Source organism: Arachis hypogaea, chromosome 8, assembly GCF_003086295.3.
Source record: "Arachis hypogaea cultivar Tifrunner chromosome 8, arahy.Tifrunner.gnm2.J5K5, whole genome shotgun sequence".
Taxonomy (NCBI): domain Eukaryota; kingdom Viridiplantae; phylum Streptophyta; class Magnoliopsida; order Fabales; family Fabaceae; genus Arachis; species Arachis hypogaea.
This window is the reverse complement of record NC_092043.1, coordinates 26649430-26792220: the sequence shown is the minus strand read 5'-3', so window position 1 is coordinate 26792220 and position 142791 is coordinate 26649430. Positions and strand designations below refer to the sequence as shown.

At 35.5% G+C, this 142791-nt stretch overlaps 11 protein-coding genes, 1 long non-coding RNA gene, 2 other non-coding genes and 1 pseudogene across 23 annotated transcripts; 9 read left to right on the top strand and 6 right to left on the bottom strand.

Annotated features, from left to right (window-relative positions):
- Window positions 1-10411: 10411 nt before the first annotated feature.
- LOC112708566 (small nucleolar RNA R71) lies at window positions 10412-10515 on the bottom strand. The gene has a single exon (XR_003156420.1). It is a non-coding gene; the product is annotated as a small nucleolar RNA R71 (small nucleolar RNA).
- A 37730-nt stretch (window positions 10516-48245) lies between these two features.
- On the top strand, window positions 48246-54204 carry LOC112706654 (aldehyde dehydrogenase family 3 member F1). Its single transcript, XM_025758074.3, has 10 exons — window positions 48246-48552; window positions 48829-48897; window positions 49039-49135; window positions 49213-49419; window positions 50009-50133; window positions 52219-52323; window positions 52443-52618; window positions 52701-52791; window positions 53459-53608; window positions 53694-54204. The coding sequence occupies exons 1-10, from the start codon at window positions 48355-48357 to the stop codon at window positions 53949-53951; spliced, it is 1476 nt and encodes a 491-aa protein (XP_025613859.1). The 5' UTR covers window positions 48246-48354; the 3' UTR covers window positions 53952-54204.
- Window positions 54205-58164: 3960 nt separating this feature from the next.
- LOC114924314 (uncharacterized) lies at window positions 58165-58571 on the top strand. Its single transcript, XR_003811390.2, has 2 exons — window positions 58165-58316; window positions 58407-58571. It is a non-coding gene; the product is annotated as an uncharacterized lncRNA (long non-coding RNA).
- Window positions 58572-60935: 2364 nt separating this feature from the next.
- LOC112706653 (origin of replication complex subunit 1A) lies at window positions 60936-66533 on the top strand. Its single transcript, XM_025758073.3, has 16 exons — window positions 60936-61896; window positions 62014-62149; window positions 62348-62500; window positions 62600-62740; window positions 62825-62976; window positions 63059-63158; window positions 63278-63400; window positions 63483-63644; window positions 63736-63793; window positions 63961-64139; window positions 64239-64353; window positions 64581-64651; window positions 65128-65223; window positions 65578-65654; window positions 65827-65910; window positions 66112-66533. The coding sequence occupies exons 1-16, from the start codon at window positions 61043-61045 to the stop codon at window positions 66176-66178; spliced, it is 2568 nt and encodes an 855-aa protein (XP_025613858.1). The 5' UTR covers window positions 60936-61042; the 3' UTR covers window positions 66179-66533.
- LOC112708606 (small nucleolar RNA snoR28) lies at window positions 62408-62485 on the top strand. Its single transcript, XR_003156456.1, has one exon. It is a non-coding gene; the product is annotated as a small nucleolar RNA snoR28 (small nucleolar RNA).
- Window positions 66534-67198: 665 nt separating the features above from the next.
- On the top strand, window positions 67199-70977 carry LOC112706652 (1-acyl-sn-glycerol-3-phosphate acyltransferase 3). The gene is made up of 11 exons (XM_025758072.3): window positions 67199-67323; window positions 67790-67912; window positions 68134-68173; window positions 68295-68368; window positions 68609-68668; window positions 69261-69338; window positions 69476-69634; window positions 69846-69971; window positions 70103-70195; window positions 70359-70445; window positions 70519-70977. Exons 1-11 carry the CDS (start codon window positions 67243-67245, stop codon window positions 70735-70737), a joined length of 1140 nt encoding a protein of 379 aa, XP_025613857.1. The 5' UTR covers window positions 67199-67242; the 3' UTR covers window positions 70738-70977.
- A 973-nt stretch (window positions 70978-71950) lies between these two features.
- On the top strand, window positions 71951-80025 carry LOC112706649 (xanthine dehydrogenase 1). 4 transcript variants are annotated; one of them, XM_025758068.3, is made up of 14 exons: window positions 71951-72413; window positions 72695-72794; window positions 72905-73013; window positions 73142-74626; window positions 75075-75317; window positions 75714-76028; window positions 76759-76998; window positions 77234-77518; window positions 77626-77847; window positions 78034-78195; window positions 78404-78538; window positions 78872-79108; window positions 79305-79478; window positions 79652-80025. In XM_025758068.3, exons 1-14 carry the CDS (start codon window positions 72275-72277, stop codon window positions 79892-79894), a joined length of 4089 nt encoding a protein of 1362 aa, XP_025613853.1. In that variant the 5' UTR covers window positions 71951-72274; the 3' UTR covers window positions 79895-80025. The 4 variants fall into 4 exon arrangements, with proteins under 4 accessions (XP_025613853.1, XP_025613855.1, XP_025613854.1 ...); XM_025758070.3 differs by having other exon boundaries at window positions 71963-72413; window positions 72905-72996; XM_025758069.2 differs by having other exon boundaries at window positions 72001-72413; window positions 72886-73013.
- Window positions 80026-80383: 358 nt separating this feature from the next.
- LOC112706650 (uncharacterized) lies at window positions 80384-83747 on the bottom strand. The gene has a single exon (XM_025758071.3). It carries the CDS (start codon window positions 83665-83667, stop codon window positions 80677-80679), a length of 2991 nt encoding a protein of 996 aa, XP_025613856.1. The 5' UTR covers window positions 83668-83747; the 3' UTR covers window positions 80384-80676.
- A 6461-nt stretch (window positions 83748-90208) lies between these two features.
- LOC112706648 (ADP,ATP carrier protein 1, mitochondrial) lies at window positions 90209-92822 on the bottom strand. 2 transcript variants are annotated; one of them, XM_025758065.3, is made up of 4 exons: window positions 92338-92822; window positions 91598-92091; window positions 91145-91507; window positions 90209-90679 (listed from the first exon to the last, which is right to left on the bottom strand). In XM_025758065.3, exons 2-4 carry the CDS (start codon window positions 92036-92038, stop codon window positions 90383-90385), a joined length of 1101 nt encoding a protein of 366 aa, XP_025613850.1. In that variant the 5' UTR covers window positions 92039-92091; window positions 92338-92822; the 3' UTR covers window positions 90209-90382. The 2 variants fall into 2 exon arrangements, with proteins under 2 accessions (XP_025613850.1, XP_025613851.1); XM_025758066.3 differs by having other exon boundaries at window positions 91598-92088; window positions 92338-92775.
- A 216-nt stretch (window positions 92823-93038) lies between these two features.
- LOC112706646 (uncharacterized) lies at window positions 93039-95652 on the bottom strand. 2 transcript variants are annotated; one of them, XM_025758061.3, is made up of 3 exons: window positions 95481-95652; window positions 93644-95175; window positions 93039-93400 (listed from the first exon to the last, which is right to left on the bottom strand). In XM_025758061.3, exon 2 carries the CDS (start codon window positions 95006-95008, stop codon window positions 93686-93688), a length of 1323 nt encoding a protein of 440 aa, XP_025613846.1. In that variant the 5' UTR covers window positions 95009-95175; window positions 95481-95652; the 3' UTR covers window positions 93039-93400; window positions 93644-93685. The 2 variants fall into 2 exon arrangements, with proteins under 2 accessions (XP_025613846.1, XP_025613847.1); XM_025758062.2 differs by having other exon boundaries at window positions 93644-95099; window positions 95481-95610.
- Window positions 95653-95902: 250 nt separating this feature from the next.
- LOC112706645 (outer envelope protein 80, chloroplastic-like) lies at window positions 95903-103393 on the top strand (annotated as a pseudogene).
- Window positions 103394-106943: 3550 nt separating this feature from the next.
- LOC112706647 (zinc finger protein WIP5) lies at window positions 106944-109757 on the top strand. Its single transcript, XM_025758064.3, has 2 exons — window positions 106944-108594; window positions 109213-109757. Exons 1-2 carry the CDS (start codon window positions 107950-107952, stop codon window positions 109678-109680), a joined length of 1113 nt encoding a protein of 370 aa, XP_025613849.1. The 5' UTR covers window positions 106944-107949; the 3' UTR covers window positions 109681-109757.
- Window positions 109758-114978: 5221 nt separating this feature from the next.
- Window positions 114979-118620, bottom strand: LOC112706644 (zinc transporter ZTP29). The gene is made up of 12 exons (XM_025758060.3): window positions 118275-118620; window positions 118112-118170; window positions 117917-118009; window positions 117726-117815; window positions 117515-117596; window positions 117384-117439; window positions 117183-117239; window positions 116889-116929; window positions 116136-116203; window positions 115809-115865; window positions 115599-115716; window positions 114979-115339 (listed from the first exon to the last, which is right to left on the bottom strand). The coding sequence occupies exons 1-12, from the start codon at window positions 118342-118344 to the stop codon at window positions 115294-115296; spliced, it is 837 nt and encodes a 278-aa protein (XP_025613845.1). The 5' UTR covers window positions 118345-118620; the 3' UTR covers window positions 114979-115293.
- A 1249-nt stretch (window positions 118621-119869) lies between these two features.
- LOC112706643 (zinc finger A20 and AN1 domain-containing stress-associated protein 8) lies at window positions 119870-122604 on the top strand. Of its 4 annotated transcripts, none has more exons than XM_025758058.2 (3): window positions 119875-120017; window positions 120167-120262; window positions 121658-122604. In XM_025758058.2, the coding sequence occupies exon 3, from the start codon at window positions 121668-121670 to the stop codon at window positions 122184-122186; it is 519 nt and encodes a 172-aa protein (XP_025613843.1). In that variant the 5' UTR covers window positions 119875-120017; window positions 120167-120262; window positions 121658-121667; the 3' UTR covers window positions 122187-122604. The 4 variants fall into 4 exon arrangements, with proteins under 4 accessions (XP_025613841.1, XP_025613843.1, XP_025613842.1 ...); XM_025758057.3 differs by having other exon boundaries at window positions 119876-120017; window positions 121653-122604; XM_025758056.2 differs by lacking the exon at window positions 120167-120262 and having other exon boundaries at window positions 119870-120017; window positions 121653-122604.
- A 219-nt stretch (window positions 122605-122823) lies between these two features.
- LOC112706642 (uncharacterized) lies at window positions 122824-123798 on the bottom strand. 2 transcript variants are annotated; one of them, XM_025758053.3, is made up of 2 exons: window positions 123642-123798; window positions 122824-123549 (listed from the first exon to the last, which is right to left on the bottom strand). In XM_025758053.3, the coding sequence occupies exon 2, from the start codon at window positions 123540-123542 to the stop codon at window positions 122985-122987; it is 558 nt and encodes a 185-aa protein (XP_025613838.1). In that variant the 5' UTR covers window positions 123543-123549; window positions 123642-123798; the 3' UTR covers window positions 122824-122984. The 2 variants fall into 2 exon arrangements, with proteins under 2 accessions (XP_025613838.1, XP_025613839.1); XM_025758054.3 differs by having other exon boundaries at window positions 123647-123798.
- Window positions 123799-142791: the final 18993 nt, after the last annotated feature.

Genomic DNA, 142791 nt, shown 5'->3' with positions numbered 1-142791 from the left:
TAGTATCAAACGGTTGCGTGGAAAAGAGGTTTCATTAGTCAAAGTGGCATGGAGTCGAGGCGGTGTTGAGGAACACACTTGGGAACTTGAGTCGGAGATGCGAACGGATTATCCGCACTTATTCTCAGGTAATTGCATTTGAATTTTGTAGGCAAAATTCCCAATTAGGTGGGTAGAATGTAAAACCCAGTTAATTAATGGCTAATTAACCCATAAATGAGAATTTATTCTAGAAAGCCTAAAATGTGATTTTTATGGCTTAATATGATAGAGGAGATTGAGATGAGAATTTCGGTACCAATTTTATAGAATTCGGACCAAGATTGGACCGAACGGGCCAAACCGGGCCAACCGAACCCAAAGTGGGCCCTTAGCCCAACTAAACTAAACCAAAACTCTAGTTTTCAGCACTCTCTCTCCTCACAACACTCAAAAACACGCTGAAAGTTAGAGAGAATGGGGGAAGAACACTCTCTCAAACTTCTATCTCTTACTTGATCTTCAAACCACCATAACTTTTGATCTAGAGCTCCGATTGCCGCTCCGTTTATGGCCACGCGTTCACCGCGGAGAGCTCTACAAAACCAATACAATCAATCTTGAGGTAAGCCACGTTTTGATCTTAGAAATTCCAGCCTTATTTTCGAGTTTCATGAGCAAAAATGTTGAGATTTTGGGCTCTTTAATGTTATAGGATCCAACTCTCTTGAAGAAGAAGGTTAATCTTGTCTCCTTGGACCTTGGGTGTGGTAAGATTCTCAACCCTAGTGTAATTTGTGGTTTTATGATGTTTGGATTTTGAGATGTTGTGTATGGGTGTGATGATTGTGGCTTAGGTTATGTATATGTGAATATTGGAGCTTGATTGGTGATATTGAAAAGCTTGAAAAGGGTTTGGTGGTGAAAAATCTGTTCTTGGAGGTGTTGAGGCCTTGAGAGCTTGAGAAAAAGTGGTTTGGAAGTGCTCCGTTTGGGCTTGGAAAATCGGCTAAGGTATGGTCTCGGTTTCCCGTATCTAATATGTAATGTGAAAGAAAATACTTAGGCTAGAGGTCCTACGATAGCCATTGAATTGTTGGTATTGTTGAATGGTTGATATATATGATGTGGTCATATATGTGATGATGATTATTGATGCTTTGATGGTATGATGTATGAGAAAAACGCATGTTGTGATGTATGCTTGATGATTGGTTATGGTTGAATTGTGGATTGAACCATGTGGATGGTGAGTATGATATTGTTTGTGTATAATGATAATTTATTGGGATTGGTGTTGTTGAAAATTGGCATGAGGAAGAGTATATGATATGTCAATGTGTTTGAGTTTGAGCCACTTGGGTGAAGTAGGTTAAAATGATGGGATAGTGATTTTGGTGAATTGTGGTAAAGTGTCAATGTGTGAGTTGAGGAGACTTGATGATGAATTTGATATATTTTGATTGATTTCAAAGAAAAGGGATGAAATTGGAATGTTTTGATTGATTTTGAAAAGAGTTGAAAATGGCTTGTTTCGAAAATGGCACTTTGTGGTTTTGTATAAAAATATGGTTTTTGGGCATACTTTGACGAGACATAACTTGGACTACTGACGATTGGATTTTTGACGGTTTAGAATTTTACAAATGAAATCTCGTCGAAGTATAGTCTCTAAACCAACAATAATCCTCTCATACAAAAATTTGTTTGTCACAAGTACAAACCCCTAAAATCTATAAACCGAAGTATTTAAACCTCGGGTCGTCTCTCAAAGGACTTGCAGGGTAGTGTTCTTGTTATTGGTTATGGATTTATTTATTTTGGGGTTTTAGATGAGAAAAATGAATAGTAAATGGTAAGAAAACTTTATTAACAAAATGGTCTTGGCAAGATTTGGTTGTCAAGGGTCTTCATCATTATCACTAGCCACAAGTATGGTAGTTGCAAGGATTAATCCCACTTAGTCATCCTTAAATCAATTAACAAAGGAAAGTCAAGTGAGTTATATCAATCCTAGTCCATAAGTCCTAGCTTTCCACTAATTGGATTAATGAAGGCTAGAGTTAATGGCTATCAACTAGCAATCAATTGGACACTAGTGACTCAAGAAATCCTAAGTTACCTTCTCAAGCCAAGAACATAAAATCCTACTCTAACATCCTCTCAAGCATTTCATCAAACACTTGGGGGTAATGAAAGAAAGCATTTTTATTTGTAAGAATAAAAGGAATCAACAACCAACAATTACAAAGAATTAACAAAACAACAATCAACAACATCACATTCACATGAATTATCTCAAATTGCATTATTAAAAGAAAACAAAAGAACAAGAATATCTCAATTACAAAACCTAGAGACAAAATAAGAGAAATTACAACAAGAGGATAGGGATAGAAAGAAGAACCAAAGTGTAGCAATCACCATTTGAAGGTAGAAGTAGAAGGAAACTTGAATTAAACCTAGAACTATGAGATCCTAATCTAACCCTAATTCCTAATCCTAGAGAGAAGTGAGAGTTTCTCTCTCTAAAACTAACTCTAACTAAGCTAATGATCAAAAATATCTAAAAGTATCCTGATTCCCCTTCAATACTTGACTTAAATAGCATCAGAAATGAGTTGGATTGGGCCCACATGGCTCCTAAAACCGCTGGGGACGATTTCATTAAAGTGGGCCACGGACAGAATCGGCGCGCGCGCGCAAAGTGCGCGTGCGCGCCCCTGAACGCGAAGCAACATATGGCAAAATTTATATCGTTTCGAAGCCCCGGATGTTAGCTTTCCAACCCAACTGAAACCGCATCATTTGGACCTCTGTAGCTCAAGTTATGGTCAATTAAGTGCGAAGAGGTCGGCTTGACAGCTTTCCGGTTCTTTCATTTCTTCATGAGTTCTCCAACTTTACATGCTTTTTCTTCATTCCCTTGATCCAATCTTTACCTCCTAAATCTGAAATCACTTAACAAACATATCAAGGCATCTAATAGAATCAAGGTGAATTAAATTTAGCTATTTTAAGACCTAAAAAGCATGTTTTCACTCTAAAGCACAATTAAAGGAGAATATACAAAACCATGCTAATTCATTGGGTAAATGTGGGAAAAAGGTGATAAAATCCCCTAAATTCAATACAAGATAAACCGTCAAATTGGGGTTTGTCAACTACGGATCTTCGTTTTGTGTCAAATCTATTTAGAAATGAAATTGGATTCGGGATGTCCATGCCGTTCGAAGAACGGGTGAAAAATGATTTAAAACGAGAAAGTTATGTCCGTCGGAAGATTGGGGGAATCTGTGAATTCTGCAGCTTTTAACTTAGAAAATTTTTAGCAGAATGACCCCTCGCGCGTAGGTGCACTTGGCGCGTACGCGCCGTTCTTTCAGAAAACGCCATCCACGCGTGCGCGTGATGTGCGCGGGCGCGCCGATGTGCTGCACCCAATGCCCAGCCATTTTCCAGAGAGTTGTGCCAGAACTGTGCCAGTTTTGTGCCTTGGGCACGAGAGCACCCACGCGTAACGCGTCGTTGACGCGTGCGCGTCGATTGGCTGATTTCCAATCCATGCGTTAGCGTGCATGACGCATACGCATCGATGAGTTTTGTGGCCATCCACGCGTGCGCGTGGAGTGCGCGTACGCGTGGCCCTGTTTTCATCCCAAAGTTGATTTTTGAGTTTTAAAACCCAAATCTCATACTTCTAAGCCTCCGATCTCACCACTTATGTCTTAAATCATTATGATATGCCTAGCAATGGGAAGAGGACTAGTGAATATGGTAACTTGCGAGTGAAGCAAGGGAAAAATGAATGATCAATGAGGATCAAGATGATTATGTGAGATGCGGAGGATGGCGGTGGAAGTGCTTGTTATGCCATGGGCCGAAGGGCCGTAATTGTTAATGAAATGGCTGGTTATGGATTTAACCGTGAGCCGGATGGCTAGATTATTGTCGTGTTACGGCAGAGCCATGATTATGGCTAGTATAAATGCATATATGCTGTTGAATGAATTGTGAATGTTGCACTTCCACTGTTGGAGATGAGAGTTTCCCTGGGAGGAAGCAGTGGCTAGCCACCAAGTGCTCCAGGTTGAGACTCGAAGCTCTTTTGACCCTATGTCATAAGTGTGGCCGAGTACTGTGAAAGACCTGAATGAGCTCGCCCCCGCAAATATTCACCAGTGAAGGTGATGGATATAGATCATGATTATGATCAAGCTTATGATGAGTATAACTCGATTTGGGGATGCGTGACAGAGGGACAGTCCAATGGTTAGTTACCAAGACTTGTCGGGTTGGCTCTATAACCGACAGATGATATCATCAGCCACTAGGGACAGGCATTCATTATATGCATACTATATGAATTGTTTGAGATTGCCTATTTGATTGCATATTACTTGCTAATTGTCTAAATGACTTATTTGTTCCTATTTGTATGTTCCTTGTTTGATATAACTGTGTTTGCTACATTATACTCCTGCTGGTGGTTGGGAGGTGTGAAGGAATTGGAAAGGGAAGTATTAGTTAGACTGAAGAATCTTTAGTCAGATGCCCTTTATGGTTTAGCTTGTTTATAAGCTTTTGAATTATCTGGAGGAAGTTCTAGGATTGCCTTCGGCTTTTCTCCATTATTATGTATTATATATGTGGAAGTTGTTACCATGCTGGGGACCTCTGGTTCTCACCCATGCGGATTTTGTGGTTTTCAGATGCAGGACGTGAGGTTTTTCGTTGAGGCCTGCTGGGGACTTCTAGTTTAGCAAAGATCCTTTGTTCTTGGGGACTCTGTTTAGTTTATATGTTTTGCTTAGATACTTTTATCTCCATTAAATAATACAAACTATGATGACTCCTCTTATGGGAGATTTTGGAGAATATGTTTCTGTATTTGTGTCCCTTTTGGGTTTCCTTTGGGGTTTTCCTTATTTTATCATATGTATATATTGCTATGCTCGGACCGATAATCTTCGCAGCCGGATTTTGAGTCTTGATATTCCTATTTTTGACACTCCTTTGTATATATATAATCTCGTGCTGGTTTATTCTTGTTCGTTACGTTATCGATCGGAGTGTTGCGCTTTTGAGTTGCGATTTTTGTTTACCCCTTTTTCTACAAAGGCTCCTAGTTATAATCAATCATTCTTACTTCTATACGTACTAAATTTTTATTTTAGAGGTCGTAATACCTTGCCATCTCTAAATTATGACTTAAGCATAAGACTTTGTATGGTAGGGTGTTACAGGAATGGTTACCAAGAGTGATTGTTGATGAGTGGATAATTTATACGCTTTTTGGCATTGTTTTTAGTATGTTTTAGTTAGTTTTTAGTATATTTTTATTAGTTTTTAGTTAAAATTCACTTTTCTGGACTTTACTATGAGTTTGTGTGTTTTTCTGTGATTTCAGGTATTTTCTGGCTGAAATTGAGGGACCTGAGGAAAAATCTAATTCAGAGACTGAAAAGGACTGCAGATTGCTGTTGGATTCTGACCTCCCTGCACTCGAAGTGGATTTTCTGGAGCTACAGAAGCCTAATTGGAGCGCTCTCAACGGCGTTGGAAAGTAGACATTCTGGGCTTTCCAGAAATGTATAATAGTCCATACTTTGCTCGAGATTTGATGGCTCAAACTGGCGTTCCAAATCGGCTTAAGACTACCCGGCGTTAAACGCCGGAACTGGCACAAGAATGGGAGTTAAACGCCCAAACTGGCACAAAAGCTGGCATTTAACTCCAAGAAAAGTCTCTACACATGAAAGCTTCAATGCTCAGCCCAAGCACACACCAAGTGGGCCCGAAAGTGGATTTTTATGTCATTTACTCATCTCTGTAAATCCTAGGCTACTAGTTCTCTACATATAGGACCTTTTACTATTGTATTTTCATTTTTAGATCCTTGAATCTTTTGATCATTTTAGATCTGAGGATCATCTTTGGACGTCTAGTTCTTAGATCATTGGAAGGCTGGCCATTCGGCCATGCCTAGACCTTGTTCTTATGTATTTTCAACGGTGGAGTTTCTACACACCATAGATTAAGGTGTGGAGTAACAAACCCCTAATTTTATAAACCGAAGTATTCAAACCTCGGGTCGTTCTCCCTAGGAATTACAATAATGTGCCTTGTTATTGGTTAGAAATGTGTTTTGGGGTTTTGGATAGGAAGCATGAAAAGTAAATGGCAATGAAAATAAACTGACAACTATAAAAGGCTCTTGGCAAGGTATGAAAATTAGAAGTCCTATCCTAGTTATCCTTCTCAATTGTGATGAGAATTGTTCATTGCTACCACTTAGTTAACCCTTACTAAATAAAGGAAAGTCAAGTGGATGAATTGACTTGAGCCACAAGTCCTAGCCAACTCCCAAGGAAAGACTAGCTTTAGTGCACTCCAAACCAATTAGCAATCTCTCCAATTACCAATCAACAAAGGAATTAGATAACTCAATTGTCACTAATTACTCTACCTAGGCCAAGAGGAACAAAATCTATACTATATCTAGAAGAGGCATTTCAACAAACACATAAAAGGCAATAAAAGTAAACAACATAAATTGCAAGAATTAAAGAGAGATCTAACTACAAAGGCAAGAGATCAACAATAGACAAGCAAAGGAGAACAATTATTATGAATTACCTCTTATTGAATTGAAAGAAAATGGAAGGAACAATAGTAGATCTACAACAAAGTATAAGAACAACATAAAAGAAATTACAATAAAAGAATGGAAGAAGAATGAATGTAACAACAAGGAATTGAGAAGATAGAAGTAGAAGAAGATGAATTAAAATCTAGATCTAAGAACTAAACCTAATCCTAATCCTAATCCTAGAGAGAAGTGAGAGCTTCTCTCTCTAGAAACTACTTCTAAAACTAAACTATGACTAATGGTAACTAACTTCTGTTTCCCTCTTCATTCCTTGGGTTAAATAGCATCAGAAATGAGTTGGATTGGGCCCATAAGGCTTTAGAATTTGCTGGCCACCTTTTGCTTTAAGTGAACCAGGTGGCAGCAACAGTGCGTGCGTGTACTATGCGCGTGTGCGCCACCATACGTATAGCAACTATGGCAAATCTTATATCGTTTCGAAGCCCCGGATGTTAGCTTTCTAACCCAACTGAAACCGCATCATTTGGACCTCTGTAGCTCAAGTTATAGTTGTTTAAGTACGAAGAGGTCGGCTTGACAGCTTTCCGGTTCTTTCTTTTCTTCATGAGTTCTCCAACTTTTCATGCTTCTTTCTTTATTCCCTTGATCCAATCTTTGCCTCCTAAACCTTAAATCACTTAACAAACATATCAAGGCATCTAATGGGATCAAGGAGAATTAGATTTAGCTATTTTAAGTCCTAAAAAGCATGTTTTCACTCTTACGCACAATTAAAGGAGAATATAAAAAACCATGCTATTTCATTGAATAAATGTGGGTAAAAGGTCATAAAATCCCTTAAATCACGCACAAGATAAACCCTACAAATGGGGTTTATCATGGAGCTCTGATGTACCTCGAGTATTAATGCAATTACTATTGTTCTTCTATTCAATTCAGCTTGTTCTTGTTCTAAGATATCACTTGTTCCTCAACTTGATGAATGTGATGATCTGTGACACTCATCATCATTCTCACCTATGAATGTGTGCCTGACAACCACCTCCATTCTACCTTAGATTGAGTGGATATCTCTTGGATCCCTTAATCAGAATCTTCGTGGTATAAGCTAGAATTGATGGCGGCATTCAAGAGAATCTAGAAGGTCTAAACCTTGTCTGTGGTATTCTGAGTAGGATTCAATGATTGAATGACTGTGACGAGCTTCAAACTCCTGAAGGCTGGGCGTTAGTGACAGACGCAAAAGAATCAATGGATTCTATTCCAGCCTGATTGACAACCAACAGATGATTAGCCGTGCCGTGACAAGGTGCGTTGAACATTTTCACTGAGAGGACGGGACTGTAGCCACTGACAATGGTGATGCCCAACATACAGCTTGCCATGGAAAGGAGTAAGAAGGATTGGAAGAAGACAGTAGGAAAGCAGAGAGACGGAAGGGACAAAGCATCTCTATACGCTTATCTGAAATTCTCACCAATGAATTACATAAGTATCTCTATCCTTATTTTATATTCTATGTTATCCTCCATAACCATTTGAGTCTGCCTGACTGAGATTTACAAGGTGACCATAGCTTGCTTCATACCAACAATCTCCGTGGGATCGACTCTTACTCGCGTAAGGTTTTTTACTTGGACGACCCAGTGCACTTGCTGGTTAGTTGTGCGAAGTTGTGATAAAGAGTTGAGATTGCAATTGAGCGTACCATGTTGATGGAGCCATTGATGATCACAATTTTGTGTACCAAGTTTTTGGCACCGTTGCCGGAGATTGTTGAGTTTGAACAACTGACGGTTCATCTTGTTGCTTAGACTAGGCATTTTTCTTTAGAGTTCTTAAGAATGAATTCTAGTATTTCAAGGTGATGTTCTTATCATCACCAAAGCTGATTGATTCTCATCAATTTAGCTCTTGAATGCAATGTCCTGCTGAAGCTTGGCTAGCCATGTCTAATTTCTTTAGATTAAAGCTTTAGACTAACATTGCATGATTCCTGGAATTCTCATTTAAGAATTTTGATATCTTTATTTTCTTTTCCACTTAATTTTCGAAAAATCCAAAAAAAAATTACAAAATCATAAAAACCAAAAATATTTTATGTTTCTTGTTGAGTCTAGTGTCTCATTTTAAGTTTGGTGTCAATTGCATGTTTCTATTCTTCTTGCATTTTTTCGAATTCATTCATGTGTCTTAATTGATCTTCAAGTTATTCTTGATGATTTCCTTGTTCTGATCTTTAAATTCTCTTGTCTTGAGTGTTTTGTTGTTTCTCATATGCATTCTCATTTTGTTAGTGTCAATAGTATACAAACTTCTAAGTTTGGTGTCTTGCATGCATTGTTTATTTGATCTTAGTTTCATTTTGATTATTCCTCATTATTAAAAATCCAAAAAATATTTTTAATTTGTGTCTTTTCAAGTCAATAATACAGAGAATTAAAGATTCAGAACATACAGCAGAAGGAATTACACAGAAAAAGCTGGGCGTTCAAAACGCCCAGTGAGGAAGGCAAACTGGCGTTTAAACGCCAGCCAGGGTGCCTGGCTGGGCGTTTAACGCCCAAAAGGGTAGTGTTTTGGGCGTTAAACGCCAGAATGGCAGGATGGCACAAGAGGGAAGATTCTGTTTTTAATTCAATTTTTTTTTAGGTTTTCAATATTTTTCAAAATCAAATCTTTTTCAAATCATATCTTTTCAATCAAATCTTTTTCAAAATCAATTTCTTTCCATTTTCAAAAATACTTGCTATCAATTAATGATTTGATTCAACATTTCAAGTATGTTGCCTTTTCTGTTGAGAAAGGTTTAATGTTTGAATCATATCTTTTCTTGTTAGCCAAGTCATTAATTTTTAAAATCAAATCTTTTTTTAAAATTGTTTTTCAAATCATATCTTCTCAATCATATCTTTTTAAAACTATATCTTTTCAATCATATCTTCTCAATCATATCTTTTTTATTTCTAATTTCAAAATCTTTTTCAAAAATCACTTGATTTCTTTTCCACTCTTAGTTTTCGAAAATCAATTAGTATTTTTCAAAATATTTTAAAAATCTTTTTAATTTATTTTCGAAAATTTCTTCCCCTCTTTTCGCATCCTTCTATTTATGGACTAACACTCCTCTTCAATGCACAATTCGAACTCCATCTTTCTTGATAAGTTCGAATTCTTCTACCTCTTCCTTCTATTTTTCTTTTCCTCTGACACCTCAAGGAATCTCTATACTGTGACATAGAGGATTCCATATTTTCTTATTTTCTTCTCTTTCATATGAGCAGGAGCAAAGACAAAAGCATTCTTGTTGAGACTGACCCTGAACCTGAAAGGACCTTGAAGCGAAAGCTAAGAGAAGCTAAGGCACAACTCTCTGTAGAGGACCTAACAGAAATCTTCAAAGAAGAAGAACCCATGGCAGCCGAAAACAACAACAATGCCAACAATGCAAGGAAGGTGCTGGGTGACTTTACTGCACCTACTCCCGACTTCTATGGGAGAAGCATCTCTATCCCTGCCATTGGAGCAAACAACTTTGAGCTTAAACCTCAATTAGTTTCTCTAATGCAACAGAATTGCAAGTTCCATGGACTTCCATTGGAAGATCTTCATCAGTTTTTAGCTGAATTCTTGCAAATCTGTGACACTGTCAAGACTAATGGGGTTGACCCTGAGGTCTACAGACTTATGCTATTCCCTTTTGCTGTAAGAGACAGAGCTAGGATATGGTTGGACTCACAACCTAAAGAAAGCCTGAACTCTTGGGAAAAGCTAGTCAATGCCTTCTTGGCAAAGTTCTTTCCACCTCAAAAATTGAGTAAGCTCAGAGTGGAAGTCCAAACCTTCAGACAGAAGGAAGGAGAATCCCTCTATGAAGCTTGGGAAAGATACAAACAATTGATCAGAAAGTGTCCCTCTGACATGCTTTCTGAATGGAGCATCATAGGTATTTTCTATGATGGTCTGTCTGAACTGTCCAAGATGTCATTGGATAGCTCTGCTGGAGGATCTCTTCATCTGAAGAAGACGCCTACAGAAGCTCAAAAGCTCATTGAAATGGTTGCAAATAACCAATTCATGTACACTTCTGAAAAGAATCCTGTGAACAATGGGACAAATCAGAAGAAAGGAGTTCTTGAGATTGATACTCTGAATGCCATATTGGCTCAGAACAAAATGTTGACTCAGCAAGTCAATATGATCTCTCAAAGTCTATCTGGAATGCAAGCTGCACCAGGCAGTACTAAGGATGTTTCATCTGAAGAAGAAGCTTATGATCCTGAGAACCCTTCAATAGAAGAGGTGAATTACATGGGAGAACCCTATGGAAACGCCTATAATTCTTCATGGAGAAATCATCCAAATCTCTCATGGAAGGATCAACAGAGACCTCAACAAGGTTTCAACAACAATAATGGTGGAAGAAACAGATTTAGCAATGGCAAGCCTTTTTCATCATCTTCTCAGCAACAGACAGAGAATTCTAAGCAGAACCACTCTGACTTAGCAACCATGGTCTCTGATCTAATCAAAACCACTCAAAGTTTCATGACTGAAATAAGGTCCTCCATTAGGAATTTGGAGGCACAAGTGGGTCAGCTGAGCAAGAAAATTACTGAACTCCCTCCTAGTACTATTCCAAGCAATACAGAAGAGAATCCAAAAGGAGAATGCAAGGCCATTAACATGACCTACATGGCCGAATTAGGAGAGGAAGAAGAGGCAGTGAACGCCACTGAGGAAGACCTCAATGGACGTTCACTGGCCTCCAATGAGTTCCCTAATGAGGAATCATGGAAATCTGAGGCTCACACTGAGACCATAGAGATCTCATTGGATTTACTTCTGCCATTCATGAGCTCTGATGAGTATTCTTCCTCTGAAGAGGATGAATATGTCACTGAAGAGCAAGTTGCCAAGTACCTTGGAGCAATCATGAAGCTAAATGACAGGTTATTTGGTAATGAGACTTGGGAGAACGAACCTCCTTTGCTCACCAAAGAACTGGATTACTTGTCTAGGCAGAAATTACCTCAAAAGAGACAAGATCCTGGGAAGTTTTTAATACCTTGTACCATAGGCACCATGACCTTTAAGAAGGCTCTGTGTGACCTAGGGTCAAGTATAAACCTCATGCCTCTCTCTGTAATGGAGAAGCTAGGGATCTTTGAAGTGCAAGCTGCAAGAATCTCACTAGAGATGGCAGACAATTCAAGAAAACAAGCTTATGAACTTGTAAAGGATGTTCTGGTAAAAATTGAAGACCATTACATCCCTGCTGATTTCATAGTCCTAGAGACTGGGAAGTGCATGGATGAATCCATCATCCTTGGCAGACCCTTCCTAGCCACAGCAAAGGCTGTGATTGATGTTGACAGAGGAGAATTGATCATTCAAGTGAATGAAGAATCCTTTGTGTTTAAGGCTCAAGGATATCCCTCTATAACCATGGAGAGGAAGCATGAAGAGCTTCTCTCAAAACAGAGTCAAACAGAGCTCCCACAGTCAAACTCTAAGTTTGGTGTTGGGAGGCCACAACCAAACTCTAAGTTTGGTGTTGGGAGGTTCCAACATTACTCTGAGCATCTCTGAGGCTCCATGAGAGCCCACTATCAAGCTACTGACATTAAAGAAGCGCTTGTTGGGAGGCAACCCAATGTTATATTAATCTATTTTCCTTTGTTATTTCATGTTTTCTGTAGGTTGATGATCATGGAAAGTCACAAAATCAATTGAAAAAGCAAAAACAGAATGAAAAACAGAAAGAAAAATAGCACACCCTGGAGGAAGACCTTGCTGGCGTTTAAACGCTAGTAAGGGCAGCAAATGGGCGTTTAACGCCCAGTCTGGCACCATTCTGGGCGTTTAACGCCAGAAAGGGGCACCAGACTGGCGTTAAACGCCAGAAAAGGGCAAAAAGCTGGCGTTAAACGCCAGAAATGGGCACCAGCCCGGCGTTTATTGCCAGAATTGGCATACAGAGCATTTTCGCTCGTCACTTGGTGCAGGGATGACTTTTCCTTGACACCTTAGGATTTGTGGACCCCACAAGATCCCCATCTACCCCACCACTCTCTTTCTTCTTCACCAATCACCTCAACACCCCTTCCCCAAAAACCCCTCACCTATCAAATCCCATATTTCTCTTCACCACTCACATCCATCCTTCATAAAACCCCACCTACCTCACCATTCAAATTCAAACCACTTTTCCTCCCAAACCCACCCTCCCTTAGCCGAACCCTACCCCTCTCTCCACCCCTATATAAACCCATCTTCACTCCTTTATTTTCACACAACCTAAACACTACTTCTCCCCCTTTGGCCGAACCACAAAGCCATCTCCATCTCCTCTATTTCTTCTTCTTCTACTCTCTTCTTTCTTCTTTTGCTCGAGGACGAGAAAATCTTCTAAGTTTGGTGTGGTAAAAGCATTGCTTTTTGTTTTTTCATAACCATTTATGGCATCCAAAGCCGGAGAAACCTCTAGAAAGAGGAAAAGGAAGGCAAAAGCTTTCACCTCCGAGTCATGGGAGATGGAGAGATTCATCTCAAGGGTGCATCAAGACCACTTCTATGAAGTTGTGGCCTTGAAGAAGGTGATCCCCGAGGTCCCTTTCAAACTCAAAAAGAGTGAATATCCAGAGATCCGACATGAGATTCGAAGAAGAGGTTGGGAAGTTCTTACCAACCCCATTCAACAAGTCAGAATCTTAATGGTTCAAGAGTTCTATGCCAATGCATGGATCACCAAGAGCCATGATCAAAGTGTGAACCCGAACCCAAAGAATTGGCTTACAATGGTTCGGGGGAAATGCTTAGATTTTAGTCCGGAAAATGTAAGGTTGGCATTCAACTTGCCCATGATGCAAGGATATGAACACCCTTACACTAGGAGGGTCAACTTTGATCAAAAGTTGGACCAAGTCCTCATAGACATCTGTGAAGAGGGCGCTCAATGGAAGAGAGATTCAAGAGGGAAGCCGGTTCAATTGAGAAGGCATGACCTCAAGCCCGTAGCTAGGGGATGGTTGGAGTTTATCCAACGCTCAATCATTCCCACTAGCAACCGATCTAAAGTTACTATAGACCGAGCTATCATGATTCATAGCATCATGATTGGAGAGGAAGTAGAAGTTCATGAGGTTATAGCCCAAGAACTTTATAAGGTGGCGGACAAGTCCTCTACCTTGGCAAGGTTAGCCTTTCCTCATCTCATTTGTCACCTCTGTTATTCAGTTGGAATTGACATAGAGGGAGACATCCTCATTGATGAAGACAAGCCCATCACTAAGAAAAGGATGGAGCAAACAAGAGGTCCCACTTGTTCCGAGGATTACCTAAAACTGTAGGTCGATCTCGGACGAGATCTTCTGTGTTAGTCGGAGCCGACGTGTCCGGCAGGTGTACAGCGGCCGGAGCTGGTGTGTCCGACTTGTTGGACTTGGTGGTGGTGCTGATCCTTCGTCCCCGGAGGGTGGGGGGTACCTGCAAGGGACTCCGATGCTTAAGTTAGCAAGGGTATTAAGCAGGTATTGAGTAGAATTAGAGTATTAGTTATACCTGGGTGCTCCAGTGTATTTATAATGGTGAGATGTGGCCTCCTGTGGATAAGATAAGTTAGTTATCTTATCTTATCTTTATCTTATCTTTAAGTGAGGTCATCTTATCTTCAAGGGAACCGCCTTTATCTTTCTGGGCTTTGGCTGCCTTTAGATTGGGCTGTGTTCCTTCGTTTTGGGCCTGCTTTGGGCTCCTTTGGCGAGTTAGCCGAGCTCTTTGAGAAGAAGTCGGGCATTTGGCCGAGCTCTTTGAGAAGAGGTCGGATAGTCTGACTTGAAGAGGTCGGTCGGCTTGTCGCTAAACATCCCGGGTCGGACAGCTTGACCCAGGGTATGAACAGTGTCCCTGCTTGAGTTCGGACTTTTCCGTGAGACCGTGCTTTCAGAGTTTCGATCTCTTCGGGGAAGTCGTGCTCAAGCATCCTGACTTTGGTCGATCTTTGAGTAGTTTCTCCTTGTGCGAGTCTGATATTGCCCATTTTACTTTGTTGAGGGGACTTTCCAGCCTTCTTCCGACTTGTTTATCTTCGCTGTACCTCGAGTATTAATGCAATTACTATTGTTCTTCTATTCAATTCAGCTTGTTCTTGTTCTAAGATATCACTTGTTCCTCAACTTGATGAATGTGATGATCCGTGACACTCATCATCATTCTCACCTATGAACGTGTGCTTGACAACCACCTCCGTTCTACCTTAGATTGAGTGGATATCTCTTGGATCCCTTAATCGGAATCTTTGTGGTATAAGCTAGAATTGATGGCGGCATTCAAGAGAATCTGGAAGGTCTAAACCTTGTCTGTGGTATTCTGAGTAGGATTCAATGATTGAATGACTGTGACGAGCTTCAAACTCCTGAAGGCTGGGCGTTAGTGACAGACGCAAAAGAATCAATGGATTCTATTCCAACCTGATTGAGAACCGACAGATGATTAGCCGTGCCGTGACAGGGTGCGTTGAACATTTTCACTGAGAGGACGGGACTGTAGCCACTGAAAATGGTGATGCCCAACATACAGCTTGCCATGGAAAGGAGTAAGAAGGATTGGAAGAAGACGGTAGGAAAGCAGAGAGACGGAAGGGACAAAGCATCTCCATACGCTTATCTGAAATTCTCACCAATGAATTACATAAGTATCTCTATCCTTATTTTATATTCTATGTTATCCTCCATAACCATTTGAGTCTGCCTGACTGAGATTTACAAGGTGACCATAGCTTGCTTCATACCAACAATCTCCGTGGGATCGACCCTTACTCGCGTAAGGTTTATTACTTGGACGACCCAGTGCACTTGCTGGTTAGTTGTGCGAAGTTGTGATAAAGAGTTGAGATTGCAATTGAGTGTACCATGTTGATGGAGCCATTGATGATCACAATTTCGTGCACCAATTGTATTTCAAATTTGTAATTTTTTATTTAATTGTAATTAATTGTAATTAAGTTAATCGTTATGTAAGATAGTCTATAAATACTATGAAACATTAGGGAATATGGGTTGGAACTTTCACTCAGAAAACACTCTAAGCATTCTCACATCTCAGCGATTCCCTGAGTTTGCGATCGAGTTATACTTTCTGTAGGGTTCCTTCCACCTTTTTTTCAATTCATTTTCTTTTCTGTAAAATTTAACATTTCAATTAAGTTTATTCTTCCAATGCTTTGTATTTCTTTTGTCTATTTAATTTTTCTGCATTTTATTCTGTTTAATTACTCTTTCAATTTAATTTAAATCATTGTTATTGCTTTATTTTTATTTTCAAGCAACTCTTCTTTTTCATAATTTAGTTAGTTTTTCAAGAACTTCAATTTCTAAACTGCACTTATTAATTTTACAAATTTATTCTATTTTTTATTGTCAAAACTTGTCTAATTGAAGATGCTTTGATGCACTTCTAGAAAACTGGTACTCGCACAGAGGAGTTTGTTTTGTTCCCAAACCATTAGAATCAAACCACCATCGATTTGCTAAAAATTGACAAAATAAATTGGCACTCCTGTGGGACAGTTTTAAATCGAAATGTGTCAAAATAACCGCTTTCTTTCTTAGTGTATGCGATTACTGTTCCGAGGGTTACCTGAAACTATAGGCCAATCTCGGATGAGATCTTCAGTGTTGGTCGGAGCCGACGTGTCCAGCAGGTGTACGGCGGCCGGAGCTGATGTGTCCGACTTGTTGGACTTGGTAGTAGTGCTGATCCTTCGTCCCCGGAGGGTGGGGGGTACCTGCAAGGGACTCCGATGCTTAAGTTAGCAAGGGTATTAAGCAGGTATTGACTAGAATCAGAGTATGAGTTATACCTGGGTGCTCCAGTGTATTTATAGTGTTGAGACGTGACCTTTGTTGGATAAGATAAGTTAGTTATCTTATCTTATCTTTATCTTTAGGGTTGAGGTCAGCGTGTCTTCAGCGGAACCACCCTTATCTCTATAGGCTTAGGCCGCCTTAGGATTTGGGTCGTGTTCCTCCATTTGGGCCCTTTACTGGGCTCTCTTGTCGATTTGGCCGAGCTCTCTGAGAAGAGGTCGGATAGTCTGACCTGAAGAGGTCGGTCCTTTATCTTTAATCATCCCAGGTCGGATAGCTCGACCCAGGGTATGAACAGTGCCCCTGCTTGAGCTCGGTCTTCTTTCCTGAGGTCGAGTCCTAGACTTCGGTCCTTCTTGAGGCCGAACTCAAGCATTTTTGTCGATTCCCCTTGTAGAAGTTTTTGAATGTAGAACGTTTTCTTCTAAAAGCACGCGCTTTTATATCGGCGCTTTGGAAACGTGCGAGGGTTTAATGCCTTTCATTTAACATTAATTGCCCCGTTTCTCCTAGGCCCTTTTATTTTGATTTTGAAAACCCAGAAACAGTTTTTCTTCTTCACGCATTTCGTAACTTCTTCGCATTTCTCTCTTCTCCCGTTTTTAACTTTTCCTCGGTGTTTGCTCTATTTTGCCTTACTCTTTCTCTGCGCCGTTTCATTTTGGTACTCCGTTGGTGCTTCCTTTGAGAGACGTTTTCCTGCCCCAGCTTTCCATTTTCTTCAGAACTTTCCAGGTTTGGTTTCTACTTTCCGTTTCCTTACTTTTTGACCTTCGGTTTATGATAAAGTTTTGGTTTTGCTTGCATGCTTGTTTGGAAAACTTGAATCTTTTTGCATTTGTCGTGCCTGTTTATCACCGTGAGTTCTGGAGCTTCTTCATTTTCTCCATGATCGCTTTTTGCTTAATGCCTTTAGGGCTTTCGCTTGTCATTGCCTTTCCTGTTTGTACTTTTGATGGTGTTTTTTGCCTAATTCTGGAAAAGGTTGTATCTTTGGTGTTGTTCTATTTGGTATTGTTGACGTTGACAGTGCTTTTGCTAGTAGACTGTAGAAAGATAGTTGCTTTAATGACTTTGCATTTTTTATCTTGCTGGACGAAATGCTTGTTGCTTTAGGCCTTGTTTCCTTGTTTTCGAGAGACGTTGGGGTGTAGGTTTTTCCCAGGGACCTTGCTTTGTTGTTACTGCCTCCAAAGGATGCCCCAAGACTTTTGGTTTGAGTCTTGGGGTTTTCCTTTTCTGCATGCCTCGTCTGTATGATATTTAAGTTTGCTTTCTACCTTCTCCGAGATGTTTTTAGTAACCCCGTCTTCTTTTCTTCCTTGTAGGATTAGTTGGCCCTATGTCTTCTCGCAATAACATCGTAGAGATGTCTTCCAGAGTTCCCGAGGGGATGTCCGACTGGCTGGACTCCCTTGTCTTGTTGTGTGTTTCTGTTGTGGATGCCGAGTTCTGTGCTGAACTGAGGAAGCGCCATAGGATTTGTGGTAACAACGCTCGTGAGGAGGATTATGAGCTTGTTGCCCCTGACTCTGATGAGAGAGTTTGCTTTCCGACTTCTGTCGAGGGAGAGCGTCCCTTCTTTTATGCTTACGAGTACTTTTTCAGTCAGTTGAACGTTTCTTTTCCTTTTACCGCTTTTGAGACCGACCTGCTGTGGTCGTGTAATATTGCTCCTTCCCAGCTTCACCCCAATTCCTGGGGTTTTATTAAGATTTTTCAACTTCTCTGCCGTGCACTAGATGTAACTCCTTCCCAGACTTTGTTCCTTTATTTGTTTGTATCCGCCAAGCTTGGTGGTTCCTCAAAAAAGAAAGCTTCTTGGGTTTCTTTTCGGTCCACCCATGGGCACAAAGTGTTTGCTATGTATGATGAGTCTTTTAAGGACTTTAAGAACTACTTTTTCAAAGTTCGAGCTGTTGAGGGGGTCCACCCCTTTTTTCTTGATGAAAACGACGAGCCCTCCTTCCCCCTAGAGTGGCAAAAAGATGTTCGAGTAGCTACACTTGGGAGATGCTAGATGACGTTGAACGCGCTTTTGTGGTTGTCCTCGAGGATCTTTGGGGGAAACCACCTCATCTTGATACGAAGAGATTCTTGAATGATCCTTCCTTGGTTCGAACTGTTCTGGGTATTTTGTTTGGCTTTGCTTTTATACTTGTTTTTCCTTTCTCTACATTACATTTGTAACTTTTGGCTGTTGCTATGTTTGCAGAGATGTCGAAAAATACTGATTCTTTGAAGGCCTTTAAGAAGGCGAAGAAGGCCACTGCTGCTCTGAACATCTCGGCCAAGGTTGCCGGAGAGGGATCTTCTCAGATTCCTTTGAAGCCTCCTGTACCGAGTTCCCCTTGATCGAGGAAAGCAATTCCTATTCCTCGGGTCCGCCTAGTTGATCCTCCCCAATCATCTACTGCAACTTCTGGTCCCCCTCCTAGTAAAAAGCAAAAAACCATTGAACCCTTCAATCTGGATGCCCCCGACTTTGATGCCGTTGAATTTATTGATCAGCAAATTGCTCCCTATGGTGGGCTTCCCATGGATGATGTGTCTCTCCTTCAGCACCTGTATTTTATGGCCAAGAATAGTGTGAAGATGGCTCATATGAGTGCGGCTATTTTTCAGACAGTTCAGGGGATTTCGATTCATGCCACCAAGTCTTTTATGGAGGAGGCCAAGTCGGAGTTTGATCGGATCAAGGGTCTGAAGGAGGAGTTGGAGGTGAAGTTGGCAAAGGTGGAGAAGGAGCTGGAGGGTGAAAAGGCTAGTTCTATCGCCCTTGCTGCTTCTTTGAGGCTGGCTGAAGACATGGCCCTGAAGCATAAGGATAGCTATGTCTCAGCTTATAGGGAAATCATGCGCCTTCGGAGTGAGTTGGAGACTACTCGGGCTGATTATGGTGAGCTTCAGGGCCATCTTGTGGGTAGCGTAACTGCTGCCTCCGAGAATCTGATGGAGCAGTTTCGCGTTGTTGCCCCTAATGCCGACCTGTCTCTTGTCAGCTTGGATAATGTGGTGAGGGATAGCAAGATTATCCCTGACGACCAAGATGATGATGCTGCTGACCCTCCTCCAGTTCCTTCTCTCAAAGTGTCAACCTCCTCGGTTTCTCCTGTTACAGCTGATCCGGATTGCCAAATCTTGAACCGGGATGATGGAACCGTTGACGCTGTGCCTATTCAAGCTCGCCCTCCTTCTCCTGATTCTGATGCCACCAAGAAAGCTCCTGATGCTGCCGAGAAAACTTTTGCTGATTTGTAGTTGGCCCGACTTGTGGGCGTTTTGTGGAAACTTTTTTATAACTTTTTTGTGTAGATGGCCCAATGTGTGGCCCTTTTGAACTCTTTATTTTTCTATTTCTCATTTGACATTTTTAGGTTGCCTGCCTGGTAACTTCATTTTGAAAAACAAAAGGCCGCTTTCTGAGGTTGATTATGGTGGCTTTTTGAAGCTTTCGCATTTATGCTCTCTTTGGCGTAATATCCTTTTTCGGATTTTTGCATTTTCTTGGCCTCTTTGGATTGCTTTGCACTTATTGCTTGTAGCTCGGATCCTTTGAGACTGTGGTTGCGTGGGTCCGACGTGCTTCCTAGTTTTTTCGCCATTGCTTTGTATTTTAGTGCTTTATAGCCAGCTTCTTCGCGTTGGTCCCTTTATGAGTTATTTTTGTAATCCTCTTTTTTGGACCTCTGTTAGGTCTCTTTCAGGGATTACTTTTATAACTTATCTTTGTAGGAGTCCGATTTCGTTAGGTCGATCTCTTCTAAGTTATTTTTGTAATCCTCTTTCTTGGACCTTTGTCAGGTCTCTTTCAGGGGATACTTTGTATAACTTTTCAGTAGCAGGAGTCCGACTTTGTTATGTCGGTCTCCTTTTAAGTTATTTCTGTAATCCTCTTTTTTGGACCTTTGTCAGGTCTCTTTCAGGGGTTACTTGTATAACTTTTCAGTAGCAGGAGTCCGACTTTGTTATGTCGGTCTCCTTTTAAGTTATTTCTGTAATCCTCTTTTTTGGACCTTTGTCAGGTCTCTTCCAGGGATTACTTTGATAACCTTTTAATGGTAGGAGTCCGACTTGGCTATATCGATCTCCTTTAAGTTATTTTTTGTAGTCCTCTTTCTTGGATCTTTTGTCAGATCTCTTTCAGGGACTACTTGTATAACTTTTCGTTTTAGGCAGACTTTTATTATGTCGGGCTCTTCTAAGTTAAAGTAATCCTCTTTAATAGGGTTGGCTAGACCTCTTTCCAGGGTTTACTTATAACTTGGGTTGACTTGGTCCGACTTTCGCACGTCGGCCAGTCTTTAAGTTATTATTTTAGCTATCCGTAAGACCTCGTCAGGTTCTTTTTTGGATTGCTTTCGATAACTTCTTACATTATTCTGTGTTCATCTTTGCCGATTTGTAGAAAACGGTTGGCATCTTTAGATCGTCCTTTGGGTGAATCGCGTTTTCACCTTTATCGGACGATTATCTTTATCGTGGTCGGGCAGTGAATTTGTTTTTCACTTTCTGTCGACCTGTTGCTTTATAATCAGACAATGAATACTTCAGATTAATGCGTCTTGGACTCTTGTAGAATATCTAAAATATATTTTATTTAAAGGAAAATGCGAATATATACATGAAGGATTTTTCTGGTCTAGGTCTCGACCTGGTGCCTCATTAAAAAACCTTTTCAGGAAAAAGAGTGCATCCATTTAGTGAGACCTTTTACCTTTTCTAACTGTAGTACCTTCGTAGGTTGCAGGCGTGCCATGATCGGTGAAGCTCTCGTCCATCAAGCTCGGACAGTCTGTAGTAGCCCTTCCCCAGTATTTCAATGACTCGGTAGGGTCCTTCCCAGTTTGCTGCCAGCTTTCCTTCTCCGGGTCGAGCTGTTCCAATGTCATTTCTGATTAGGATGACATCATTCTCTGCGAAGTTTCTCGGCACTACCTTTAGATTATATCTGGAAGCCATTCGTCTTTTTAGAGCTTCTTCCCTGATCCGAGCTCTTTCTTGGATTTCGGGTAACAAGTCGAGTTCTTCTCTCTGAAGTTGAGAGTTTGGTCGTTCATTGTAGTGGACTACTCGGGGAGATCCTTCTTCGATTTCTATTGGAATCATTGCCTCCGCTCCGTATGCCAGTCAGAATGGTGATTCATTTGTAGTAGAATGGGGGGTTGTTCGATACGCCCATAGGACTTGTCGGAGTTCCTCGGCCCAAGCTCCTTTTGCTTCTTGTAGCCTCCGCTTTAGTCCGGCCAATATGACTTTGTTGGCCGCTTCGGCTTGTCCATTGGCTTGGGGATGTTCGACGGAGGTGAATTGGTGTTTTATGTTCAAGTCGGCCACCAGTTTTCTGAAGCATGCCTCTGTAAATTGGGTACCGTTGTCCGTGGTGATGGAGTATGGTACCCCGAACCTCGTAATAATGTTCCTATATAGGAATTTTCGACTTCTTTGAGCGGTGGCTTTGGCTAGGGGTTCTGCCTCGATCCATTTTGTGAAATAGTCTACTCCTACTATGAGGAATTTTACGTGTCCCGATCCCTGTGGGAAAGGTCCGAGAAGGTCGAGTCCCCATTTTGGAAATGCCCAGGGCGAGGTCACGCTGATGAGCTTTTCTGGTGGGACGATGTGAAAGTTGGCATGCTTCTGGCATGGTGGGCATGTCCTCACAAATTCTGTAGCATCCTTTTGTAGAGTTGGCCAATAGAATCCCGTCCGGAGTATCTTTTTGGTGAGGGCTTGCGCTCCGAGATGATTACCACAAATGCCGCTGTGCACTTCCTCCAAGACTTCCTTTGTGTTAGAAGTCGGTACGCATTTTAGTAAAGGTGTTGATATCCCTTTTTTGTATAGTGTGTTGTTTATGATAGTGTAATATTATGCCTCCCTTTTTAGCCTTTTTGCCTCCTTTTCATCTGTAGGGAGTGCTTCTGTTTTGAGGTAATTTATTATGGGGGTCATCCATCCTTGATCCTGACCTATTATGGCTAGGACTTCTTCTTCCGATATTGACGGGTTCTGTAGTATCTCCTGGATGAGACTTCTGTTGTTGCCCCCTGGTTTGGTGCTGGCTAATTTTGAAAGTGCATCAGCTCGGGCATTTTGCTCTCGGGGAATGTGGTAGATCCTGTATTCTCCGAGTTGTCCGAGCTGTTCTTTGGTTCTATCCAAATATTTTTTCATGGTCGGGTCTTTAGCTTGATAGCTTCCTGTTATTTGTGAGGTAACGACTTGTGAGTCGCTGTAGATGTTGAGTTTTCGAGCTCCAACCTCCCTAGCCAGCTTCAAACCGGCTAGTAGCGCTTCGTATTCTGCTTGATTGTTCGAGGCCGGGAATCCGAATTTAAGGGAGAGCTCAAGTTGAGTTCCTTGGTTGCTTTCGATTATCACACCCGCACCGCTTCCTGTTTTATTTGAGGATCCGTCGACGTATATGTTCCACTCTATGGGGATTTCCGGGATGTCTGTGAATTCTGCAAAGGTGCATTTAGCCGGGTTGAGTCGCATGCTGTGCTTCCTTATGGTATCGAATACTTGAATCAAATCGGTTAATAATGTCTCTTCGCTTTGTGTCTTTATCAACATGTCATCCACGTAGACCTCCATGAATTTTCCGATGTGATCTGAGAAGACTTTATTCATTAGCCTTTGATAAGTAGCTCCTGCGTTCTTGAGACTAAAAGGCATCACTATGTAACAGTAGTTTGCTTTCGGTGTTAGGAACGAGGTTTTTTCTTGATCTGGTGGATACATAGGGATTTGATTGTACCCTGAATATGCATCCATGAATGAGAGATACTTATATCCTGATGAAGCATCCACTAGAGCGTCGATGCTTGGGAGTGGATAGGGGTCTTTTGGGCAGGCTTTGTTGAGGTCGATGTAGTCGGTACACATTCGCCACTTCCCATTTGACTTTTTCACAAAGACGACGTTTGCTAGCCATAGTGGATACTTGACTTCCCTTATGAACCCGGCCTCAAGTAGCGCTTGTACTTGCTCCTCTACAGCCTGAGCTCGTTCTGGTCCAAGTTTTCTTCGTCTTTGTTGTACCGGCCGGGATCCCGGATAGACTGCCAACTTGTGGCTCATTAGTTCGGGATCAATACCTGGCATGTCGGCGGCTTTCCATGCGAAGAGATCAACATTATCTCGTAGGAACCGTATTAGTGATTCCTTTATGTCTCCTTTTAGGATCGTACCAATATTAGTTGTTTTATTCGAGGTGTCTCCGATCTGGATTCTTTCTACTTCTCCTTCGGGTTGTGGTCGGAGTTCTTCTCGCCTCTGAGCTCTACCGAGCTCGATTGTGTGGAACTCTCCTCCTTCACCTCGGAGGTTTAGGCTTTCGTTGTAACAGCGACGTGCCATCTTTTGATCTGCCTTTATTGTAGCTATCCCTTCCGCAGTTGGGAATTTCATACATAGATGTGGAGTTGAAACTATTGCACCGAGTTGATTTAACGTTGTCCAACCTATTAAGGCATTGTAGGCCGAGCTTACGTCGACCACGATGTAGTCTATCTTGAGTGTTCTGGATTGGTTCCCCTTTCCGAAGGTTGTATGCAGCGATACGTATCCCAGCGGTTGAACTGGGGTATCTCCTAGTCCGAACAGACTGTTCGGGTATGCTCTTAGCTCTTTTTCTTCTAGACCGAGTTTGTCGAAGGCAGTTTTGAATAAGATGTCGGCAGAGCTTCCCTGGTCAATTAGTGTACGGTGAAGGTTGGCGTTTGCCAGTATGATTGTAATGACCATGGGGTCGTCATGTCCCGAGATGATTCCGGATGCGTCTTCCTTGGTAAACGTGATTGCTGGGATGTCTGGGGTTTCCTTTTTTCCTTCGACGTGGTATACCTCTTTGAGGTGTCGCTTGCGAGATGATTTGGAGATTCCTCCTCCAGCAAATCCGCCATGTATTACGTGAACGTGTCTTTCCGGTGTACGAGGTGATCGTTCAGATCGTCCAACATCTTCATCCCTTCTTCTTTTCCTTGGTTCGTCATCCCGATTAGCCAAAAACCGATCTAGTTTTCCTTCTCTTACTAGTTTTTCTATGATGTTTTTCAAATCGAAGCATTCATTGGTGGAATGCCCTCGAAGTCGGTGGTATTCACAGTATTCATTCCGATTTCCTCCTCCTCTTTTATCTTTAAGTGGCTGAGCTGGAGGGATTTTCTCTGTATGGCAGACTTCTTTGTAAACATCTACCAAGGATACCCTAAGAGGGGTATAGTTATGATATTTTTTTATTTTCTCTCCAGAGCGATCTTCCTTTTTCTTGGATTCTTTATCTCGGTAGGCAGAACCGAACCTTGAGATTTCGCTAAGTCGAGAGTTCTCTTCCATGTTGATGTATTTTTGTGCCCGCTCTTGTACTTCGTCTAAGGAGGTCGGGTATCTCTTCGATATAGATTGGCCAAATGGTCCTTCTCGCAGGCCATTTATGAGGCCCATAATGGCAGCTTCTGTTGGAAGACTTTGTATGTCCATGCATGTTTTGTTGAATCTTTCCATGTGGTTGCGAAGGCTCTCCCGATCTCCTTGCTTGATCCCTAGTAGGCTAGGCGCGTGTTTGGCTTTATCCTTTTGTATGGAGAATCGGGCCAGGAACTTCTTGGCCAGGTCATCGAAACTCGAGATGGATTTCGGAGGTAGGTTGTCGAACCATTTGATGGCTGTCTTGGTTAGAGTTGTTGGAAAGGCTTTGTAGCGAACTGCATCTGAAGCATCAGTGAGGTACATTCTACTTCTGAAGTTGCTGAGATGATGGTTGGGATCCGAGGTGCCGTCATATAGAGTCATCTCTGGAAGCTTGAAATCTTTTGAAATTTTGGTTTTCATGATTTCTCTGGTGAATGGATCTTGATCTTTCTGAGAGCTATCCTCTGTGGATGGTCGAGTAGCTTTAGTTTTGAGATCAGCTTCGAGTCTTATAAGTTTATCTTCTAATTCTCGGCACCGCCTTATTTCCAGGCGTAGATCTTCTTCTTTTTCACGTCGATGTTGGGCTTCTTTCTCAAGTTGCTCCAATCGGTTTTGAAGTGCTTCTATTACTCCTGGATTTGATGAATTTTGTCTCCGTTGGTTTCTGGAGTATTTTTGAGTATCGTGTCCGCGTTTTTATGCGGCGTTCTGTCTTCCAAACCTGAATCGTGGTCGTTGTCATAGTCATCCGCCATGTTGATGGGATGACATCCAGGTTCCCCGGCAACGGCGCCAATGTTCCGAGGGTTACCTGAAACTGTAGGCCGATCTCGGATGAGATCTTCAGTGTTGGTCGGAGCCGACGTGTCCGGCAGGTGTACGGCGGCCGGAGCTGATGTGTCCGACTTGTTGGACTTGGTAGTGGTGCTGATCCTTCGTCCCCGGAGGGTGGGGGGTACCTGCAAGGGACTCCGATGCTTAAGTTAGCAAGGGTATTAAGCAGGTATTGAGTAGAATCAGAGTATAAGTTATACCTGGGTGCTCCAGTGTATTTATAGTGTTGAGACGTGACCTTTGTTGGATAAGATAAGTTAGTTATCTTATCTTATCTTTATCTTTAGGGTTGAGGTCAGCGTGTCTTCAGCGGAACCGCCCTTATCTCTATAGGCTTAGGCCGCCTTAGGATTTGGGTCGTGTTCCTCCATTTGGGCCCTTTACTGGGCTCTCTTGTCGATTTGGCCGAACTCTCTGAGAAGAGGTCGGATAGTCTGACCTGAAGAGGTCGGTCGCTTTATCTTCAATCATCCCAGGTCGGATAGCTCGACCCAGGGTATGAACAATTACGAAGTGGAAAGATCATTCACATGGCTGATGAATTATCAAATGTGAATGGTGGTTCGTCCACCAATGATAGTATACCAGTATCCATGCAATAAGCCGACGTGTCCTCACGTTCGAAAGGTGCAATTGGAACTGAAAGCATAGTCGTCACGACTATTCAGACTGGAAATGTTGGACGTAATACTCGTCCACGTGGCCTTACGCCACCGTATCAAACTCCATTAACTGTTGGTTGGCCTCCTTATGGTCTTCCTGCTGGTTATACCCCACTGGTGGGTGAATTTATGCCACCTATCCGCTTTGGAAGTACTAATGGAGTGAATAATATGCAAAACCCACAACAAAACTCTGAATATTCTCGTGAGTATCATGTGCGCTCCACATTGAATGCTACCAATTCAATGGCAGTATATCGACAACAAGTGGAGGATAGTCACCATGATTTGGTTAATTTATTGACTCAGCAAATGACTACAATTTTGAATCCTATAATGGCCGATCATGAATCGGGATTCGAGCGTCTTGCTAGACAAGTCGAGAGGATTGCTCGAATTGTCGATGATGATGAAGGCGAGTGGCATAATGCTCGAGGAACTAGTGAGGGGATGGAAAATATTTTTCAAAATGAAAATCATATTCCAAATCGAGAAAATCCTCACATGGTTCATCGACATGAGAATGCCGATAATGTTTCACATGGATTACGTGGTGATCATTATCAGGTCACCCGAATTGTAGAGGAAGTTTTAAATCGGATTGGATTAAATATTGATTTTATGAATCAACCACATTTTGTGTCTGCCTTTCCCCAAGTAGTTCAATTGGCTGAAGTGCCAAGAGGGGTGAAAAATCTGAAAATAACTATAAAATTTGCTGGAAAAGTTGGAGAATCGACAACTGAACATGTTGCTCGTTATTTGGTTGAGATTGGGAACCTAGCCAATGATGAAAATTTGAAAATGAAATTTTTTCCTTCGTCATTGACAAAGAATGCATTTAAATAGTTCTCAAATCTTAGACCAAATTTGATTACGACATGGAATCAGTTAGAAACTGCTTTTCATGCTCAGTTGTATCGAGGGAAAATGAACGTAGCATTTACCGATTTAGTAGCTTTGAAACGTGAAGATGGTGAAACCATCGACGACTATTTAATACATTTCAAAAATGCTAGAAGCAGGTGCTATGTAACATTACCTGAGAATGAAATAGTGAAAATAGCAACCATGGGGTTGGAATTTTATATGCGCAGAAAATTGCTTAATGTGCATATTCCTGACTTGGCTCACTTGGCTGAAAAAGTTCGACAGACTGAGCTTATGAAAAAAGAGAAAGAAAAACATAGAACTGACCAGAGGTCAAAGAGTAAACCGTTTACTCAAAAAGAGAATGTTGCTTATGTAACCATGGAATCCTCAGAAGGGGAAATCGATTTCGAAATAGAAGTCGATTTGGCCGAACTTAAGAAAGGACCTCCATATGTTTGTTTGTTATTGAAAAAACTCCCTGGTAGTGAAAAGTCGAATGATTCAAAACTTAAAAGTGGAAAGAAATATAGTTTTGATATCTCAAAATCTGATCATATTTTCGATATGTTGCTCAAAGATAAACAGTTGATTTTACCTAAGGGTAGAACTTTGCTTTCCATAAAAGATTTGAAAGGAAAGTCTAACTGTAAATTTCATCAAGCAACAAGTCATTTGACTAACAGTTGTGTCCGTTTCAGGGATTTGATTCAAGAGGCAATTATGGAAGGACGTTTGAAATTCGATGATGGCAAGAAGGAGATGAAGGTTGATGTAGATCCCTTTGAAACTGATGCTAGTTATGTGGAACCTTGCTTTGGAGTGAATATGGTGGGGATGTCTTATGACTTTGATGTGGCTCTTGACGATTTCGAGTCACAAGTGAGATCTGTATATCCTCGAACAAGGGATGGTTTGTTGGACATCTTGGTTCAGCAAAGGATCAAAGACTGGGACGTATCTCTATGTCCACCGTGTAATGCTATTTTCGATGCTGAAGCAGCAGTAATCTTCAAAAAGGAGAGAATGAAGAAAGAATTGGCTCACAGGGAGGAATAAGCACGTCAAAGACAGCCAATTCGACGTATGGAGGGTTCAAGTTCCAAAATCCCTCAACATGATGTGACTACACCTTTAAGCCGATCTCAGGCTATTGGTGTTCAGTGGATCAGAAACTGTCAAGAGTTTCAAAGGCGTGATCATTTGTATCGACACAACCCTCAATGGGGACACCGAGCACCGTCTCGAAATCAGTATATCGCTTATTGAGGGCGAGCTAGAGGATACCCAAGAGGAAGAGGTGGAAGAAGAAGTTTCAATCAGAATAAGAAACTTCAAATTCATGCAGAAGAAGAAGCAAGCTAGGGGGCAACTCCTTTTGTGCATTCCCGAATTGTTTTTCCTTCTGATGGAGAGACTTATCCTAAGGAGATTCCATCGCCAGCAAAGATGGAAAAAGGGAAGGCAGTTGCTCAGTCCTCTGGGATAGATAAACATAAGGACGCTGATGTCGATGAGGAATACTTCGATGAAGGTGATGATGACATGGTAGGGACGATTTCAATAATTCCTACTAAGTATCTTAGAGAGTGCGAAGGTAATCCAGAGGAGGATTATGATCAGGAGGATGAAGAGGCTTTCTCTTTTATTCGCATAGAAGATGAGCCAGGGTTTTTCCCTCGCCCTACTGAGAGACAAATGTCTCATTTGCATCCCCTTCACATTGTTGTTGTTGTGAATGGATTCAAAATAAACAAGGTACTGATTGATGGTGGTGCAGCAATAAGTCTCTTGCCTGAAAGGATATTAGGGAAAGTGGGGAAACATTTCGAGAAGTTGGTCCCTATAAACATCGCTGTGACTGATTTTAGTGGTAATTCTACGCCAACTAAAGTGTTGGTCACATTGACGGTGAAAGTGGGGTCTTCGGAGAGACACTCTGTATTTGTGGTAGTGCCATCAAAGGCTAGTTATAACGCCTTACTTGGGAGAGATTGGATCCATGGAGTAGGTGTTGTACCATCTACAGTGCATCAGAGTGTGCTTCTATGGACTAAAGAAGGCAAACCTGAAATCGTTAAAGCAAATTCGAGTCTTTATGTCGAACAGATGCATGTCGATTTTAGGATATATAATCGTACATTGAAGCCTTTAAATGTTGATCGATCTCTGAATTCTTATAATTGTGAAGGGTGCTACTTGACTTCAGAAGGACTGTCGGTGAAATTGCGTTATCCGGATATACCCTGTGAGCCGACGGGTTGGGATTGTTCTTCTTGAAGACTTCGAAAGGCTATCTCATGGACCAAGTCGAGGAAGTTTCCGATTACCTGGTAACTTTGCATAATTATTTAAGTAATTTTCAAGTTTTAGAAAATAAAGATGATTTTTCTAATAAGGTTGAATCAGATAGGATTACTAAATCTACTAGTTATAGTATGTCTGTTTCGACACCTCTAGTCGAATGTAGTTATGATTCTTCTATTACTAGTAATGAAGTTAATGATGTAAGTCAGACTACCGATTTAATATCATAGGCTCTTTGTGTAGAAAATAAATGTAGTAATGAATTAATCAATGATCAAGTTTCTTTCATCTCTGATTCCATTGATTTTACTTTCGATTGCATTTATGATTTGGAGCCTTTAGGATTTGAAAAGTATTCAATCAAAGATGATCATTATAAAGGGTTTGAGTCTCAAGATCCTTTGGAAGAAATTAACTTGGAAACTCATGATGATGTTTGAATTACATATGTTTGTAAAAATCTTGTTGATCCTTTTCGAACTGAGCTTTTCGATTTGTTACATGAGTTTAAAGACTGCTTCGCATGGGATTATCATGAAATGCCTGGTCTCGATCGTTCATTAGTAGAACATCGATTAGCATTAAAACCTAATGCTTGACCTGTGAAACAAACCCCAAGATGTTTTATTCCTGAAATCAATGTAAAAATTAAAGAAGAGATAGAATGCTTGATCAAAGCAAAATTTATTCGAACGACTCGTTATGTGGAGTGGGTGTCGAATATTTTTCCAGTGATGAAGAAAAATGGAAAATTGAGGGTATGTATCGATTTTCAAGATTTGAATAATGCTACCCCAAAGGATGAATATTTCATGCCAATTGTGGATATGTTAATCAATTCTGCAGCAGGAAATGAAATCCTTAATTTCATAAACGGTTATTCTGGATATAACCAAATTTTTATTGCAAAAGATGATGTGGCTAAAACTGCTTTTCGTTGTCCTGGAGCGTTGGAGATGTATGAGTGGGTGGTTATGCCTTTTGGTTTAAAAAATGCTGGAGCAACTTATCAACGGGCAATAAATGTCATTTTCCATGAGTTTATTGGAAAATTTATGGAAGTGTATATCGATGACGTGATAGTCAAATTGATCTCTGTCAGTCAACATATAGACCACTTAAGAAAAGTATTTTTGACTATGAGAAAGAAAGGATTAAAAATGAATCATTTGAAATGTGCTTTTGGGATATCGGCTGGAAATTTCTTAGACTTTGTTGTTCACAAAAAGGGTTAGCTATCAATAAGAATAAAGCAGATGCAATATAAGCTTTATGTGCACCCAAATCGAAAAAAGAAGTACAATCATTTTTGGGGAAGATTAATTATCTTCGAAGGTTCATTTTGAATCTTTCAGATCGAACACGGGTGTTTGCGCCTTTAGTAAAATTAAAGAATGGTTCAAAATTCGAATGGACCACAGAGCATCAGTTAGCGTTCGATTCAATTAAGATATATTTGTCTAAGGCTCTTATTATGGCAAATGTTCGTCCATTTGAACTTCTAAAATTGTACATCGCTGCATCTGACGATACTATAGGGTGTATGTTAGCCCAGGATGGTGAGGATGGGCATGAGAGGGCAGTTTATTACCTTAGTCGAGTCTTAACTGATATCGAGACAAGGTATTCGCCGATTGAAAAATTATGTTTGTCATTGTATCATGCTTGTATGAAGTTAAAGTGTTATATGGTGGCTAAATCAGTAAAGGTGACTGCACAGACCGATATTATTAAGTATATGCTTAGTTTCCCTATGTTAAGGGGACGTTTCGGAAAATGGATGTTAGCATTGACGGAATTTGATTTGCAATATGTCCCAGCAAAGTCAGTTAAAGGTCAGGTCATTGCAGACTTTCTTGTGGATAATTCGAAAGGTCTGAATTACCAGGGGGCAAATATAGTTGAGGTAGAGGTCAACTATTGGAAATTGTATTTCGATGGATCTAAGCACAAAGATGGTGCAAGGTTGGAATCCTCATTACTTCACCAGAGTGTATTCCGTCAGAATTTTTGTTCGAATTAAAGTATCCTTGCTCTAATAATGTCGCCGAATATGAGGCTTTAATTCTAGGTCTCGAAATTTTAATCGACAAAGGAGCTTTAGAGGTTCAAATTCTAGGGGATTCACAGTTGGTTTTAAAGCAGTTGTCGAAGGAGTTTAAATGTAATAATGAGACGTTTTAGAAATATTTAGTAACTGCCTGGGAGTTATTAACGTCTTTTTAGAAGGTATCTTTGGTACATATCCTTAGAATTCATAATGAAATTGCCAATAAGTTGGCTCAAATTGCTTCGAGGTATCGAATTGGCCCAGAAACTTTTAAGAAGTTATCTAGTATCCATCAAATTTTAGTACCAGCAAATGAAAGAGAAGTGTTGTATATGGATGAATGGGAGGACTCTGATTGGAGAAAGACTATTGCTCAGTATTTGAAAGATCCCAATACTGCAGTCGATAAAAAAATAAAATTACAAGCAATGAATTTTGTTTTATTGGCTGATGAATTATATAAAAAAAGGGATTGATGGAAGTTTAATGAGATGTTTGAGTCGAGAAGATCAAAATATTGCTTTGGGTGAAGTTCATAATAGAATTTGTGGTGCTCATCAAGCAGGAAAGAAAATGAGATGGGTGTTATAGCGTAATCATGTATATTGGCCATCTATGATAAAAGATTGTATTGGTTATGCAAAGGCATGTCAAGAATGTCAAAAACATGGTTCGATACAACAAATTCCAGCAGCCGAATTACATTCGATAATAAAGCCATGGCCATTTAGAGGTTGGGCTTTGGATCTAATTGGGTTGATTCACCCTCCTTCATCGAAACAACACAAGTTTATTTTGGTGGCTATTGATTATTTCACAAAATGAGTTGAGGCTATTCCGTTAATAGAAGTTAGTCAAAATGAGATAATTGACTTTATCGAGAAAAATATTATCCATCGATTCGGAATTCCTCAGACTTTAAGTACTGACCAGGGAACTATGTTTACTGGCCAGCGAATCAAAAATTTTGCGGCTTCGAGAAATATTAATATGGTTACTTCGACCCTCTATTATGCACAAGCTAATGGTCAAGTAGAAGCAGCAAATAAGATATTGATAATCTTAATTAAAACGCATATCGGTAATAGGCATCAAACATGGCATGAGACTTTAAGTAAAGTATTATGGGCTTATCGAAACTCGCCAAGGGGTTCGACAGGAACTTCACCTTATAAATTGGTGTATGGCCATGATGCAGTGCTACCATTAGAAATTAATTTGAATACTTTAAGAGTATCAAAACAGAATGACTTGTCAGTCGATGATTATTGGAATGCAATGTTTGATGAATTGAATGAGTTAGATTCGAAGCGAATCTTAGCATTGTAAAATATAATCCGACAGAAAGAAAATATTGCTCGAAGTTATAATCGCCAAATTAAAGAAAAGTCTTTCAGGGTAGGCGATTTGGTTTTGAAAGTTATTTTACCTATGGAAAAAAATCGAGATTTTTAGGTAAGTGGTCCCATAGTTGGGAAGGTCCTTTCCAAATTATAGGACATATTCGGGAAATGCTTATCAAATTAAAGATATCGAGTCGAAAAAAATGATTAACTCGATCAATGGAAAATACTTAAAACCTTTCTATTGTTGGCAAACTTAAAAATTCAACATATATTAAAGATCAGAAATGATAGAGAGTGTTACAAAATAAAGTTAGAAACGAAAAGAATTCAAGGTGCCAATACCTTTGCCAAATCGGAACGCAGCTTTGTTCTTTTGTTTTCCAGGAGTGTAAGTACTTCAATCTGCTTGAACTTTTCAGCTTGGATTTTCTCAAGTTGTTTTTCATATTCTCCTCGTTCGGTGTCGAGTGAGACAAGTTTTTGAATAAGGAGATGCTACTCTTGTTGGGTTGCAACAAGAGGTTTGGTTATAGTGGCTCAATTTTGACGAATGGTAGCAAGTTGTTCTTGAATTTGAGCCAATTCTACTTCAAGTCTTGCTTCCTCCTGATCATGGAAATCTTGTACAGAGATGGCATGAGAGATTCTCAGATCAAATTCTTCACGAAAAGCTTGAATGGATTGAGCGGTTGCAAGGACATTGTCTATTTTTTATTTGGCTATGGCTTTTTCATTTTCAGTTTCTTGAAGTTGAAAATGAGATGCAACACTCTCATTGATAAGTGATTTGAATTCTTGAATTGAAGCAGAGAATGGTGTGTTGGTTGGGAATTCAAAAGAGAATTTCAAAACATCAGCCAAGATTTGATTGAGAAGTGGATCATTAACCCAGGTGGTAGGAGGATGATCCAAGAGCTTGATGAGTGATCGAAGTTGTTCCTGAGTGGTAGGATTTAATTTGATCAAGGGCCTTGATGTAGAAGGTTTGGAAATTACTGGTGCAAGTACTGGTACTTTGTGTTCTTAGATGATTTTATTTAAAACAGAAGTCAAATCTTCTAAAGTAGCACTGGTTGGCGTGGTAGGAACATTTGATGTTCTTGGTCTTGGTTTTGGAGGAGTTTGGTGTGAAGGATCAAGTTGCAATTTTGCAGGGGTCTCTAATACTTTAGACCTAGAAGAATCTGAATTAGTAGTGTCGGCAGCCTTAGAAGCAGAGTCAGAATCTGGGACTGCTTGGTTCTCTTCAGTGAAAGCAGCTTGATCATTTGGTGAAGTTGTTTCAAGTCTGATGGTTTCTTCTGGAGAGTTTTGCAAAGAATTCGTTGTTGAATCAATCACTTGTGTTGTGTGAGAAACAGGTGGAAAAGTGCCAGAGATTGTCTAAATGGGTCCTGTGAATTGAATGGAGTCATGTGATGTAGATTGTTCTTGACCTTGTGGTTGTGGTAGAATTGATGGGTTGAGAATCCCAGCAGTTGCTGATTGAGCAACATTGACAGGCTAATACAAAAGGTACACAATTATAAATTGAAAATTTATTTTAATCAAAATATGATATGTGTAGAAATAATGGTATTACCTGAAAAAGCCTGGATCTTAATACTAGCCGAGAACCAGGATCAGAATCGGCTGCCTCTTCCGATGGAGAAGAGATTGCGATAGTATCTTTATTGATTGATTCACTATCGTCAGCGCTTTCACTCGATGTCAGTAGTACTAACTGATAAGAGATTTAGAATTAAATCTAGATAAAGGTGTATAACTTATAGTATTGTTAAGTTAAAGAGAAGAATTATGAAATTACTTTTCGAAAAGTTCTGGTAGGAGTTCTTCTACTCTTAGATGGTGGTGGTCGAGCAGTTTCAGCTTTTCTTTTTTGAGTTCTTTTTGGGGAACTCTCGGCAACTGGAGTGGTCCGAATCATAGCTTGTTGAATTTCTTCTAAGGTACGGGTGTACCTAGAGTAATAAGCAGCCCACCATTCGAAACAAGATTTGGTGATATAGAAACAATGTTTGTATATCATGAAATTGAAGCGGTCCCTACGCTGCTGATTCCTTAAGAGGCAAGAATCAAAATCTTCTTGAGTGGTTAAAGTGAAGTGGCAGAAAGGCTAATCATTTCGGGGTTGTGGTGTTGGGATGGCCTGAGATAATCCAAACTGTCTGGCTGTCATGTTTGGAGCATACAGGGTGATTTTGAATTTTTATTTTTTGTGCAAAGACAACGCTGTTGGTATTACTTGTAGAGCCAGTATGTTTGTCCAAATTTGATTTGCGAGTTCATTTGCTTCACTGGTGTCAGGAAAGAGTAAACGGTCCAACCAAGCAGGACCACGATTGCGACGTAAGAAGGGAGTAAAATTGAGTTGGCTATTGTCAAAGTCTTTACAAGAATGAAAAAGAGAGAAAACAGCCCAAAATTTATCTTCATCTGATTCAGTATCTGAAAAACTTAGTTTGTATTCAGACAATCGAAAACCATCAATATATTGTTTGTCAGTATTGCCTCCTTCAGGTTTTGTCATGAAATTTTTAAAAATGGCATTAAGCCATAACTGGAGGAGCCATAGAGGACCTCCTGCACTGATGAGTTTGTTATCTCAGAGGTCACAAACAAATTGACCGAGTTCTTCAAAATATGTCCTAGAAGAAGTTTGGCCAAATTGAGGGATTTCCCTTCGTGAAGAAGAATGGCTAAATGAAGATAAATTTTTAACATTTGGACGTTTCGAGAGCAGAATAAGATAGCATTCAACCAGTAAAACAAAAAGGCAACATGTTCATTATCAGTGATTTTTGTACCTTCAGCACCCATGTTGTGGGCAATGAAATCATTGTAGGAGGTGGTCAGAACTACATTATACTGACGTTTTGGCTGCATGTTAGGAGTATAGTCTGGAGAACTGATTGGGAGCCCTGTAATGGCAGCCACATCTAGAAGGGACATTCTGATCATTCCACAGAGAAGGTAGAAATTGTTAGTCGTCCTGTTCCAGAAACAGGTGACAGCTCCGATCATCCAAGGGTGTGTGGTAAGGGCAAAGTGGGAGAGTTTCAGCAATTCATGAATTCCTGAAGATCTCCAATCAGCACTTTTAGTGGATTCAAGACGTCGATACCAGGCTGTGAAATCATAGCCCCTAGGACTAATCTTCAGATTATTTCAGAAAGTTTTCTGATTGATAAAATGAGAAATGTTCAAGGAATCATTTATCAACAAATCTTTCCCTTTGGCACTAGGAAAGAAAGAGAGCTTTTTGTTCGCCTTTTCCTGAGATTCAATGGGTCCGAGGAAACAGTGTGTTTCGGCTCCAATGGTAACAGGAATCAGCATTCTGGTGTCTTTAGACGACAATTGGGGATCGTCGATGACCTCGTCATTGACTTGGTTGAGAATGCGAAGAGCTGGTGGAGATGGCGATAGTATTTCGTGACCTTTTCCCTTATCTTGGGTAGTATTTTGGGAAGAAGAACCAGCCATTTCCAGTGAAGAGTAAGGACTGGAGATTTTGTGACAAAATTTTAAGGTGCAGGGAGAATTCAGAAAATAATACGGTTCAGAAAGTTTGAACAAAGGCAAGAATGATGAATTAAACCCGCCGTAGCCGTTACTGTAGATGGAATATGAATAGAAGTAACTTCGTGAGAAAGGTGAAGTGGTGAGAGAAAGAGCGCAAGCTCCGGGAGACGTGTCGAGTGAAACAGTAGTAATGGAGTTTTAATGATAATTATCACTGATTTAAAAAAAAACTGACGTGTTTTGGATTAAGTGTTCTAATTTTCAATAATTTTGTCGAAAACAACCACATTAATCTAAGGGGGCAATTTGTTGATTGAAAATATTTTCGATACAAATAAGATGAATCGAAACAAGTTGTGTGACCTTTTCAAGAAGGTATAGGTTCGAGATGAAGATTGAAAGTAATTGGCTTTATTTTTTAGGTCTCGATTGAGATGCTAATCAGAAAAAAGCCAAATCGAGTAAGAGTCTCGATTCGAAAACTTAGGAGGAGTTTTCGAAAGAGCCGTTCGAATATGGATAGAAGCGGGAAAGTTCATGGCTTTTATCACACGAGAAAAATATTGGAAATATCTACAATCACACAATGAGAACGGTTACCAAGAGTGATTGTATTTCAAATTTATAATTTTTCATTTAATTGTAATTAATTGTAATTAAGTTAACCGTTATGTAAGATAGTCTATAAATACTGTGAAGTATTAGGGAATAGGGATTGGAACTTTCACTCAGAAAAACACTTTAAGCATTCTCACATCTCAGCGATTCTCTGAGTTTGCGATCGAGTTACACTTTCTGTAGGGTTCCTTCCACTTTCTTTTTCAATTTATTTTCTTTTCTATAAAATTTAACATTTCAATTAAGTTTATTCATCCAATGTTTTGTATTTCTTTTGTCTATTTAATTTTTCTGCACTTTATTCTGTTTAATTAGTCTTTCAATTTAATTTAAATCATTGTTATTGCTTTCTTTTAATTTTCAAGTAACTCTTCTTTTTCATAATTTAGTTAGTTTTTCAAGAACTTCAATTTCTAAACTGCACTTATTAATTTTATAAATTTATTCTATTTTTTATTGTCAAAACTTGTCTAATCGAAAACGCTTTGATGTACTTCTAAAAAATTGGTACTTGCACAAAGAAGTTAATTTTGTTCTCAGACTATTAGAATCGAACCATCGTTGATTTGTTAAAAATCGACAAAATAATTTATTTACTAAATCGTGACCAAACTAATAGAACCGAAATGTTAAATTATTGATGATAATGATGATAACTTCACAAACATATGAGTGCACAAAGATACTAGGCTGCTTTGTTTCTAAGAATATTATAAGATAAAATATTCAAAATAAGATATAAAAATAAAGACATAAAAATTTATATTTTTATATTTTATTTAATGGTAAATTAGAATAAATTATAAAAATTTAATTTATTTTTATTTTTTATTTAAAAATATTGAGACAAAAAATATAATAATAAAAATATAATTATAAAAAATTAACAAAAATAATAAAAAAATAATAAATAAGTTGTGTTTTTTGTTAGTGTTTATATGATGGACATAAAATACATTAATTTAGTATTTTTTAATACATTGTCTTTATATATATCTTTTTTATCAAACACAATTTTGTATTTTTATGTTCTTGTCTTAGTGTCCTATCTTTATAAATAAAAACAGCCTAAGTGATTATGTAAAAAAAATATAGAAAAATAGTGTTTTTTTAAATAATATAAATAATAAATTTAAAAAAAATTAATTTTAATTTTAAAATTTAAAATTTAAATTAATTAAATTTATTTATATTTAGTAGACGTGAATGTAACACAAGCATGCATATTATTCATAATTTTTATTGTCTATCTAACAAAATTGACATGTAAATTATCTTAAGGAGAGTACCAAGATTTTTATTCTAACATTCTACTTTTAAGATTTTTAAATAACACCATTTATACATCAAACACTTCTAATACGGTTCCGCTACGTTACCAACAGCATATCTGCCAACTTCTGCCAACTCTTATTTATAATTGTGTTTCATGGAAGTGTGTTCGTGAATGTGTCTAATAAAAATGTCTTTTTTATAACTGTGTTTAATAGAAGTGTCTTTATAGATATATTTTTTGGATGTGCCTCTTTATATATGTATTTAAAATATATTAATTATTAGACACATCTACGGATACACTTCCATAAAACACAAATATAAATAAGAGTTAGCAGAAGTTGACAGATAATATGTTGGTACCCTATACTTTTCCCTTCTAATAATATCTGTATACAAATTACTTGTTATTATTAATTATTAATAAATCTTAATGACTTTAATTAACAAAATAGAAAACGTGTATGGATGGTTAAAAAATATTATATCAAAATAATATTTTGCAATAATTTTTTTTATTGTATTCTCTAATCTAATAAGTCAATGACTACTAATTAGTCGTAGATCTGAATTTTATATATATACAAGATAAGATTCAAATTTCCAACACTTAGTTAAGTGGATTAGAACAAGCCAACTTAATTTGCAATAAAAATGTTTAAACATAGCAGGATAATTAAAATACTAACAAGACATTTAGTATTTGGACCAAGATGTTGGATTGTTGTTGGCCCATCGTTAATCTGGTTCCAAAAAGCTTGTTGTCATGAGGCTGCTGTTGAACCTTTGAGAAGATATGGTAGGTTCTAATTAATAGACAGAATAAAAAAAATAAGAACAACTGGCTTTTATTTTCTTGCCGGTCACTCGTATTGAAAAAAAAATAATACCAGAAAATAATCAACACTAAAGTTTATATTAAATGTGTTACCAACATCATAAACTAATTAACTACTTAATTAAACAGCATTGAAATGTATTAGAGCATTACATCATCAACTAACTAATTAACCCCGTTTTATTCTCAACACAAGAGGTCACAGCTTAATTTTGATTTAAATATGATGAGTGAGAGACGAAGAATACATTTAACTACTTACTGGGAAATGGAAAACTAGAGAAAGGGAAATTTCAAGACATGCCAAGTCCCAATGCAATTTATATATGATATGATATGATACGATGCATCGTGATCAAAATAACTAAATTAACTTAAAATGGATAGAGACACAACGACATTTGCCACGAGCTAGCTAGCCATACATACATAACATACATTATATTGTTACGTTGTTTAATTAAGTCCATGCAACTAGCTAGCTACGCTGCTTTATTTTTTAGACTTTTCAACGAAAAAAAAAAGTGACCAAATGCAATTTAATTTAAGATCACTGCCTACATGAAAATATTTTTATAAAAAATATTATATAATTAAGATGTAAATACGAATTATCTTAAAATAAATCTAATTAAATATGTCGAATTATTTAACCCTTTAAAATTATTATAAATTATCCAGTGGCAATTTTTTAGGGTTTTTTTTTTAACTAATGAAGTAATGATCTTTTAGTGTATTATTATATTGAATTATTTTTTAATTTTCAACTACTGTTTTGATCACTAAATAATTTTTTAATTAATTAACAACTATAATTGTATTTGTCTCATTGATTTAGGACTTGATTTGAAATTAGTCAGAAAAATAGCAACGGTTACATGACAGCTAATTCTTTTAAAATTAATTTCTTTTAACAAATTAGTGACGATTTTGTAATTATTTATAGAAAAAATTTTATTTTTCTCTCTTGTGAGATGCTAAAATGATACTTTCCTCCCTTCTATTTTATAAAATGTACATTCTCCTTTCTTCTAACTTTTAAAAAAAACCTCCTCTTTAATCCATTTTAAACTTTTTGTGTTAATTAATGTTAACTTTATCAAATTTTTAAGAAAAAATAAATTATTTTTTAAAAAAATATCCATTAGTAAAATTTTATTTTTTATCATTAAATTTTGCTTACCAAAATACTCTTTAATATATTTTTTATTGATTAAATTATATTTTTTAAAAAATATAATAATTATATTTTTAAAAAATATAATAATTATATTTTTTCTAAAATACACTTCAATAATTTTTAATTATTAAATTATAATTTTACCAAAATTTTTGTTAATAATTGTTTTATATTTTACTATTAATTTTTTTATATCTATATATATTATTTTAACATTAAATAAAAAATTTTAGTAAGATTATTTTTCAATATCAATATATATTAATTGTTATACATATTAACAGTGGTAAGATTTTTATTTAATATTAAAATAATATATATTGATATCGAAAAATTAATAGTAAAATATAAAAAATTATTGAAGGATAGGTATCTTAAAAAAATAATTTAAATATTAATTTTTTAAAAGTATTTTGATAAAAATACAATTTAATCAATAAAAAAATTTATTAAAAAATATTTTGGTAAGCAAAATTTAATGATAAAAAATAAAATTTTTGTTAATGAGTATTTTTTTTAAAAAATTATTTATTTTTTCTTAAAAATGGATAAAGTTAATATTAGTTAACATAAAAAATTTAAAATGAATTAAAAAAAATTTAAAAATTAAAAAAAAATATACATTTATAAAATAAAAAGAAAGAGAGTGTAATTTTAACATTTCAAAAAAAAAAGAAAGTGAAATTTTCTCTTATTTATACGATAGCTAAGCCTAATCTAGGAAATTCCAGTAAGTGTTAATTTAATTGAAGAAAACGTGGTTGATGTGGTCACCCCCGGGCCCTGAAATAAATTTTACTAAGCTAGTATTTATTATAGAGAACGGAAGTACGTAGCTTATATGCAGAGTATGCGGTTGGAGTTGGTGGATGGCATTAAAGCAGCTTAGGACACTCAACACAAATGCCACATGATCATCATCAAATTGGCCCCAAATAAACCATTCTTAATTTATTACTGCTATATTGCAAACTAATAATAATAAGCTTGAAATACGACTCTCCTATTTTGAATTCTATGTTTCTTAGCCCTTTATTATTAATTTCCACGGTAACAAAATAACATGTAATGAAACGCTGGACTAGGGGATCGGAGTATTAAACATTACATTTTCATTTCCTTTATATGTGTGTTGTAAATTAAATTACATTCATATATAAGGGATATAGAATGATCGTTTTCATTAGTAATAAGAGTTAATGGTCAAATTATTTTTTTTCAAATGAGTTATTTTTTAAAATTATTTATAAAAGAATATTAATTTTGTTAATAAATTAATTATATTTGTTTTTTGGCATTTTATTAATAATTAATGATGTGAAATATTAATTGATAAATACATATTATATGATGTACATGTCTAATTGAACATTGATTATGTATTTTTTTCTATGGTATTTCTCAACTTGACAGGTCAAGGACTAATTTATTGCAGTACTGAATTTCATTTAAAAATTTGTCACCGGTTAATAAATTTATAAAAATTCATCAATTTAGTCTCTTTCTCCAATTATATAAATTCTAATTTCAATATAACCTAATAACTAAATTGATAAATTTTTATAAATATATTTATTTAAATATTTTAGATATTATATTTAATTTGTTGTCAGTTAATAAAATAACAGAAATATAAATATGATTAATTTATAATTTTTAAAAATTTAATTTAATTGATAAAATCTTTTAAAAATAAATTTTAAAAAGAATTTATCATTCGAATACTACTTTAACTATCAACTCTCGTAATAATAATAATAATGTGAAAACTCTTATATATATATATATATATATATATATATATATATATATATATATATATATATACACACACACTACCGACAAACTAGGTATTTTTAGGAAAATAGAACAAAAATTATAATGAATTACACGATTGTCTTAAAGGAGATTTTCTTTCGTTTTTCGTTTTTTTTTTTTTAGAAAGTAATCGTTATAGGATTTAATTATAATCCAGTAATTTACAAGTATACATCACATATCACCAAATCGATAAATTCCAATCTAGATATATATAAGTCGTGATAGTAGTGTAGTGAATTTTTCAGATTGTACAGATATAAAATTCATTGAATTACCAAATTTACAAATAAAATATATTTTACTCATGAATTATAGAAGCTAAAGCTCCCATGAGAAGTAGAAACTTATCTACACTTCTAAGTTCTAATTGCATGCAATATATATAGATTTTTTTAATAAATAACGGGTTACTCAAGTCTTTCTTCCACTTTAAAAAGTATATAAATTTTCCTCCTTAGTATTTTTTACAGAACAATTACTTTAAAGTATTTAGAATCTTTATCTACACATTAGAAGTATGTTTTGATAAAAGGAAAATTCAAATAATCTAAAATGATAAAATGTGAATTCAATAATTATCATTCAATTTGTTACTTTATTATATGTTTGTGTCTTACTATATCTTTCACTTTTTTACTTTATCAAATTGTTTAAGCTTGATTGTAGACAAAATAGCTATATGGCCATATGGGTTAAAAAAAAAAAAAACGAGCTAAGGAAGAGTATGTTGGTTGAGTCTGAACCAAAAGAGGTTTTGTATTGAAGTGAATTAGTTGAGCTTAAATAGTGAAAACATTTTCTGTTGACAAATAATAGGTGGTTTCAGCCGAAAGTGTGTCTGCTAAAACCTTTTGTATAGGAGGTACCCGGCCGCTGTACCTATATTAAATATAATTATTGCCAGAATTTAATTTATCCGTGACTATTTTGTTACGGAAAATGTTTTTATGGATATTTGATTTATCCAAATGTCTTTTATGTATTTTTAATTAAAATTTGAATTTTTTTATAATAATTTTAGATGTTTTTTTAAGGCTACAAAATTAACCAAAGAAGAAAAATGCAACAGTAGAAAAGACAGAAAAGACATGCAACACTGCAGAATTGATGGAGGAAAGTCAACATTTTGTTATTGTAAAATCAGAATTTTGCTATAACATTGGCTGATTTGTTAAATTATTAACAGGAGGAGTATTGGTTATTTAGATTTTTTTTTTCTTTTATTAACGTTAAAATAAAAATAGAGGAGTGTTAGGAGACTAATAAATTTTGTAATTTGTAATTATTAATTATTCATTATTAATAATTTTAATGGTGTAAAATTTTATCTAAAGATATAAAATTACTCACTTTACTTTTACTAGTTAAGTGCTGCCCATAAAAATATGTATCATCACTAATACTTCCTTTTCAAAAATGGTCTTAAGCTTTTAGTCACATAAGGGAAAACAAAAAGCGGCGTTAGCTGTTAAATCACTCTTTAATCATACTTTCATTTCCCCCTCCTTTTCATTAATTATTTATTGCGATGGTTTTATATATGTAATTTCTCAAAAAATCTATCACTGTTTAATAATTTACATCTATTATATATTTCTAATTTTACAATAAAAATATATCACAAATTACTTTTTTATTATAATTAAAATCAAATATTTTCTTCTAAAATTAAAGAATTTTTCTCTCCTACTTACTAATTTTACAACCAAAATGTATCACATGTCACTCTTTTATTATAATTGAAATTAAGTTTTTTCCTCCAAAATTAAAGAATTCTTCTCTCCTCCTCACTAATTTTACAACCAAAATGTGCCACATATCACTCTTTCATTGTAATTAAAATCAAATATTTTCCTCCAAAATTAAAAAGTTTCCCCTCCTCCCTCTTCCTTTCTCTATTTCTCTCATTCGTTCAACTACTCTATTTATTTTATATATCATTATCGATATCAATGATTAATTATTAATTTAACAATCAAAATGTACAATATGACATTCTTTAATTACATTAAAATTAAAATTGAAATATTAAAATTGAAATTGAAATATATCTATATTATATATCATATATTACTATCTAATTTAATAATCAAATATGTCACATGACACTCTCTTATTAAAATTGAGAGAAAATATTTTTTTTTCAAAATTAATAAACCTCATTCCTAAATTCTTTCATCTACCTCGTTCTATTTTTCTATTGCTCTCTACCATTTTTACTCTATATATAATTTATATTTTATATTAGTAATTTGACAAATTCAGATATGTCATCCGATATTTTTACAATTAAAATATTTTTTTTCTTCCAAAATTAACAAACTCTCACGCTCACTCTTATTCTTCATCTTTATATCTTTCTCTCTCTTTTTTCTTATTCTCTATTTTTTTCTATCTTTCTCTTCTACAGAAAATAAAATTAACAAAATAATATAATTTAAATAAAAATATTATTATTGTTGTTATTATATACATAACTTTTTATTTTTTATTTAATTTTAAATTTTCACCACTTATCTTTCTAATCTATATTTTCATTTCTCTTTTTTCAAATATTTATTACATATAATCTAGAGAGAATACTAATGTTATAATTAAAAGTTAAAATCAACATTCGGTTGTTTTAAAAAAAATAATTTTGAGTTAATTTTATAACTATCAATATAATTTTTTTATACTAATATCTAATTATATTTTTATATACATAGAGAGAAAAATATTATTTTTAAATAACAAGTATAAAAATTAATTATTTCTATTTGTACAACAGACTTAAAATTCAACACCTAATTAAATGTAAAAATATATACGTTAAATTATTTTAAATTTTAAATAACGAATGTTAAAATTAATTATTAATAAAAAAATAGACTTTTTCATATAAAAATAATAACTAAAAATTTTATTATTTGATTTTTATCTACAGATACATTGGTCTTTTTAGCCAAAGACTTTTTTCAACTTTCGATTTTTTTTATAAAAGTAATTTGATTTTATAAATCTTTTGTACCATGTATAATCTATATTATCACAACTTAATAGACCGTAATTTTAAAAAATTTATATTCCCGTAATATTATTATGGGTAAAATTACTAGTATATTATTATATATACATATCAGATCGATTCACCTAAAAAAATAGTAAACTAATAAGAAAATAAGAGTTTAATTTTTTAAAACTAAGATAATAAAATTAATATATTATATAAATTACAAATTTTGTAATAATGAGCCTTTTATTTTTATTTTTTACAGTATTATTAGTTTGTTTTCGTACCTTGTACGGGATAATACATAAAATTATATTAAAAATTTTATTAAAAAATTAAATAATATATATAGTAATTATTATTATAAATATTTTATAAAGTTATAATTAAAATCAAACTCTCAAAATTTTTAATATTAAAATATTAAAAATAATTAGTATTTATCTTAATTAATTTGAGTTTGTTAAGTAATTATCTCACTCGTCCGCTTAAACAACTATTAGGAGTTAGAATCTCGCTTTGTGTATATAGCAATCCATTGGCTAACGATAAACCCTTAATAAAAGGAGTATCAATACGTGGTTAGACTTGGTAGGAGTTTTCGAATACGCCGATATCCAACTTGTCCATACCCGGATAAAAATGGTAATAACTTGACCCGAGTCGGGGCAGATTTTGCTCAAGACAGATATCGTCGGGTTTAGGGTGTACCCGCCCCGAATATATACATATAAAACTTTTTAGGAATTAGGATTTGCCTCACATCACACATGATTCATAACTTCAGTCTATACTCTATAGCCATGCAAGATAAACTCAATCATCCTCACAAAAAATCTTCTTCTTCTCGACTTCTTCACAAAAAAATCGCATAGCTCCTGTCATGTTGTTGTTGAGTCCATCGCCGCTTACCTATTCACAACTCCCATCTTCCTTTACAGCCAGAGACGAACTCACGTTTAATATAGAGGGGGCATTTGCCCCCACAATTTAAAAAAAAATTAATACTTATATACATATATACCACTTATTATATTATATTTGTCTCAAAATAAAATATAAATAGTTCTTTTGTATTTTATGTTAAAAAATATTTTGTTAAACTTAACACATAATAATAATTATATTGTTAAATTTGATTTAGTATGAAAAATAAATAAATACACTCAAAAATTAGTGATAATTAATTATATTATATTAATTAATTAATTAATAATTAAATTAAAACTTAGTTTTCTAATTAAATACAACTTAAATTATTAGTGATTTTTTAAAAATTGATTAAGATAAAAAATATATTATCTATGTATTAATATACTGTAATTATTTTGATTAAAAAATTTATTTATACTATAAAAATTATAATAAGTAAATTTGACAATTAAGTAAAATAATTGTTTAAAAATATATAAAAAAATAATATTTAATCATGTTAAAAATAAAAAAGGTCCTTATAAATATTGTTTTGTTATTTTAAATATTATATTATGCATATGAAATTATATTTTTATTATTTTAAATATTATAATAATAATTGTGTGTATCTTTCTAGTTCTTATCAATATGTATTAGATAGTTCTAATTTTAAATTTTGAATATATCTAAACCAATTTAGATTGATCAATTGATCGACTTAGTCGTCTGCTTAAATAAGTGAGGGTTCGAATTCTGTTTCGTTTGTATAGCAACTCGTTGCTGGCCAATTGTAGATTCTTAAATGAAATTTAAATTCATGACGGATTACTCCTTAACTTGTTCAATATCGTGGGAAGCAAAAAAAATATCTATACCTAAATTTTATTATATTTCTGTCCCCATTACTAAATTTTTCTGGGTCCGTCACTGTTCACAACTTATGTCATCATCGCTGCTCATCCTATTACCGTCGTTGTTGAGCCCGTCGCCACCATTCTCATGCGACTCTCTCTCTCTCTCTCTGAGTCTGTTAAGTTCTTCTATTCAAACATTGATATTTAAATTATAAAAAAAATTGATTTTCATATTTTATAAAATATCATACAGGCGGTAATTGTAAATATGACGCAACTTAAAATTAAATAAAGTAACATAGATAAAATAAATAAAAAAATAAAAAATAACTTAATCTTGTATAAAATTTACATATAAAATTCTGTACCAAAAAAAGAATTTAATTTTAGTATATTAATAATATAAAATATTTTATATAATCATTCAATTCAATTAGATTTATCTATTTAGGTCATTATTGAAAATAAATTTAAGATACCAACATACAATTACTTTAAATTAAGCAACAATTATCAATACTATATAAGGGACACATTATTCCACTAAGAATGATTGCCATAAGGAATAATTTTCCAATTTTTTTATACTAATATTAGAAAGTTTATATAATACTATATAATAATATTATCATGATCAATACTGTATAATATCAAAACAAAAAAAAACACCGTGCTAATATAATATTTAATTAACACATTAAGACGTATATAATATTTTGTTAATACATATATAATATAAAGTAATTTACAAATTATTATTAATTCGTATATAATGTATAATTAAATTTAATGAATTCGATTAGAATAAACAATAAATTATTTATTTTATTTCAGACTTTATAAATGAATAAATTAATTAACTAATATAAGAAATTACAATTAATGTAGTAAATTTAATTAAGTAATATATATTATAATAAATTATATTAATATTTAAATATATAATCAAATCAATTAGCTGATATAATTAAGTCATGGTAATAAATTGTATTGAATGAGTTAAAATAATTAAATCGAGAAATATTTTCCAGAGCATGCCACATCAGCTTCATCATTAAGTGCTGACATCCGATTTTTATATAATAGAATAGATTTTATCCAATATACCAAAAATTAATTTATCCTACGCATTTAAATAAACGAACAAAATGAAGCACTCAAATAATTTAAATTAATTACTATGATGAATCTTTGATTTTAATATTGTACAATTAAGATAAGTGTTTTTCGCATGTGCACCACAACAATAAATAAAAGGAAGTAGCTAGAAGCAAGTATATTAGTGGCGGAGAAGTGATACATATATATAGTAGTGAGGTTGAAAAGGTGCTACTTTGTGTGTTGCATCATATTGTGTTAAGTACGAGACATTAATAATAATAATAATGGAGAACTACTCATCTCTGGAGAGAGATCTAAGTGACATGAAGGCTTATTTTGGGACCGGAAAAACAAAGGAAGCATCATGGAGACAATCTCAGCTTAAGGCTTTGCATAAATTCCTCCTTGAAAATGAGGATCAAATCTTCAAGGCCCTCAACCAGGATCTGGGCAAGCCTCAAGTTGAAGCTTTTAGAGATGAGGTAATTAATAATTAATTAACCGTTTTAATTACTACAACAGAGTAGTCCATAGAAAGAAAAAAAAATATGTGCATGCATATATTTTGGCATCTCTAAGCTCCACAAGTCAATGATTAATTCGTCACGGATTTAAATTCCATTTAAAAGTTTACTACTGGTTAAATGACTTACCATTCGACCAATCCAAGTTAATTTATGTGCATGCATATATATAGCACTAATTTAATTAGCTTAGGTAGCTGTTACAATTTCTAATTAATTAGCGAGAAATTGCAGGTGGGAACTTTGATTAAGACCTTAAATTTCGTGACCAAGTCTTTGAAACAATGGATGGCTGGCAAAGAGGTGAGTTTTCCGCACAAGATATGGTGTCAATTATGCTAAGTTATATAAAATTAAATCATGTTAACACACTATTTAATTTTGAAGTTCTATTTTTGACTCCTTTGCATGGTTAATTAATTTGTTGATATGTTTGTTAATTAGGCTAAACTGCCACGAATAGCAGTGCTTTCGAGTGCAGAAATAGTTGCTGAGCCTCTTGGCTTAGTTCTCATATTCTCGTCATGGAATTTTCCCTTGGGTTAGTCAATTTCTTTTTCCCTTTGTCTCTAAAAAGAGAATTAATTAACAATAAGCTAGCTTAATGAACATGTGTAGGACTATCATTGGAGCCACTAATAGGAGCAGTAGCTGCTGGAAACAGTGTAGTTCTGAAGCCATCAGAGATGTCACCTGCTTGTTCTTCTCTTCTGGCCAATGTTCTTCCTTCTTACTTGGATTCCAATGCCATCAAGATCATCCAAGGTGGACCAACTCTTGGGGAGCTACTCTTAAAGCAAAGATGGGACAAGATCTTCTTCACAGGTACTAATTACTTAATTAATTTATATAATTATAATTAATTATTTAAGAATTTAAATTTGATGTATTGACACCTACCGTAATTTAATTATATCTATTTCTTTGGTGGTTATTTATACAGTTAAGATAAAATATAGTTATTTTTAATTTTAATTACTCTGTCGATATCTATAGTTTTATCGATTTTTTAGTTAAGTTTTTATATTTTTTTTCTTTTTCATTGAATTTTAATATCATATTAGATTTTGTAATTAAATCTCTATTGTAATAAAAATGTTAAAAGTAATAGAATATTCCATTAAATAAAATATGTCTAATATTTTACTTAATATTCTGTTTTGTTTAATATAATATTTTATTAATTTCAACATTTTTTTATGATCAGAATCTAATTATAAAATCTGATATGATATAGTAGAAACTCAATTAAAAAAATTAAGATTTAATTAAAAATTGATACAACAATTAAATCTTATTTTTACTAATATGATATTATATAATTAAATAAAAATATAAAATTATTTTATATTAAAATTAAATTGATTAATTAATTATATTTGTGTTTCCAAATAATAATGCAATTGTAATATAGGAAGTGCAAGGGTGGGAAGGATTGTTATGAGTGCAGCAGCAGAGCATCTGACACCTGTGAGTTTGGAGTTAGGAGGAAAGTGTCCAGCATTGCTTGATTCTCTTGCAACAACTTGGGATAGAGAGGTGAATTTACTATTTATGTATTGTTGCATTCAATTTTGCCACATGCATGTCATGTACTATTGTATAACTGTATAACTCTAGTGAGATAACAAGTTGAAGAATATAGATGCATTCATTGTCACATGTCATATGTACTTCACTCTATTGAAGTTGTTGATAAAATAGGAGGAGTATGAGGAGAAGAAGAGTGATGAAAAGAGTTTATTAAACAAGACACATAAAAAGATCTGAAAAGGGAAAAAGAATTTTTGTTTTCTTATTAGTTTTGTTAATTAAGTTGATTTGATATTTACTGCTATTATATTAGTGTTTGTCATGTTACTTTATTTCTTAAATAGATTAAAATGTGTAGCTTTAAGACATTTTTTTTATTTCTAGAATAGAAACTGTTATATATACCTTTTAAACATTAAAACCTAGGGGAGTTGCAAAAGGGGAAAATGTGAGGGTACGTAGGTAAAATATCAAGAGGACTATAAGTAAAGGAAGCTAATTAATTCATTATAGAAAATGCCTTATATTTATAAATATCTAAAAATTTTAGCTTGTGTGATAATTAAGATTTATAATTATAATTTATTTAATTAAATATATGTAATAGATAATAAAATTGTTACCAAAAATAATAAAACAGTAGTTAATTTGAGTTAGGTCCAGTTTGAATAAACAACTTAATTAATTTTTTTTTAAAAAAAATTAAATAATAAATACTTATATTAAAAGTAGTTTATAAATAAGTTATTTTGTATTTGATTTTTTAGTTCTAAAAGTGTTTATTTCAAAAGAAATATAATAAAAAAATTTTATTATGAGAGAAGTCATTTTATTAACTTCACACTTAAATAGCTTTTTAGAAAGCTACAATTTGGTTTTGAAAAGTACACCAAACATTAATATTATTACTTTTCATAAGTCAAAAACTCAAAAAAATAACTTTTAAAGTTTTTCAATCAAGTTCTTAGTTGAGTAGTTAGACCATCTCCAGTAGGGAATTCATCTCAATTCCTGTTTATGACCCACCTGTCATAAAAAGTAACTCTACATTAGTTTTTGCGTCATAAACACTAAATAGGAACTCAAAACATCTCTCTCTTCTCCATTAGGAGGAACTAACTTTAGTCCCTGTTATGATCCCACTTAATAAATTAATTAAAATTAATATAGTTATTTTTTTCAATAATATTATTTAAATTTATAAATTCAAAAATAATTTACTATTAAAAGATATTAACATTAAAAATAATCATATATAACAATAATACACTATATATAATTCGAGATTACATTAATTTATAAAATTACTTAATACAAAAAAACATAGTTAAATTTTATAGTTGACGATAAACATTATAAAATTACCATATGTGTTCAATTAAATTCTCTTTTAACTATTTATACTACTGTCTATTTAATTATTATAATTATTAATTAATTTAAACTAATTTATAAAATTACTTAATATAAAAAATATAATTAAACTAATTTGCAAATTAATTAACATACATATAATAGGTATGTAATATATATTTTAATTTATTTATATGTAACATTTTTTAATTCATTTATATGTAATATAAAACAGTTATAATATATATGTATACAATACAATTATCATTATATATATATATATATATATATATATATATATATAAATTTAATTTTATTTATTGAGATGCATTTCATGTGTCAAATTTTTGTTGGAGGCTGAGAGTTTCTCTGAGCAGCAGGAACTCTCCTTATCGATCCATGTGAAAGAACTCATTTAAGTTCACACTCCAACGAGCAAAAGTGCCTTTATGTCAGAGAAGGAATTTGGGATAATTATCATTGGAGTTGCTCTTAGTTCATTCGTCTATTTAAATAAATATTGAAATTTCGAATCTTATTTTATATGTACAATAATCTATTAGCTTAAGACAAATATTTAAATGAAACTTAAATCTACGATAGATTAGTCTTTTACTTTTAAATTTAAATTGAGAGATGCCGTGAAAAATAAAAAAGATAAAATAGTTTAGATAGAATTCGCTTAATATAAATATTTAATTAACTTATCAGAAAAGTTCCTTGGTTTTGAACCACAAGGTGGCTGTGCAACGAATTTTGGTGGCGAAATTTGGAGCTTGTGCAGGACAAGCATGCATAACAATCGATTATATCCTTGTAGAAAAGGCTTTCATTTCTACATTGGTACGTAATATATATTACTATACTCCAAAGATAATTAATATATATATATATATATATATATATATATATATATATATATATATATATATAATATGCTTCTCTACTATTATTTTCTTTAGATACCATTACTGAAGGCTGGGATTAAGAAAATGTTTGGAGAAAATCCAAGAGAGTCCAAGAGCATTGCAAGGATAGTTAACAAACAACATTTCTTGAGACTCAAGTCTCTCATCAACAGTGATCCTAAGGTCAAAGAATCGGTGGTTCTTGGTGGTTCATTTGACGAAGATAACTTGTAAGTTTTTATTATTCAAATAATGCATATATATGTATCAACAAATTTAATAATGTGCTAACCATGCAATAATTGTATGTAGATTTATTGAACCAACTATATTGGTGGATCCGCCTCTTGAATCGGCAATCATGACGGATGAAATCTTTGGCCCACTTCTTCCAATTATCACCGTAAGATATATAATTTAGGTGTCATCAAATTACTTAACCCAACCATGTTATAAAATTAACAGGCCAATACATTTTATTAATATTAGTTAATATTTTATTTTTATATTTATTAAGATTTATAAATTTAGAATTAACAGTTCAGAATTTAGCATTTATAATTTAGAATTGGCAAAGTGTATATTAATAAAAAATAATTAATTTTATTAGCCATATAATATTGGTATAAATTTATTTAACTCAAAATCTAAGTGTATATATATATATATATATATATATATATATATATATATATATATATATATATATATATATATATATATATAACTCCTATATTTAATAATAATTTAATTAAAAAATTAACTGTTTTTTTCATCAATTTCAATTAATTTTTTTAAATTATCCTTTAATGTTTTTTTTCCCTCTCAATCCTAGAATTCACTCCTCACTGCTCACTGCTAGCCACATTGCTAGTCACTCCAAATCTTAAATAATACATTTTAGATCCCTGAATTTTATTTTTTGAACATTAAATTCTGTATTTTTAACTCTAAATTTTAAAATTTTTTAAAAATTAAAGATTTAAAAATAATTTTATAATAAACAAATTAGTTAACCTTGACTAATTAAAAATTAATTTTATGTAATTATTATTTGGTTAATTTTGCAGGTGGAGAAGATTGAAGATAGTGTTAAATTCATAAACTCAAGGGCAAAACCTCTAGCAATCTATGCCTTTACCAAAAACAAATCTCTACAAAAAAGGATGGTAGCTGAGACATCATCTGGAAGCCTTGTATTCAATGATGCAATTGTACAAGTACATATCATCATGAATTACTTATTAATTAAGTTGAGAGCATAGTGAATAATATATTTAATTAACTCTATTTAATTTTGTGTAGTATATAGCTGATACCCTGCCATTTGGAGGAGTTGGTGAGAGTGGATTTGGAAAGTACCATGGCAAGTTCTCCTTTGACATTTTCAGTCACCACAAGGCAGTCGCAAGAAGAAGTTACTATACAGATTTTTGGTACAGGTTTCCTCCATGGACTCTTAAAAAGCTTCAACTCCTTGAGGTCTCTTACAATTTGGACTATATTGGAATCCTCCTTGTCTTGCTGGGTTTAAGGAGATCAAACCGGAAATTCATTAATTAATTCACTAATCCAGATTAATTAAGGTGTATGTGTTTATTATTGGTTCTCTATGTCTTGTTTCTTTTAATAATTAATTGGCTTTATTGTGGAAACTATTGGAATAAGGATAGATAATGGAATATGTGCAGGTGTATGCTATGTGTTTGGGGGATAATAAACCATTTAATTTCCTGATCAATTTTCAATATGTGATGCCAACTACATATTATTTTTGTATGGTCCATTAATGTATAAAATTGTGAAGCCACCTAAATCTCACGCCAGCATTTATTATATGCTTACTCATGTGCTTATATATGATAGTACGTTCGTTTTGAATGAATTCAATAGAGAGAAGAAACGTATTAAATTGTTTTGATATGCATGCATCATGTTATTGTCATCAACTAATAAAATTGTTTCGGTCCACTATATCCAATTATGGGTCTCAAGTATCTCTTTAGTCCAAATGTGTTTCCTTAGGAGCAAACCCTATTCTTAATAATTATTTAATTTTGTTTGTGTGATTGTTTTTTAATACAATTATTAAATAATTTCAGTTTATTTTAGATTTAAATAAGATATATTTGGTCTGTGTTTGTTTTAAAATGAATTTGTTTGAATATTGTTATTATTAAATAATTTCAGTTTATTTGAAATTTATTTTTAGTTCATTTTTAATATAATTTCGGTTTATTTCTAAGTGAATTAAGGTGTATTTGGTCTTGGTGTTCTACATAATTCAAAACTCTTCTTCCTCACATATTTTTTTGAAAGGAATAAAACCAAAATAAAAAAAGAGAAGAAAAATCAAACAAAAAAGAAGAAACAAAAATAAAAAATTTCTCAAAACTTCTCGTTATGTTCTTCTTCTTCTTGTCTTGTTCATCTTCTCTGATCCTTCTTGTTTTTTCTTCTCATAATTCTTCTTATTTTACCCTCTTAACAATAATAAAAACATGAAAAAATAAAATAAAAAAGAAAAAAAGTATAATGCTACAAAATCACTTGATGAATTTGAATGTGTATTTATTCATGATTTAATTTTGTTTGTCTGCTTATTTATGAACACAATTATTAAATAATTTTGGTTCATTCTAGATTTAAATAAAGTATACTTGGTCTATGCTTGTTTTGAAACGAGTTTGTTTGTGTATCGTCGTCATTAAATAATTTTGGTTCTTTCTGGATACAATTTCAATTCATTTCTGAGTAAATTAAAGTGCACTTGGTCTCGTTGTTCTGCACAATTCAAAACTCTTCCTCCTCTTTCTCCTTCTTTTCTTATTATAATTTCTTCTCTTCATTCCTTTTCACCCTTCTCCTCCTCCATCATCATCATCATCATCATCATCATCATCATCATCATCATCATCATCATCATCATCATCATCATCATCATCATCATCATCATCATCATCATCATCATCATCATCATCATCATCATCATCATTGTCTTCTTCTTTTAATATGTGTTGTCGTTATCGTTATCGTCGTTATTGTTATTGTTATCATCGAATTTTTAGCATATTGATGATATTGGTTGATCCAAATTTGATTCAGATGTGTTTTTATTCAAAATTGACTTGGTATATGCTTGTTTTGAAACACGTTTGTTTGTGTATTGTCATATTAAGTAATTTCGGTTCATTCGAAATTTAATTTTTGGTTTATTTTGTATGTAATTTCAGTTTATTTTTGAGTGAATTTCTGATCATTCAATTTTATTTTTGTGCTTATTTTCAAACAGAATCATTAAATAATTTTAGTTCATTCTAGATTTAAATAAGGTGCACTTGGTCTGCGCTTGTTTTGAAATAAGTTTATTTGTGTATCCTCATTATTAAGTAAATTCGGTTCATTCGGAATTTAATTTTTGGTTCATTCTAGATGTAGTTTTGGTTCATTTATGAGTGAATTAAGGTGCATTTAGACTCATTGTTCTACAAAATTCAAAACTCTTCCTTCTCATCTTCTACTGTTGCTGCTTCAATTCGTCTTTTTTTTTTTCATTTTTTTATTCTTTATCTTTTTTTTTTATTTTATTTTATTATAATTCTTCTTGTTTCACTCTCTTGAGAGGAATAAAACCAAGAAAAATAGAAGAAAAATCAAATAAAAAAGAAAAAGAAACACATAATGCTGCAAAATTACTAAGGAGAAAAGGAGGAAAAGAATGACATTGAGGAGAAAACATGCGAAGAAGAAAAACGGAAAAAATGAGAAGGAGAAGGAGGAAGAATGCGAAGAAAAAGAAGAAGACGACGCCAATGATAATGTAAAGCTCCGCGCGTATAATCACGCTCTTTTAACGAGAGTAATTTTTATTGGTGTTAAGTCTATTTGATTAAATTTGGATTGACAATAATACTTAGATGTACAACACATCTGTATAATTAATATATATATATATATATATAAATATCCTAATATATATATCCTAAAATAATTGACGTTGAATCTTTGAAATGTAAATATACTTGTAATGATCTCTTTTTGAGTTAATATTTAAAGTGGTTTTTAAATTTGTAGTCGATCGAGTGTTAATGTTATCTCTAAACTTAAAATTGTCCCAAATTTATTCTTGAATTTATCAACAGTCGTCCCTATGATGAAATGATGATGTGGTTGAATGGAGACTACGCTAAAAATCACGCTAGCTTGGTAAAACGTTGCCATTTTATTTTTGGCGTTCAAATAGAACATAAACGACATCGTTTAGAGTATTTTGAGAGCTTTTAACATATTAGAGTTAAAACTTCTCAAAATACTCTAAAAGAGGTCATTTATGTCCTATTTGGGCGCAAAAAATAAAACGGTAATATTTTACCAGTGCCGCATGGCATCTATCAAATTACATTATTATCAAATAGAGACTATTATTAAGTTTATGAATAAATTTGGGACAATTTGAAATTTAGGGGCAACACTAAAGTTCAATTGCAAGTTAAAGAATTACTTTGAATATTAATTTATTTTTAATAAGACAAACCAAATTAATTTTAATATTAATGACACAATCATTAAATCGATATACATTTATTGTTATAATGAATAATTAATAGGATTAGAACTTTTCAAAAACGGACAAAATCAGAAATATTTTGGTAAGATAATATAGATGATGTGTTATTAATATAGGTGAGCTATCGTATGGGTAGTGGGTATCCGATTATCTGTCCAAACTAATTAAATTGGTTCTAGAACTAATGGGTAATCGGGTCTAATCTAAACTAAATTAATAATTTTTATTAGTGATTGGTTCGGGTTTCGCACTTCCAGAACCGATATCCGAACTAATCTGCAAATCCGATCATATATTAATCAAATAAAAAAATAATATATATATATATGCGACTTTTTCATTAGACAGAGATTATTCACTATTAATGTGTTTAAATTTTAATGAATTTAATTTTTAATGTATTTGGTGTTTAACATGTTTGGATTATTTTTATTGATGTTACATGTTTATTATACTTGTTGAATTTTTAAGATAAAAATTTGATTTTTTTTAAGAATTTTAAAGTTATCGGGTACTCAATTACTTGAAATGAACCAATCCGTTCTTATTCGGTTTGGTTTGGTTCGGATATATGTATAAAAAAATACAAATTCGAACCAAACCAAATCAATTATATTTTGATAAGTTCGGTTCTAATTTTACTATGAACTCAAATCAAACCGATCTGTGCTCACCCCTAATTATTAATAATTGAAGAGTGTGTAATTAGTTTCACCTTTAATAATAATATATAAGAGAAATAAAGTAAATAGAAAAGAAAAAACATCGAAAAAGAGAGAGGAAAAAGAAACCATTTCTTTTATTTTCAATTTTTTTTAATTCAATTATAAAACAGTGTCATGCAATATATTTTAAATTGGTAATACTAAAGAGACAAAAAAAGTAGTCAGAATTTATCTTATTTATTATTTATTAATTGTCTTGACAATTAATAAATATTAAATATGACAAATTCTAACTATTTTATTTTAGTTAATTTTTTTAATAATCAAATATTTCTAATTTTATTATAACATTATTAATTATTAATATATAATAAATGAATATTAAATGCAGTCACTCATCAATTAAATAAAAATGATATTTACATTGATTAAGTATATTATCAATAAATAAAATCATAAATTTCAGTTGACTAAAATCATCTCTATCCTCAACCTCTTCTATAAATTAAATAAATAAGTGCCTTAACAATTCTATATTCACAATAGTATTTAGTAGCGACTATTTAATCTTATTCTCATCCTCAGACACATCTAATAGTTCTACACAAATAATTCTCATGATACAGAAAACAATGAAGAATCAAATTATGCCAACTTCTCTTATAATTTTGTTTGTTATTCTCTCCTTTGTCTCTGGTATGTATTACAAGTAACGTAGCTGATCATTTGTTCATGTGTTCTAAAAATAATTAATTAATAATAAATAATATTGTTTTATTGTTGCAGACGGTGGATTATTAGTAGAGGCACAACTATGGACATGTCACAAGCTAGAACCCTTTCCAAATTGCACTTTCGAAAGTTGTCGTTCATACTGTCGTTTGGAGTATTCAAGTCCCGTGTCGATTCCAAGAGGCTCTTGCAAAGATAACAACACACAATGCTTGTGTACTTACACACGGCTCGACCCACGTTGCCAGCCAGAAGATCATTTGATTTAATTTGCCATAATCATTATCATGCCTTTCGCGACCCCTCATATATTATAAAAAAAATTTTAAATTTATCGCTATATTAGTATTTTAATAATTTTTAATCGTTAATTTTAATTATAAAAAATATATAATTAAAATTAATAATAAAAAATTATTAAAATATTAATGTACTGATATACTTAAAATTTTTTTTATATTATAATAATAAATTCATAGCTCCATAGTTATATACATTACAACCTTGAATAAGGAGAATTTAATAAAAAAGCATATGTAGATATATTTTAAAATATTTTATTTAAAGGTAATTATTAATAAATGGATGGATATTTTAATAAAAATATTATAATTATCTTCACCTGAAAATTATTCATTTTAATAAGTAGATGAAGATTATAAGATTTAGTTTTAATACGTTATAAAAGCGTTATTATTGTCTAACAAAATTGTTAATTTTTTAAAATTATTATTTTTTTTATAAATCATATTTTTAAAATGTGGTTAAATAATAAATATTTTTATAAAAAATATTTGTAAAATCTTTATTAAAGTAACTACTAAATAAAATTATTTCTTAAACTCATATGCGAATGTTGGATTTACATAATTCGACGTTTGCATTTTGAAGGTGATATCATACACAGAAACGATTATAAAGTCGTAGAAAATACTTTTTCTAATGACCTTTTTCATTGCTCTGTCCATCTGTGATAACGCACGCATGAACTTTGTCTAACCTTTCATAACTTCCAAAAAATCTTTCAAGTAGTTAGGAATAAATTAAATCTCTTCGATTTCATTTGCAACAAGGGCAACAACAAAAACAATGGTTTAGATATAATGATTTATGCCAAAAAACACAAACAGTTGGCACATGTATTTATTTTTTCGATAGGTTGCATTAAATGCAACAATATCTCTAAATATATCATAATCTAATTGATTACGGTTATGAAAAAAATACACCATAATGATGGAAGTGGATCTTCTCGAAAAAATAATTGGATAATGTTTAGTGTCTAATCTAATCTTTTATTATTTTCTCTCTCTTATTTAATTTTAATCTCACTTATAGAATTAAAGGTGAAAGATCACACCTTATTCTTTCAAGTGAATTTTCCATTTCAAAAGATCTATTTTCCCAAACAACCTACTTTGTTTGCTAAGTAACGCACAAAATAATGAATTCACCATTTTTATCTGGACTTTAAATTGTAAGAGGGAACATAAACATCACTCATCAAATTAAAAAAACTATAAACTATAAAAAATCTTCCAACAAAACATTGATTTCACAAATAATAAAATAAATTCTAAAAAAAAGAAATTACCCATAACTAATATAAACTATAATCAAAATAGTTATACACTTGCCGCTAGGTCAATATACATTTTAATTTAGCATTGGATCAGTCACATTCATAGTGGTTGAACTCAGATTATAGGAAGCTTTGGCATTAACATGTGTTGGACCATATTGTAAATATAAAGTTTTTAACATGCTCATGTATTATATAACACATTTTTTGGAAATTAATTTGGGTTGATTGAGTGGTTAGCTCACTCGTCTGCTTAAGCAAGTGTCGAGAATTCGAATCCCGTTTTATGCATACAGTAATTCATTGGCCAATAAAATTAATGTTAAAACTCATCCGATATATATCTACATTAAAATCAATAACCAAAACTAATATATTACTAATTATTAATAAATAATATATATTATTTAATTTATTTTTAATATATACTTTATATTCTAACATATATATTATACTAGTGGTTGATTTTAATAATTGATTTTAATGTATACCTAATATAATAGTTTGCATAATTTACGGTATCTATATACATAAATATTTGTGTTTAATTTTCATATATTACTAATGAAAGTTTACTTATATCAACATTTAATTAAGTGTTAACTTGTATAAAAAAATTTGTTATCTTTTATGCATAATATTATTCCGAAGAGGAACCATTTTTATCTATGTATAGTAATATAAATTACACATTTGTTAAAAAAGATTAAACTTTGGATATTTCCCTTGTTCAAAAATTTTTTCAGAAAGAGTAATTGGAAAATTATATAATTTTGTAAACGATGTTTTTTTTTTACTTTCTGTTTTTGTCTAACAGACAATTTTCTTTTGTCGATAAGAAGGCTTAGTACATGCCTTTTTACAATCTAATTACTATATATATTCGTTACAAAAAATGGTCTGATGGGTTGGGCTTGAAAGGGTCCATCACTTGGCCCAACAATCAAAATAGGCGCAAAAAAATAGACGTTGTTTAAAAGGTGAGGGAGCGAGAGGGAACATTTCGCGCCAATTCTTATCGTAGTTAATCACAGACACACACTGACACACTCTCTCACGAAACCCTAGCTATAGCTCCAAGTTGCAGCTTCATCCGTTCGTTTCATCCATGGCTGCAACTCCAATCAAGTCACTTCAATCTCCTTCAAAGCCCAATCTCAGATCCCAATCCAATTACAAACCATCACCCGCCATTACTCCACTCACTCCCCAATCCCTGCCAACTCCACGCAGATCCACGCGCCAACGGTCCCTCCACTTCAACTCCACCGAACCTGCCAAGTTTCGCCAATCCATTGATTACGCCGATGATTCCACCGAAGTGATAAAACGTAGAACTGGAACTGCTCGAAGTGCTTCGGTTGTTAAAGGTGGATCTGAAAAGAAGGCTGGTGAAGAAGTGAAGCAAAAAAATGCGAAAGCCAGGGATTTGGTTGAGATTCAGTTTGCTCCGGCATCGCCTGAGCAGTCGGAAACGAAGAAGAGGAAGATGGAGAGTGAGAGAAAGGTTGTTACCAGAGCCATGGCTGCTAAAAAGGGGAAATTAGAAAATGGAGATAAGGGTGGAAAAAAGGGTGGGAGGTTGACTAAGAGGCGCGTGTATTATAAGAAGGTGGTTTATGATGGAGGCGAGTTTGGAGTTGGTGATGATGTTTATGTGAAGAGGAGGGAAGATGCTAGCTCCGATGATGAAGATCCTGAAGCGGAGGAGTGCAGGCTGTGCTTTGATTCTGGAAGTGAGGTAATGATTGAGTGTGATGATTGTTTAGGTGGGTTTCACTTGAAGTGCTTGACGCCTCCATTGAAAGAGGTTCCTGAAGGGGATTGGGTATGTGGGTTCTGTGAGGATCGTAAGATGGGTAGGAAAGCTAGCTTTCCAAAGCCGCCGGAGGGCAAGAAACTAAGTAGGACGCTGAGGCAGAAGCTTCTTTCAAGTGATTTATGGGCTGCGCATATTCAAAGGTACATCTTATGTTGTACAATTAAAGGAGCTTGTACTGTTTGCTTTTTTGTAGTTATGGTGATTGATATTGATTAGATGTTTTCCTTGATTTGTAAAATTGGTATTGGTGTGAGCAGTATATGGAAAGAAGTGGATGACAACTACTGGTGTCATGTGCGGTGGTATGTGATCCCAGAAGAGACTTCTGCTGGGCGACAACCTCATAACCTGAGCAGGGAACTGTATCAAACCAACGAATTTGCAGACATTGAGGTGCTATATTAGAACTTTGTTGGCTTTAACATTCAAATAGTACATTGCTAGCATGAATAAATTTCACTAGTTGATTTCTTCTATCAAGCTTCTTGAATTTATCATAACCTGCAGTAATTTACTCCATGGCTGCCTCTGAAGTTTAAGGTAGTAGAAATTCTCCTTTTGTTTATCATGATGTTTCTTTCTTAACTGCAGATGGAATCTATCCTTAGACATTGCTTTGTTATGACCCCGAAAGACTATGCCAAGGCTAGCAATGAGGGAGATGATATTTTCTTATGTGAATATGAATATGACATTCATTGGCACAGTTTCAAACGTCTTGCTGATATTGACAATGAAAAAGAGGTAATCATGTTAGAAGATCGGGAAAAAGAAATTCAAGTATCCTTTGTTCTCATTAAATAAGTTAATGCCAGTATTCATGGGCTTATACTTACATGGTAGGATGGCGAAGAGATTGACAGTGATGAAGATTGGAATGTTTCCAAGGAATCAGACTCTGATACAGATGATGATATTGTATATGAGGAGGAGAATTTAAAAAATACACGATCTCAACCATCAACAAGTCATCAGTTGGCAGCAGTATGTCCATTACTTTTAACTTTATATTTCTGCTTCGTTTGAGATTTATGATTTCCTAAAGAAAGATATGTTGAAATGATGCAGAATCAATACAAAGGACGGTTCATTGGACTTCAGAAGATAGGTACAAAACGAATTCCGGAGCATGTACGGTCTCACAAACAAACAGATCTCGAGAGAGTAAAGGCTTCACTATTGTTAGCATCATTGCCTAAATCGTTGCCATGTAGAAATAAGTATGTTGAAGTTTGAATTATTTTTGTTTTCGAGATTTTTTATCTCTCTCTCAAGTTACTAATCATGCATGCTTTTATATAGAGAAATGGAAGAGATAAATACATTCATTAAAGGTGCTATTTGTGATGATCAATGTCTGGGGCGTTGCCTCTATATTCATGGTGTTCCAGGGACTGGCAAGGTATTTTTTTTCGTATGTTCTACAGCTATTGTTTATTTAGTCAAATAAGGCTTTAATTGGCTATTGTGGAGCAAACTTTTATTTTTTCGGTGTTAACTTTTGTTCATATGCAACTGCAGACAATGAGCGTTCTATCAGTAATGAGGAGTTTGAGGTCTGAAGTTGATGCACGAAACATCAAACCCTACTGTTTTGTGGAGATTAATGGTCTGAAGTTGGCTTCACCAGAGAATATCTATAGGGTAAGGTTAATGAAATATACACTGTTTTTAGCTTTAGATGGACTATATTCCCGATTTATGTATAGCTCCAATATTCCTTCAGGTCATATATGAGGCATTAAATGGGCACAGAGTTAGCTGGAAAAAGGCTCTTCACTTTTTGCATGAGAGATTTGTTGAAGGGAAGAAGACTGGGGAAGATGCTGATCGGCCATGTATTTTGCTTATTGATGAGCTTGATCTTCTTGTAACCAGAAACCAGTCGGTAAATTCCAAATTTTATAACAAAAGGTTTTATTTGGATCATTATTCTTTAGTATACGAATCATATTATGATGAAGTTGCATTAATTACAGGTACTGTACAATATTCTTGACTGGCCTACTAAGGCACATTCCAAACTTATTGTGATAGGTAAGACCTATGGCATGCCATATTTTTTCAGTGTTATGATCTTCCAGTTTGGTTGGGGAAATTAAATAAGGGGAAAGCTGAAACAAGAATCCATATTATACATCCGCAATGGCTTTTTGTTTTCTACCCTAAAATATCTTAGGCTTGTGATAATCTGATGACTTCAGGGATAGCAAATACCATGGATCTTCCAGAGAAGTTACTTCCTCGCATATCGAGTCGAATGGGCATACAGAGGCTTTGCTTTGGCCCATATAATTATCAGCAGCTTCAAGAAATCATTTCAAGTCGCCTTAAAGGAATCGATATATTTGAAAAACAAGCAATAGAATTTGCTTCAAGAAAGGTTAGTCTCTGCTTCATTAAGATGAGTTTCCTCATATCTTGTTGTGCATAATAGACAGTTGTTTTGGCACAATAGGTCATTGATTCACATCTATTTCAGGTTGCAGCAATCTCAGGAGATGCACGACGTGCCTTGGAGATATGCAGACGTGCAGCTGAAATAGCAGATTATCGTATAAAGAAGCTAACTGTGAATCCTGATTTTGTTGCGGCAGGTATATCAACGTGTCCTACGTATTTTACAAATAGGATTTTGCCTAGGTCTGCATGCTTTGTATTGATATACACATCTGTCATTGCTTCACCTTCCGCCTTAAATGCTAGAATATTTGGATTACGTAATTAACTTAAAAGTCTATAGGATCACCTATATGCATAAATTCCTTCTTACTCCTGCTGTGCTGCTTCTGCCTAGTAATCCCTTTTTGCATATTCTTTCTAGGAAAAGGACTTGTTGGTATGACTGACGTTGAAGCTGCCATTCAAGAAATGTTCCAGGCACCTCATATTCAAGTGAGTTAAAACTTCCAGTTTGCTGATTTATTTATTGATTCTGGAATTTTCGTTGTGTTTCGCAAACGACAGATGATGCCTTATGTTATTGTGAGATCATTGAGATGTATGGGCTAGTGGTGACTTAAATTACATATACAAAGTGTTGCTGATCTACGTCAGCTAGGTACTTTAGAAAACATGAGCTTTTTCCATAGAAGACGACTCTCTTTTACATGACTCTGGCTTAGAATTACAATGTGAACACCGTTTTAGTTAATCAACTGTGACTGTTAAATTTGTGGAACCACACCAGTCACATGTCATTCTAAAATAGGAAGTTGATGTTATCAATGGCAGTTCTGCATGTGCATATTCTTCTGCAAAATCCATGATATAATTTCTAGGTAATAAGGCAGTTTTGTACATTCATTTACTTGGAGGAATGTTTCCAGCATTTCATTTCGGTCTTACACGGTATGTCATTCTTGTTGAAGGTGATAAAAAGCTGTTCCAGACTTAGCAAAATCTTCCTGACAGCTATGGTTCATGAACTTTATAAAACAGGAATGGGGGAAACCACTTTTGAAAAGGTTAGCTTCCAAAATTCATTGTTGTTTTACTCTCGTATACATTTAGGTCATACATAGAGCTTGGCAGCTTCACACATTAGTCCTTATTACATGAAGTTTACATCTTAGATTATTTGTCTATTTGATGCATGCATATTTGACAAAAACAATAAGATCTCTATCTGAGTTCATTCTACTAGAATTGCACTAGTAAGAAGCTAAGTTGTCTCCGTTTTGGTTTAGCTCCTTTCATCAGAGCTATCCCATGCAAAATTTGTAGATTTTCTCGTTAAAAAACTTATATTATGGAAACTGAAGGTTTAATGTAATTTATATTTCCATTCTTATATAATCTCTTAATATTTGACAATGCAGCTGGCGATGACGGTTTCGTGTCTTTGTACAAGCAACGGTGAAGTGTGTCCCGGATATGATGTTCTTCTGCAAGTTGGGTAAGATTTCTAATACATTCTCTGCATGAATTTGATATGGTGTGGCTATTGAGCTGAAATGGAGAAAATGCTGTCATGCCTAATACTTGAATGACACTAAAAAAATGCATGTGATCCGTGCCAATTCCATATAATTTAAAACTGAGACTTTTCTGTTCTAATTTGTTTGCAGCTGTAAGCTAGGCGAATGCAGGATTATTTTATGTGAAGCAGGTGCTAAGCACAGGCTGCAAAAATTGCAGCTCAATTTCCCAAGGTTAATTCTTAATATCTCTTGTCACAGTTGCTTCTATATAATAGAGTCTTTATATTTTAGAAACAAATATCGGGATTATGCTTAATATGACATAGACACATATGCTTCGTGTTGAATCTGTTCTTCTTATTTATTGCATTTACTTAATTACATTTGATTTGATCACAATAAGTTGATTGGTTTGATTTTACTTTGTGGCAGCGATGATGTAGCCTTTGCACTGAGAGACTGCAAGGATCTTCCTTGGCTGTCAAAGTATCTAAGTTAGGACTGAAAGTTACATTATGTTCTTCAATTAGAACATTCTTGCCAAAGTGCCTCTGAAGTGCAAAGAAAAATTTTGCCCATATATTTTCGTTCAATTATTTTATTTTTCTGTAATTGTGAAAATTTATAGTACTTGCAATTATTTAATCATCAGTTCCAACATCTTTTGTTCAGTTAAAAGACGGAACCGTTTTATTTTAGGTAGGGAAAGGGTTAGCCCATTTGTGTATGCCAGATTCAAGATCTTGGGGCCAGTAAATGAGTGAATCACTTGAATAGCATTTGTATAGTCTCATTTGTATAAACAGCAATTTAAATACAAGCCGATTATATATAGTAGCAGAAAATGTGCCCAACTTCTACGTGTAATTTAAAAAGTTTACGTGTTATCATTGCTGGCAGATCATTGACATTAGGCACAGACGTAGCTGACGTGTCTGAGTAATAATTAAGAATCATAATAAATGAGTGAATATATATTATTTTTTAAAAACGTTAAAAATATAAAATTTATTTATTTTTATTTAAAAATTAGGAAGATAATTAAAAAGATAAGTTAAAATTCTTAACGTTTTTAAAAAGTTAAACTAATCATTTTACAACAGTCACACTCGATTTCTCCTAACAATGCAATTGAATTCGCAAAGTTGAGGGATTGGAAAACTTAAGTTACTTTGACGAAAAGATCCAACTTTCTGAGTGTTTTTACTTTTTAATATCATAGAAACTTTTACTATATCTAAATTTGGCATTAAACTAGGATTCTTCAACTACACGGCGCTACAGTAAAGTTAATAAAATGCTCAATATCATGTATTTTAGACTCAACATATATTTCATGCAGGAGAAAATTCACGTGAGTCCCTTAGCTTAGCTACAAGGCCAGTCGAATATTATATGATTGCACATGTTACTTCCTTAATTTGTTATTAATCTTATTAGCAACGACATTTCTGGCTACTTAACCGCTCCTAAAATTCCACCCTCTCACTCTTTATCTCTTATTGTCTTTCTAATTTGTTTTCTTCTTCTCATATTCTCCGCTCATCTTTTTGCCTTGCAAGCATGGCGTTCCCAGCAGCAGTTTTTATTCTTCCTGCAGGCACTCTTTTCATTCTCTCAGGCCTTATTGTTAACGCAATTCAGGTAACTAATTAAGATCCAATCTGCAAATCGCCTTGTTATATATCCTTTCGCTTTTTTGAATGGATTAACTGATTGTTGTATTTTTCCATTTTGCGTTTATGCACATTGTAATTGTTACTTCATCAATGTTGCATGGCAGAATGATATTATGCAACTACATTTATATATGGTTTAAATTTGAAGATCGTAACATATTTTGAATGCAAGGAAGAGGATCATGTTCAGAAGCAACTATGCATGATTATGTTAGAAATGGAAGCTGTAGACGTAGATCTGGTTTCTTTTTTCTTAGAAAGCTTCTTATAAGGCATATTTTCTGTTGTTCTGGAATGTTTCATATTAACTGAATAACTGTATACTTCACATCATTCCTGATTTTTTTTTAATTTAATTTTCAAATTGTCATTTTTAGTTTTATGTTTTATTAGTTCATTTGATATATCGTAGTAAATATCCATTTTCGCAGATTGTCGTCTTTATCCTTTTTCGCCCAATATCAAGAAATTTATTCAGAAGAATAAACAATATGCTTACTCAATCACTATGGTTGGAGCTCATATTTCTCATTGATTGGTGGGGAGCCATTAAGGTGTTTGCTTATTATCTTATTCTAAAAACTTTCACCAATATTAATGCATGTACCTTACTCTACAACATCCTTTAAGAACATCTATTACCACTCAATTTTATTTACAATGCTTAAAGTTACACAAAAAATATACAACAAGGGGTTGTATTATAAAGTACTGCTCAAATTATTTTTATATTATCCACACTACAATCTAACAAGATGAATTTTCTTATTTGAAGATTGAACTGCACATGGATTCCGAATCTCGTCAATTAATGGGTAGGTTGACAGCAACTTTGTTGGTTAAGTTCTTATAAATAGTAATTATGTACTCTCTGCATTCTGCTGCTGAAAATGTAGTTCTCACAACTCTGCATTATTATCTGAGAAAAAAATTTAGGTAAAGAAAATGCTCTTCTGTTGTGCAACCACAGGAGTGACATTGATTGGCTCATTGGATTCGCCTTAGCTCAGGTAGATACTATCTAAATCAATGGCTCATGAGCACATTATTTTTGCAGTATTTCTTGGTTCAACATGTTTTCTTCTTTTATATATCTGAAAGTAGAAATGTTTTTGTGTCTCCTTTTCTTTGTACTCATTAGGTAAGTATTACTCCATCACTATAGAATGATGAGTGCACAAAAAGTTATAAGAAAATTGAATCATTTTATCGATGCTCGTTTGAAAGTTTTTTTCTTGATTTTTTGACAGCGCTCGGGCTGCCTTGGCAGCTCTCTAGCCATTATGAAGAAAGAACTCAAGTACCTTCCTGTGAGTTTCTGTAATTCCCTCTTCATTTGTTACTCTATATTATTAGAGAGTTATATTAAGGCTTTTTTCTTTATACTTTTGATGAACTTGTTATCATTGTCATCATTATGGTTAATTGCTAATTCTTATTTTGGCAGTTCTTGCTTGATGATTAGTCTAAGACTTCTGCATGCTGAAATTACCCAATCTATCAACAGTCCTTAGAAATGGTTCTTGGCTTGTATATGTTGGAAAAATAAGAGAGAGCAGTAGAAAAAGTATTTGTTTCTATTTAAGTTGTCTAGAATGATACAATGTAAAAAGGTATTTAAAAGTATTAAGAGAATCGAAATAATAAAGATGTAATATCCTTAATAAATATTCAGATATATTAAATAATTCTGATGAGAGTTAATTGATCCTAATATATTCTAACAGTATATATTCTTGCATGAAGGAAAGCTTGACAGTTCTGGAAGTTGACTTCATCATGACTTAGCCATTGCCTGTTGTCTGTTGATATAAATTGGTCCTACTAAGTTAAAGTGTGATAGAAAATTGAATTTAGTTGATATGAAGATCAATTAGTAATTTGGTGCATCTATTTATGCAGGTTATAGGTTGGTCAATGTGGTTTTGTGATTACATATTTCTAGAAAGAGAATGGGCAAAAGATGAAAGAACACTCAGTGTACATATAAAATTCTCCTAATCTATATATATATATATATATATATATATATATATATATATATATATATATATATATATATATATATATAATCAGCAAATTATTTTTACTTATATATATCACTTCTGGCATTGCAGTCAGGTCTTAAGCAGCTAGAGAATTCTCCACTACCGTTTTGGCTGGCTCTTTTTGTCGAAGGAACTCGTTTCACACCAGATAAGCTTCTAGCAGCTCAAGCATTTGCTGCTTCAAGAGGCCTACCTATACCTAAAAATGTTTTGATTCCCCGTACTAAGGTGAATATTATGATTTTTTACAATCTATTTTCCTGTAAGGGCGAGTCTAGGAAAAAAAAAACGATTATCAGGAGACATTATTTCATATTTAATGTTTTAAAAAGCTTATAGAAACATGATATGAGGAGATGACTACTTAAATAACTGATGTTACTAGTTGGCAACAGTAACATGAGATCTTAATTGTATTGATGATAATATTTTTCTGCAGGGTATTGTCTGTGTAGTAGAAAATATTCGGAGTTTCACTCCAGCTATTTATGATTGCACTTATTCAGTTAAAAAAGGTGATACTCCTCCAACAATGTTGAGATTGTTTAAAGGTCAATCTTCTTCGGTAAGACAACTAAACTAGACAAATTAATCATTTGTACTATCATGCTATTAATAGATGTGATTACTGTTAACATGCCACAACTTTACATATTAGACAGAAGATAGAGTTAAAACTCCTCTGCATTTTTACAGGTGAAACTTCAAATACAACGACTCAAAATGGAGGATCTGCCACATACGCCTAATGAAATTGCAGAATGGTGCAAAGACCTATTTATATCCAAGGTATTACTATTACAAATTACTAAGTAATGCATAACAGCTTATCTAATGAAAAACTCATGAGTAACATATATAGTTTTCTAACATGACATGTAAACATTGTGTTCTTTAAAGGCTTGTATACTATGGTAAAAAGCATGAATATTTTTGTAAATTTACCATACAGGATGCTATGTTGGAGAGATATAACACTACAGATGTTTTCAGTGATGCAGAACTTCAAGACCTGGGTCGGTCTAAGAAATCTATTTTTGTAAGTGTAGATAACTGTATTTAGATATTTGAATAGCTTTTCATCTTGGTACTTAAATTTGAAGATTTATTAGGTTGTGCTTTGTTGGACTTGTCTCCTTGGGTTCCTACTTTATGAGTTCTTCAAGTCGACCAAACTGTTGTCCACGTGGGAAGGGATCTTATGCACAGTGCTATTCTTTGTAGTAGTCACACTTGTTATGGAACTTCTCATTCATGCAACTCAATCTGAACGTTCTACGCGCATGAATTTGCCTACACAAGATCCTCTGAGGCAGAAGCTTCTTCAGTGATGAACAAATATGATTCAGCAGCAACAATAGATAATGTTTATATCATTCTTTCTTATTATGCATGTAGATTACATATTTCTCCTTCCATTTTTCTGTGCAGTCATTTATTTCCAAGAAATTTTTGCTTAGTTCTTATTATTTTATCTATTCTTTGGTCTACTTGGCCGCCAAAATTGAAACTTCAAATTCTCATCAGGTCATGGCTTACTATAGTCTTATTTATTTATTATTTTTTAATTACTCTAGCACGGAAAATTTCATATTACAACTTGAGACGTGTCGTTTAAGAAGACGATTCTGTGGGGATATATCTCATACATAGTAATAGTACTAATTTGGCTGCGTGTGTAATGAAAGTGACAAGTGGTGGCTTAACGATGCTTTTGGCTCACGTTGATATCCAAAAGATGAAACTAAAAGAATCCAATGCATAGTGGAAAGGTGGATAATAATGTAGTATTTACCTCATGCATCTTCCTAATCTACCTTACCAAAATGAGCAAAAGTTTAATGGTTTTATAAATATAATCAATCATATGTAGTTGATTTTTTTTTTTTTTATCAAAAATAGGAAGTGGAAAGGTGGATAATAATGTAGTATTTACCTCATGCATCTTCCTAATCTACCTTACCAAAATGAGCAAAAGTTTAATGGTTTTATAAATATAATCAATCATATGTAGTTGATTTTTTTTTTTTATCAAAAATAGAAAGCTCGAACCTGTAACTTCTTAATTGAGTATGAAAAAATTATACCATTTATTAACATATGTAATTGATTGTTGGAATATGCAAAGATATACACATATGATGTCAGTGAATGCTGATTACATGTAATTTTTTTTCTTACCTAAGTGTTTGGGTCAATATTGGAAACATCAAATGTTTACTTTTAAAGGAAGTTTTTTATATTGATAATTTTTATTTTAAAATACAAAAATGTATGCGCAAAAAAAAAAAACTAAATTAATTATTATTTATTTATATATAAATATATATATTATTTAACTCATTTTTAACATATATTTTATACTAATAATTAATTTAGTGTACAATAAATTAAAATATTATTTGCCTTTTAAAATTTTAAAATATTTATTTATTATTATAACTCTTTTTTATTGATTATTGAATAGATTTACTTAAAGAGTCTCTTAAAAATACTTTTATACCATTACTCTAAATCTCTAATAGATATAGATAATATGCCATGTGCTGCTGAGTCATATACTTCTCTTTTATCCTATTATTTTAATTTTAATTAGTTTACCCTGCCTGTGGTCTTATCATGCCATGCGACAAACATGTTTGGTCGGACTAAGAAGGAGATACCATTTTTTTTTTCTGAAATCTGAGTGGGTTCGTTTGGTTTGGGAGAAAGACGTTTCGAGTTCCGATCACAATTATTAATATTTAATTTTTATAATTATTATTGTTTTAACATCTGAAATCATCATAGTCATAAGAGTCATCAAATCTTAATCATAATTCAGAATCATAATAAGAATCCTCAGCTGAAGTTGCAGCAGCCCCAAACATGGGGTCACTCAAGAACGACGAAAATCCTCAGCTTCAACCATCGAAGGTGTCTTACGAACCTCTTCTCTACGTTAACGGAGTTCGAAGAGTGTTACCTGATGGATTAGCTCATTTCACCCTTCTTGAGTATCTCAGAGGTATCGCTCCCCATTTTCTCTCCAATTCAACCTAATTTGTTATTGTTTCACTTCACATGCTTAATTAACAAACCTTATTGCATTAATTTTTTAAATATCTGCATTTTGAGTTCATGTATTAGTTCATGGCAATGAAACAGGAATTCTCCTTAGTGTTGAATAAATGTTTCTGCTTATTCGATTGATTCTATAGGTGCTGTAGTTTTGGTTAGTCCATTTGAATTTTCTTCTGTATGAAGCAAAACTAATTATGGGACATTCTACCTTCTTTGGTGCAAAAGGTATAGGCCTCACTGGAACTAAACTAGGATGTGGTGAGGGTGGTTGTGGAGCTTGCACGGTTATGGTTTCTTCTTATGATGAAAAATCGAGGAAATGCTTGTAAGTGTTTCTTCTTTCACGCCGGTGCTGGTTTCTGGCTTCTGGCTTTTGGCTTTGTTCGTGTATCTTAACAGCAAACTTACCATTTCAGTTTGAAAATGTTCTTCCAGACACTATGCTATCAATGCTTGCTTAGCACCTCTATATTCTGTAGAAGGAATGCATGTGATTACAGTGGAAGGATTGGGAAGCTGCAAGAGAGGTTTGCATCCTGTCCAGGTCATACATACTTTTGAGTATCCCTTTGTTTTGTTTCTTGCGATGTGCACAGGGCTTAATCTAAGAGCTTTCCTCTTGTTTGTAAATTTAGCTTATACATTTGTGCTTTGAACATGAAATCTCTTCAGGAATCAATGGCACAAGCTCATGGTTCACAATGTGGATTTTGTACACCTGGTTTTGTTATGTCCATGTATGCATTATTGCGGTCAAGTCAAACCCCGCCTAGTGAAGAGCAAATCGAAGAATGTCTTGCTGGAAATTTATGCCGGTGCACTGGTTACCGACCAATAGTTGATGCATTCCGTGTCTTTGCCAAAACTAATGATTTGTTATATACTGGGATTTCTTCTGTGAGCCCTGAAGAAGCTAAGTCTATATGCCCTTCAACTGGAAAGCCCTGCTCATGCAATTCAAACAATGTGAATGATAAATGTGTAGTGGGTGATAATAGATATAAAGCTACTTCCTATGATGAAGTAGATGGGACCAAATATACAGAAAAGGAACTTATTTTTCCACCTGAGCTCCTGTTAAGGACAGCAACCCCTTTGAGTTTGACTGGATTTGGTGGGTTAATGTGGTATAGGCCTTTAACACTTCAACATTTATTGGATTTAAAAGTCAAATATCCTGATGCTAAGTTGATAGTTGGTAATACTGAGGTAGGAATTGAGATGAGACTGAAGAGACTACAGTATCGGGTTCTGGTGTCTGTAACACATGTGCCAGAACTAAATGTTTTGAATGTAAAGGATGATGGGTTAGAGATAGGTGCTGCAGTAAGGCTATCTGATCTCTTGAGTGTTTTAAGAAAGGTTGTAACTGAGCGAGATGTTCATGAAACATCATCTTGTAGGGCCTTAATTGAGCAACTGAAATGGTTTGCTGGAACACAAATAAGAAATGCTGCATCAATTGGGGGCAACATATGTACCGCGAGTCCAATATCAGACTTAAATCCTCTCTGGATGGCAGTTGGAGCAAAGTTTCGAATTATTGATTCCGAAGGAAACAGCAGGACAACATTGGCTGAAAATTTCTTCTTGGGATATCGTAAGGTGGATTTGGCAAGCAGTGAAATCTTGCTGTCAGTATTCCTACCGTGGAATAAGAGATTCGAATATGTGAAGGAATTTAAACAGTCTCATAGAAGGGATGATGATATTGCAATTGTAAATGCGGGTATGCGCATTCATCTACAAGAAACTAGCGAAAGCTGGGTGGTTGCTGATGCATCAATTGCTTATGGTGGGGTGGCGCCATGTTCACTTTCTGCTAAAAAAACTAAGGACTTTCTCATTGGGAAGGTTTGGGATCAAAATCTATTACAAGATGCATTGAAAGTCCTACAAAATGATATAATACTAAAAGAGGATGCTCCTGGCGGAATGGTTGAGTTCCGGAAATCTTTGACTCTAAGTTTCTTTTTTAAATTTTTTCTATGGGTGTCTCATCAACTGGATGGTGTGAAAGAGTCGATACCGGCATCTCATCTGTCTGCCATGCAGCCAGTCCACCGCCCAACAATTACAGGATCTCAGGACTATGAAATCATGAAACATGGGACATCCGTGGGTTCTCCTGAGGTTCATCTATCTGCAAAACTTCAGGTTAGTTGAACTTACATGGTAAAATGACAGCCCAAATTTATATAGATTATGCTTTCTTCCATAGATTAGTTGTGAAGTGTTATGATTGGTCAAGCATGCTTGCATCTTCATTCATCCTGTTCCTGTAGCTCTTTATGTTTCAGACACATGACCTCATGAAGTACTTTTTTATAAATTGTAGTGATCTCTAAAAAGTCACTCTATAAAACATCAGAAAATAAGTTGTAACAAAATTCTTTTTGTTGAATATTTGTTCTATATTGAGTTTTTTCCATCATTATTTTAGGGTTTAAAAGAGAAGCTTCCTATCATGCAAATCTTTCCTAAATATATTGCCTGTACATATAGTGCTTTTATTATGTTTGGTTTATTTCTAAAGATAGGCAAATCATGTCTTCTACTTATCAGTAGAATGCTTGATGACATGTTTAACATAATGTATACTCAGGTTACAGGAGAAGCAGAATATGCTGACGACATACAATTGCCTCTGAATGGATTGCATGCAGCCTTAGTTTTGAGTAGAAAACCCCATGCCCGGATACTTTCAATTGATGGTTCAGAGGCCATGTCTTCACCTGGATTTGTGGGTTTGTTTCTGGCCAAAGATGTACCAGCTGATAATAAAATTGGGCCTGTTGTTTATGATGAGGAGCTTTTTGCCACAGATTATGTAACCTGTGTGGGTCAGGTATATAACTTATTGAATAATATCTAACTTTTGACTAGTTTATTATAAGTTGAGCTTGAAGAGTCAAAGGGAAAGGAACTCTCCTGCTTCCTTCTTATAGTGTGCTTAGTCTGGAATATTTTCTACACCATAGCTTAGGGTCTAGCCATACAACAAATATCTCCTTTAAAATCTCACTTAAAATCGATATGAATTGACCACTTCTATGTGCTTTCCCCTTCCCAATCAATAATCATACTAGGATGCTCATTCATCTACCTGTTGATGGTAACTTTTCAATTTAAGTATATGTTTTACCAGATCTTGGTGTCAGTGGCTGGCCCTTTATTGTGGAATATTTAGTCTTCGGTTAGCCTTTTACATTATTAGTCTGTGGAATTGATAAAAATTTTCCAGGTTATTGGAGTAGTGGTGGCCGATACACATGAAAATGCAAAGACAGCAGCAAGAAAAGTTAATGTCAAGTATGAAGATCTACCAGCCATCCTGTCAATAAAAGAGGCCATCAATGCTGGAAGTTTTCACCCCAATACAGAGAAGTGTTTGATTAAAGGTGATGTAGATCAATGTTTTCAGTCAGGTCAGTGTGACAGAATAATTGAAGGGGAAGTTCACATTGGAGGTCAGGAACACTTCTATCTTGAGCCACATAGCAGTTTGGTGTGGACATTGGATGGTGGAAGTGAAGTTCATATGATATCATCTACTCAGGTAAGTCATACATTCTTTTGACTTAGCCTGAAGTTTGAAATGTTTATTTTTTGGAAGCCCCAATTTGTATGGAATATTTAACTTTTTTTGATATATCAAATTCTTTTTGGAAAAATTCGGGAATATATGACCGGACAAGTGATCTTATATATTTAAGTGTTCAGAACTGCTGATCAGTATATACTGATGATAAGAGATTCAAACACTGGAAGGAAAATGGATGGAAAATGGTTGATAATCTATTTATGGTTCTTCTGTTACAAAAATGATCGTGGGAGCTGGTGTTTTCTTCACTTTTGGTCTTTTTCCCTTTTCTGTTGTGATAAACCTAGAGTTTTACAATAAAGTTTTTGTTGTTATCATATCTTCATGGGAATAAGCTTCAACTAAGTATCGTGAATGGTGTTGACTTGTGTTACCTGTAATGTATGGCTTGAACTTTGAAAGAAGCAACTGAGTTGTGAAAATAACATTGTGTTATTGCTAGGGACGGATCCAATCCAGGTTAAGAGGTTTGTTGGTCCATATGCCCCTGTCAAGAGTTTAATTTAATCTTTTTACATTTATATTCTTATGTGACTTTTCCCCATTATTGATTGAGTGATCCCACACTAAAGGAAAATTTAAACTAAACTCTTAAGTCTTAAATATAACTATATAAAAGTACTTCTTGTAGTTATGTATTATCTTTGCGACATAAATTTTCTGGTTTGGTCATCGGTTATTGCAGGCCCCTCAGAAGCACCAGAAATATGTTTCTCATGTTCTTGGTCTCCCCATGTCAAAGGTAGTGTGCAAAACAAAGCGAATTGGTGGTGGATTTGGGGGGAAGGAGACAAGGTCAGCCTTTATTGCTGCTGCAGCTTCAGTTCCATCATATCTGTTAAATCGGCCTGTGAAGCTCACACTTGACCGAGATGTTGACATGATGATAACTGGGCAACGCCATAGTTTTCTTGGGAAGTACAAGGTATTGCTAATATCAAATACGTTGGTAAAACTAGTGTGCTTCTTTGAATGTCAAAATGTTGCTGTAAATTTTTTCTTTCTCTCTCTTTAAGATGTATTTTAGGCAGAAAATGACTATGAACTGTTGTATTAAGTACTTTTGATTGCTTCTATCTGGCTTAAATTCTGAGAGAGATCACTGGTTCTTCTGATTTTAATGTGGTTGAATAGTCAATTAGAGATATTATCTGATTTAGGTCGGATTTACAAATGAAGGGAGGGTACTCGCATTGGATCTTGAAATTTATAACAATGGCGGAAATTCACTGGATCTGTCACTTGCTATCCTTGAACGTGCTATGTTTCATTCAGATAATGTGTATGATATACCAAATGTGAGGATAGTTGGAAAGGTCTGCTTCACTAATTTCCCTAGTCACACTGCTTTCCGTGGATTCGGTGGTCCGCAAGGCATGCTTATCACTGAAAACTGGATTCATAGGATTGCTGCTGAACTCAAGATGAGCCCAGAAGAGATAAAGGTAAGATATACGATTTTGGTTTATTCTCTAAGAGGTTTGTGCATTCCTCATTTCCTCACTTGATGTTGGATTTTTACTGTCAATTTACTAAATAAGTTTCTTTCCAGGAAATTAATTTTCAGCAAGCAGGATATATTTCGCATTATGGCCAGCAACTTGAGCACTGCACACTACACCAGCTGTGGAATGAACTCAAGTTATCCTGTGACTTTGTGAAGGCACGTGAACAAGTTGACTTATTCAACAGTCATAACCGCTGGAAGAAGCGTGGCATTGCTATGGTTCCAACAAAGTTTGGTATATCCTTTACAACAAAGCTTATGAACCAGGTAATTACCATCTACAATCATGGTCTGCTTTATAGATTTCTTGGTTAGTAATTTTTCTTTTTTGTGGTTCTCTACTGCCTTTCTTCAAAACTTTTTTTTCCTTTTATATTCCTATGTTATTTATGATAGAATTGCATTATCAAATTAGTGATGATGATTAAATTAATATGTTGTTAATTACTATAGGCAGGTGCTCTGGTTCATGTTTATACAGATGGAACTGTTTTAGTTACCCATGGGGGTGTAGAAATGGGGCAAGGTTTGCATACAAAAGTTGCTCAGATCGCTGCATCAGCTTTCAACATCCCCCTAAGTTCTGTCTTTATATCAGAGACAAGTACTGACAAGGTAACAAGTTACTCTATTCGAGGGTTAACTAATTTCAGAGGATAGCAACTAAAGATCCTGGCACACTTGTGTAGATTTTCTGCAACTTTTCTGTTGATAAACATGTTGGATATAATATCCTGAAGTTCTTTTGTTGGTTCATTTGGATTATTCATTCTTGTGTCTTGAAGTGTTGTTTCTGATTCTACTCATGCTTGCTAAACATCAGGTTCCTAATTCTTCTCCAACAGCAGCTTCTGCGAGTTCTGATATGTATGGAGCAGCGGTTTTAGATGCATGTGAGCAGATAAAGGCACGCATGGAACCTATTGCTTCACGGAACAACTTCAACTCATTTGCTGAGGTACAGATTTTGCTTCAGCAAAATTCATTCAGAATAAATGATCAAGTACATTGTGTTTTTTGTGGAAAATTTATTTTTGCATAAATTTTATGTCAATGCTTGTGTTAGAAAGTGCATGAGGAATTAATAAACCATTGTGACTGTTTAACATTTCTGATAAACAAAATAAATATTTCACAAGATCCTATTGAAATTGTTTAAAATTTCTAACAAATATTCAGAATCCTTCTAAATATGTATTCTGTATAGGTATTGTCAACAATTATTGTACTGTTACAAGGTGGCTTGTGCTTGAAAGATTTCTAAACATTTTTATGTTTTTATTGTTTTCAGCTAGCTGTTGCGTGCTATATAGAGCGAATAGACCTTTCTGCCCATGGATTTTATATTACGCCTGATATTGGCTTTGATTGGAAGATGGGTAAAGGAAAACCTTTTAGGTATTTCACTTATGGGGCTGCATTTTCTGAGGTGGAAATTGACACCTTGACTGGAGATTTTCACACTAGAGTGGCAAACATAATTATGGATCTAGGTTTCTCTCTGAACCCAGCACTAGATGTTGGTCAGGTACTCGTCTTCTGCAGTTGGTTTTATATTTCTATACTTAATTTTCATAATAAAGAAGAATGTTTGCTAAAGATACTTTCCTTACACTTGCAACTTCCTGGCTTTTCTTCTATGTTCTTGAAAAATGAAAATCCTATTTGGTATGTTTTTCATTCTATCTACATACATATGTTGTTCATCATATTTCTTTTCGCAGATTGAAGGAGCTTTTATTCAAGGTTTGGGTTGGTTAGCTTTAGAAGAACTCAAATGGGGAGATGCAGCACATAAATGGATTCCCCCTGGTTGCCTTTACACATGTGGACCTGGAGCTTACAAAATTCCTTCTATCAATGATGTTCCTCTGAAATTCAATGTCTCACTTCTAAAGGTGTGTTCTTGATTCCTGAAATTCAATGATGTTCCCCATGTTGCCTTTACACATAATACCTGCCAATATCTTAACTGTTACTGAAGACATCTTCATATTAGTAGCCACAAAAAAAATTGAAAGTAACTCTACGGTTGCTTATGTTGTTCATTGTTATGCGTGGTAACTGTTAGGGTCATCCAAATGTTAAGGCCATCCACTCATCTAAAGCCGTTGGCGAGCCGCCGTTTTTCCTAGCATCGGCAGTGTTCTTCGCCATCAAGGACGCCATCAGAGCTGCAAGACTTGAAGTGGGATGCGGTGATTGGTTTCCTCTTGATAATCCAGCAACTCCCGAGAGAATTCGAATGGCTTGTTTAGATGACATTACATCCTCACTTGTTAACTCAGATTTCCATCCTAAACTTAGTGTTTGACACTGCACTTATTCGCTTGTTCATTTTCTTCTTCAACAGAATGTCAACATACAAAAAATGGAGCAGGAAATATATATGTACGCTTAATTTGTTACATTAAATAAATGCCACATTTGAGATCTTCAAAGTTATATCATGGGCTCAAATCAAAGTATATCTCAACTATCGCTACATACATTGTGATACATCAATTGGGCATAACATCAAGGACTCTCATATATTGCTTAATTTAGAGAATGTTATATTTTATAAAGCTTTATAAATAATAATACTCCAAAAAATTTTGTACGTTCACGTGGGATTTAATTGTTTACTTCCGATTCAATTAGCTAATATTGGTTATTTAACATTTTTCTCTGTTAAATAGGAGATTGAGACATCGTTTTGGAGAGAGGTGAGTGGTTAGCTTTATATTCCAAATTTGCAACATTTCATATATTAATGTAAGGATGACAAGACTCAATTCATAATTCTTTAACAAAAGAAATATAATGTCAAATAAAGTATTTATTTCGAAGTAGCACCTCACAAATTACATAAGAATATCATGCAAATAAGTAAATGGATACTTAACATAAGCGAATGACAATGGTTGAACATTGTTAGAGCAGAACAAACTTCTGAATAAAAAGTATACATAAGAAGGTTACATTTAAAGACAATTTCCTTTAGTGTAGATCGTATAACCCCTGTTATTAATGAAGTTATAGTTCCTAACCGCAACACATGCATGCCATAATAATACTGAAGCAATTTAAGATAGCTTATAATTAAAAGCAAGCTTAATAGCCTTTTGGAGGAGGTGGGGGTGAGTTATAGAGGTATGGTGGATGATTGGGAACATGAGGAGGTGGAGGTGACTGCAGCGGATAAACATATACGTGGGGTGGTGGAGGTGAGTGGGCTAGAGGAGGTGGGGATTTATAGATATATGGTGGAGGTGGTGAGTGCACTGGAGGTGGTGGAGACTTATAGATATATGGAGGTGGTGGTGAGTGAATTAGTGGTGACGGTGTGTGATATGGAGGAGGGGGTGATTTGTAAACATACGGTGGAGGCGGTGAGTGAACTGATGGAGGAGGAGACTTGTAAATATATGGTGGCGGGGGTGAATGGACTGGTGGAGGTGGTGAGTGGACAGGAGGAGGGGGAGACTTATAGGCATATGGTGGTGGCGGGGAGTGGACAGATGGAGAAGGAGGCGGAGAGTGAACTGGTGGAGGAGGAGATTTATAGACATATGGTGGGGGAGGAGAGTGGATTGGTGGAGGAGGTGATTTGTAAACATATGGTGGTGGAAGTGAATGGACTGGAGGAGGCGGAGAGTGGACTGGTGGAGGAGGTGATTTGTAAACATATGGGGGGGGTGGTGAATGGACTGGTGGAGGCGGAGAGTGAACTATAGGAGGTGGAGATTTATAAGTATATGGTGGGGGTGGGGAATGGACTGGTGGAGGAGGTGATTTGTAAACGTATGGTGGAGGCGGTGAGTGAATTGGTGGTGGAGGAGACTTGTAAATATATGGTGGTGGAGGTGAATGCACTGGAGGAGGCGGAGAATGAACTGGTGGGGGAGGAGATTTATAGACATATGGAGGGGGTGGGGAGTGGATTGGTGGAGGAGGTGATTTGTAAACATACGGTGGAGGCGGCGAGTGAACAGGTGGAGGAGGAGACTTATAGATATATGGTGGTGGAGGCGAGTGAATTGGTGGAGGAGGTGATTTGTAAACGTACGGTGGAAGCGGGGAATGGACTGGTGGACGGGGTGAGTGAACTGGAGGAGGAGGTGATTTGTAAACGTACGGTGGAGGCGGTGAGTGAATTGGTGGTGGAGGAGACTTGTAGATATATGGTGGTGGAGGTGAATGTATTGGAGGAGGTGGAGAGTGAACTGGTGAAGGAGGAGATTTATATACATATGGAGGGGGCGGAGAATGGATTGGTGAATGAGGCGATTTGTAAGCATACGGTGGAGGCGGAGAGTGAACAGGTGGAGGAGGAGACTTGTAGATATATGGTGGTGGAGGTGAATGGACTGGTGGAGGGGGTGAGTGAACCGGAGGAGGAGGTGATTTGTAAACGTACGGTGGAGGCGGAGAGTGAACTGGAGGAGGTGGAGATTTATAAACATATGGTGGGGGCGGAGAGTGGACTGGTAGAGGAGGTGATTTGTAAACATATGGTGGAGGCGGTGAGTGAATTGGTGGAGGCGGAGAGTGAACTGGAGGAGGTGGAGATTTATAAACATATGGTGGGGGTGGAGAGTGGACTGGTGGAGGAGGTGATTTGTAAACGTACGGTGGAGGCGGAGAGTGGACTGGAGGAGGTGGAGATTTATAAACGTATGGTGGGGGCGGAGAGTGGACTGGTGGAGGAGGTGAGTGAACAGGAGGAGGAGGTGATTTGTAAACATATGGTGGAGGCGGTGAGTGAATTGGTGGAGGCGGTGAGTGAACTGGAGGAGGTGGAGATTTATAAACATATGGTGGGGGTGGAGAGTGGACTGGTGGAGGAGGTGAGTGAACAGGAGGAGGAGGTGATTTGTAAACGTACGGTGGAGGAGGTGAGTGAACAGGAGGAGGAGGTGATTTGTAAACGTACGGTGGAGACGGTGAGTGTACTGGAGGAGGTGGAGATTTATAAACATATGGTGGTGGCGGAGAGTGGACTGGTGGAGGAGGTGAGTGAACAGGAGGAGGAGGTGATTTGTAAACGTACGGTGGAGGCGGTGAGTGAACTGGAGGAGGTGGAGATTTATAAACATATGGTGGGGGCGGAGAGTGGACTGGTGGAGGAGGTGATTTGTAAACATACGGTGGAGGCGGTGAGTGAACTGGTGGAGGCGGAGAGTGAACAGGAGGAGGTGGAGATTTATAAACATAGGGTGGAGGCGGTGAGTGAACTGGAGGAGGTGGGGATTTATAAACGTACGGTGGAGGCGGAGAGTGGACTGGTGGAGGAGGTGAATGAACTGGTGGAGGCGGAGAGTGAACTGGAGGAGGTGGAGATTTATAAACATATGGTGGTGGTGGAGAGTGGACTGGTGGAGGAGGTGAGTGAACAGGAGGAGGAGGTGATTTGTAAACGTACGGTGGAGGCGGTGAACGAACTGGTGGAGGCGGAGAATGAACTGGAGGAGGTGGAGATTTATAAACGTATGGTGGAGGAGGTGAGTGAACTGGAGGAGGTGGAGATTTATAAACATATGGTGGGGGCGGAGAGTTGACTGGTGGAGGAGGTGAGTGAACAGGAGGAGGAGGTGATTTGTAAACATACGGTGGAGGCGGTGAGTGAACTGGAGGAGGTGGAGATTTATAAACATATGGTGGCGGCGGAGAGTGAACTGGTGGAGGAGGTGATTTATATACATACGGTGGAGGCGGTGAGTGATTTGATGGTGGAGGAGACTTGTAGATATATGGTGGTGGAGGTGAATGCACTGGAGGAGGCGGAGAATGAACTGGTGGAGGAGGAGATTTATAAACATATGGAGGTGGTGGAGAATAGATTGGTGGAGGCGGTGATTTGTAACCATAAGGTGGAGGTGGTGGAGATTTATGTTCATGTGGATGTCGTTTATGATGATGATGGTGTGGATGTTCTTCATGCTTTGGAGGTAATTCGTGCTCTTTTTTATGTTTTTCATGAGGGAAAGGTTTCCTATCATGATCTTCATCATCAGGCTTAGCAATGACACTAATTGCAAGTAGGCAAAATGCCACTAAGTAGATGAGTCGAGGCCATTGCCTCGACCCTGAGAAAGTTCCCATATTTGGTTTCTTGTGTAGCCTCAGATCTTTATTAGTACTCTCTTTTCCTAGAGACCCTAATGATCTATGCTTGGTTCACAAAGTTTGCATGCTTGCTACCCTTTATATACTGTTGCCCTTCAATCATGCATGAGACTATTCCTTTTGTAAATGCATCAACAGTCTGGAATTCAAGACTTAAAATATATATTACCATGTGTTTTTAATATTTAAAGGCATTTTATATTTCCGACAATTGTGGGCTATATGAACAAATTAAAGTCAATGACTATATTATGGACATGTCAACGGCATTGTTAGATCGGATCAAATTTATTATAAATATATAAAAGAATAAATTTGAATTCTCTAAATTTTAAATTTTTATTTTATAGGGTAAAGTGTGATATTTTATTTTTGAATAATTTCTCTCTTATATTTTTTCTTGGTCTCACTTATAAAATAAAAAATAAAAGATCATACTTTACTCTCAAAAGTAAAATTTAAAATTTAGAATATTCAAATTCTAAAAGAATAGTTTCATATAAAATTATTATGTTATCTTTACAATAACATAGAAATAAGCATATATTTTAAAACTATATTTATACTTTCATAGAGAATAACATTTATATAATTAATCTAGCATTAATCTCATAATTTTACATATTAAGTATCTAATTCTATACAAAAAATTATAATATAAAAAATGTTATTAATTCATATTAATGATCTAAATTCTAATATTATATATCCTAATTGGAGAATAAATTTTATTTTATGAGATAGTTAATTTAGTTTTATTAATTCTCAAATGAGGTGATTATTAAATAATTATATCAATGATCATCAAGGAATAATAAGTATACAAAAAAGCTCTACATCCATGTAAAAATTACATGGATGGTATCCAACTAGCTTTCACTCTACGCCCCACACCCCGTTTGTTTTACACGCGCCTCTTATAACTTATATAACGAATCCTTATTTTGCGTTATCAACGTTTTTTAACGTAAACTTTTTCATATAATGTAAACCTCTTTTGCGTTCTTCTTCTTCTTCAACCTAATTAAATTCGTCGTTCTCCTCTTTTGCGTTTTTCTTCTCTGCATTATGGATATGAATTGATTCAACGTAATTATCTTCGTCGTTCATCTTCTTCTTCGTTTTCTCCTTCGATTTGCACTTTTGAATTGAAACAATGAATGAATCAACTTCAAATCATTTGAATGAGTACGATTTTGATGATTCTTTTCAAATGCATCAATTTGATGAGGTTTGGATTATTGAATTCTGAATCGAATTTAATGGAATGAAATTTCTAATTTTATTTGAAATGAATTGAATAGACTGAGGTTATCTACATTTTAATTGAATTCAACTAAATTGATAATACGTAACTGTGAGTAATTGTGAGTAACTCTGAGTAAATGTGAGTAACTTTTCGGTTCGGTAAGTACTAAAGAGGTGGTTCATCACTTTCATGTTTTCGGTTCGGTCTGCAGAAATGAGTCTAACAAAAATTAGACCAATATGTTCTGTTTTCTTCCCTAAGTACTATATAATTGTTTCAATGTAATTAAGATTTTGGTTCACCATAACTAAGATTTCGGTTCACCATGAGTACTGTGTTTGGTTCACCATGAGTACTGTGTTCGGTTCATTCTGCACTATTCAAAACTCTTCTTCCTCACCTTCTACTGCTTCTTCACCAGAGAGAGAAGGAGGAAAAGATAAAAAAATACAGCAGCAACAACAACAAAAGAATGACGACAGGGTTTCAGGGTTTAGGGTTTATGGGTTCAGGGTTCAGTGTACAGGGGTTCAGTGTGTTTCAAACTTTCGGTTCGCCCCGTGTATTAATTTCGGTTCACTGTGTTCATGGTTGAGGGTTTAGGATTTAGGGGTCTAGGGTTTAGGGTTCAGTGTTTAGGATTTTAGGAGTTTAGGGTTTACGGTAGGGTTTAGGGTTTAGCATTTAGGGTTCAGAGTTCAGGGTTCGGGTTCAAGATTTAGGATTTAGCGTTCAGGGTTCAGGGATTAGGGTTTAGCGTTCAGGGTTCAGAGTTCAGAGTTCAGGGTTTAGGGTTTAGGGTTTAGGTTTTAGGGTGTAGGATTTAGGATTTTAGGGATTTAGGTTTTATGGGTTCAGGGTTCAGTGTTCAGGGTTCTGGTTTTAGTGTTTAGGGTTTAGGGTTTAGGGTTTAGGGTTTAGTGTTTAGGGGTTCATAATTTTTTGGTAAACAGGAGAGCGATTTGGATTACTCTTCTGAAATGAATCAAACTGACAAAGTTTGGATTATTCAATTTTGAATCGAATTGAATGGAATGCAATTGCTAATTTGAATTGAATTGAATTGAATTGATAATATGTAAATTGTAGGCAGAGTTATTTGAATTTGATTTTATATAATGGATTATGTTTCATTCACTCAGTACTATACAATTGTATTGTTTTTGGTTCACCATGAGTACTATGTTTGGTTCACCATGAGTACTGTGTTCGGTTCACCATGAGTATTGTGTTTGGTTCATTCTGCAGAAAGCTGTTTGAATTTGATTTTATATAATGGATTATGTTTCGTTCACTCAGTATATAATTGTATTATTTTCGGTTCACCATAATTAAGATTTCGGTTCACCATGAATACTGTGTTCGGTTCATTATGAGTACTGTGTTCGGTTCATTCTACACTATTCAAAACTCTTCTTCCTCACCTTCTACTGCTTCTTCACTAGAGAGAGAAGGAGGAAAAGACAAAAAAATACTGCTGCAGCAACAACAACAAAAGATGACGATAAGGAGAAAACACGTGAAGAAGAAGGAACGCGAAAAAGGAGGAGAAGGAGGAACGCGAAGAAGAAGGCGAAGAAGAAGAAAATGCTCCGTGCATAAACGAGCATGAAAACGTGGGGGAGAAGAAGCATTGGACAATTTCGTGTGTGTTGGGCGCGTGTATTTCACGTTTTATTTAATAGTATTGAATTTTTTTAGTGTTGGGCCAACTTGATTATATGGTTATATGGATGTGTAGCATCCCCGATAAGTATATGTACGAATTGAAGTTAAATAATACCCAATAAGTGCATTTACTTCCCTAATCTGTAGTTCTATTAATGCAAGTTGTTTTAACTTTTAATTATAAGAAATTTTTAATCAAACATTTTGTCTCCCAATAAATTTATATCCTCCAAAGTTATTAAAATGTACTTCTATCAGACAAATTATTGATTCTTTTTCCGCTAATTTAGAGGCCTAATAATTATTTTACAATAAAAGTTATTAAAAATTTATTTATCTAATATACATATTAAGAATTTAACTAAAAATGATAGAATCACTAATCTATCTAATGAGAGTAATTTTTAAGAATTTGTTTAGAATAATAAAAATTTATTTTAGACCAAAGTATTCAATTTGAAATTTGTTTTAACATTAATTTAGATGTTTACTTGATAACATTTAATTTTACTTGCTTGTTATAATTACCGCTTCATGTTCCCCTAATAAGCTAAGGGAATTAATTAAGGACCTATATTAATTCTTCATCATCTGCTCAAAGGTTGACCTTGTGAACCATTTATATATCTCATGTCATGTGATTACATATACTATATTACAGTAATTAACTCAATAAAATTATATGGTGCAGGTTTACTACCATACATGAGGTTGATCTAATTGGAAGAACTGCACATGCTAATCTCATTAATTAATTACTAAAGTATATGTTGTAATCTGTTTAATTTAGACGTGATGCAGGGCTAATTTGTTGCTGATACATTGTTATCTCGGATCATGTTGTTTAGAATTTCAATGCCATATTATATACTATACCAGATGATTTATATACTTTGACTGATTTATATATTGCATCATGGACGAAATATTATTGATTTATAAGGGTAATGATCATAGTATATAACTATAAACTTTAGAAACACTAATTATAGCTACTACCCGAGATGAATTTGAGTCTTACTTTTTGGAATCTTTTGGTTACTTGACTTGCAAGATTTTTCAGTATTTCAGACTACTACTACCTAATATTTTTAGATAAAGATTAGAAAGAATAATGTTCAATACAGGAATGGCTAGCTGCTATATCTGCACTCTTAAGTTTTGGTATCTTAAATGAAGATTTGAATCACAAGCCATAGCCTATAGGGATTGTATCTACGGAAAAAACAGGATAGGGATATTGTACTATATATATATATATATATATATATATATAATAATTAAAAATGCTATTTGTACACCAAAATCAACCACTAAAATTAGTCATCAATATATTTGTATATAAATAAATGTATGGTTTAAATTATTTTTAATATATATTTTATACTGATAACTAATCTTGATAGTTGATTTCGGTATACACATAGCATAATCCATATATAATATGTGCAGATAAAATTTAAGAGAAATTCTTAGAAACTAGCATTTTTTAGTATTTTTTGTTATGAATTGGCTAGTACAAATATTAAGTTATTTTTAACAAATAAATTTTATTAATTTATGTGTACAAATTCTGAGAAATGTGGATGTAAAATATATTGATTCATATGTGCAAAACTCTAATAAATATATGTACAAACTATACGCATTTTGTATGTAAAACATCTGTAAAATAACTAAATATGGGTGCAAATTATTACTGGCCATGCAGGGTCGGATCCAGAAATATTATTATGGAGACCAATAACATATATAATATTAAAAAATTATACAAAAAATTATATAATGTAAGATGTATCACAAAAAATATACTGATAGAAAATATATTTTAAAGTACAAAAAACATGTATGTACTTTTTACTAACGAATCAATAATAGAATTTGTGTCAAATTTTTCAGTAATTTTTTTTAATATAATTAAAAGATAATTAGTAAAAAATTTATCTTTCATCTTGTTTCTGAACTGAAAAAAAATCTCTCAGTTGTAGTAGTTAAAATAGAGAGAATTAATACCAAATGAATCAAGAAGGACGGTCACAAAAATAAAAAGAATCTACTTTATAGAATTTAAAAAAGATTAATTAAAAAATATTAATAATAATATTTTTTTAAATTTTTAAATATTATTATTTACATTTTAGATATTAAAAATCATTAATTACTTACTTTTTAAATATTATTACTTAATAATTTATTATTATTATTATTATTATTATTATTTTTAAAAAACTGGAGTCGAAGCCTCTACTCAGCCCAGTATGTTCGTCCCTGTGGCCATGTAGCATTGCTCAAAATTTAATCCACCAACTTTTCTTCTTAATTTTGGATCCTACAACCAAACTATAATGCAAAGTCAACTATGAATGTATGATTATATATTTGCTAGTATTTCTTATTTCTGTTCATCACTTATCCCGTGAATGCAGATGCATGTAACCTTCTTTTTATCAATTATACATATGACATGGTGTGTGTAATGAGAATGATAGTGTTTACTTTTTAATTAGTTAATTTGAATCACCATATATGCAGGGTTTTGTATGTGTATATATGTTGTGACTTGAAAAATAAAATTGCAGGCTTGGCAGTGTTTGTCGGTTTGGGCAGCAAAGGAAATTGTAATAACTATACTTAGAATGTTAATTAAGGGGAAACCATTGATGCTCCCTTCTAATCCACATGTTCCCTCCTTGTATCTCTCCGCGTAAACATGATGAGAATAAGATTTATTATTATCTATCTTCTGAAGTGTAATGTACATTCTATATAATAATAAGTTAATCACACTAAGATCCTTAGATCCACCATATGTGATACACCAAATTGGAAGAAAAATAACTATATGGTAAGAAAGTAATTTCTCTTAGGCAACCATGTCAAATGACGCTTTTTATTTTTTGTGTTGTAGTTGAGCTGGTGTTTTTTAACAATGTGAAAATTAGTGTATTTTTTTTATGGACTCTCATATTTGTTTTTTTTATTTTAAATTTTTTTAAATATACAAATCTAAAGATTAGATTTATATTTCAGCATTAAAAAATTTTTTAAACATACAAATCGGACTTTCCAATTTACTTTACATCGAACAAAATTTTATTTCACGACAAATTGGACTATTCTATTTGTGTATTATGAAAATTTGGTCCGATTTATTATTTAAAATAAAAAAATAAAATCTATATAAAAAAACACATAAATTAATTATGATATTGAATTACACACAATTTTTTTCCGTTACTAAAAAAATTAGCTGTCAAATGATAAGCAATGTGCTATACTATTTAGCGCTTATTCTTTAAATTTTTTTACTTTTATTTATTTAGGTTAAAATCATCAAGACTGTTATTGGAATACTGAAAGACAAAAAATAAAATTTAGCATTTATGGCATAGGTACAAAAAAAAAGGAGAGGCCATGCGCATTCTATAATACATATTGAAGTGGTATAAAGAGAGAAAATAAATTCCTTTTATAGTTATTTTTTATTATTTTATTATTATTCAAAATATAGGTCCTATTTTTTTTAATTTCTCCTTCATCCCATAAAAAAAAATTGTAAACTTACATCTTTACCATATAATTTACCTAACAATATATATATTGATCCGTAATGAAAATTGTATTCCATTTAAGAAATAATTGGTTATTTAAACCAATGCCAAGCAAAATGACTTACTAAAAGTTGACACAAACAAATTCTAATAAGAATTGAGTAATTGGTTGTTTTACTTAATTTTCGTCACCATCTTTTGTTGTAGAGAACAATAATGAATTCTAAGAGCCTCCAGAACTATACTTCTTTCCCAGGAGAAGAATCTGAAGTTTGTCATAGCCGGCAAGGACGCCGGCGCTAGCCATGGCGCGAAGGATGTTAGCACCGGCACCTTTGAAGAGTGATTTTGAACCTTCCTTCTTCAGAATTTGGGAGAATGCATCTATGGAGCTCTTATACTTGATGGCTTCTCCTGATGTCATCATCATCCTTCTACGGACAGTGTCTATTGGATAGGAGGCAAATGCTGCAGCATTTGTAACAACCCATCCCAGAGCAAAACTTGCCATGAAACTATCCTGTAATATCCATAACAAGAATAATGAAACCAAACACATGGTATGTGTAACTTATTTCAGATACAAATAGTTTTTTAATTTAATTTAACTCTGGTGTGTAGGCCTTTAGGTTGAAAGAAACATCATAAGGCTTTAATTCCCAAATAATTTTTTTTAATAGTCATCGTCATATTTACGATTTATTCACCGTTAGACGTGGTACGACTTTTAATGTAAGTACACACTCTGGTTTCATTTAATAATGGATGGATGATATGTCGACACAGAATACGATAATAACTATGTTCAAATAATACTATTCTTAATCATTAAAATAATTTTTGTTTATCGAGCGCAACCATTATTTTATTCTATACTAATTACTAACAGGTCATTAATAGTATAACTAGAACTAGAACTAGAATCATATGTAACATTAGTGTAATTCTTAACAGGGGAAAGGATAGTAATGGAGTAATGACTGACCTGCAATGATCCTACCAAGATTACAGGCTTAACAGAATCATAGATTCCAAAGTACAAGCCCCGGTAGACAATGATTCCGGCAAGAGAAATGTTGAAGCCACGGTAGAGGCCAGCAATGCCATCAGATTTAATGGTCTTCCTGTAAACATCCACCAAACCATTGAACTGCCTCTGTCCACCAGCCTTGGCATCATTGGTAAGCCGAGTTCTAGCATAATCCAGCGAATAAACAAACACTGACGACGAAGCTCCAGCAGCGCTGCCAGATAACAAGTTACCTCCAAACCACTTCCAGTACCCATCTCTGTCCTTATTGAAGTTGAATAGTACCTTAAAGTAGTCTTTAAATGCAAAGTTCAAGGCCTGTGACAGAATTTTATACAATTACTTGTGTAACAAGTTATTACAATACAAAGTTCAAGCACATGAAAATAATTAGGCAAATAAAATAACCTGTGTTGGGAAGTAACGGATAACATTGACAGTGTTCCCTCTCCATAGTGAAGTGATCCCTTCGTCTCGGATCGATCTGGCAAAGCAGTCTCCGATGCCTTTGTAGGGTTCGGAGAGCCTGCCAGCCTTGATCATCTCATCTTGGTTTTGGAGTAGAAGCTTTGCGCGCTCAAGCGGCGCTACTGCAGTCTTGGAAACTGCAGCAGACACTCCTCCCATGAGAAAATTAGTGGCAAAAGTTGCAAAGTTTTTCTCTGATGGAGATTGGACAAACACTGCTGAACCTGCAGAATGCACATCACTTGAGGAACTTGCTTTGCATGATGTCATAGCATACTTTAAACCACCATTTGAGTAGGTTCCATACGGAAATTGTTGCTGATGCTGCATAACAGGAAACTTTTGCAACATTGTTGGGTGCTGATGATTCCTACCAGCCATCACTGCTTAGTAAATTGTAGTGTTCTTAGAACAAACTATAATAACCTGCACTGCTGCACCAGAATATATATGTTAGTGCCTGGAGTTATTTCTGAACTATTGTAAATTTTTAATTCAATGAAATTATACATGTTATGTAGTTGTAATATTAATAGTAAAATATCATATCAACTCATATTTCATTCATTATTAGATTCAATGTAAATTCCATTTAATGTATGAACACATAAAACAACTCTAACATACACTAAGAAACAGAAAAGTTGAAGTCAAACCATGGAATACAAGAGAGATTGTACCTTTATGTCCTTGAATTCTGGAATTTTGAACAAGACACCACTTTTTTTTTTTGTTTTCTTTTCTCTCGTTTACTTAGCTTAGATGAAGAATTAGCTCCTTTATAACCGTATAAATATGAGTGCTTTCAAGCATGCATGGTATTGGTAGGCGCAACTACTGCGTTGAAGAATCAACAAGTTGAAAAAATTAAACGCAAGTAAACCTGTTTATATTCCTAGAAAATTGGAAAGGTGTTGTCATGGAAATTTCTCTTTTCCTGTTTATATTTGACCCCATTTTTTTTCTGTGATACAACTTACGCGCTTTCCAAATGATTTTTTGTTACCTGGAAAAATCTAATATTCTCATTGACTAGTCTTTCATTGCATCATATCTACTATAAAGCCTTGAAATAATAATGGGATTCACTTTGTTTTTAGATTTTAGAACGTTGGAAAATGGAACTACTTTGATGTTAGACATCCAATTTTATGTTTGTGTTTTTAGAAAGAAAAATAAAATGATTTCATTTATCAAACCCTGAAGATTAATAAAAGTCTAATTCCGCAGATTAAGATCTATAGTACACCTTTCCCAGGTGGAGAAAACAAATTTGAATACGTTTCATAGACCATGTCATATAACATAAAAAACTATATTATTAGGAACATTGGCAGCATACGTAACATAACAAAAAGCATCTAGATGTTCCAAAACATTGTTGACAAAAACAAAAATGGCGTGATTATCATGGTTCAATTACAGAAATGAGAAAGTGGATACATGCTTTCATGAAATTTTTCTTGACAAAAGCAAAGCTAATACAAATAAAATTGGTAACTGATTCTTTTACTGTATACAGTTGACACCAAACCTTTTACTGTACAAAATATACAGTCACAGAACCTAAAACTAAGTCATGAAAATGTTAAATGTATTGACAATATACAAAGTCAAAACAAAGCTCAAGTGTCTTAAGGAAACATTCATCCATTTCTGAGTCACAGTCATTACATGGTTGTGGAATACTGGGAAAACGTTTATTCTCAATCCTCTCAATTCTGATGTCTTCTTGGCTTGGCACTGCAAAAGGTAATATGAGAAAAATAAATTGACAATATTATTTGTTTGTTCTTAAATGAGTGCCTCATTCAAAAGGGTTCTGCTGAGCTAGCTCAATTCTCAACATAGTTGAAATCTCAAGAACAATGACTATCACTATATCACTTATTTACCATGTCAAACTCTATTCATAAAATTTGACATGTTATCTAACCGTAATAATAAGCTATGAAACATATTATAAACAAGAGTTTCATGTCATACATTGTTTTGGCAACGATGATGAACACCGGGGAGACAATGCTTTCAGCTAAAGTTGAAATGTTCCCTCCCTTGCGGTCTATTAATTCCGAGAGAAGCAGGGTCTAAGGACATCTCAGGCCTACTTAAATCTGTTTCCTGCTCTTTCTGCTTCAGTTTCAAGACCCTGCGCTCATTTTCCAATTTCATCCTCTCGTTCTCCAACCTCAGCCTCTCCAGCTCTCTATCCTTCTTGCTGCAGTATCTCAACCACTTAAATTGTTGTTTTTCGAGTTCAAGTGCTTGCACTTGGTAGCTCACTCTTTGCTCTTGAAGCTGCAACATCTTTATCTTGATCCACTCTCTTCGTTCCCTCACTGACTTCGTTGGGTCTTGAAAAACCCTTGCCATTTCAACTTCAAATTTATCCATCTCAATGGATTGTGGCCAAAAATGGAAATCTTCCTCGCTCGATTTTCTTCTATGACAGAACTCATCCGCCCTCTCTCCATCCCCATGTGCATTATCCAAATCATCATCATCACTTTCATTGTTATCCTCAGCTTCATCCTCAGAGGCATTGTTATCTCTGGGGTCCCTGCCATGATCCAAAGAATAACCTTGTAAGTCAAGATCATGGAAGTTTGGTATCCTCTGCCCATTATGGTAGGCACACATCTCCTTATAAAACAGGTGTTTTGAGCTCAGTATCTTTCTAACATCATCCTTTGCCTTAGCCGAGAGGTTTGGCATCGAATCCATCAGTGTAGGATTCTCAACCACTTGGCAACAAGTTCCCCTTCCAAGTATATCATTTAACCTCTTATACCTCTTATTTAAGTCGTTAAACTTGTCCTCGCACTGCTGCGGGGACACATGACAACCCTTGCTTATCATTATCTTGGAGACGGTTTTCCACTTGCCCTTCTTTTGCAAGACACCGGATTTCCTTTTATGACCATCCGTGCCATTAATGGTGCCATCGTCCCCAACACAGCTCACCACAGCTATAAGAAGCTGAACCACATTGTCTGTCCACTTCATTCGCTGCCAAGGAGACCCCTTTTTGCTCTTCCCACCATCAAAATTCTCGCAATTCCCATCTTCCGCATCGTCATCATCGCTCAAATCATTACTATTGGCAGGATTAGAAGAAGCAATTCCCTTTCCTTTACCAAAATTCACCCCCGCATTCGACCCTTTGAGTTCCATGAGGCCAATTGGGTGATCATTTTCCAGATCAGTCCTCATATTCAAGTGATGCTGTCCCGTCACCGACGGATGACCCATCTGGGATTGTTGTTGGTGTCTATGAAATGGCACTTCGAGGTCCAAGATACCCCCACCAGGACCACCTAAAAAACTACCTCCCAAACCAGAACTATTCATCCCTGGAACACAATCACCAAACCCTAATTCTCAAGCTTGGGATCCCTATTTCCAATTTTGTACAGTACAAGGCAAGAACACAAGCTGAAATCTGAAATGGATTGTGATTATCAATCAGAACAGTGTTTATCACCAGCTGACTAAGCATGACAGTGACCAACATAAACCTGAAAAAAAACTTATCAATCTTCATACGCATCGCAGAATCTCAAGAGGGGGGGGGGGGGGGAACATACAATCAAGAATCAACACATCAAAACGAAAAGAAAAGAAAAGAAAAAAACACAGAGACATTAAGCGTAGAAATCATAAGTAGCTTGGTGTTTGGGACATGCAAGGTCAACAAGATATAAGAAGAGATTCATTCCTAGTGCAAATCGAAAATCCCAAGACAAAGTTAGTAAGCATTAGTTTGAAGAGCATTAGACAACATAGGACATGAGGTAAACAGATCTTACTATGTTGAACTTACCTTGCAATGACCTGTGACCACGCTCAGTGGCACAGTGTTGCAAACCAAACCGAGTCAGAGAAACGAAGGCGAAGAGGGGACCAACTTATGAGCCCAGTTTCACTATTTCATTTAGATGCATAAACATTTTTTAGACTTTTAAGTTTTTGACCCAAACTCCTCTTTTGTAAACGGTAATCCAAACACACACTTAACAGTTAAAAGTCAATTAATAAATTAATTTTAATTTTAATGTCAATTCCAATTAATTGTTGCTACCTTCAATGCTCATATAATAACCAGTATTTAAATGTTAAATGGGCCATGAAATGGAACAATTTACAGAAGCGCTTAATTTGGGTTAAATGGGCCGGAGTCCATACTCGGCCCAATAACTCGTATCCTAACAAAAAAAATAACGATTTCCGTTCATCGTCAGTGGTGAAGTGAAGAAGAAGGAAGAAGAGTGAGCTGCGGCTCTTGGCTGTAGCTGAGTCTCAAAACGGAATCTGTATGAGAATGCCTCGAAACGACGACGTTCGCGTCATTTCTTCCTCGATTAGAATCCCACCTCCTCCCAAACCCCTATGCCCCTTGGAAACCGCGCGTTCTCACATCGCTCAACTCGTTCGCTCCTTCAACTCTCACTCTAACGAGTTGACTCGTTCCGTACTCCTATGCTGCGCCACGCTCTCCCTCACCGGCCAAAGGAGACCGTCCTCTCCGATTCTCTGCTCCGCTTCGCTGTCACTTGCCGATTCGACTCAGCCGCAGGAAAGTCAGCTCAAGGGGATTTCTTCGTCTTCTTCTCCTGCTTCGGTTCGACAGAGCGAAGAGAGGGTTCTGATCAGCGAGGTGCTGGTTCGGAATAAGGACGGCGAGGAGCTCCAGAGGAAGAACCTTGAGGCGGAGGCGCTGCAAGCACTCAAAGCATGTCGAGCGAACTCGGCTCTTACGGTGCGTGAGGTACAAGAAGATGTGCATCGCATCATCAACAGTGGCTACTTCTGTTCCTGCATGCCCGTTGCCGTTGACACGCGCGATGGTATCCGATTGGTGTTTCAGGTATTAGGCATTCGGCGATACTCTTCTTTGTTCTTGCAATGTGAGAATTAATGTTTATCTGCATTCTGTTCCGATGGATGCTTTTAAATTTTTTTATGTTAAATTACTCTGTTGGTAATGGCTTTCTTGTGGAATAAGGTAGAACCAAATCAAGAGTTCAAAGGGTTGGTGTGTGACGGAGCTAATGTTCTTCCGGCTAAGTTCTTAGAGGATTCCTTTCGAGATGGATATGGTAACTTGTTATGGTTTGTTTCGCATTTCTTGTTGTACATGATTTTTCAATGTATTCAAATTTACATATTAATGTTGTACAGGAAAAGTTATCAACCTGAGGCGCCTGGATGAAGCAATTTCTTCTATCAATGGCTGGTACATGGAGCGTGGTCTATTTGCTATGGTAAAATTACCCTTAACTTTTGTTCAGACTTGACTTTAGGCTTTAATAATAAGAACTTCCTGCTTATAGTTGAGTCACAACCCAGAATGTGGAGCCATTTCATGTATCCACTGTCGTAGTTGCCCATACTATCATACTTATATGCTTCAACTTTGCTAGGTTTATGCTCTGACCAGTGTTACCATTGGCATTTTTCATCTTCTTTTTGTTTGCTGCCTTGATAATTTTTGTAGGTTTCAGCAGTTGAGATTCTCTCGGGGGGTATTCTGAGATTGCAAGTGTCAGAGGCTGAGGTCAACAATATCTCCATACGGTGTCTGGACAGGAAGACGTAAGCACCTTCTTTCAAATTGATCAGAACACAAAAAACATAGTGCATTTCTGTTAGTAATGTGTTTTCCTATCTGTAGAGGTGAGCCCACTATAGGGAAGACAAAACCAGAAACAATACTGAGGCAAATTACAACCAAGAAGGGGCAGGTACTTACTTAACCTAATACTGGGTGCTTGGAAATTTTGTGCAAAACTGTGATACAGGCCAAATAAATATGTTTTCCCAATATAAATAAGCTAATTATAGCATTGATTTATCAAGCTTATGGTCAGCATTCTCTGCTCTATTCAATGGTTTTTGGATTGTCCATTGAGGGGGGAATTCTGATCTTACCTATGATTTCGTAGTCTTTGGCAAAACATGTCTTCTCGAATTTCCATTCTTAAATAAGCATTTTGGATAATAATTAATAGTATTCCAGGTTTACAGCATGCTTCAGGGAAAAAGAGATGTGGAGACTGTACTAACTATGGGGATAATGGAGGATGTTAGCATTATTCCTCAACCAGCAGGTAATGCCTAAATGTTAAAAATGTGCTTTAAGATAAGTTGAATAGTTTGTAAGAAATATTGCCAAATTGTAGTATAATCTTTTGGGGAATATGGTGTTTGATGTCGTTGTGATGACAGGAACACACAAATCGGATGGTCCGAATTGATGGTTCAGTAATCGGACGGTCCGATTAAGGTACACAAATCGGAGCGTGTCATGCATGCAGCTGCCCCCAGTATACTCTTTCTCACCCATCCCTTTCGCCATATACTCCAACCCCACCCACACAATACAAACTCCACATACTCTCCTCTGTTCTGTTTTCTTCAGATTCATCTTCTTCCATCTGAAGTGCAGCAGCAGCCAAAAACAAATTAATAATGCCCAGAAGACCCAAAATAAAAGAGGTGAGCTTCACATTGTTAAGTATCTCAGTCATCTTAATTATGTAAGTTATGATTATTAAATTTTTTATTTAGTGAAAATAACAGTGACAATATTAGAGATTAATGTTGTTTATAATGATTAAATGATAGTTAATATTGTTAACAATGTGATCTGTGGAATTCTTAGAGATGTGTTCCTTTATTTAGTTAATAAATGTTATTGAGGTAGAAAATATATTTTTAGTGTATTTAGTAATAATTATTAGAATTTATATTTTAGATATATTTAAATTTTATTAATTAGTGTTAGAAGCTAATTGTGAAATTTCTGTAAAATAAATGTTTAATATTTTTGAGTAATTAATGATTTAATTGTTATTATAAATATATTAGTTATGAGTAATGAAAAATAAATATTTTTAAATTTTAATAATTAAGTAACTGTTGTTAGATATTTAATTAGTAATTAATTAATTGTTCTAGGATATTTAATTAATATGTTTATTGTATTATAATGATAACAAAATCAAATTTTTAAATATATTTTCTAATATCTAAACTTATGTATTTATAATAATAATTAATGAATTAAAATAACTAACTAATTATATAACCAAAAATCTTAAAAAGTATCTAAATAACTCTAATATCACTATATTAATATTTAACACTAAATTTATTAATAATAATAAATTTACACTAAATTCAATTATTTGTTAACTTACAGTTTTACGTACGGCTAATAATATATATTAATTAAATATTCAACAACAATTAATTAATTACTAATTAAATATTTAACAACAGTTAATTAATTATTAAAATAATAAAATTTAAAAATATCTAATTTTCATTACACATAACTAATATATTTATAATAACAATTAACTCATTAATTGCTAAAAAGTATTCAAAATTTATTTACATAAATTTCACAATTAGCTTCTAACTCTAATTAATAAAATTTTAATATATCTAAAATATAATTCTAATAATGATTACTAAATACTCTAAAATTATATTTCCTATCTCGGTAACATTTATTAACTAAATAATGGAATACATCTCTAACAATTCCATAGATCACATTGTTAACAATATTAACTATCATTTAAGCATTATAAAAACATTAATCTCTAATATTGTCACTATTATTTTTACCAAATCAAAACATTTAATAATAATAATAATTTACATAATTAGGATGAATGAGATAATTAACAATGTGAAGCTCAGGATGATCAAGGCCTTTTATTTTGGGTCTTTTAGGCATTATTAAATTTTTTTTGGCTGCTGCTACTGCACTTCGAATGGAAGATGAATTTGAAGAACACAGAAGAGAGGAGAGTATGTGGGGTTTGTGTTGTGTGGGTGGGTTTGGAGTGTATGGCGAAGGGATGGGAGAGAGATCACGGGTAGACTGGGGAAGCTGCATGCACGACACGTGGATTTAGTACGCAAATCGGAGGGTCTGATTTGTGTGCTCCTGTCATCACAACGGCGTCAAACACCATACTCCCCAATAATGCCGCATTACACCACTCATCCCCATTTCAAAATTAAAAAGTGTCAAAATTACTAGAAGGCCAGAAATAGAAAAAGGATGTTATTCCATTGTTGAAAATAGAAGTTATTCCTTCAGTAATAGTGCTAAAACAGGAGTTGAGAGTTGCAGGGTTCTACAATTGACTTAATTGTTTTCCAAGTATTTCTTTTTGTGCATTATCAACTTATAACTGCACCTCAGTTCTTGCTGTTAAGGTGGAAATAGTGAAATGTATATACTTTTAAAGAATTGAGATTATCTTTTTTAATGTCTTTAGTTCCTTCCCCGATTAGATGCATGGTAATATCTAAAATATTTTCCCCCTTTTGGCATGCTACAGATACAGGGAAGGTTGATATGGTGATGAATGTGGTCTAACGTCCTAGTGGGGGATTTTCTGCTGGTGGTGGAATATCAAGTGGGTAAGTGAGACCACTTCAAATATTTGTTTTAATGAAATTCATATAAAGTTGCATAAATTACTTTGACAACCTCGAGACTTGATGACATTTCCTAATCTCACTTGTAATTTTATAAATGACTGTAAACTGCATTACTTTAAAATTTCGTGAAAGTGAAAGGACAATACCTTGTTGTATTTTATTTTATGGATATATACACACTTGAGTACATCCTTTTGTACAACTCCATAATGGTGAAACACACTTAAGATGGTATAATTGTTATTCTAAAACAGCAGGAGAAATCAACTTAACTTTTCCGTTTGCTTATTAAACTATTTGTGCCTGCAGGATTACAGCTGGTACACTGAATGGACTCATTGGAAGGTGAGCTGATATTTCTGTCTGATAGATTAAGTTATGAGTTAATATTTCGTCTTTTGGCATCTTATGCTCTCCTTCTATGTTATCAATCAACATCTGCAGTTCCTTACATGCAATCAAAACTATCTTTTTGATTATATAGCTGTGCTGGTTGCTCCATATATGCATATACTACTATCTATTGTTTATGACACTTGTAAATGTTTAAACATGGCACTTGAAGCTAAAAGTAGATTACTCTCCTCTATTTTTTGCAGACAACAGAAATTAGGCCATATAGAAATTTAGTGGATATTAACATCTTCCTGCTAGCTTATCTCAGTTTGTTATGCCTATGTATGTTCTTCCCCTTGTGAACAGAGTAAAATTGTTTTTGCTTCGGTGTATATTTTCATATTGTATGTTATGGTCTGACTATGACTGGTTTACACTTTGATGTCCAGTAAAATCTATTTTTATTCTCTTGCAGCTTTGCCTATTCTCATAGGAATGTTTTTGGGAGAAACCAGAAACTAAACATTTCCTTAGAGAGGGGTCAGATTGACTCAATTTTTCGTATAAATTACACAGACCCTTGGATTCAAGGAGATGATAAACGAACATCCAGAACAATAATGATTCAGGTAGCCCAAAGTTTCATTTGTCTTATACCAAAGACTGATTTTGATGATAAAGAAAAAATAGACTGTGTTCTTATATTCATTTATTTTCTGTTTAGAATTCAAGAACACCTGGGACAATGGTTCATGGTGATCGGGATGGCAACATTATCCTGACCATTGGCCGCATCACAGGTGGTATAGAGTTTAGTCGACCAATCAGACCAAAATGGAGTGGCACGGCAGGACTTCTTTTCCAGGTGCTTCATTGACAACCTTTTTTTAGCTGTTTACATGAGTAGTAATATTGTCATTTCTAATTCATTGTCTAGTTTGTGTTATTTGACTCTAATTTTTCCTTTTATGGTGTGTTAAACCAGCATGCTGGAGTCCGTGATGACAAAGGGGTTCCTATCATCAAGGATCAATACAGCAGTCCTCTTACTGCAAGGTTGTAATCGGAGTGCATGCAACACGTTTTGAAGTATAGCTACGATGATTTTCTGTGGTGGTTTTTAATTCTATCAATTTTTTCTTTGTAGTGGCAATAATTATGACGACACATTGCTGGCTAAAGTTGAGACTGTTTACACTGGTTCGGGTGACCATGGATCTTCTATGGTTTGTAATGCATACTATGGTTCTTCATTTTTTAATTTTGTGTTCTATGATTCATGATTTTTTTCTTGTTTTGCAGTTTGCCCTTAACATGGAGCAGGGGCTTCCTGTTTTGCCTGAATGGCTATCCTTTACTAGGGTGAATGCACGGGCTAGGAAGGGCATTGAGATAGGTCCTGCTCGCCTTAACTTAAGGTACGATTCCTACCTTTCTCATCAAAAGGAGGATGAATGCTTTGTTCTTTATATCAAAGCAGAATGACAAATCTCATTTGTTTTCCCGACTTAAAACTGTTTTGTGCTAGTGTTTCTGGTGGTCATGTGATGGGAAATTTCCCTCCCTATGAAGCATTTGCAATTGGTGGAACAAACAGTGTGAGAGGCTATGATGAAGGTGCAGTGGGCTCCGGTAGATCATATGTTATTGGCTCTGGAGAAATTTCTTTCCCAATGGTACATCATCAAGCTTTTTCTTGCCCAATGAATTAAGCTTCTTGTGCTTATCCTGATTTTCATGGCATGCACCATCTTTAGGAATCCTTTAAATGTTTCAGTGTAAAATTCGAAATAGGAAACAAAACCATTGTTAATAGATGATAATGTTCCAAAGGGAATACTGATGGGATTGGCCAATTCTTTGGTGCCTGTAACTTCGGTGTCGAAATTGCCGAAGTTACCTTTTATGGTAAGTTTTAAATATTAAAAAATAATTTACTTTTATATTTTTTAATTTAAATATTAAATTTTATCTCATTTTAGTAAGTTAGGCAAATATATATAGGCATCATAGCATGCATCTTATAAATTATAAGAGTTGAGTTGGAGTGTACACGTGGTTGTGTGATCGTGGAAGCTTTGTGCCTGTGCAGTGTGCACGTGGGTGCATGCATTTGATTTCCTAAATTGTATAGTTGGGGAATAGTTGACTCACTGATTCTTTTTTTAATATTTGGCCAACTGACTCACTGATGCTTACACTGTTTGTAGTTTGGGCCGGTAGAAGGTGTTCTATTTTCTGACTACGGAACTGATTTTGGAACAGGCCCAAGTGTCCCTGGTAGGTCCTGATTTCTTTTGTTTGCTTTTATTTATTTATTTATATTACACGAGATGATATTTTGGAGATTACCCAGTGAACATGAATGCCACCATCCTTCTAATTTTAATAGAAAGATTCAACCTGCCATGTGTCTTGAACCAAATTTTAAATAGTAGCCACTAAATATATGGCAATGATGTTTATTCTTGCCTTGCTTCAACTAGAGACATATTCAATGGAGTTCTGGTTTTGTATTAGGTGACCCTGCCGGTGCAAGGTTCAAGCCTGGAAGCGGATGCGGGTGTGGGTTTGGCATCCGTGTGGATTCACCTTTGGGTCCTTTGCGCCTTGAGTATGCCTTTAATGACAAGAAAGACAAGAGGTTTCACTTCGGAGTTGGCTACAGAAACTGAACATTCTTCCCATGAACAATTCTTAACAAGCACCTCTTAATTGTTTCATTTATCCAATTCTTAGCTTGCATAGTGTATCATTTTTTGGTAAAAAAGAAAGGCAGTGAAAGCGTTTTGTATTGCTCAGACGAAATGGTTGATCTGGGTTTCCTATGTTTATGCGTTGAAATCTGCTGCTACACTGGCACTGAGTCTACGTTCCAATTGGAACACGTGAAAGGACATTGTAGAGAACCAATGAAGATGGTAGTTGGCTAAATTGAAGAGGGTTTCGTGTACAACTTTGTTTACTTTATGGAGCCAGATAAATGTTCTGCACTTCTCCTACGTACGACAATGGAGGAAGAAAAAAGGGGGTACTAATTTCTCAAGCTAAGAACATTAAATTGAGAGTTATCGAGTAAAAATAAGATTAAAATTGTTTATGATTTGTGTTTGGGTGGCTACAATATAATAAGGGTTGCCGACAAACATAAACAAAAGAATGTGAATGAGTTGAGATACCCAATCCGACAAGGAAGATGGCAAACTCCGCGGAAGTGTCAGGACAGTAAATGCTGACAGTTTGTGTTAGCGAACTCAATCCCATAACCAATAACAAAGTACAACTCTATTAATTTATGTGGGGATCCTTTTACTGTTCAATATCCATGATGCTAAAACTAAAAAGAATATCACACACACTACTTCCCTCCGTATATTAACTTCTCCATCTCTGTCACTTTCACTCCCCAAATCCCTCCATTATGCTTTCTGAGTTTTGGGGGGAAGCTCCTGAATTATTGAGAAGTTTGAGACATGGTTCTCATCCAAACATGGCTGGGTTCTCACATTATATAATCAATTAAATTGCATACTTACTAACTTTATCTGGTAGGCCAATCACCAATGTGTAGGGTCATCATATTCATAGCTCCTAAGTTGTATGGGCCAGCTTATACATGTCTACTTTGGGAAGAAAGAGAATACATAAAGATTAATTTGAATTTTTAATGCATGTGGCCCACTATTTCTACCATGTCACGTGAGTAGACTACTTGTGCTCAACAAATATTGAGACTCTAGTAAACTGTGCACGACATTTACTTGGCAATCACCAACATAGACAAGCAAAGAGAATTTGCAACTTGCGAGTGAGTAATGACAAAAAACCAAAATAAGAAAGTTGGGTGATTCCTAACTAAACATAACCTTGGAAAGCTCGTAGCCCACCATTGTAAGTTGTAACATTGTTCATTTGTTCTTGCACAAAAAAGACATGGTGCTTCTTAGCCTCCTCTCAACTATGCATCTCTCATCAATTGTATCAACATAATTAAACAATTCTCATTAGTTTAGTATTTTTAAGATCTAAGAATAAAATAAAATAACTAAGGTCTAAGGTGGTGCAATAATGAAAATATGACATATACGTGTCTGACGTTGAACAAAATTAGAAAGGTGTAGCTAGGCACTTAAATTGTGAAACTCTCCCAGCATGAGTTGAGGGTAAAAAAACAATAACAATAATTGCAAGTGTATGTAAACATGAGCAATGATTATGACAAGGTCTTTCAGCTCCCCTTGTCACTGTCCTTGTCCACCATGCATTATTCAGAAAAGCAAAATACTCCTCAAGGCCTTGCAGTAATTTCTTCTGCACCATTCACCACAACACCATAGACTTCTCTCTCAACACATTGACCCATCATCATTCATGTTGCCTAGCCCTCTCTGTCACGTCTACATGATTGCCAATTCCTGTCATTTGAACTTCATCAACACTCACACACCCTTCACACTCCAACTCACTCACCCACAAATTAATCTTCTCCCTTACCATCGCATTTATAAAATAACAATTATAATAGATATTTGATAACAAAAAAATTAACTAAAAATAATTAAAATTTATTTTATTTAACATTTATTTATTAATTATTACTAAAATTAATAAATATTAAATAAGATAAATTTGGACTTTTTTTATTCTCTAGCATTACAATAACATTACTCCTTCTGTTTCTTTCTTTGACTTATCAATATATTTAGATATAATATTAGATATATTACTAAAACAGAAACTTTTGGTGACCAATAACTAAGTTTTAGTTTCTACTAAACCGAATGCACACAAAAATTAATATACTTTGCATTCATATTATACAGAATTTACATATGTGATATGTGTATACTATTTGAGAGTATATTATGAAGTGGTAATTTTAGTAACAAACAAAGAAAAATATATATATACACATTATCAAAAATTCATTTTCAAATGGTTATTTAGTTAGTGTAATATACTAAAATAGGTGATTAAAGTAATATATAGGGATATAAACTCATCTGTTTTTTTGTAATTTGTGAAAAATTAAAAAAACAGACATACATCACGGAAAAAAATGTATACTATTTTTCATAATTTGCGAAAAAAAAAAAGAAAAAATATTATTTTTCGTAACCTACAAATAATAGAAAAAAATTACTTTTAGAAAATTGAAAATTTTTGGAAAGCATATACAAATTTTTGAGACACATCTGATATATGTGGACTATTATTTGGGAGTATATGGCATGTTTTAGGGTGCAGTATAGTAGTTATTAGGACCTAAGATAGATAGATATGTTAGGGTACAGTGTAGGTGGTCATCAAATTATATGGTACAGTGTTCAGAGAAGGTAATCAATTACTACAATAGTATATCCTTCACTAGTCCCATTTGGAGCATGAACACATCAACAGGATCAAAATATACATTGATGATTTCTGATAAAGAAAAGACCACACTTTGCATTGTTGAATTGAATCTTCTATAAATAGTATTTGATCATTAGATTGTGGTAGAGCCACCTGGTACGTACGGTAGTAGAGTATGAAAATACAGCGACAATACTATAAACTAAAGTGAACACGCAAAAGCAGTTACACAGTTGATAATAATAACAATAATAATAATAATAAAAAGAAAAAGAAAAAGTTAACCATGCATTCTTAATTGGTAAAGTTGAAAACTAAAAAGATTCCTTTGAGGAAAAAAATGGAGTGAGTGATTTCTAGTCACATTTTTTTCCACGAAAGGATATTTATAACGGATCGGATTCCAATCCTTCAAATCAAAATCAAACCGTACCATGCATTATTCACGTTAATAATTTCATTCAATTCGCCACTGAAACCCATATATATTCATCAGCCTTTTAAAGTTTTTTAGGTAACAAACTTTGTTATATGGTCAATTGGTCATGATAATAATAATTTCCACTTCCTTCTTTTTGTGTGAACCTTTTGCTGGCAAAGATCCAAACTTAGATTCACTGTGATTCCTGTATAATTCACAGAGAGAGAGAAAGAGAGAGAGAATAACGATTTTTAGTCGATCCTTCTGTCAACTTTAGCTACACCACTTTGTATTTATCCCATTATAAAAATGGGGTTTCAATTCCACTGTACATACCTTTTATTTTTCTTCAAAAAATGTCTTTACTTTATGCAAAGAAATATAAACTATTCCTCATATCATAGATAAAGTATTTCAAATTTAGAATAAACTATATTTTTATTTTTATTTAAATATATTTTTGACAACTAAATTTTTAAAAATTTAACATCAATCTAACGATAATGCATAAGAACTATATTTAATTTGTTTATGTTAAAGAGTAACAACATATTTATGAATGATATTTATGATTTTTTTACTAATAGTAGTAAGTAGTAACCATCAAGTTGACCAAAGAGAAAGAGAGAAGGATTGAAGAGAAGAGAAAGACAAGGTAGATCCAACAGTAGTTGTGGTGAAAGTGAAGAATTAATTAACAAGGCTTACTTGAATTTGGTCATTGCAGCGGAGACACGGAAACTGAGTCACTGAACAGAGCGTGCAAACCAATGCTTTTGCTGCTTTAAACCCTAACTATTTATTTCTTTCATTCCATTCCTTTCCCCCACCAAATGGTGGCTACCAAACATCACATTTTATGTGTTACTTCCTCGGAACAATAATTAGTCAACTTAATTACCTCCTCCATTACTACTATTAATTTATTAATGAATCCTAATCCGAGCTATACTTTTTTTTTCTCATGATATCTTTAACCTAACGAGTTAAAAACTAATTTGTCCTAAATTTAAATTACATTTTAAGATTTTTTGGTTAATGAGTTATTATATATATACCTTTCTTTCTAATAGTAACAAATAATTGATTGATTGAAACATTTCTTTTAGTTATTACAGCGTGCATGATTCAATGATAAATACAATATATAAGTCATTTCATTCATTTTAAATAAATGTACTATTTGATTTAAGTAAAAAAAGGTTTAATTATAAAATAAAGGGAATGGTGGTAAAATGTGTAGGAGTGATTGAAAAAGGAAAGACATATATGTATATATTGTAAGACACGCAGTTATAAACTTATGTTTTTAATGTTTTTAAGCTTAGATTTTCACCCTGATGAGGCTACAACCTACAAAGCAAGGAAGTTTCTGCTTCTCGTGTGAATGGGAATGAGAGAGAACAGGCAGTCTTGAAGAGAGAAGACTTCAACTTCGATGACTCCATCGCTTTAATTTGTCTCTTATCTAACTATTTATGGCTACTGCTAGCTAGACCCACAACAATATTCATTTCTTATAATGTATTAATCTTTTAATAAAGCGAAAACTCAGCACAATTAATTTCATGTAAAGTTTGATAGCTAATATTTGACTAAACTATTATTTAACGATTCTCAACCATCAATTTTACTAATCGATATGTTGTCTCTTGTATAAACTTTTTTCCACCCGGTTGGCTTTAACATATATAAGTAGTATTTATGATCGGCAATGTTAAGTCACACTTCACAGTTGGCAACTGATTTCTCTTGTCTCCCTTCAAACACTGTTTCCTCCTCCATCTACTTTTATTTCTTGATAAATCTAAAAAAGCACTGTGTCTTTTTGCACACACTACCTCCTTTGATCACTTTCTTCTTCTGCATCATGACAAATAATCCTTACTACTTGAACAACAATGGTTATTGGTTCGACCTTAATTCTCCAAGCAGCACCTATGTTTTTGGTTCCAATCACGAGTCTCCACCGAGAAGAGAAGCGCTTCCTCTCCTGAATAAGCTAAGCCCTAGCAGGAGTACGAGTAGTAGGCCTCAAGATCTGGAATCTTCGTTTGGTGCCATGGAAGTGAAGGAGAAGCACAAGAGAGGAGATGACGGCGATGAGAGTGTGACGGTGGCTTTGCACTTAGGGCTTCCAGAAACAAGAAGTAAGAATATGACATGCGAAGAAGAAGTTTCAGCAGCGTCAGTGTCACAAGAACAAGAAGAAGGAGGAGGAGGAGGAAGAGGTTCTGATTCGAAATCGATGAATCGAGGTCAATATTGGATCCCAACACCGGCTCAGATTCTGATTGGTCCAACACAGTTCTCTTGCCCCCTTTGTTTCAAGACCTTCAACAGATACAACAACATGCAGGTACCTTCCTTCTACTTTATTTCTTGCTTTTAATTTAATTCTTTTTTATAATCCATTCATCTGCATCTAATAATAAATAGTCCAGCCATGTAATTTAGGGTTTTTTCTCCTCTAGGGCTTAATTATGAAATCAAACAAAGAAAATGATTTGATTTGATTTGATTTAAATAAGGTGTTAACGAGTTTTGATAAAGTTAATTAGATGTATGTATGTATGTAGAATAATGTTGGGGGTGGGAGTGAAGCTAAGAAGTAGTAGTGTTTCTTTATAAGGATGCCCTACACACTCGTGACTGAAAACTTTTTATTCTATGTTTTAATCCCAAGATGGGTATTCAAACATGTTGAAAACGACGCGCCTCTATCTCCATCCCCCTTTTTCTGACTCAAAATCACTCATCGCTACTCTGCCGGCAAAGTTAAAATAAAAACACCGAATTTGAAGCTAAGTGCTGTTTCACTGTTACACTTTTATATTTTGCTTCACGTGAGTGATGAGTACTCTTAGCTCTTAGCTAGCTAGCAACAACTAGTGACTCAAATCGTCGCATGATTTGACATATTTAGACAACTGTATGCGAGTTTTCACATTAATTAACATGAAAATGGATGGAGCAGATGCATATGTGGGGGCATGGATCACAATATAGGAAGGGGCCAGAATCACTAAGGGGAACACAACCAACAGCAATGCTTAGGCTTCCATGCTACTGCTGTGCACCAGGGTGTAAGAACAACATTGATCATCCAAGAGCCAAGCCTCTCAAAGATTTCAGAACCCTCCAAACACACTACAAGAGGAAGCATGGAATCAAGCCTTTCATGTGCAGGAAGTGTTGCAAGGCCTTTGCTGTGAGAGGTGATTGGAGGACTCATGAGAAGAACTGTGGCAAGCTTTGGTATTGTTCTTGTGGCTCTGATTTCAAGCATAAGAGGTCTCTCAAGGATCATATCAAGGCCTTTGGGAATGGTCACAAGGCTTATGGCATTGATTCTCTTGATCAAGATGATAATGAACCTGGCTCTGAAATTGACCAAGAAAATGATCATCTTTCTAATTCTACTACTCATCATCATCATACTTGATTAATCAATTTCATTTCCCTTATGCTTCAACTACTACATTTTGGACTAGATTATAATTACTAATCAATTTCCGAATCCCTCTCACTCTTGCCAAATACATTTCTTCCTTCTATTTAATTTCATTTCTCAATTCCATTACCATGCCTTGATATATATTGCCTAGTTAGTTAGCCAGATTTGCTTCAAATTTCTCTATTATGATATTTTATAATAATTTAATTTTCATGCAATAAAAAAATTTACATAAATAACTAATTGTATATTGTTATATTAGGAGAAATAGTTACTTTTTAATCATACTATTTAAAAAACTATCTAAACTCATAAATCTAATCGAATAACTGTCTAAAATATATTTTAAATACATCAAAATTAAATTCTTTTTATTAATTAAATTGAGGCCCAAAAAATATACACATGCTTTTGTGTCCAAAAGAATGTGTTTCCAACATTTTAGGTTGATTTGATGTGATGTGCAAAGAGTTTGAAATGGTCAACATGGTAAGAATCTTCATGCAAGGAAACGTTAGTTAGTTTTCTACTGGCTAGTAAGCTAGCATTATCATCTTCATTTAATTATTAGTTGTTCTTAATGGTAAAGAGTAGTACATCAAACAAACCAAATAAGAAGCCAAATAGCTAGTAGAACTAACAAAGGAGACGTACATTTTATCAATAATTAGGTGAGTAGTGTTTGTTGTACTCAATTAATAACTAATAACTTTATTAATAAGATGAAAAAGGAAAAAGGAAAAAGGAATAAAGAGAATATATGTAGTTGCATTGGGGGCCATGAAGCTTTTGAGAACATAGATAGAAAGTTGCACTACACATACAATACTCATAACTCACTACTCATCTTCTTCTAATCAATACTATGTTTAGACTCACCCTAATGATTTCCCCATGCAAATTTTCAAAAGTAAAGTCTATATTCCATTTTATTTAATAAAATTAAAAGTTAAGATGAAATGGGCATGCAATGAATAATATTAAAATGATGAGAATAGTGGAAATTGAAGGGGCCGGGAGAGGGGGAGAGAGAGTGCATTGAGATGTCATGTCATAATCATATATCCAAATATGATCAAAGTACAATGCAAGAAGAGAAGCTATGAGAGTGAGAGAGTGTGCCTTCAATTTCTTTCTCTCATCACTCCAAAATTCAAACCCAGAAAAACGGGACTCCACGTTCTCTGTCCCTTATTCCCTCTCTTCTTTTCTTATTTTTTCTTTTCATCTATTCTCTTTTACTGTATCTATGTGCATTATTTCATATATAGGATATAAAATAAAAACTATATTCGCTAGTAAAGAATTTAAATCATGATCAAACGCACTTAATAATATTTGACAAAAACTTTAGTGTTTAATTTTAATATATTAATAACATAAATTTTTTTATACGATTAGTTATTTGTTAGTGAATAAAAGTTATTAAATTGAAATTCTTAATACATGTTTAGTTTTGAAAAAGGAATTAATTGATTTCTTAACATATGTATGTGATTCTTTTCTTGTTATCTACGGTATCCGTGTAACGTCAATCTGTCACAATGCAATATCCCCCAATGAACACAAACCTGTCAGATTATAAGAAAGATAGATCAGAGAAGATGTGATGGAACCTTGTAGACATTAATAATTTTTTTAAAAAAATGAAGAATATGATTCGGTATAATATATGATAGAAATTAAATGTGTGTATGTAGGCGCAAAAGAAAATCTACTAGGTGGAATATTCATCATCTACAAGACCACAACCACACATGTGTGTATGAATTATTATTATAATGTAGCCTCATATATATAATTAAAAGAAGTAATAATATATTATTTTGGATATTTATTTAATTTAGCTTCAACCTTAATAATATTTCTGCCGTTCATGTCCAATAATGGTGTATATATAAAAGTACTGATGTAGAGAATATTGCAAACTCGGGGACCATTGTGAAAGCAATGTCTCTAGAAATTAGATCGAATAAATTAAAGTTAGTGATTTAAATTTGCATTGCAACTAAAATTCCATGAATGTTGCAAAGCAATGGCCAACGGTGTAGGTAGGGTTCACTATTTGGCGTCATTATTGTTGCAACATAACATTAATACTCTTAGGAGGAATAGTGGTATTATTATATGCTTCATTTTCTGTCATTGTGGGACAATTTTGTCTCCCTAATAATATCTCATATCAATGAAACAAATGTATTTAAGGGTAACATGACGTTTCATATGATCGTGTGCGCAAAATTATGAAATAGGGTAAGCTATATACATTTCAATTATGAGTTTAATTAAGAGTATAATTAAGTATAATTTATAAAGGTGTGGACAAAATTCTTTGGAAAGGTTTATATAGTTTTTTGTAATAATAATATATACGTAGAGAGAACCCACGGTGATATTACCTTAGATGATAGTGTCTCTGTTCGCATGTGAATCTTCCATATAAAATTATTAGGCTTCTCATTTAATTTGATCTTGATCTTCATATCTAGCGTCAACGTCTAGAAATATTGCTTTTGGATTTTTGCTGTTAATTTATTTATATTCATTCTTATATATATAATAACTTCAAGGAGTAGAAATGATTTCTTAATTAACTTCTTACTCTTACGTGTCATTGATTAACAAACCCTTCAAAGTCTTTAGAAGCTAATAAGGCTGATTTAAGTAAAATAATAATTCAATCAAAATAATAATTCTCTTGTTGGAGTATCTGATATTTGCATAGACTTTTTTCTATATAATTTATGCTAGAAAATTTTAGAGGTCAATAAGAATTAAATTTTAAATTTTTTGTAGTCATAAAAATTTTAATACAATGTCATGTAATCACTTTTTTGAAAAAAAAAATTAAGTTAATAATATAATAGATAATATATAAATTTATATTTCTATTATTTTCAAAATAAAAATTGATAAAAGAAATATTTAAAAAAATTGCATAGTTCCTGTGATCTTGCTAAGGATATCAATTTCAAAAAGATTGTAGTTTCGAACATCAAAGTGCATGTAATGTATTTAACTATTTATACATATTGATGTGCCTCCTGCAAACATTTGAGTTTATGTGAAACCAAGTTGGCTCCTATAGGCTATATCTCACTCATTTTATTATTATATCGAAAATATTTAATAATAAAAAAATTAGTCAAATAAGATAAATTTTGACTATTTTTTATTTTCCTAGCATTACTATTATTATATATTGTTAATTAATTAAGAAAACTCAAATTCTTCTCATTTATGTAATTTACTACTAGAAATGAAAAAAAATAAAAATAATACTACACATCCAAGTCTTTTTATGAACTAAGTTTAATTAAATTAAATAATAAAATTTGAAATAATATTATCCATAACCGATTTTTGTTGATGTTAAATTAATTTAGTTAGACGTAATTAATAAATGTAAAAATTCAGGTACAGTCAACTTTACGTAAAATTGATAGTTGAGAGTCATGAGATAAAAATTTAGTCAAATCATTCAAATCATTTAACGGTTCTCAATTATCAATTTCCTATAAAATTGACTGCACGTAAATTTTCACCTTAATAAAAATATTAAATGTGTAACATTATTCAAAAATTAAAACATTGTATGATCATAATTGATAGATATATTTTCAAAGTTTTTTTATTCATTGAAATGAGAAAAATAGGAATTGATGCACATATATACCAACACACTCCTATTTAAGGCAATAAACATATCCCACCCTTATTTGCCTAATTAACTAATAACTAACCCAATGTTTTGTTAATTTTATTCCAATTCTGAAGCCACTGTTGAGATTGTCGGTGCATCTGGTTAATTAAGCAGTGTATGAATAAAGGAAATTGGGTACTTTACATGATAAAAAGCAGCTGAATCATTATCCATAAAAAGTAGACATAGTTTTAGCAAATTTATAGATACCATACATGCAGTTAATTTTTTACTTTTGAACAGTGTGATCTGAATTTCTAGTCTCATGCAAACAACTCAAATTTCTTCATGACTCGTGCTATAAAAATATGTATAAATTGAAAATTGTTTTTTTTTTTTGCCAAATACTACAATGAAAAACTTGAATATCTTTTTTTTTTTTAAGGATAAAACACATTGTATTGTAAAGGATAGATAGAGATATAAAGGGGAGAGGAAAAAGGGTACTGGGGTAGAATTATTAAAGGAAAAATTGGTTGCTTATCCTAGTTGTTTTGCTTTAATTAGATGCGCCTTTGGTTGATTGAACACTTTTGTCTCCTTATTTCGTTTAGGGATCTTTACTCTCCCAGTCCTTATCTAAGCATAAAATCTTGACACATCCAAAAGCTTCATTGAAAAAGAAAGGGTAATCCATCATTTCTCAACAAATTTCACCAATGCCCTTGTCCAAAACACACCCTATATACCCTCAACCTATAAAACATAAAATTACATTGGTATCCAAGATAGGGTGTGTTAGGACTTAGGAGAGGATTAGTATTTACAAAAGGGCGTTGGCTAATGTGCTTTTAGAGAGTTAATTTTGATTAAAACTGAATTGATGTCAATGTGTTTTGTATTTGGATTTTTTTTAATTAAATATCATATTGATAAAAAAAGAGCATAATATGTATTATTGTTTTGATTTTACCTTTCTATTTATTATTTAAGTATATTTACATAAAGTATATGAATATTTTAACTTTTTGAACTTTTCATATATTTATAACACGAAGTGCATGAATTATAGGAGGTTGTGCAATTCCTAGTTGAAGAAGCCAACATTAGACAGAAAGAGTTAATAGTGAATAAATTTATTTATTAAAAAATAATAAAATTAGAATTGTAAGCAAGAAGAAACAATAACAACATAATATTACAAGGAATAAATTTAAGAAGTGTATACAAGACTTTAATCACGTACTTTGAAAGTTGAATGGAAAAAATGGACACCAAACCGAAGCAACATTTTCTTGCTTTTTAGGAACGTCCGTTTTAAAGTAACTCAATGTTGATAAGGAAGAGAGGAGAATGGGCCAAACATCTGAACTCGTCGTTGGAGAAAAATAATCGGAGATTTGGATGATGAAACGTGGAACCAAACATGCACATAATCTTCCAATCCACATTGGCACATTGAAAGATTCATCATAGTTACTATTCATCAAGTTCCATATAATAGTAACAAAATAGGCCCATAAGATGTTAAGCATAGGTACCACTTTGTATTTTGATATGCAACATAGTTTTGGGAAATGGTATATGAAGTTTGTGACACCCCAATGCCACAAATAACCAAACATGATATAATAATCAGCAAATTGTGCAATTTAGCGTCCGCAGACTTTTAAGTTTTAATTGATGAGACAGTAGCGCAGGAATTCGGTTAAAGAATAAAGACAGAATATTCTTATTCTTTATATATATTGTTTTTCTCTGTACATTCGTTCTACAATGGAAACCTATAGTCATAGGTTAGACATGGTTGATGGTTGTGCATTATTGTCACTGAGATACTCACCGGTGAAGGAATATTGCTGCCATGCCACTGGTGACAGAATCAGCAAGACGCCACACCACGTTAATACTTTGAAATCGATTCATCACATTCAGAAAAAGAAACTAAGATTGTTCCTCTACAAGCTCATGTCCTCTGGCAAGCTGATACTCAGAAAGTATAGGCTGCACATTCAACAATGTTTACACTTTACACCATTAAGCGGATACAGAGAGAAAAGGCAGGTAGAAACATTAACCAAAGATTTTGTGATATAAGATAATGTTAATTTTCACATTTCAATATGTACAGACAGACATGCATTAAACAGACCATAACAATCAAATAAGTTTACATGAAGACATGAAATTGGAAGCTCGAAAGCGTCAAATCTTTCATCAGAATAACAAAAAACAATAGAATGAACGAGGTTATCGGTGTCACCTTGCAGACATGAAAGCCATCCCAAAGAAGACAGCTTTAACAGATTGCTTCTGTCCCGCATAATCAAAAGCCAATGGCAGCATTTCATGAAGGGTCAGAAAGGCCATAACTCCACCAACTGGAATCATTATAAAACAAATATGCATGTAAAACATGGATGCTAAAATCTAACTGGGGCATCTAGAAGACAACAAGTTGTGTTAGGCGAACCTGATCCAAGCAAACCCTCCAAAATCTCAGGATCTAAGCTGCTAGGGAATAGATAGGCTACAGTGAAGGAAAAGAAATCATCACAGTAGGTTCACCTTAGTAAATTCACAATATCTAAAATTTCTAAGTGTTAACAAAATAACGAAATCACATTATTATAGCATAAAAGCCAAATTTCTAGTTGATTGAGAGATTCAATGTTCAGGATTGAAATAGGTGTAAACCACTTCATTTTGTTATAAAGTATAAACCAATAATACATAGCTTTCTGTTTGAAAATAAAATAAAGCTGTACTGTGTAAAGCAACATAAAATCATATGTCTTACCTACAATTATAACACCCAAGGGTTCAGCAAATCCAGAAAGTGATGCCAATTTGAATGCCTGCCATTTACTACAAAACATCCAGAATAAAAATCAAAACATTTTTTAAAAAAAAATTACAGATCTAATTCAAGTTTACAGTAATTATTGACATAACTGCAGTCCACATGGTGACACGAGTTACCGATAACATACAAATTTGCAAATGTAGCATAATCAGATCCTTGAACTAGAATGCCATAAACTTCAATTGCATTTGTATAGATATTAGATACCAACATCAAAATCGAAAATGATGGTCAAGCTTCTTTTCTTCTATTTATTTGTTTGACTTTCTTAATAACTTTTCTACTGAAGCAAAGAAACAACAAAAACAGCCTCCATAGGTAAACAATAGCATCATGACCCTGAAAAGGATGTTCTTCAAGAACAACCATCAAAATCAGAACTATCCCATCATCTGCATTGCCTACATCCCTGCCTTTAGCACCATTGGTATCATGGAAATCCATCAGATGGTAATTATATACATCAGAAAACTATTAAGATAATGATCCCAATATCAACTTCTCAGAGTCACTAAGAATAAATTTCCCAAATCTGACATCTTTACTCTATATATAGATCATTGATGAATTCACTATTTCAGATAACAGTGGCAAAGATCACTAGTAAGCACTTTACAGTTGAATGCATATGTCATCTTCCAGTTGGTTCAAGAAACTAAAGCAACAGAGGTGCTAAAAACTTCTTACCTTTCTGTAGCAAAATAAACAGGAAGTGCAACAGCAACACCCTGGAAAGCAGAAGCTCATTATAGAACAATCACAGCTATGGCCTATGGGAGATTTGAAAACAAAAAAGAAAAATACTGTATTTTTTCAGAAAATGTGTATCTAAACATAGTAAAAAATTTATTCAAATGAAACTTAAAATATTGGAAAAAAGAAATTATCATAATGACCATTGCTCTTCATTCATTTCTAATTGCACCACTGAAATATATCTACCATGTCTACAGTAAACAGGTTCTCTCACAAGATCTATACCTCTGGGATATTGTGCAGAGCAATGGCCAATGCCAAGTTGAGGCCAACACGAAGGCCCTATGGAAAGGAATCATGAAACAAACATCAAATGGAAGCAACATTAACAAGCATATCAGCAATTATAAAAGCAATAATTCAACAATTGTTGATAAAAGTTGCGGTCTTGCAGATGCATATGCACATGAATAGTTTGTTGGGTACCTTAATTGAACCAAGGAACACTGCCATTCCCTCTGGAAAATTGTGCAAACTTATACCTGGTAAATGAATTAAGTAAACATTAAACTTTAAAAGACACTGAAAATAAATTTATAGAGACAAGATGATCATACCTACTGCGGTAATAATTCCACTGAATAAAACTTGGCGGCGATGCTTTTTCATGATATCTTTGCCTCCTCCATCCCCATTTTTCTAATTTCAAGGACGCGATAATATTCATGAAAATTTGATATCTCTATGAAATATACAAGATGAGTGGTGCAATGGCAGTTTGCAAATTCAACAATAGAGCGGGAAACAGTACAATCATTTGATATAAACCTTTCTACTCTTGTCACTGGAAGCGGGAGCAAGTGTTGGCTCAGGGATAAAATTGGCAACAACACCAAAGAATACTACGCCAGCAAAAAACTACAGGAGTGAGAAGATAAAAACAATTTAGTCAACTAAAATGAGAGAACATGACATGAATCACCAAGTAGTTAAGTGCAGAGAAAGAGAAGGTTACCCACCCAGAGATTCCCTTTGAGGAAGCCAAGTGAGTTGAGAGCATTATGAGCAAGGTCAAAGAAGGAAATACTAAGCATCAAACCAGCTGCAAAACCCTTCATTGCAAGGAATGAAATGAAAGGCATTTTCAGTTAAGCAAATCAACAAACACCATACATGCATTCCAATTCCAAATTTTGAAGTGAAAAAAGGGGCACCTGTAATAAGCCAAGCATCTTCAAATTAGGAGCTGGATTGATAACTACAAAAAGGGCACCTGTAAAAGAAAAAGGAGCACGTGGGTATGAAGCTGAAGCTGTAGCTGAAGCTGAAGACGAAGAACACTAGAGTTGTAAAAGTGATTAGAGGGAGAGAGAGTACCGAAGGAAGTACTGAGGCCACCAAGAAGGGAAAGAGCAAGAGCTACTGCAACCTGAGACTGAGAATCCATTGCCCTCTCTCTCTCTCTCTCTCTCTCTCTCTCTCTCTCTCCCTGAACGGAGGTTCACCGTGTCACGCCCAACACCGTCTTAGAGTCACTCCAAACTTCGCAGCCGACGCTGAATCGCATTTGCTGGTCGCCGGTTTATTTATCTAATTGTATTTACTCCCAAAAATAATACTTTTTTAATATTTTTTTTCTTTCTATTTTATTTTGATGATGATGCTGGTGATGATTCTTGCATCCATTTCCATTTTTTTTTATGTTAGATCATAGTAGTAGCATACTTTCACCTACCGAATACATTGGTTAATTTATATTATCTATTTTATCCTTTGTCATTATTAAATTATGATCTAATTTATAATCATATTTAATTGTTGGAGTACTGAATTAAAAAAAAAAGTTTATTGGAAAAGGTTTACTCCTTCTATAAGATTTATGTGGAGTTTTAGTTAGGATGAATTTGACATATACTCATATTTGATAATATTGGTAGTTTGATTAAAACAATAATAAATAAATAAAATTTTATTTACTGTTAATATAAAAGAGTTTATATTAATAATTATTTATATATTAATATATAAACAAAAAAATTAATTCTTAAATTTATCTTTTAAAAAGTTATCTAAATGTTAAACTATAAATTTAAATAGTGCTTGTACTTGTTGATATTTTTATGGGCTTATAGAACTACTTATACTATGAGGCCTTTATACACTTGCATTACATTATTTAGACCCAACAATACAATGGCCTATAATACAATGTCATGATGAACATATTTATAGTAGTATACTTTGGAGCAAAATCCTTTTCTTTTGTAATTAGTAGGTGGAAGTATATTGATTAAATTTCTTCTAGGCAAAGTTAGTTAGAATGTTGCAAGTTTTTGAGAAAAAGATAAAGTGAAGGTGCTGGTGCTTGACTCAGGCTACTCCTCTTAAATTTTTTTAATATGACTATGTTATAGTGATTATTATTATAGTGTTTTTAAAAGTGTGGCTAAAATTAAAGTAATATTTTTTATTATTAAACAATATTTTTTAAAAATATTATTTAAAAAAAAGTGTTATCAAAATATAAAAAAATATAATTTTAACAATAGTTGTATAATTATTATAATCACCATAATATAGTCCTACTAGAATTTACCAATATAAAATATGTGAGATTTGGCTTTCATGTAAATGTGTCTAAACCCAAAGTGTTGTGTTAGATTTAGGTGATTAAGTTGTTAAAATTTGGTTTCACATGGAAAGCAAAATAATGAAAATATGATTACATCTTAAGAATATAAAAAACTAGAAAAACAAATACAGGTGTTATGGCCATGATTAACCTTCCACCTCACCAAATCTTTCAATTAACGTAATGAGCACTTCACAAAATAATAACTGGACAGTGCTGCCCTTGCGCATCAGAAACAGAAATTGTGCTGAAGGGGTAATATTCCAAAGCTGGTAAAATCGTCATTAGGAACATGGGAAAGGACAAATTGGGAAATATACGAGGAACACGCGCACCCAATAATAAACTTCCACGTCACCTCCAATCATCGTTGGCAAAGCCCTTTTAAATGCCAAAACACAGAGAAAGAGAGAGACTCTCTCTCTCGCTCTTCTCCGTCCATCGGGCTTTGCTGTCTCTCTCTCCTCGTCGATCCCAAATCTGCTAGGGTTAGGGTTCTGTTACCTTGTCTTTCGATTTCAGTTTTTTCTTTTTCTGTTATTCTGTTCTATTGTTCGAGTATTAAGTATTAATTTGTGCGTGTGTGTGTGTTTTTTTTTTGTTATTCTTTTAATTTGCTTCTATTTCATTTACCCAGGATATTTATTCGTTGCAATTCTGAGGCTTATAGATCGGCCTGAAGCTTTTGTTTCCGGAATTTTTTAAAAAATTGTTTGTTTTTCCTGGCAATCAGGTTAGATTATTCACCTTCTGGATGTTTCTTCTTCTTTTTTTTTTCCGTTTCTGTTTTATATTATATCACCTTTTTTAAGGAATCTAAGTTTTTGCTGGGTGAATTTTGGAAACACTAATCTGTACATGCAAATTTGTAGTAAAGGTAAAGATTTAGGGCCGTGTTCTGAGATGCTGGCAAATTTTGCAATTAATTTTATTAAATTTTCGGTGTTTTTTGAATTGCGAGCTATGCCCTAATTGCTGCTACTATAATTAATACTTTAATGCTTTTTGGGCCTGCTTATTGTTTTATGCTGTCTCTTTAAGGAATTTCGTCAAACCGAACTTTTTTTCCTTTTGATTCTTCCATCCTCTTCTTTCATTTTATCTTTTCGTCAACCTTCCTTCCTTTCTTGTTGAATAAGAGGAGATAGATTCATGTAGTTTTTGCATTTAGCAGAGATGAATACTTTTCAAATGGTTTTGAATATCTTAAGTGATGGTTAAGTTCGAATCAGCTATAGATACTGTCATTTTAAATTTGCTTGATCTGGTAAATTCTGTGATCGAATGTATATTAAAGAGAGATTTGAGCTGATGATTCATATATCACATCGCAGAAAACGTATTCATTTTTATTAACTCATGATTAATTATTAAATGGGTCAACATCCTTAAGCTTGCTTTGTTATATGCTTATTAAAATGGAGTTCTGTAAAACTATTTTCCTGCTGTTTGCTGACTGCTATGCTTTTGTGCTACCGATGATGTTGTTTGATTGAACCAACTACCCATTGTGCATGATGCTATGAGTTTGGTCTACTGTTTGTCCTGATGTAGAGTTATGTCTTTTGTGCAACCCGAGTGTTCAAATTTATAAATTCATTAGCATTTCACTTTTCAGTTTGGGTCTAGGGGTCAGGATGGTGTGATTGTTGCAAACTTTCCTTTTGAGGTTTTAAGGAAGACCATCTGTATAATAGCTTGTCTAGGTCACATTAGTTTACGAACCGCTTTTAATACATTTCTTATTTGAAGTATACTGGTTGATCCCTTTTTTCTGATGTTAAATTGCTCTCTAGTATGCTTGGCAAGTAAATTCACTTTATTGAATGGGAATGATCATCTTTCCTGTTCCAGAATTGGTTTCAAGTAGAAAATGAATGTATATATGCATGCATTAAGAGATGAACAAAGAACTATCTCTCTGTTCTCTCCTTGTTTAAGTGAATGCTCATTAGCTCAGGAGATTGTGTTGGAAAATTTACCCGTAATTAATGAGACTGAGCTTATATTTATGCTGTATATTAATTGGCCAGTTTGCATGTTTTGAGTAATGTAGATGTTTGGAAGCTAGTCATGATTTGATCTTTAATGATGTAAACTAAAAAAAGGAAAATTTGGTGCAGGAAAGCTGAAAAAAGATGGACCATGACAAGACTGGATGCCAAGCTCCCCCAGAAGGTCCTATATTATGCATTAACAACTGTGGATTTTTCGGGAGTCCAGCTACCATGAACATGTGTTCCAAGTGCCACAAGGACATGATGCTGAAACAGGAGCAGGCCAAGCTTGCAGCATCTTCCATAGGAAATCTTATGAATGGGTCATCAAGTAGCAGTGGAAATGAACCTGTTATTGCTGCCAATGTGGATATTCCAGTCAATTCAACAGAACCAAAAGCTATTTCCACGCAACCTTTATCTGCTTCAGTCTCAGAGGAGAGTGGTGAGGCAAAGCCCAAGGACGGTCCAAAACGTTGCAGCAGCTGCAATAAGAGGGTTGGTTTGACAGGATTTAATTGTCGATGTGGTAACCTTTTCTGTGCCGTACATCGCTACTCAGACAAGCATGACTGCCCGTATGATTACCGTACTGCTGCACGGGATGCTATAGCGAAAGCGAACCCAGTTGTGAAGGCCGAGAAGCTTGATAAGATCTAGGTTTGGTGTGTTGAAGTTTCATGCCCTGCGATGCTGTTATGCTGAATTTCATGATGAGATGTTCCGAGTTTCCTGCATATTTTTAGTGGTGTTCTTATTATATTGTTATGTGAGGGGGGACTTGGAGTTATAGGACATCTCTGCAGTTTGAAGGACTCTATTTCATGTGATTGGCGAAAATATATGCCCGAGTGTTTTTAAGTTCTTTAAATGTCTGCTGGTTTTGGTGGGTGTTGGTGGTGTTAGTACTTAGTAACACTGTAATGCGTCTACTTTGTTCCGTATCTCTGTAGTAGTACATGTCAGAATGGTATGTGCAATTTACAGATGATTTAAGGAGCATCCATGGATGTTCGGCTAGATTGTAAATTATTATTATTATGGTTTCATGCCTATCTATGAATTTCACGGTAACAAATGTATCCAGCTTAGTTGGAACCGTACTTTTCAACACTTGAATTATCAGCGTTAGAAGTTCGATCTGTTTTGAGAATCAATGTTAGAATTTCGAATCAGGTGTAGATTTAATTGTAGTGTTGTATACAAGTGCGATTCGAGTTGAGAAACAGAAGTAAACGGTAATGTGGACGAGTTAAGGCAATGATAGGATCGAAATTTAACCCATAAACCATAACAATTAACAAAAAGGTCAGTCATTTATTTATCATTTCACAGTGCTTCTTTGCCATGTCAAAGAAAGAGAGAACAAATCACCGCCATCCCTTGAAGGAGAAGGAAATAATGTAACAAACAGGAGAAGGAAATAATGTAACAAAGTGCTAAATGGCAAATATAGAATCACAAGGAGAATCCACTAGATTCTGCTTCAAGATATTTACAAATTCTCTCCATAACCTCCTTACTCTTGCCACTATTCTGAAGGAACCTCTCGGCGCATCGCTGCTCCACCTTCTCCGCCATGGATGCGAGTGCCGAAAAAGGCTTGATCCGGATGGAAGTCTCCTGGCGACAGAGCGTCCATCCCGCAGGGTTATCCGGATGCGGATCGTAGCGAGTCATCTCTTGAACCTCTATGAACTTCTGGAGGCTGATGTTCTTGGAAATCAGTTGCATCGAACGAGATCGCGCATCCACAACCGTTGATTCCACACAATGGCACATATCCTGACCAACAATCTTCCGCACAAACCACGGCCCCGGACAGTGCACCGTTATCGCCCTCGTGGTTCGAAGAATTCCATTGGAAGAGTCCAGGCTATGATTCAGCATGTCAACCTCCAGAATGTGCGACAAAATTCGCTTGTTCTCAGCGTCTGCGAACTTGCGCCAGGATGCAGATGTTACCCTTTCCCACGGGTGCTTGTACACATATTCTTGTTTGTAGCCTGTCACCATTCTTCTCCTAAACCCCCAATCCAATCAAATTAACAATTCCCTCTTCCGATTTACCTAATAATTGATTAAAGCTTAAAACAAGAGGGTTCAGAAGCTTACCGTACCGAGCAAGAGAAGCGAATACGATCTTAACAACACAACAGATTGAATTTTATACAAGTTCCAGAGGCAGATGCAGATTGACTGTTACTCTTGTTTTCCATCCTACCTTTCTCCGCCCACAGTTTTCTGTTTTCCACAACACAACAGAACAGATCACCCGGTCTGAATACTCCAGTTGCTTAGCGGGCTCGGCCCAACTACACCTTAGAGAGCCTGGCCCAACTTGTTTCATACTAAGGCTCTTAAATAAGCTTTTTTGAAAAAAAAGTTTAAAGAATAAAAACTTTTATTAATAGCAATTTATAAATAAGTTATTTTGTATTTGGATTTTTAGTTATATAAGTACTTATTTTAAAGTTATAGTGTTTGGATAAATAACTAAAAAAAAAACAATTTTTTTACACAAGAAAATAAAAATTAAAATACTGATGATAATAAATACTTTTCAATATTGAATGTTTACATAACCTAATCACTAAGATTATAATTGTTTAGGCAATTGATTCTTATTTGTTCTTTTATTAGTTCCATTTTTTAGACAATTGATTTTTACCATGTAATATCATTAGAAATTGATTCTTCTATTTCTCCTTCGCCCATAATGGTGTTATTGTATGTGGTGAATAGTAATAAAATTTTAATTCACAATAATCTTGATGACAATACCAAAGAAATTATTATATAGTTAGTTGTTCATATCCTACCCCAACGTTAAGGCCCAAGTCCAAATAAGATAAAAAGGCCCAATCCATAGATTGGCCTTCCTTCACAACGGACCTCTTCAGAAGAGGTCGGATTCGACGCAGGCTCCACTCCAAAGAAGTCGGGCTTGATAGATAGCTGACAGATACCACTTATTTGAATAAGTAACTGCCCCTAAAATCTCTCAACCTACTTCTAGGAGCCATATCTCAATTTTCCTAAGATAAAGGGACGGTTATCCTCCTTAAAAGGTGGAACTACTCCAACGGTGGTTATTGGTTCTCCACTATAAATACACTGACACCCATCAGGTATCTCTAAGTTTCAATACTCTCTAAACCTGCTTAGGCTCTTGCTAACTTAAGTATCGGAGTGTCTTTGCAGGTACCACCCCTCATTCCTTCACACACGCTAGTCGGACAGAGGCTCCTTGACGCAGACCTAGTCGGAGACTTCCTCCCTCAAACGATTGGGCCAACCCCACGAGTCCAGCCCACTAATCTCCGGTTACCCATCGCAACATTGGCGCCATTGCCGGGGACCCGCGAGATCAACCAGTAACGATTCACACGAAGATGGCCACATAGCGTCCGATTCTGAGCAAGAGAACCAGGACGTTGGAAACCATGACACGGATATACTCACCCATCAAGGGTAACCAACCAACATAGAGAGGGCACCTCTGGGTTGAAAGACCCAAAGGCAAACTCTTCTGAAGGGACAACCTCATGCAGCTGATTTCATGGGATTGTTCCACAGCCACCAAGGGCGCCTGGAACAGTTGAAAACAAGAACTGGAGCGACAGCGAGAGGCAGAAAGAAACTTAAGAAACGAGATCGAGCGACGAAAAGAGCTAGAAGAAAAGCTCCTAAGGCTGGAGTCTGCTCTTAAAAGTAAAAGCTCTCGTAGCGATCGAGAAGATTCTCCCTTGGGAGGAGAAGACCCATTCAGCGAGGACATAATGAGGGTAAAAGTTTCAAAGAACTTTAAAAGCCCCGATATGGACCTCTACGATGGAACCACAGATCCAAAGCATCATTTAAGCAACTTTAAAAGTCAGATGTACCTGGCTGACGCTTCTGATGCTACTCGCTGCAAGGCTTTCCCGACCACCTTGACGAAAGCAGCGATGAAGTGGTTCGACAGTCTTCCCCCAAAGTTGGTAACTAGCTTCGACGACCTCTTGCGAAAGTTCCTGATGTGATTCTCCATCTAGAAGGACAAAGTAAAGCACGCACCAAGCCTCCTGGGAGTAAAACAGGAGGTTGGAGAACCTCTGAGAGATTATATGGAAAGGTTCAACAAAGCATGCCTGGAGATTCAAGACCTACCCATGGAGGTAGTGATCATGGTCCTAGTAAATGGACTTCAGGAAGGCCCATTCTCCCAGTCTATCTCGAAAAGGCACCCGACCTCTTTGAGTGATGTACAGGAAATAGCTGAGAAGTACATCAACATAGAGAAAAATACCAGGATTCGAGAGCCAAATTGGTGACCTAGGCACTCTCACTCGTTAAAAGAGAAAGAGAGGGAGAGCCCAAGAAAAAGGAGGAAGTCGGCCCGAAAAGGCCAAGGAGATATCACTCCTATACTCCTCTACGAGTCTCCCTAGTTGATGTCTATAAGAAAATTTATCATACTAAAAGACTACCTCCCCCTAGGCCCATCAAAAATAAAAAGGGGAAGGATCGTGGTTACTACTGTGAGTACCATAAGTTATATGGTCACTCAACAAATGAGTGTTACAACCTAAAAAACGTGATAGAAAAGCTGGCCAAAGAAAGTCGGCTGGATAGATATCTCGTAGAAAGGTCGGATCATCACGGCAAGAGAAAGCGAGATGACGAGGGCCGAAGAGATCCACCACCATAGACCCTGGAAGGACATATACATATGATCTCGGGGGGATTCGGTGAAGGCGGCCTCACAAAGTCATCTCGCAAGAGGCACTTGAAAGAAGTCTACCAGGTCGGGAGCGAAGCTCCCGACCTCCCAACCATCTCATTTACTAAAGAAGACGGACAAGGTATCGTTCCTGGACATGACGATCTAGTTGGGATAACCATGATCCTTGCCAATGCCCATCTTCATAGAACCCTGGTGGATCAGGGAAGGTCAGCCGACATCTTGTTCAAACCGGCATTTGATAAGCTAGGACTAGATGAAAAGGAGTTAAGAGCTTACCCCAACACTCTGTATGGGTTGGGGTATATCCCAATAAAACCACTAGGATTCATACCCCTACATATAACTTTTGAAAAAGGGGAAAAATCTAAAACTCTGAGTATCGACTTCATAGTCGTCGATGTAGGTTCAGCCTAGTACCTACAATGCTTTAATAGGCAGAACTACCCTAAATCGGCTCGGAGCTGTCGTGTCCACCCCCCACCTTTGCATGAAATTCTCAACACCTGATGGAATACCAACCATCAGGGGAGACCAGAAATTGGCAAGAAAATGTTACAATGAAAGCCTGAACCTGAGGGGAAAGGGCAAAGAGGTTCACACTATACAGCTCGAAGGAGTCAGAGCTAAGGATGAGTTGCACCCATAGCCCGGGAAAAAAAACTAAAGAGGTGCAGATTGGAGAAGAGGAAGGAAAAAATACCAACATAGGAGCCAACCTGAAAGAAGATCAGAAACAGGAACTTATAAGGCTCCTAGAAGAAAATTTCGACCTCTTCGCTTGGAAAGCCTCCGACATGCCAGAGATAGATCCCGAACTCATGTCGCATAAACTGTCAGTGTACTCCGGATCGCGACCTGTTCAACAAAGAAGACGAAAGCTCGGACTAGAGCGGGCCTAAGTGTGGAAGAACAAGTACAAGCCCTTCTAGAAGCTGACTTCATCAAAGAGGTTAAATATCTGGCGTGGCTGGAAAATGTGGTGCTGGTCAAAAAGTAAAACGACAAGTGGAGGATGTGCGTCGATTACACTGACTTGAACAAGGCGTGTCCTAAAGACCCATATCCACTACCAAACATTGATACCCTAGTAGACTCCAGCTCAGGGTATCAATACTTGTTGTTTATGGACGCGTACTCGGGATATAATCAAATTCTGATATATAAGTCAGATCAAGAAAAGACATCTTTCATCACGCCAAGAGCAAACTATTACTATGTGGTCATGCTTTTCGGCTAAAAAATGCATGAGCCACATATCAAAGGCTGATGAATAAGGTGTTTGCACCTCACCTTGGGAGTTTGATGGAAGTCTACGTAGATGACATGCTAGAAAAAAACCAGGAATGAGGTCGACCTCCTGACCGACCTCTCGCAAGTTTTCAGCACCATAAGGATGCATGGGATGAGGCTAAATCCTGCAAAATGCACCTTCGTGGTGGAGGCTGAAAATTTTTTAGGATTTATGTGTACACAAAGAGGGATTGAAGCCAACCCCGATAAGTATAAAGAAATCCTAGAAATGAAAAGTCCGACTTGCTTAAGGGAGGTCCAATAGTTGAATGGCCGACTTGCAGCTCTCTCCAGGTTCTTGGCAGGATCAGCGTTAAGATCCCTACCACTCTTCTCTCTACTAAGAAAAGGATGCCAGTTCGAATGGACTCCCGAATTCAAAGAAGCATTCCAGAAGTTCAAAAGGTTTTTAAGCCAACCTCCCATTCTAACCCGACCCAAAGTTAGGGAAGAACTCATCCTGTATTTGTCTGTAGCAGACAAAGCTGCAGCATCAGCTCTAATACAGGAAGACGAGGTCAGACAGCATCCCGTATACTTCACCAGTAAAGTTCTACAAGGCCCTGAATTGAGGTATCAAAAACTTGAGAAGTTTGCATACGCCTTAATTGTAGCCTCTCGAAGGTTACGACCTTATTTTCAAGCTCGCATTATAAGAGTTCGAACAAACCATCCCATGAAGCAAATCCTCTAGAAGACGGATATTGCGGGCAGAATGGTTCAATGAGCAATAGAGCTATCTGAGTTCAACTTAAAATACGAAACTCGGACAGCAATTAAAGCTCAATGCCTCACCGACTTCGTGGCAGAATATGCAGGAGACTAAGAGGAAGCCTCTACTACATGGGAACTATATGTAGATGGATCCTCCAACAAAATCGGAAGTGGTGCAGGCAAAATATTAGTCAACCAAGAGGAAACACAAATAGAAGTCTCCCGCAGATTCGAATTTCTAGCCTCTAACAATCAGGCAGAATATGAAGTCTTGATTGCAGGGTTAAAACTGGCAGAAGAAGTCGGCGCAACCAGAGTAGTTGTGTTCAGCTACTACCAGGTGGTGATCTCCCAAATAAATGGAGAATATCAGGCTAAAGACCCCAATATGAAGAGGTACTTAGATAAAATCTTGGAGTATCTCAGACGTTTTGCAGAGACCGAGGTCAAACACATAACTCGGAATCCCAATAATAGAGCAGACGCCCTCTCCAAACTAGCAAGTACCAAGTCAGGGAGAGCAATAGAAGTCTGATCCAGGAAACTCTCCAAGAACCCTTTGTGGAAAAAGCAGAGGCCAAGCAAGACATCCTTAAAGTCTCCGGATTAGACCTCGGGTAGATGAACCCATTAATCGAGTACCTAAAATTCGACATCCTACCCAAAGAGAAAAAAGAGGCCAAGAAAATCTAGAGGGAAGCACAAAACTACACTTTGGTGAAAAATATGCTCTATAAAAGGGGGATATCAACACCATTATTAAAGTGCGTCCCGACCTCAAGGACAACAGAAGTCTTGGAAGAGGTCCACAATGGTATCTGCGGGAATCATCTCGGAGCAAGGTCATTAGCTAGAAAAGTTATCCAAGCAGGATTCTACTGGCCGACCTTGCAGAAAGATGCCATTGAGTTCGTGAAGAAATGCCAGCCATGCCAAATGCACTCAAACTTCCATGTCACTCCCCCCAAAGAGCTCATCAGTATAACTTTTCCATGACCTTTCGCGAAATAGGGATTGGACATGCTAGGACCCTTTCCCCAAGCACCTGGACAAGTAAAATACCTAATAGTGGGAGTAGACTACTTCACGAAGTAGATAGAAGCAGAACTATTAGACACCATCACGGCTCAAAAAAGTCAGAAGTTCCTCTACAAGAACATTATCACAAGGTATGGGGTACCTCACTCCATCACCACTGATAATGGCACTCAGTTCACCGACTCTACCTTCAGAAACCTAATAGCCAGCATGAAGATCAAGCATCAGTTCACCTCGGTAGAGCACCCACAAGCAAATGGGCAACCTGAAGCGGCTAACAAGGTCATACTGGGGGTTGAAGAAAAGGTTGCAAGACGCCAAGGGAGTCTTGGCTGAAGAGCTCCCTCATGTATCATGGGCTTATCGGACTACACCTCAGTCTGCCACAGGAGAAACACCCTTCCGACTTGCTTATGGCATAGAAGCCATGATACCAATTGAAATTAACGAGCAAAATCCAAGGGTGAGCTTCTACGATGAGGATGGAAATATACAGGGACACAAAGAAGAACTCGAGCTACTCCCTAAAGTCCGAGAACAAGACCAGATAAGAGAAGCAGCCTTAAAACAAAGGATGACAAATAGATATAATAAGAAAGTCATTCGAAGAAGCTTCACTCCAGACGACTTGGTCTTGATTAGAAATGACATTGGAGTTAACAAGTCTGGGAAAGGAAAGCTTGCTACTAATTGGAAAGGGCCATACAAAATTAGTGAAGTCTTAGGAAAAGGCTACTACAAGGTGACCGACTTAAACGGCACCGAGCTACCTAGGTCGTGGCATGCTTGTAATATGAAAAGGTACTATAGTTAAAAGCGAACTCCATTTCTTGATGTACTCTTTTCCCGACTTCAAGGTTTCTTCCCAAAGAAAGGGTTTTCCTGACGGGGGTTTTTAACGAGGCATCAAAGTGGAGGCTAAGGGGAAACTATTTTTAATCCCTCGGTAGCAAAAGTACCTTTAAAAACAAATAAAGATCTTTTTCATCTCTTTGTAAATTCCATTAAGTTATTATTTCTACAAAACGCGCCGACTTAAGCTCAAAAAAAATGAAAATCCCATGAACTGACCTAGCAGGTCGTCATGAAAAAACAACGAGGAATAAGTCGGTGTAAAGAGGTTATGAAAGCAGATAATGATAAACTCAAAAAATTATCGACTCACAAGTCATAAAAGCCGAGAAGAATGAAAATGCATCACAAAAATAACCTAAGTTACAAACAATTCAAATAAAGAAAATTTGAATGAGTAAGGAATGTCAAAAAGAGATAAGAGAGAAAAGGCAGAAGCTGTGTCAAGTCTTTGAAAATTCAAAACATAGCTCGCCCAGATAAGGGGTTTTTCCAAAAGAAAAAGATCAAAAAGGTTTTACGAAAATCCTAACAGAATAAAAGTCAAAAGCATGCACACACCAAAGATATGCTAAACCCTTGTCCAAAAAAGGGTATTTCTAATTTTGTTTACGGCCAAAAAAGGCCAAGAAACGTGAGGAGGAAACAACCATCAACAAGCAAAACATAAAGTGTTTAAACCCCAAATAGCCAGAATCATTTAGAAGGAAGATCAGCATCACCACCAGAAAGAGGATCACCTACACTAGAAGAAGGATCAACAGGGAGAGAAGTCGGAGCAGCAACAGGGGAGGACGGAGCAGGCTGTTCTTGACCTTGAGAAGGAATCCCAGAAGAACTCGGAAGATTCCCGTCTTGTCGCTCCTCAGGAGGAGGAGACTCCATTATCCTTTGCCCTTGAGTCTTCAGGTCGGAATCAGTCTCAGGTCGGGGAGGAGAGACAATGGCCCCATCCACTACAATCTTGTTGGGATCAAGGGGAGAAAGGTCCAGGTCGGGAGCAATGACCCCGATCTGCTCCTTGAAGACCCTCCAAGCCTCCTTCGCACCTTTAGCCACCGAGTCCTCCAGATGCTGGAAAGCCTCCCGACATCCTGCCAACTCCTTCTTTAAGTTAAGGTTCTCCCGAAAGAGCCTAATATAATTTTTCTCCGCCTTCTCCTTAAGGCCCTCCGCCATGGCACATTGGCCCATCAATTTCTTCTCCCTCTCCCAAAGTTGATCCATCTCCTCCTTCAACTCGGTGACCTCCCCCTTCAGCCTCTTCTCCTCCTCTTGATAAAGGAAGATCATCCCCTCAAGCTCTTCCACCTTTTAGGCAGAACCCAAAGAGTTAAGGGGAGTCTTCTCCAAAATATCAAGGAGCTTCGTACATACCCCACCCGCACGAACACTCCCCTGAACTAAGCAATTAAGATGGTTTCGAACGGAAGCATCATCCATATTAATTCGAGTGTAAGGATAGATATGATTCCAAACAAACTTGGGGCCATCAAAATTAGCTTCCCCAGAAAAAGAAGAGCCAGACTCTGAAGTCTTGTGTTTCCTCTTCTCGGGTTTAGGAGAAGATCGGGGCGAAGGAGAAGGAAGAGAAGAAGCAGAAGAAGAAGATACCATAATGGGAAGAGAGGAGGTCCCCAAGTTATGAGGAGGAGGAGGAGGAGGAGGAGGAAGAGTGCCAGCAGCCCTGGCAGCATCGACCTGCGCCCGAGACCTCTTTTTGGCATCTTGAACTTTCTGGTAAGAGGAGTTAGAAGCTTTCTTCACCATCTCTGAAAAAAAAGAAAAAAATAATTTGGTTTTAGTCTACAAGTCAAAAATCACAACTCAAAGATATTAAAGTCGGAAGCAACAAAATCAAGTCGGGAATTATCGAAAGTCAACAAATCTACCTATTTGGGTTCGAACAAATCTACCTATTTGGAAATCCAGTGACTGGCTAACAAGTTGGTAAATCTTCAGGAAATCCCAAGAATTGGGGTGAAGCTGAGTAGGAGCGACACGACAGTGAGACAAAACAACTATTTCAAAATCAGAAAAAGGCAGAAAAACTCCCAGGCGGGTAAAAAGGTTTTCGTACATAAAAAAGAAATGAGGGCTAGCATCAGAAGCCCTCCTAAAGCAAACCCGGTCTTCTGGGCCCGGGGAAATCAACTCATACTTCGGCTCATCATCATCAGAGCCGCAAATCCTATGGTGGGTACGAAGGTCAGTGATATAGTCTGTGTCTACTAAGGGGCTCTCCCCAAGAATTGTAACATCCACCCATAGCGATAAAGACTCAAGAAAAGACATCTTTTATAGTAGGTAAAAAGACAACAAAACTTACAAAGAAAAAATTGGAAGGATCAAAAATAGGTCTCTAAAAAGGCCTAAGTAAGTTCTTCAATAAAATAGAGTCACTAGGCCTACAATCTGGTTCACTACGAAGACGCTATAAAACGCTCCTCTAAACAAACATGCAAACAAAAGCATTCATTAATAAGAGAAAAGAGGAGAAAGAACTGACCTTTGCTTGTGAAGAAGGACAGGTGCGACAGCAACCAAGGCACTCGAAGAAGGAAAAAGTTTTCTTTCGAACAGAGGGTGTAGGCAAAAAGTTTTTTTTTTCAGAAAGAAAACAAAGAAAGAGAGAAAAAAGTATTTATAAACTCGTTAAGGGCACAACGGTAAATCGACGCGATCATTTAAGGAGCGCACCGTTACCAATGTAATTGCTACCCCACGTGTGAATACGAAAAACTTTAACAGACGCGACGTTTGATTAGACGTGACTGTTTGAATTTAAAAAAAAAAAGCACGTCGGTTCTGAAAATCACGTCGGTTCCCACTTCACATCGGCTATAAGCCCGAGTTCAAATACTCGAATCCAAATCATTAATTAATGAGATCGGACTCGAGTAGTGGAACTGTTCATACCCTGACCTAACACTAAGGTCCAAGTTCAAATAAGATAAAAAGGCCTAATCCATAGATTGGCCTTCCCTCACAACCGACCTCCTCAGAAGAGGTCGGATTCGATGCAAGCTCCACTCCAAAGAAGTCAGGCTTGATAGATAGCTGGCAAATACCACTTATTTGAATAAGTAACTGCCCCTAAAATCTCTCAACCCACTTCCAGGAGCCATATCTCAACTTCCCTAAGATAAAGGGACGGTTATCCTCAAAAGATGGAACTACTCCAACGATGGTTATTGGTTCACCACTATAAATACACTGACACCCCTCAGGTATTTCTAAGTTCAAATACTCTCTAAACCTGCTTAGACTCTTGCTAACTTAAGCATCGAAGTGTCTTTGCAGGTACCACCCCCCATTCCTTCACACACGCTAGTCGGACGGAGGCTCCCTGACGCAGACCTAGTCAGAGACTTCCTCCCTCAGCCAACCCCACGAGTCCAGTCCACTAATCTCCGATAACCCATCGTAACATTAGTATTTGCTGTTTTATTGTGTATGATATGGTAGGTAAACATAAAAAATAAATATAAAATGTGTGTCAATGTATATTTTATTTTTATTTTTTTATTTTTTTACTCCTATTAGCCTCCTCCTTTATTGGAGTCAAGAACTTGTTAATTTGTTATAACTAACTATAAAAATAGTAAGAAGCTATATAAAAATAAAATTACATGTGAAAAAATAAAACTAAAACTGAGATTTCATACTACACACAATTAAATACAAATTTCATAATAAAAATAGAGTGGTAAAATGATAAAAAGAAAATAACTAGAAGAAATATATGCAGTAAGTAGTTTGTTTTAAAAATTGTGATGTAGGGTCAATATTTTCAACAGATCAATCATTACGTGAAAATGGTAGTGGAAGGACAGTGCTTTTAAGAAATGAAACCTTGCGTGAAAATGGTAGTGGAGGGCCAGTATTTCCAGTAAAAATAGAAAATATTTTCATAGAGCCAACAATAAAAATAGATTTTTTTATTTTAAAGTCAATTTTTTTAAGAAAGTGGTCGAATAACTTATTGAAAATCATTTCTACTTTTTCAAAAAATTGTGAATTAACTTTTCGAAAAGTTAAAAATTTCTTTTAAAATATTATGACTTTTCATAATTTAAAAATAAAAAAAAACATTTATTTTTTCCCAAATGTACTCTATATACAGCTACTTGCATTGCAAAATAAATGTCACTTTAAAGAATGTCTTTCTTTATTATGTGAGGGTGATGGCGATGGTGCCTCATTAATGATCTCTAATTTACTAAAATATATAGGTAATTAATTAATATTTAATAAAATTTAAATATTTTTTTATTTTTAAAAATAATTTAGATATCAAAATAAAAAACATCGTAGAATTTACTTTTTTAGTCTTAATATTTTGGATTTACATTTATAAAAATGCAATAATATATATATATATATATATATATATATATATATATCATTTTAAACAGATCTATTATTTATTCAAATATATTGCATATTTTTTCTAATTTTCAATAAAATAAAACAGGGTAATGTTTTACACTATTCAAGAATCACGTTATAACATTATACATGTGACATGTCTATCATTTTCAAGATAATTATTATCCATGGTTAAATTAAAGATTCAATTCAACTAGGTATTTTTTAAAAATAGTATAATATTCAGTTTTTTATTACAATAATTTAAAAAAAATAAAATAAACACATTTAAATAGATATAATATCTTTTTAAAATTGAATATACATCTAAAGTACAAATTAAATAAAACTAAAATTTAAAATTTTTCTTTCAGTTTTATTATTTTAATTATTAACATATTATCATTTAAATATACTTCCAAAAATATAAATTCAGTCACATTGAAGATTTTAATTCATTCGTGTAATTACTCGTCCGAGCCGCCATCTTTCTCGGTGTCGCCGCGTCATCTCCAGCACTGTTCTTCCGCTTCGCCGTTCCTCTGCAATGCCGTCGTCCGCCTCGCTCGTCCTTGACATCGCCTTCCTCTTTGTCGCTCAGTCCGTAGCCTTGCTTCGTCCTACTCCTCGTCGCGTTAGTCCTCATCAGCGTCGTTAATCCTTCTTCGGACCTCAGGTATTTTGGATGTGTTTAAGAGAAAGTGATTCATAGTTAATAGTATGTATCTGTTTAGTTATTCAATTACATTGATTTTGCATGTCATGTACAGCATCCTAATTTGCATTGGAGAATGATTTAGGCAAAAGAACAACTTAAAGAATCACAATTCTCAAATTGTTAACACTGTTATATCTGTAATTACGGTCACTGCAAGAGTTTAAATTTTTTATTTACGATTTTGAATGTGTTTTAGAAATATTTTGTGTATCACTTCATAATTTTAGATGTGTTACAATTATTTTTTAATGTTTAAATTTAAATTTTAGATTTATGATTTTGGATGTGTTTTAAAAATATTTTCTATATAAGTTAATAATTTAAGATGTGTTACAATTGAAAAAGAAATTATGGCCCCTATAAAAAAGAAGTGAAGAATGAGATAGAGGAATAGAAAAAAAATCGTGTTACAGAAAAAAAAAAGAACGTAAAAGAAGGAAATAATAACTAACTATAAAATGGATATTGTTCATACCCTGACCCAATGATAAGGCTCAGGACCCAACGAAAGGCCCAATCCAAAGGATTGAGCCTCGCCCTATACCGACCTTCTCCCTACAAAGTCGGTTCTCACCACGACTTACCCCAAAGAAGTCGGGGATGAAGATTAGCTGGCCGATAAACACTCATTCAAATGAGTAACTGCCCCTAAAATCTCTCTACCCACTTCCATAAGCCATATCGTAACCTCCCTAAGATAAAGGGACGGTTATACACACTAAAAAGTGGAACTACTTCAACGGTGGTTATTGGTTCACCACTATAAATACACTGACATCCCTCAGGTATCTCTAAGTCCCAATACTCTCTAGACCTGCTTGCACCCTTGCTGACTTAAGCGTCGGAGTGTCTTTGCAGGTACCACCCCCATTCACTCGTACTCACAAGTCGGACGAAAGCCCAAGAAGCACGATTCTCTTCGGAGGTTTCTCTCCACTAACGATTGGGCCAACCTAACGAGTCAAGCCCATTACCTCTGGTTACCCAACGTAACATTGGCGCCGTTGCCGGGGAACTGAGAGATCAACCAGTAATGGCGGACAACTCACCAAAAGATGGACATACAGCGTCTGATTCCGAGCAAGAAAATCCAGATACCAGAAACAATGACGCAGACCTGACACTTCATCAAGGAACCAGTGACCAGCATAAAGAAGGCACCTCTGGGCTCAAAAACCCAAAGGCAAATTCCTCGAAAGGACGAGAGCCCGGAAAGAAAGGGCCACCCCATGCAACCGAGCTAATGGGGCTGGTCCACGGCCACCAAGGTCGTCTGGAGCAACAGGAACTAGAACTAGAATGACAACGAGAGGCAGAGCGAAACCTCAGGGAGGAAATAGAACGACGAAAAGAGTTGGAAGAAAAACTCACAAAGCTTGAATCCTCCCTTAAAGGCCAAAACTCCCGCGGCAACCGAGAAGAGTCGCCCTTGGGAGGAGAGGACCCGTTCAGCGAGGACATAATGAGGGCAAAGGTTCCAAGAAACTTCAAAAGCCCTGATATAAACCTCTATGACGGAACCACAGACCCAAAGCATCATTTAAGCAATTTCAAAAGTCGGATGTATCTGGCTGATGCTTCTGATGCAACACGTTGCAAGGCTTTTCTGACCACCCTGTCAAAAGTGGCGATAAAGTGGTTCGATAGCCTCCCCCCAAGGTCGATTACCAGCTTTGAGGACCTCTTAAGAAAATTTTTTATGCGATTCTCCATCCAGAAGGATAAAGTAAAACACGCACCGAGCCTCTTGGGAGTTAAACAGGAGGTCGGGGAACCTCTGCGTGATTACATGGAAAGGTTCAACAAAGCGTGTTTGGAAATTCAAGATCTGCCCACAGAGGCAGTTATCATGGGATTAGTAAATGGACTTAGGGAAGGACCCTTCTCACAGTCCATATTATAAAGGCACCCGACCTCTTTGAGTTATGTATAGGAGAGAGCGAAAAAGTACATCAACATGGAGGAAAATGCCAGACTGAGAGAGTCGAGTTGGCGACTTGGGCACCCTCCCTCGATAAAAGAGAGGGAGAGGGAGCCCAAGAAGAAAGAAGACCTCGGTCTCGACAGACCTAGGAAATATCACTCTTATACTCCTCTAAAGGTTTCTATAATGGACGTATACAGAGAAATTTGCAATACTGAAAGGCTGCCGCCTCCCAGGCCCATTAAAAATAAAAAAAGGAGGGAGTCGCAACGATTACTGCGAGTACCATAAAATATATGGTCACTCAACAAACGACTGTTACGACCTCAAAAATGTGATAGAAAAGCTGGCCAGAGAAGGCCAACTTGACATATATCTCATGAAAAGGTCGGACAATCCTGGGAAGAGAAAGCGAGATGACGCGGATAGAAGAGACCCACCACCGCAGACTCCGGAGAGACATATACATATGATCTCAGGTGGATTCGCGGGAGGGGGACTAACCAAGTCCTCTCGCAAGAGACACCTCAAGCGAGTCTACCAGGTCGGGAGCGAATTGCCCGACCTTCCCACCATCTCATTTACAAAGGAGGATGGGCAAGGAGTAATCCCTGGACACGACGATCCAGTGGTGATAACCATGATCCTAGCCAATGCCCATCTCCACAGAACTCTAGTAGATCAAGGAAGCTCGGCGGACATCCTTTTCCTGGACACGACGATCCAGTGGTGATAACCATGATCATAGCCAATGCCCATCTCCATAGAACTCTAGTAGATCAAGGAAGCTCGGCGGACATCCTTTTCAAACCCGCATTTGACAAGCTAGGGTTGGATGAGAGGGAGCTAAGAGCCTACCCCGACACCTTATACGGGTTAGGCGACACGCCACTAAAGCCACTGGGATTCTTACCCCTTTATACTACCTTTGGAAAGGGGGAAAAATCCAAAACTCTGAGTATAGACTTCATAGTCATTGACATGGGGTCAGCATATAATGCCTTAATTGGAAGAGCTACCCTAAATCGACTCGGAGCGGTGGTATCCACCCCCCATCTCTGCATGAAATTTCCGACAACAGCGGGATAGCAACGGTGCGGGGAGACCAGAAATTGGCAAGAAAGTGCTACAATGAAAGCCTGAACCTGAGGGGAAAAGGCAAAGAGGTTCACACCATAGAGCTCGGCGGTGCAAGGGCCAAAGAAGAGTTGCGACCACAGCCAGGAAGAAAAATTGAGGAAATACAGGTCGGCAAAGAGGAGGGGAAAAATACCAACATAGGAGCCAACCTAGGGGAAACCCTGAAGCAAGGGTTGACTAAGCTCCTAAGAGGCAATTCTGACCTCTTTGCCTGGAAAGCCCCCGACATGCCTGGGATAGATCCCGAGCTTATGTCCCACAAGCTCTCGGTGTATCCAGGATCTCGACCTGTACAACAGCGAAGGCGCAAGCTCGGCCCGGAACGAGCCCTAGTGGTGGAGGAGCAAGTACAGGCACTCCTAGAAGCTGGCTTCATCAGAGAAGTTAAATATCCAACATGGCTAGCAAATGTAGTGCTAGTTAAGAAGCAAAACGGCTAATGGAGGATGTGCGTCGACTACACCGGCTTAAATAAGGCGTGTCCCAAGGACCCTTATCCACTCCCAAGTATTGATACTCTAGTAAACTCTAGCTCGGGGTATCAATACTTGTCGTTCATGGATGCCTACTCGGGATATAATCAAATCCCTATGTATGAGCCAGACCAAGAGAAAACATCGTTCATCACGCCCCGACCAAATTTCTGCTACGTGGTCATGCCATTTGAATTAAAAAATGCAGGGGCCACATACCAAAGGCTGATGAACAAGGTGTTCGCCCCTCACCTCGGGAGCTTAATGGAAGTCTACGTAGACGACATGCTAGTAAAAACTAAGGAAGAAGCTGATCTCTTGACAGACCTCTCGCAAGTCTTCGACACCATAAGGTTACACGGGATGAGGCTAAATCCCACAAAGTGTACCTTCGTAGTGGAGGCCGAAAAATTCCTAGGGTTTATGCTGACACAAAGAGGGATTGAAGCAAATCCCGATAAGTGTCAAGCTATACTGGAAATGAAGAGCCCCCGACTTGCTTAAGGGAGGTTCAACAACTAAATGGCCGACTTGCAACCCTCTCCAGGTTCTTGGCAGGATCAGCATTAAAATCCCTTCCACTATTCTCTTTATTAAGAAAGGGATGCCAGTTTGAATGGACTCCAGAATGCGAAGGAGCGTTCCAGGAGTTCAAAAGGTTCTTGAGCCAACCTCCAATCCTAACTCGACCTCTTGTTGGGGAAGATCTCGTCCTATATCTGTCCGTAGTAGACAAAGCTGTCGCATCAGCCCTGATAAGGGAGGACGAGGTCGGACAACATCCAGTGTACTTCATCAGCAAAGTTCTACAAGGCCCCGAACTAAGGTACCACAAACTGGAGAAATTTGCTTACTCCTTAGTAATAGCCTCACGGAGGCTACGGCCTTACTTTCAAGCTCATACGATAAGAGTCCGAACGAACCAACCCATGAAGCAAATCCTCCAAAAGACGGATGTTGCAGGGAGAATGGTTCAATGGGCAATAGAGCTCTCCGAGTTCGACTTGAAGTATGAAACTCGGACATCAATCAAAGCCCAATGCCTCACCGACTTCATAGCAGAATACGCGGGAGATCAAGAGGAAAAGCCAACTGCATGGGAACTCTATGTAGATGGATCCTCAAACAAGACAAGAAGCGGTGCAGGCATAATACTGGCTGACGAAAGGGGAACCCAAATAGAGGTATCCCTCAAATTTGAATTCCCAGCTTCAAATAATTAGGCAGAATATGAAGCCCTGATTGCAGGATTGAAGCTGACAGAAGAAGTCGGTGCAACAAAAGTGATGATATACAATGACTCTCAAGTGGTGACCTCCCAGATAAATGGAGAGTATCAGGCTAAAGACCCGAACATGAAAAGATACTTGGAAAGAACTCTGGAGTACCTCAGGCACTTTGCGGAAACCGAGGTTAAGCACATAACCCGGGATCTCAATAGCAGAGCAGACGCCCTCTCCAAGTTAGCAAGTACCAAGCCAGGAGGGAATAATAGAAGCTTGATCCAGGAAACTCTCCAAGAACCCTCTGTGGTAAAAGTAGAGGACAAACGAGATGTCCTTGAAGTAACTGGGCTAAACCTCGGATGGATGAATCCCTTGGTCGAATACCTAAAATTCGACATCCTCCCCAAAGAGGAAAAAAAGATTAAGAAAATCCGGAGGGAAGCACAACATTACACTCTGGTGAAAAATATCCTTTATAAAAGAGGAATATCAACGCCATTGTTGAAGTGCGTACCGACCTTAAGGACCACTGAAGTACTAGAGGAGGTTCATAATGGGATCTGCGGAAACCATCTCGGAGCCAGGTCGCTAGCTAGGAAAGTAATCCGAGCTGGATTCTACTGGCCGACCTTGCAGAAAGATGCCACAGAATTTGTGAAAAAGTGCCAACTATGCCAAATGCATGCAAATTTCCACATGGCTCCCCCCGAGGAGCTCATTAGTATAACTTCTCCATGGCCCTTCGCAAAGTGGGCAATGGATTTGTTAGGTCCTTTTCCCCAGGCGCCAGGACAAGTCAAATACTTAATCGTGGGAATAGATTACTTCACAAAGTGGATAGAAGCTGAACCATTAGCCACCATCACAACCAAAAGAAGTCGGAGGTTCCTCTACAAAAATATCATCACAAGGTATGGAATACCTTATTCCATTACTACAGATAACAGAACCCAGTTCACCGACTCCACCTTTAGAAACCTAGTGGCCAGTATGAAGATCAAACACCAGTTCACCTCGGTGGAACATCCCCAAGCAAATGGACAAGCCGAGGCAACCAATAAAGTCATATTGGCAGGGCTAAAGAAAAGACTACAAGATGCAAAAGGAGCCTGGACAGAGGAGCTCCCCCAAGTGTTGTGGGCTTACCGGACGACACCACAATCTGCCACTAGAGAAATGCCCTTCCGACTTGTCTATGATGTAGAAGCTATGATACCAGTGGAAATCAGTGAACAAAGCACAAGGGTGATCCTCCATGATGAAATCGGGAACATACAGGGGCACAAAGAGGAACTTGATTTACTCCCCGAAGTCCGAGAGCAAGCCCAGATAAGAGAAGCAGCATTGAAACAAAGGATGACTATCAGGTACAACATAAAAGTCATTCGAAGGAGTTTCGCCGCAGACGACTTGGTCTTAATCAGAAATGACATAGGAGTCAACAAGTCTGGGGAAGGAAAGCTCGCCGCTAATTGGAAGGGACCATACAAGATTAGGGAAGTCCTAGGAAAAGGCTATTATAAGGTGACCGACCTAAACGGCACCGAGTTACCAAGGTCGTGGCATGCTTGTAACATGAAAAGGTACTATAGTTAAATGCGAACTCTACTCCCTGATGTACTCTTTTCCCAACTTCACGATTTTTTCCCAAAAATCAAAGGATTTTTTCTGAAGAAGGGTTTTTAACGAGGCATCACGGTAGGGACTAAGGGGGAATAGATTATTAAAAACCCTTAGTAGCAGTAAGGTACCTTACAATATCTCTTATAAATTCCTCCTCGTCTGTTTTTCTTTCTACGAAACGCGCTGACTTAAGCTCGACAAAGCGTGAAAATCCCATGAACCGACCTAGATGGTCGTCAGGATAAACGACGAGGTACAAGTCGGTGTAAAGAGGTTATAAAAGTTGATCGTGAGAAACTCGGAGACACTCCGACTCATAAGTCGAGATGAAAAATCGAGTAGGAGAAAAAACGCATCGCAAAAATAACCTAAGTCATAGGAACTCAATGAATCAAAAAATTGAGTATAAGGAATACCAAAAAGAGATCAAAAAATCTATTAAAAAGCGAAAGCTAAAGGTTGTCCTAAGCCCTTAAAACAAAAAGGCTCAAAAGGGACAGACAGCCTAGAAAAAGGTTTTCAAAAGATCAAAGGTGTTTTTCAAAAACGCCAAAATCAGAAAAGCATGCACACCAAAAGGTAACTAAAACCCTTATCCAAAAAAGGGTATTTTTTGTTAAACTTAAACCCTTATCCAAAAAGGGTATTTCTAAGTATTTTTTGTTTACGGCCTTAAGAGGCCAAGGAAAATGTCAACTAAGTCACCACTACAAACATAAAAAAAAAAGAGAGTTTGAAAAAGAGGGGACCCACAGGCCGGGCCCCCATATAGCCAACAATTTTTTTAGAGAACATCACCACCAGAGTCGGGAAGAGTAGTCGGAGCGCCATCAGGACCAGGGAAAGAAGTGTCCATAGGAGACGGAGAGGAGGTTCTGTGAGACCTTGAGGAACTCGGAGCATCCTTTGGACGAGGAGGGGACTCAATGATTCTCTACCCTCGAGTCTTCAAATCTGACTCAGAGACAACCTCGGGAGCAGGAGGGGAAACTATGGCACCATCAATGACGACCTTGTCAGGATCCAAAGGAGAGAGATCCAGGTCGAGAGCAAGGACTCCGACCTGCTCCTTAAAAATCCTCCAGGCCTCCTCGGCTCCTTCAGCAACAGAGTCCTCCAACTCAGCGTAAGCATTCCAAGAATTCAACAAGTCCTTCCTCACCCCCA

What these genes read in the sequence shown, in the direction of transcription:
- LOC112706644 (XM_025758060.3), bottom strand. Translation starts at nt 118,344, where the DNA reads ATGGATTCTCAGTCTCAGGTTGCAGTAGCTCTTGCTCTTTCCCTTCTT. An exon ending in TGTTCCTTGGTTCAATTAAG is followed by an intron (nt 117,240 to 117,383) that starts GTACCCAACAAA and finishes TCCTTTCCATAG; the next exon opens with GGCCTTCGTGTTGGCCTCAA. An exon ending in ATGGCTTTCATGTCTGCAAG is followed by an intron (nt 115,340 to 115,598) that starts GTGACACCGATA and finishes TTGAATGTGCAG; the next exon opens with CCTATACTTTCTGAGTATCA.
- LOC112706646 (XM_025758061.3), bottom strand. Translation starts at nt 95,008, where the DNA reads ATGAATAGTTCTGGTTTGGGAGGTAGTTTTTTAGGTGGTCCTGGTGGG.
- LOC112706647 (XM_025758064.3), top strand. Translation starts at nt 107,950, where the DNA reads ATGTTAAGTCACACTTCACAGTTGGCAACTGATTTCTCTTGTCTCCCT. An exon ending in ACAGATACAACAACATGCAG is followed by an intron (nt 108,595 to 109,212) that starts GTACCTTCCTTC and finishes TGGATGGAGCAG; the next exon opens with ATGCATATGTGGGGGCATGG.
- LOC112706654 (XM_025758074.3), top strand. Translation starts at nt 48,355, where the DNA reads ATGGAGAACTACTCATCTCTGGAGAGAGATCTAAGTGACATGAAGGCT. An exon ending in AATGGATGGCTGGCAAAGAG is followed by an intron (nt 48,898 to 49,038) that starts GTGAGTTTTCCG and finishes TTTGTTAATTAG; the next exon opens with GCTAAACTGCCACGAATAGC. An exon ending in CAACAACTTGGGATAGAGAG is followed by an intron (nt 50,134 to 52,218) that starts GTGAATTTACTA and finishes TTGAACCACAAG; the next exon opens with GTGGCTGTGCAACGAATTTT.
- LOC112706652 (XM_025758072.3), top strand. Translation starts at nt 67,243, where the DNA reads ATGGCGTTCCCAGCAGCAGTTTTTATTCTTCCTGCAGGCACTCTTTTC. An exon ending in CGAATCTCGTCAATTAATGG is followed by an intron (nt 68,174 to 68,294) that starts GTAGGTTGACAG and finishes AAAAAAATTTAG; the next exon opens with GTAAAGAAAATGCTCTTCTG. An exon ending in AAGACCTATTTATATCCAAG is followed by an intron (nt 70,196 to 70,358) that starts GTATTACTATTA and finishes TTTACCATACAG; the next exon opens with GATGCTATGTTGGAGAGATA.
- LOC112706642 (XM_025758053.3), bottom strand. Translation starts at nt 123,542, where the DNA reads ATGGTGACAGGCTACAAACAAGAATATGTGTACAAGCACCCGTGGGAA.
- LOC112706649 (XM_025758068.3), top strand. Translation starts at nt 72,275, where the DNA reads ATGGGGTCACTCAAGAACGACGAAAATCCTCAGCTTCAACCATCGAAG. An exon ending in ATCTATCTGCAAAACTTCAG is followed by an intron (nt 74,627 to 75,074) that starts GTTAGTTGAACT and finishes ATGTATACTCAG; the next exon opens with GTTACAGGAGAAGCAGAATA. An exon ending in TGAGCCCAGAAGAGATAAAG is followed by an intron (nt 77,519 to 77,625) that starts GTAAGATATACG and finishes GTTTCTTTCCAG; the next exon opens with GAAATTAATTTTCAGCAAGC.
- LOC112706648 (XM_025758065.3), bottom strand. Translation starts at nt 92,038, where the DNA reads ATGGCTGGTAGGAATCATCAGCACCCAACAATGTTGCAAAAGTTTCCT. An exon ending in TCCGTTACTTCCCAACACAG is followed by an intron (nt 91,508 to 91,597) that starts GTTATTTTATTT and finishes ATTCTGTCACAG; the next exon opens with GCCTTGAACTTTGCATTTAA. An exon ending in TCTTGGTAGGATCATTGCAG is followed by an intron (nt 90,680 to 91,144) that starts GTCAGTCATTAC and finishes TGGATATTACAG; the next exon opens with GATAGTTTCATGGCAAGTTT.
- LOC112706643 (XM_025758056.2), top strand. Translation starts at nt 121,668, where the DNA reads ATGGACCATGACAAGACTGGATGCCAAGCTCCCCCAGAAGGTCCTATA.
- LOC112706653 (XM_025758073.3), top strand. Translation starts at nt 61,043, where the DNA reads ATGGCTGCAACTCCAATCAAGTCACTTCAATCTCCTTCAAAGCCCAAT. An exon ending in CAAGTCATCAGTTGGCAGCA is followed by an intron (nt 62,741 to 62,824) that starts GTATGTCCATTA and finishes GAAATGATGCAG; the next exon opens with AATCAATACAAAGGACGGTT. An exon ending in TTCCAAACTTATTGTGATAG is followed by an intron (nt 63,794 to 63,960) that starts GTAAGACCTATG and finishes TGATGACTTCAG; the next exon opens with GGATAGCAAATACCATGGAT.
- LOC112706650 (XM_025758071.3), bottom strand. Translation starts at nt 83,667, where the DNA reads ATGGGAACTTTCTCAGGGTCGAGGCAATGGCCTCGACTCATCTACTTA.